Genomic DNA, 121,896 nt, shown 5'->3' with positions numbered 1-121,896 from the left:
CATATAGACAACGTTGTCATTTTATTGGTTAGTTGACTGCAAATGACATGGTGACAAAACCCCCCATTAAAGGCTAGGAAGTTGACAATCCTCAACTCCCAAAAATCTCTTCGTGGCAAAAGCTTGCTATATTTATTACCAATCCAAAATAAAATTAACTTTCCACATTTCCTACCTTACGTGATGTTGAGGAATGAGGAGCCACCATTAAAAAGGGTCCGCCTTGAATGTGAATACCTCCTTTTAGCTTGCTTTATAATAAATTGAATTGTGTAAGTTTTAAAATATCGATACGTCCGATATATTGGTAGGGACATATCGAGTATTTTGATATTTGTTTATTTATTTATTTTTATTTTATTTTTTTAAAATTGATTCAGAGGAGCCGGTCTAAGATCCTTTCATCTCTTGAACTGGTCAGACCCCGATACACCCACTATAGAAGTATATTGAAAAAGTCCCAGAATGAGTAACAATACTTTGAATCTTGATTGTGTGTTGTACTTGTACGCCATCCAACAATGCGAATATCTCTCAGATGATAAGTTGCAACCAGCAATTTATTGGCAATTCCCCTTGGCCTTTTACCCCCCCTTCCATTATTGCGCTATTGGTTGCTGCTTGTGAAATTATGATTCAGTTTATAGAACGCAAAATCTTATATTTTATATGTATTTGCATTATTGAGCCTAATGTTACTAACCTGTCACATTATTGATAATTCGGCCTCATTAGTTAACCAAGGGTAAATCAGGTAATCGATAAATTGACCATAATACCCATATTTAATTTTCATTATATTGGGAACCATGATAATTTACGATACCTGAAAATACATTTCATTCTCAATTTGATTTGGTCAAAAACATGTTGTGCTGTAAAAATATTTAAGACTGTCAAGTCGTCTATGGATTGCGTTGGGCTCGACCTGGATGGGATGGATCAGTCTAAAACCTATGATCCGATTATTAATCAGTTCTATAAAACAGATGCATCATAGCCAAACAAATCATTAATTAGGATAGTTGGGTCTGATCCAATAATAACTTGATATTTCATTTTTTATAATATTGTCTTCGAAATTTACCCATTTTCACATAATAACAAGAATTATATTACAGGAAAAAAGTAAAGAAAATGGTCCTAATTCAATTATTATTAATTGAATTACGGAACTGACAAATCGGTTCGATTATTTCGGTTCTATCGGTAGACCCGATTCATTGACAGCTCTGAAAGCGTTACATCTCCATTAGTTTTCTACACACCAAGCATTCTGACCGCTGTTTATAAATACGCGATACACCCAAAACTTCTTTCACAAATGGAGTCTGTGACAGGTCTCTGATCTTTCTTTTCAAAGTCTGTCTCTATTTCCAAGGAAGAGAGAGAGACCATGTTAAAGGCCACGAGAAATGAAGAAACAGGGGAGTCGTAAAAAAACTTCTCTGTGATATAAAATTAGTCCTAAGGCTCAAATTCCAGCAACCCAATTTGTTCATCTTTCACCCAATTTCAATAGTGAATCGTAAGATCTCTCTCTCTCTCTCTCTCTCTCTCTCTCTCTCTCTCTCTCTCTCTCTCATTTAACCAAAACGCTTACCGACAGACTATTTGTTCAAGTATTCATTTGTTGGAGTTCCAGTTAACATGGAGCTGGAGGGATTAGAGAGAGTGTTGGGTGCGGGAAGGCGAGTAAGTCAGAGCGTGAGTAGGAGCATAAGCAGGGGTAGTAGGGGTGTGGAAGATGTCTTCGCGAGGTCCATGGGTTCAAATAGAAGCACTCATGCCGACGAAGACGAAGAGGCTCTCAAATGGGCTGCTCTGGAGAAGTTGCCGACGTACGATCGCCTGAGAACCTCCATCTTTAAATCTTTCATGGAAAATGAAAACCAGGGGAACAAGTTCGTCCACAAGGAGGTCGATGTTCGCAAGCTTGACATAAACGATCGCCATGAATTCATTGAGAGGATCTTTAGGATCGCTGAAGAAGATAATGAGAAGTTCCTGCGAAAGCTCAGGAACCGAATTGACAAGTTAGTTTCATCTTTCTTCATCTTTTACCGTTTCCTGTCTAAAGAAATTTAAATTTTCGACCACAGCTGTTTTTGTTGCTCATTTTTTTAATTAGTTCTATTATTATTATTTTTCGTATCAAAAAGCATTCCTGGCTTTACGAAGGTATTGATTCTTTTCTAACAAGGCATTTAGTCTCTGTTTCAATGGACCAGAGATGGATGAGAGAACTCTGTGGTAGTTTGTGATGGTTGAAAGACGATTAACCCATTTTTGTTTTACTACTGATATTATTAAATTCTTGTTTTTGGTGTGCTATTGTTTATCCGCATTAAAGAATATCTTGATTCGTTTAACCCTTCTGGTTTAATGTCTGACTTGGTAGTTTCAGCCTATCAGGTTGCTAGATGTCATATGGCAACTTATCTCTGTAATGTTTTATCGTCAAAACAAAGAAAGAAAAATCTATTTAAGATGATTGTTTTCTGTGGTCTTTCTTTTGAAAATCTATTTAGTCATTATATAGTTGCTTTTTCCGTGCCAAAGTTGTTGGTAAATCGTCTAATTGATTTGGCTGAAACTTAAAAGCTAGGCCAACTCGTATGGGTTTGTTTAGTTTACTTGGTTCAACTGAGAACGATCAAGCTTCTGTTTGTCATATTTCTCACTTTAAGTTATACTGATTGCAGGGTGGGAATTCAACTTCCAACGGTTGAAGTGAGATTTGAGCATTTAACTATTGAAGCCGATTGCCAAATTGGCAGCAGAGCCCTTCCTACACTCCTCAACACCGCTAGAAACATTGCAGAATCAGCTCTAGGCCTGTTAGGAATGAGAATGGCAAAACAAACAAAACTCACCATACTAAAAGATGCCTCTGGGATAACCAAACCTTCAAGGTGAATTAATGGAGTCGTGCATACAATCTTCTGATATGATATTAAAACCAAAAACTAATTAGAGACCCAATTTCTCTATCTATTTTGTCCGTTTGTTCCAGGATGGTACTTCTATTAGGTCCTCCATCCTCTGGGAAAACGACATTGTTTCTGGCATTGGCAGGAAAATTAGACCCCAGCTTGAAGGTTGGTAAAGCAACAAAGTTTTCATGTCGATCGAGTTAGACATGTTTGTGTTCCTGGCTTTTCAAAAGCTTAGTGCTATAATAGATAAAGATGATATATTATATTTTCGTCTTTGATGAATCAGGTTAAAGGAGAAATCACGTATAATGGGCATAGGCTTGATGAATTCGTTCCGCAGAAGACGTCGGCATACATCAGCCAGAACGACGTTCACGTACCGGAACTAACCGTTAAAGAAACACTCGATTTCTCAGCGAGGTTCCAAGGGGTCGGATCGCGATATGGTAATTTGATCAAGTTAACTCCTACGTTATTAATTTATCTCTTTTGATTATTCGACCTTCAATTAATAATGGGTTGTATCACAGAGCTCCTATCTGAGCTCGCGAGGAGAGAGAAGGACACCGGAATATTCCCCGAGGCGGAAGTTGATCTCTTCATGAAGGTAAAGGGGGTTGGTTATGAGGAGAAAAGAAACAGATTGGAATGCGACTGAGCTCTGCAATGCACAATTGCACATACTATTCAATTAAATTTTGGTTACTTACCCAACAGTTTATATTCTTCTTAGGCAACCGCAATCGAAGGAGTTGAGAGCAGTTTGATTACTGACTATACGCTTAAGGTATGACAGAGACCTTAATCTCTCAGACGTTAAACGTATTAACTGGGGATCTTAAGATTAGTATGCCTTCTGTTTAAGGCTTACTATCTTAAGACTATCTAAGGTTACACACATTATGAATTAATGTGAACATGGGTCTGTACTCTCGATCAATGTTTTCTAACTGCCGTTGATTCGGACGGTCAGACTGTTTATCCCGGAAACCGTTCAGTCAATTGGTTTCCTTTTATCCTAAATTTGATTTCTGGTAAAAAAATGTTGAATTGATTTACAACCCATTGATCTATACAGTCAAAATGTCGATCCATTTAACCCATTTAACGGTTTTTGATAGTTTTTTATTTTAATTATTTTTATTGTAATGGATCGTATTCAAATTGAACAGTCGAATCATCAACCTAAAACCCTATGACAAGAACAGTTCTAATTCTAAATCGGTTTTTTACAACCTTGCTCTCCATTGCCAGATTTTTCCAGGAGTTCAACTTAATTGAGTGGTCTCAAGAGCCCCTATCCACTATGATGTCGGCCGTTTTTGTGGTAAAAGAGGCACTGTTAGACCAAGTCGCCAATGGACCATCTACATCCATAAAACGTGACTACGTGACCCACAATGTAATTGTTACATTAATTTTTATAAGGGTCATTTATTAAAAACACCCTTATAATTTTATGAATTTACTAAATTATCGGTATATTTGTAAATTATAAGTAGGCTAAGTTTGGAAGTGCTTATTTGAAAAATAAATGCTTATTCTAATAAAAGTTTATAAAGTATTCGGTGAAAATCACTTATTTTAAACAGGGATAGTATGAATATTTTCAAATGACATGGTGGGCTAAGATAGGCGATATAGAAAATAATCACTTAAAAATAAGTCCAAATTTTAAGCATTTCAAATAAATACTTATCTTTGGGCTTATTTTTCAAATGCATATAAGTGTTTATTGGTGTTGTCCTAGCTTAAAATAACTGCTTATTCAAATAAGCACCCCCAAACTTAACCTTGATTAATTGATCTTCCATTAGTCACATGAGACCTAAAACAAGTGGAAAATGTTTTAAGGGCATGGACCATGCTTGTTTATTATGAAAGTACCCCCTAACCCTTTTTTGAATAGAGAACAAACGGACTGAATGAAGTGATTTTCTATATTTTACCAAGGACAAGAATAGTATTTTCATTTTTTTCAATTAAATTTATCTGAATGGAAATTAAGATAAAAACTGCTATTTTACCATTTTCGTCTAATGGAATGTTGATACCAATGCTCCAGGAAACATTTTCAGTATTGGTACTTATTACCCAGTGCCACATCATGTCCTTGTCACCACCACTTCATGTCCCTGTTAGCAGTAATGAGCTGTAGGTAGTTCCAGGAAACACCAAATTGGGCGTTGTTCCAAACAACGCCTTTTCGATTTCCACCGTTTTCTGAAGCAATGACAACGATGCAAAATAGACGCTAAGGCTATATTTGGTTTGAAGGAAAGGTTGTATAGCTTTCCCTTCTTTTCTCTACCTTTTTCATCAAACCAAACACAGCCTTAATTGATTGTAAACTACTTTTTACAAAAAAAAAAAAAAAAAAAAAAAAGAAGATATAAGGAGTGTTTCAGTAAAATGCAAATTGTAAGGTAGGTCTTAATAAATCTGTAAAATTACAAGGGTATTTTAGACTAACGTGAACCCAATTTGAAACAGATATTGGGCCTCGATATATGTAGGGACACTATTGTCGGAGGTGATATGCTGAGAGGGATTTCGGGTGGGCAGAAAAAGCGAGTCACCACAGGTCGGTTGTTAAGTCATTTTTTTTTCTTTTAGTTTTTCTTTTATTTTATTTTTTGTTAGTTAAATTACTGGGTTTTGGTGAGATACGGAGACCTTCCTTCAAGTGTATAAAAAGGGTAAATTACTGAGACCTCCCCTAAATTTTTTGGTTGCTCATGAAACTTCCTTTCAAGTTTGGTAATCATCTCTCTTTAATTTTTTGATATAATTGTAAGTAGACCCCCTTTGTTAAAATCCTCTAAAAAGAGGCATAAAAACGTTCAAAATATCCATGAATTGCTAATTCAAACCCTTTCAGTCTCTTTTTTAAAATTGATTCATTTTTCAAATTTGCCCTTTATATCAATCACTTAAAGATAAAGGCGTAAATTTAAATTCTCTTTTTTTGATTATTTATAACGTTTGTATTATTTTTAACATTGAATCATCTAGTTACTATTATTTTTAACAATAGTAACTAGATGGATATTTTGGATATTTTTATGCCTCTTATTAAAAGGTTCTAGCAAATGGGTCTACTTGCAATAATGTCATAAAGTTCAGGGGAGATAATTGCACTTACCAAATTTCAGGAAAGGTTTCAGCAATTTACCCTTCAAGTGTATTTATAGCATTTAAAATTTATTCATCTTCATCCTTCATTATTTAGAATTGAGTATTTTTGTCACCACTTGCGTCCTAATTTAGCATTTAAAATTTACCTATTAATTTATTTATCAATCGTAATTTAGAATTGAATTATTTTTTTGTAATTCAAATAACCTGAACAGAATTCAGCTCCAGTCAAGAAAAAACCTGCTCGAGCAACCTTTACAGCCTTGCATTGAAAATATCTCTATACTTGTGTTCTTTATTTCATAAAAGATATTCTGCAAGATTGCAAGAGACTGTTGAAACGGTATAAACATAGGCTTGCCTTGACGGAAGCTGAACTCAACTGAGCACGTCTGTGTACTGGACTACGGGCTGTGGAACCAATATAACGCTCCACATCAGTGATATGTGGGTTCCATATATTTTATGACGTGTGGGGCGTTATTATTTGTTCTATAGCCTGTTTTAATCCCATCTTTTTTTTTTTTCACCTTCCATACTTAGACCAGTTTTAGTAATGGAAGGTGTATTGTTATGACATTTAAAATCTTTTAAAAGTTCATTTTACCCTTTTAAACATTTTTTTTTTTAATGCTAGGACCGAATCAAGCAAAAACATGTGAACGCATTGAGAACATGACATCTAGCCTCATTCATGTTCCTCGAGGAGACAAATTAATGTCAAAATGGGAATGAAAAGTTCAGCATAGATTAAAGATAAAATAAAATAAAAATTTAAGATTGCAAAACTGTTATTTGCGTTCATAGATAAAGGTTACTTTTATCAATTTCAAAATAGTGAAATACAAATTTTAGAAACAAAATTGATAATTTATTGTTAAGCATATTTTGGTAAAATAATTGTTTCTCTGATTCTGTCTCTTCCCTCAACAGATCCTCTTGGTCAAGGGGGTAACCCCTAGAGATGACTTACTTTTTTACTGAAACCACAAAAGGTTTATCCTTTTTCTTAATTCGTCTGTTATAAGGACATGGTCCAAAAAAAAAATCCTGATTAGGTTGACTATATATTTAACCAGGTATTAAAACTGCACGTATGAATATTTTAACCAAAATTTTCGTGTTATTTTAAGAGCTCTGTGGTTGCACTGTGGTACCAAAATGTTGGAATTCCAAGTGATGAAATTCTCCTTGAGTGTTTAACCGTGTACTGTATAGATTGATAGGCCCTATAACTAGCGGTGCAACCTGATTTGGTCTGAATTAACATTTTACACTGCTTTTGAGCTCAGGCTTCGGGCCATGTCCATTTAAATTTTGGCAAAAGCCCAACGTTAGACCGCCCAAATTTTTGTCCATCTCTTTAGTCTATCTCTCTTGATAATTTCATGCAATGATTTAACCTATGGGCTTTTCTTTAAAAAAAAAGTTAAAGATTAATTAAAAATTAGGTGGCTATCTGAAGATAGGATCTCTTAAAAACAAAAACTCTACACACTTCGAAATTATGGGCATACAGTCGCACATTGGGGAATATCTCTCAATGTATTTACCCAATTTAGTTCTTGTGTCTAGGCCCAGTTCTACAGTTCATTCTCGAACCTAGATATTATAATTTTTAAGTTCATAACCCATAAGCCTTGTCCAACACAGCTTGATCCATGATCACTTCAAAATCAAAATCAGACTAACACAACAGCAGCCAAGGATGGAAAGAAAATAATGCATGGATTTAATGGTCTAAATACAACTAACGGTGCTTTCTTAATTTGATCTATGGTTGGAAATACTAAAAATCCGACATGAAGAATTTCAACAATATTTGAACTTGTGTTAGGTTTTGGGCCCATTAAAATTTGACAAATATTCAACCCAAGTTGTACAGTCTTATTTCTACCTATTTAGTTGGCCAGGTGGCAAAAGAACAACCCAACTGTTGCGCCAAGGCTCACCCTCCGACTCTTATGGGCCTTTGTTTTCTTTTGGCAGGAGAGATGATTGTTGGGCCCACAAAGACGCTGTTCATGGATGAGATATCGACAGGTCTGGACAGCTCCACTACCTTTCAGATAGTGAGGTGCCTGCAGCAGGTCGTCCACCTCACCGAAGCAACCATCTTGATGTCCCTCCTCCAGCCTGCTCCAGAGACGTTTGAACTCTTCGATGATGTAATCCTCCTCTCTGAGGGTCAGATCGTCTACCAGGGCCCACGGGAACACGTGCTTGAATTCTTTGAGAGCTGCGGTTTCCGCTGCCCCGAGAGGAAGGACATTGCTGATTTCTTGCAAGAGGTAAATAACATGTATATATAAATGGAAGTATTATAAATTGGTAGCTCGAGAGCCACTGAATCATGGATGACATACACACTGTCAGTCTGTGCAATTTACAAGTATGAATTATGAAATGAGCCAAGTATTCTTCCATTGTTGAGATTGTTATATTTTCAGGTGACTTCAAGCAAGGATCAAGAGCAATACTGGGCAGATAAGAGCAAGCCATTCCGATATGTATCAGTGACCGAGTTTGTGAACCGGTTCAGGAGGTTCCATGTGGGGCTGCGCCTCGATAACGAGCTCTCAGTCCCCTATGACAAGAGAACTAGTCACAGAGCTGCTCTCGTTTTCAACAAGTACTCAGTTCCCAAAATGGAACTCTTTAAGATCTCAATGGACAGGGAGTGGCTCCTACTAAAGAGAAACTCCTTTGTGTATGTATTCAAGACTGTCCAGATCATCATAACAGCTCTATTTGGAGCAACTGTGTTCTTTAGGACAAGACTACACACCAGGAATGAAGATGATGGGGCTATCTTCATTGGTGCACTTATCTTTACCTTGATCATCAACACCTTCAACGGCTTCGCCGAGATCGCCATGACCATCACAAGGCTTCCTGTATTTTATAAGCATAGAGACCTTCTCTTCTATCCAGCTTGGGCTTTCACCCTTCCCAACTTCTTACTTAAGATTCCGATTTCCGTCCTTGAGTCTGTGGTTTGGATGGTTACGACATATTACACCATTGGATTTGCACCAGAAGCTAGCAGGTTACTTTGTTCAGTGGATGCTTTCCCTCTCTTTGGCTAGTTATATATGAATAAAAGAAATATATGAATATTTATCTTTTTTTTTTTTCTGTTCTACAGGTTCTTCAAGCAACTTCTGCTAATATTTTTTGTCCAACAAATGGCTTCTGGGCTCTTTAGAGTCATCGCTGGAGTTTGCAGGACCATGACAATTGCCAACACTGGTGGAGCTCTCACTCTCCTCATTGTCTTCATGCTTGGCGGTTTTATCCTCCCTAAAGGTTAGCATTCATTTTTGTTAAATTGTCACTTCTGCACTTCCTGAGTAAGGTTTGTTTCTTCTCCATTGCACTTAATTACCAAAGTTGAGAGCATTCCCCATTTCTTTTTTCTTTTGGATAGAGATAATTCCAAACTGGTGGATCTGGGGTTACTGGGTTTCACCTCTTTCATACGCTTACAATGCTCTTTCAGTCAATGAGATGTATGCTCCAAGATGGATGAACAAATTGGTATATTTTCTTAATCCTTTTTCTTCAATAGTCATGTGCTATACCAGAATCTACTCTGTTTCTTTCTTTCTTTTCCTTTTTCTTCTAAATTCCTGTTTGGTCATAAACCACCCCGTTTGTTCCTTATATAACAATATATATATTTCTTTCATAACATTGTAGGCATCCGATAACAGCACAAGATTGGGTATCCAAGTGCTCAAGAACTTTCAGGTCTTCCAAAACAAAAACTGGTTTTGGATTGGGAATGCTGCTTTGTTGGGTTTCACCATCCTCTTCAATGTCCTTTTTACCCTCTCACTCATGTATTTAAATCGTAAGTTACTGGCCTCCTTCCTGTTCTACATGGAGAACCTGTGTGTTTCATCCTCAGATGGATAATCTGGTTATAGTAGAGATAGTTAAAAAACAATATGAAAATAACTTGTTATGGCCAAATTACTCTTATTTCTCTGAATTCTCTTATCTTGGTTTAAGTTGGACTATTAATCATAATTTCTTCATAATCATTTCTCTTTTATATTAGCAATTGGAAAGAAACAAGCAGTTATATCTGAACAAGCAGCCAATGACATGGAAGCCAATCAGGAAGGAACAAAGGAGGAACCAAGAACCATTACAACAAGGCCCAAGACAGAATCAATCCCAAAATCATTATCTGCTGCAGATGGAAATAATTCAAGTAAGACCTGCTGTAAATGTTTGATAATCAAATAACTCATAAAGAAATTGTAAGTTCCTGACATGAACTCGTAACCTTTCAGGAGAAATGGCAATCCGACAAATGAACAGCAAAACCAATACCAATAAAGGTAGTAGAAATGCCGATTCATTGCTAGAGGCAGCGAGTGGAGTTGCCCCCAAGAGAGGAATGGTTCTCCCTTTTACACCATTGGCAATGTCCTTTGATAGCGTAAATTACTATGTGGAAATGCCCCCTGTAAGACTCTTTTCCTTGAATGTTTTGAGTTCTTTGGTAGCTTGAAAGTTCAACCCTACCAGATGTACTAGATATTCTGTTCATATTAAATTTGAATTGAGTGTCAAATTCTAACTTGGCCTAACTAGTGAATTAGCTTTTTTACCTTGTTTTAACAGGAAATAAAGGAACAAGGAGTGACAGAAGACAGGCTCCAATTACTTAGGGAAGTGACAGGGGCGTTTAGACCTGGTGTCCTGACTGCTTTGATGGGAGTTAGTGGGGCTGGAAAGACAACATTAATGGATGTTCTTGCAGGTAGAAAAACAGGGGGATACATTGAAGGTGACATCCGAATTTTTGGCTTCCCTAAAAAGCAAGAGACATTTGCTAGAATCTCAGGTTACTGTGAACAGAATGATATCCACTCCCCCCAAATCACAATTAAAGAATCATTAGTTTACTCTGCTTTCCTTCGGCTCCCTAAGGAAGTTAGCAATGAGCAGAAGATGGTAATGCTACAATCAATGCTATACTTTAGGTGCCTTCATTATAGAGGCCTAAATGCTAAATTAATCTTGAACTAAATGTTTCTTGCAGAGATTTGTGGATGAAGTAATGGAGCTAGTAGAGCTCGAGAATCTGAAGGATGCTATTGTGGGACTTCCAGGCATTACGGGTCTGTCAACAGAACAAAGGAAGAGGTTGACTATAGCTGTGGAGCTTGTTGCTAATCCTTCAATCATCTTCATGGATGAACCAACATCAGGTCTTGATGCAAGAGCAGCTGCTATTGTCATGAGGACTGTGAGAAACACGGTGGACACAGGCAGAACAGTTGTGTGCACAATTCACCAACCTAGCATTGATATTTTTGAAGCTTTCGATGAGGTAACTACCCTTTTTCAATACATATAGTTATATAGTCATGGTATTAGAGTTAATATGTTACATTGTTTATTACCCCAGTTGCTGCTAATGAAAAGAGGAGGACAAGTTATCTATGCAGGACCTTTGGGGCAACATTCTCACAAGATTGTTGAGTACTTTGAGGTATTAATTATGTCCAGTCTTTCTATTATCAATTACCAGCGTAAATTTCTTCCTATTATCAATACTAGAAGTAAAATCATTATGAGGAATAAATGACCTCATCCCCTCATCCGATCCACCAACCATTAGTTCCCTTGTTGCAGGCAATTCCTGGAGTCCTGAGAATCAAAGATAAGCAAAATCCTGCAGCATGGATGTTGGAGGCTAGCTCTATCGCAGCTGAAGTTCATCTAGGAATTGATTTTGCTGATTACTATAAATCATCGGATTTGTATCAGTAAGTGAAACTAACTTCCTTTGTGTTGATAAATAGAGTGAATTCCCTCAATCACTTTAGTTTATCCCCATTCTCCATCCCCAGAAAGTATTAAAAGAATAAACAAATACATTATGCAAGTTTTGTGGGTTTTAAATTTTTAATTGATATATGTCATATTACTATCACCAGGAGGAACAAATCATTAGTTAAGGAATTGAGCACCCCACCACAAGGATCAAAAGATATCTATTTCCCCACGCAATACTCACAATCAATGTGGGGACAATTGAAATCCTGCCTCTGGAAGCAATGGTGGACTTACTGGCGAAGCCCAGATTACAACCTTGTCAGATTCTTCTTCACCTTGGCTTGTGCTCTCATGCTCGGAACAATTTTCTGGAAAATTGGCAATAAGTGGTCAGTGTCAATAACTTTCATTCCATAGATTAAAGGACTTCGATATTCAGAAGTTATAAAATGAACAATTCTAAACCTCATCAGGACACCTGAATGTATGATCTAAAATAATGTTTTTATGGTTCAGTGAGAGTTCAACTGATCTGACCACCATTATTGGTGCCATGTATGCATCCGTCTTGTTCATTGGGATCAACAATTGTTCAACTGTACAACCAGTTGTTGCCATGGAAAGAACAGTGTTTTATCGAGAAAGAGCTGCTGGGATGTACTCTGCGCTACCATATGCCATTGCACAGGTGAGAAGGGATTTAAAAAAGAGTAAATGGACTACTTAATTCTGCATTTTGATAAGTTGTGGTATAGGTTTTCTACATACCTGGCCTCTGTTGTAAAGTTGACACCATTGAGTTCTGACACATTAGTGTTTTGGTTTTTGGTTTTGGCTCAGAAGTTGTGAAGAAGTTTTCCAATTATTAAAAAGATGAATCTTTCATTGACTCAATTCTTTATGAAAGTTGAAAGGGATCAAAAACTCAATACTTTGACAATGATAACCTGTCTAAACATAGTTCTGGTAGGACTTATACTTGCTCATATTAACTATGGAAACTATGGTTGCTTCTCAAATGCATTTTGTCAGTGAAAGCACATGTTAAAATTAATACCATGAATTATGTGTTATAGGTGATCACTGAACTACCATATGTCTTCATCCAAACCACATACTATACGCTTATTGTATATGCCATGATCAGTTTCCAATGGACAGCAACAAAGTTTTTCTGGTTCTTCTTCATCAATTTCTTCTCATTTCTCTACTTCACATACTATGGAATGATGACTGTGTCCATCACACCAAACCACGAAATTGCATCCATCTTTGCAGCTGCTTTCTATGGACTCTTCAATCTCTTCTCAGGCTTCTTCATTCCCAAACCGGTAAGTTCATCTCCCTCACGAGGACCTACTATTTTTATCTTTATTTGTGCAATAGCTTGAGCTTGCTGAACTGCTTTTGGTGTTTTGTGTCCTGATGGTTTTTGCAGAAAATTCCCAAATGGTGGATATGGTATTATTGGATATGTCCAGTGGCATGGACAGTTTATGGGCTGATCATATCGCAATATGGAGATTTGGAGGACCAAATTAGGGTGCCTGGAGTTGGGACTCAGAGCATTAAATCCTATGTCACAGACCACTTTGGGTATGATACCGGTTTCATTGGGTCTGTTGCTGGAGTTTTAGTTGGTTTCACAGTGTTCTTTGCTTTCATGTATGCATATGCCATCAAAGTATTGAACTTCCAGCAGAGGTAGAAATATATGAATCAGAAGCTACATATATTTGTAGAGCATCTGACACTACTTCCTAGTACATATATACAAGTTCAAAGTTCTTCAGTTAAAATGTTTCACACATCAAAAGAAGTGATGCTGGTGTAGTTTCCAGTGTCAAAAAGGTGTAGTTCTTACAATGTAACGAGGAGTTTATAAGGTATATTTTTATAAGAAAAGGAGGTTGTTGATTTCTTGTTCTGTTTTCCTTCTTTTTTTTTTTTTTTTCTTCTTCCTTGAAAGGAGGAAGAATACTTCTTCCACGTAACTTTCTTTTTAGTGTGCATTGTATAAGAGCTAAAATTCTTCGAAGCAATGGCTATTGTATTCAAGTGCCTAGTGTTAAAGAGTAATAGAACTATTCCCAATTTTGATCAGGGCACACGCATTCCATAGATTGTTCTTAAGACTCCAATAACAATAAGGAAATAGAGTATACTAAAACAATGCAGTGAGACTAATCAATTTGGAAAATGCTGAAGCTACAAACTCAACAGAACGAATGAAGGGTTAATAGAGTTGGGTGATAACCGTATTGGGTGTATCTTATCAAAATTTTAAGCCTTATTTGTAATGCATTGGCATGGGCTTATTTATTCAGTGATGCAAGGATTGATTCTGAGCTAGATGGACCAATAGGGTCTAATCAAATTTATATGTTTTTTTTTTATGTATTCTTAAGTACAAACTCTGTTTTTTAATTTAATGCAGAAATTATATAATAATACTTTATAAAATGCATAAGAAATAAAGTCATCTTGAATTGTGGATTCCCGGGTCTCATATGTAAATTCATGGTTTTTAAAACCAACCCGGTGACCGAACCAGTCAGGGGTCCGGTTACTAGGTCGAATGGTCCGACCGTTCAAACTGAACGCTTGACCCATTCTGACAGAAAAATAAAAAAAAAATAAGAAAATAAAAATAAAATGGTCAAAACCGTTCGAATGGTTAACTGCCCGGTTCAGCAGTTCGCTAACCAAAATCAATGGTTTTAGAGGGAAATCCGGTTTTAGGGGAAAACAAAACCGGTCAGGTGACCAGTTCCTGATTTTTTCAGTTTGACCGTCCGGTCCAGTCCGGTTTTGAAAACCATGTGTAAACTTCAAGTTTGTAGTATGTTATTTAATATTTATATATGTCAATTTATAATAGTAGGTTCATGTCTAAGCTTTTTATACAAATTATTTCGAGTATAAAAATTCGTATAATTTTAGAATTATAATGGACCCATGTGCATTTTTGCATGAAAAAAAAATGTAAATTAATTACAATGGGTTCATATCTAGTAAGGGGATTACAATATACTATTTCAAAATAATCTTACAAGTAGAAAATTAGTTTAGAACTGAAAAGAATCTTTTCGGTCTTTAGTATCTTGTTTTCATGGAAAATTTTTGGGTTCAAAACCTCTTGCCATGTGTTATGTGTACAAATTGAATAATTACTATATTAAGAAGGATAAATCTATGATGCCCGATGATGTATATGATACTGGATGAATACCACCTGATTAGTTGTCACATTTATGATATAGGTAAATAAATAAAATTTCCCAACAAAATTAATGGAAAACAGAAAATTATAGTTATAAAAACTGAAACGAATAATTTAAGATTTAATTTTCCTAAAAAAATAAAAACTGAAAATTAAATATACTTTATTTTATCTACCTTAAATGATTTATTTGTTTTATTTTACAATTATGTGTAAAATAAAAACATTATATGTTAAAAATGAAAACATATTTATTATTTAAAAAGTAGTTGTTATTTAAATAAAATACTAAATTAATAAATATTCCCAAAAATTGAAAATTATAATTATAAAATTGAAAGAGCGATAATTATTGTACAATGTTTGATTGTTCTAGAGTCCCGTTATTGTTTATTGTAATATTTTTCTTCATATAACCTATTGAAGATGTATTTCTCATGCCTTTATATTTTATTCATAGATAATTCAACTTTTGATTTACTATGATTAATGTATTTATGTGATTTATATGCATTTTATTAGAGTATTCAAATGCTTTTATATCTTTTATTAGTATCCATCCATTTATAAAATGTATTCATATCCGACTTATCTAATACGATACCCAATATGGCTTGATAATAATATAATAATTGAGTGCTTGGATGATTGAGTAGGAGAATCATTGAGATGAATTGGTCATGTGCAAAACCCTTTGTAGAATAGATTAATGGTGTAAGTTCGCCCTCAACTTTTTGTTTCTCTTATTTATTTTATTAAACCAATGACATGGACCAGGGCTCGTGAAGTCTCTAGAATCTCTACTTGCGTTTACTAAATACGGCACTCCTCCTGTTTACATTACTGAGATAGGGAAATTGGATACAAATCTATATATCCATATTATGTAAATAAAAATGAGGGACTCGAACCCCTGATTAGAAGTCAGACGCCTTATCCATTAGGCCACGGGTACTCAGCTGTAATGTGGATTGCCAACATATGTTTTGTAGATTAAATGTTCTAAAACTGGCACCTTTATATAGCTTACGTTACTCTAGAAAATGAACAACCATTAGAGGATATTGTTGGAGACACAGACAGGATTCAATACATCAAGGATTGTTCGGTTATACGGCTTCAAGCCATGAGGTAATACCAACCACCAATAAACAAGTTTTTCTCTTTTTATCATTCTCTCCTTAATTTTATTACTAATTAATCGAAGTGCACTTAAATAATGCCTTTTTAACAACCCCGTCCCTCATAATTAAAAATATACTCACGAATTTTTATTTTTTAGCTATTTGTGAGTAGGGATATTATAATTGATTTTTAAAATTTAGGGAATTTATTAAAGGGAAAATTCCTGATCAGTACCCTGTATTTTGGCTTGAGTGACAAATTTTAAAATGCAACAATCCAATACTCATACTTTCAAAATGTAACAATCTAGTACGTATCATTAACCAGTCCGTTAATCAGCCGTTCAGTGATATTTAAAAAGTCAAAAATGTCCTTCAAATGCCATCTAATTCTCTTTATCAATCATTCAAGCGTTGACAAAAAACTGAACAGTCCCAAATCCTAACCTCTTTTATTCAAAAACATTAATGACTGTTTAGAAGAATGTAGAATTTGGGACTGTTCATTTTATTATCAATGTTTAGATGGTTGATAAAGAGCATTAAATAGTACAAAGGATTGTTTCTATATATGTTAAAAATGTTTATGGAAAATTTAATGATACAGGGGACCATCATATTCAATATTTCTCGGAAGTATTATATATGTTATGGTTGTGGATTGAATACTTTGTTACAAAAGCGTCAACTTCTGAGCCTTTTCATTTGGATCAGCGATGAGATGTATGAATAAAAAATGGTAGGATTGAAATACAAAATATGAGCCGTTTGACGCTTATTCATGTCTAATAATCAATAATAATTTAAAAGCACATGGTTCATGCAAGGTATTTTCCTAATAAATTAATAACAAATTACTAATGATTAATGATGACCTAAAAAGTCAGCAAATAAGAGATAAAGGGATTACATGGCTCCTGGACAGGGACTTAAAGATTGGGGACGAGGTGAGTACCTACAAAAGGAAAGGCAAGTTAGTAGATTAAACGAGCTGTCTAGGATAATTTAAGGCTATTAAATGTAACTTAACTTTCAAGTTCTAGGATTTACCGATGGATAGACTTGTAAATTGGAGAGACATGTTTAAGTGTACATGCAGAAAGTCTGGGCCCCATGCTCTATTAGAGTAGAGTAGGTAAAGTGGAGTTCACATCTCCGCCCTATAATGTCGTACGGTACATCTCCATCGTGTATTAAAAAGTATTAGAACTGATGATGTCATCATTAGGATGTGCTATGGACGTTGTGGGGCGAAAATGTGTACTCGGTAAAGTGGATGATCATATCGCCAGGTGCTTGTTGTTTATTATGTGGATTTACTCAATTTGTGTTAAGCTCATCTCGACAAGATTTGTTTCTTTTGTCTACAACACTCAATTCAAGAGGAATGTGCTTCTAATGAGCTAAGCTTTGTTAGGCAAGTAGAGTAGTAGACTTGTTCACGGGCTGGGTTTGGCTTTGTCTATACATTAACAGAACATGTTCAAGCCCGAACCCCAGCCCGGCCCTCATATAAAACCCAAAGCTTGGGTCCGAACTCGAGCCCAACTAGAAATTTGGAAAAAAATTTCATTTTTAATTCAATTAGAAGCTGTTTTATTTATACTAAAAGACCTCAAGACCTAAAATAAATAATGAAAAGTCTCATTATTACTTGAAAAAAAAGAGAAGAAACATATGTTATATATATGCTTTTATTATATAAAGTATATTTTTATTAATATAATATATTATCAAGTCGATCTCGGGCTTGGGTTAGTCTTTTTTGAGAAAGCCCCAGCCTGGCCAAAAAAATTCAGACCCGATATTTTAGGCCTGAGACTGAGCCCGTGGATTTGAAATCTTGTCCAAGCCTGACTTAGATCAGGCCGGCCCGTCAGGCTACCCAGGCCCATGAACAGGTCTATCATTGAGGGACCTCAAAACAAATTGTCATGGTTTTCAAAACCGGATTGGAACGGACAGTCGGACCGGAAAAACTGGGAACCGTTCACCTGTCCAATTCCGTTTTCCCCCAAAACCGTCTTTTTCTCCAAAACCGTTGATTTTGGTCAACAAATCGCTGAACTGACCGATTAACCATTTGAACCGTTCAAACGGTTTTGACTGTTTTTCAATTTTTTTAATTTTTTTAATTTTTTTATCAGAATGGGCCGACCGTTTGACCCGTTCAAACCGGTAACCAGACCCCTGATCAGTTCGGTTTTAAAAACCATGCAAATTGTTGGTGGTGGTATCGAGGTGTTGCTAAGTCTTTCAATGTGGCCATGTGTCACTATCCTATTGGCGATTAATTTGACCCTCGCCAAATAATGCTATAAACTAGAAATTTATAAGTTATGATTATTTTGTATAAGACTAGAAGAACTTGGATGGATCCAATTGTAAGGCACTCATGATCTGATTTTAAAGGTCCAAGACTCCAAGGGGAATGGTAAGATGAGCCCAGGAAGAGGGAGAAGAGAGAAGAGCTAGGTAGCCCCTCTCCGAAGGGACTGCCTACATACCATTCACCAGTTCTAGAATTTCGACAATGAGAGATAGAAGATGGTAGTGAGACAGACAGGTTTGGAGGGAAAAGTAACAAGAGTTGGGGAGAGGGAGGATTGTTCCTCATGGGTCCTCCTATAGGTGTGGAACTCCTATTTATAATGTATTTGGGCTTTGTTAATTCTAGAATTTTCTTGTATTTAAAATTTTACTTGCTTTATCTATTAATTAATACTCCAGAATGTTCTAATACTAAATTGATGCAAATAAGTTTAAGTGAATAATTGATCTGGACCCGTTTAATCTAATTTGGGCTCATGCTGGATCTATTGAGTTAACGTACTTGTTTGTAAATCCATGGTTACCAATGCTTAGACTTAATATAACTTAAGCTTTTATACACGTTGGGCTTAGGTTGGAACCTTAGGCCCTATTTGGTAACGTTTTACGAGAATGTTTCTTTTATTCCTCGCGTTCTTGTGGAATAGAAATGCGTTTGATAAAATAAAAATGAAAGAAATGAATCATTCCCGCATGAGAACAACACCCGGGAGTGGCTCAAAGAACATGTTCCTAGAGAATATGTGGTTCTCACATCGTCCTTCAAATTTACAAATATGTATGCCTTGTTTCTCACATGAAAACAAGGGTATTTTAGACATTTTGTCCAACCTAATAAATTCCACCCTAATGGCTTTCCTCTTCCTTTGACTTCTCTCTACCGTTGCACAATTAAGGAACAGTGAGTGTTGGATTTTTTGCAAACGATCAAGGACTTCAATGAGCACTCGGTTTTGCTCATTGTCGACTCTGAATGACGAAGGTAAACACTCTTGTTTTGCACCATTTTTACTTATTGTCCACGGCAAATGCTTCTTTCCTTGTCTTCCTTATCATCATTTTTTCTTTGTTATTGGATACCCTGTTTTGCCTCTCATTCGATTCTCCTCTCTACCAATATTATTTCAAGGTGAAAGCTGCAACAACTCTTTGACATCTGCTTATTTTCCCGACAATTATCATTTACACAGGTATGGTTTATTTTCCCAACTTCCTAAATATCTGAGCTTCCATCTATCTTGAAATTCCTAATGATATGAGCTTCCGTCTACTCCTTTTCCCAACTCCCAACCTGGGTTGCATGAAATGAAACCAGGTTGGTTTTCGTAATTCTAACTATTTCCTAATGATCTAAAATTCTGTCTACCCTGAAATTCCCAATGATCTGAGTTTCCGTCTACTCCTTTTCCCAACTCCCAATTCCCAACCTAGGTTCCCCCTAGAATTGATCTTGTAGTTCGGTGTTCTTATTGAAGTCAAATATAATTGGAAAATGAACCCTTATGATTCATGTGACTTGAGACTTGCAACAATGGCACTTGATCTTGTAGCACAATAGCACTTGGTTTTTTGTTCAGTTTATGCTTAATGACTTGCAACAATACAAATATGCTGATAAATTTGCAGAATTAATATTAAGAAATACTTGTGCTATTCAAACATTGTTTCTGTTTCTATATAACAGAAATCTGTTTCCAAAGAACAAATTTCCAAACACCTCTATTATTTTTGAAGAGTAAGAAACAAAAATAGGAATTCCCTCAAGAAAAGAAACAGGTGGGAACATTGCCTTACTCTCTCATGGTGAAGTCCACTCGGTTGTCCTGTTGATTGGAGCCCTGTCTATCGCAGCTTCTTGACCTCATACTAGGACGATACCATCATTCCATCAATCTCTGGATTGTTGATCACCCTATCATGAGAGAGATGTAATGAACATTATAGAGAAAATGTTCTGTGAAATGCTACTATACAAAGCTTGCTCCAATGGTACTTGCAATAGTTGAAGAAGTCCCAACACTGAAGCTTTGCTTCTAAACCATGAATGGAAGAGGTGAAGTTTGGAAAGAAATGGAAAAAAAAGTTTTAAAATCAAGTTTTCATGCGGTTGGATTGGGTGAATTAAATAGATTGGAGTCAAAATTGCTAGCCTTATTAAGAGAATCCTCACACGGCTCATTAACACACAACATGAAAATCTTACCTTCTTATGGATTGAACCCACCTTGAAACGAATTCATTCAATGTAGAGTGGACTCCTTTTAGACCTTAAAAAGGTAGAGAAGTGCCAATATTTGGATGTTAGTTTGGGAAAATAATTAAGGTAAAAGATGAGAAATATCTTAGTGGTGAGAAGGTCTTCTCATATCCTATTCTACACTTATTTATATATCTCTATTTTAAAACTGAGGGACACCAAATTTGGATGTCATATAAAGCAAATAGGGAAAAGGGAGCGATGACAAATGTCAATTACTCACACATTTGATCCCTACGTGTATCTATCTATTGATTTGTGTGTATGTATGCTTATTGGATATAAATCCAAAGGTCCTGGATGTCAAGGGATACCAACTGAGTGGTGGCCATTTGGTATGTTATGGGTAGTCTCAGCGGATATGAGGATTCAAGTCCCACTATTATCACCTATGACCAAAACAAAGGGATGTCAAGGGATTATGAAAATTCTATACCTAAGGGCCGTGTTCGGGCTACTTAAGGGTTAGATTTAGGCCCGGTCTAAAAACAAAAATCTCGATCTTTTGGGCTCAAGTCCAATTTGAAGACCAAAAATTCTAGTCCAATTTTTTCTTTACTTTACCAATAATAGAGAAGAGGTGGATAAAATTTAAACTTGATCTAAAATCCAAAATATTGGATTCAAATCAGATTCGTATGTGGAATGAATCAAAACCAATGGTCAAAATGGTCAATGTTGATCATCTTCCATAGGGATTGTGATTGGTTAGGTAATCCGTTACGCATGACTCTATTTGCAGTAGATCCTGATGTCTCTATGCTAATAACTCCACAATTATCTTTATATCACATGCAAAGCGCACACATAAGAAAAAAACAAAAAACAAAAACAAAGAAAAGAAATGTACTTATTAAGAGGAACCTAGTATAATATCATAAAGGCTCCATTTGGAAGGAGTAAAAATACAAATAGGTAGAGCGCAAAACCTTGTATTTTGTACTATTTTGTATGGATTTGCAATGTACATATTTGTATTCATACTCCTTCCAAATTGAGCCAAAGGATTTGACTATGATACCCAAAAGACATGATATCCTAAAAACAAAAATAAAAAAAGGGAAAACAACAAATCAACCGGCATTAAAAACGTGTTAAGCAATCAGGTGTAATTTATCAAAATCAACCACCATCAAAATTCATTGGTGAAAACACATCCATTACCATGCCTTTCCGGCATCATAGATTTTTCCTATGATAAAAGTTTTGCTATGAACATTCAATATAAACTGTGTTGTCCAAAGAACTCTTTATGCATGACATGTTAGTTTTAGGCCCCGTTGGTTTGCAGGAATGGGGGTATGGAATCTGAATTGGAATGAGCTATTCTGATTCCAACTGTTTGGTTGTGTGGAATTGAAATTCCATTCCCATTCTTTCTAGAATGACATTCCCCCATTTGAGGGAATGGAATTCCAGTCCTGTTGATTCCAAATTTCATTCCCATTCTAGTCTGAACCAAACAGATTATGGGAATAGACCATTCCGATTCTGATTCTAAAGGATTTTGATTCTGATTCCAATTCCAATTCTGATTGTGAACCAAAAAAACCCTTAGTCTATAGGGATTCATTGCACCAGTAAAATTGCAAAAAGAATGGGATGTGTATCTGTCTGAATCAGGTTGCTATAGTGAACACACTGAGGTGGCGTTTGATAAATCTGAAATTTCAGATCTAAAAGGTTAAAAAGATATTTTGTATTTGAAATCTGAAAAGAAGCATATGTGTTTTTTTACTTTTTAGAGGCCTGAATCCATAAGTTTGTTTGTGTTGGATCAGCCCATTACCATATGAAATTTACTGATTTTACTATTTTACCCCTATAACATACTATTTAGAAATGTTGAGTTCAATTTGCATTATCTCATAAAAAATAATTTTCAACCTCAAAATAATATTGAAAAATACAAATAATAAATAATAAATTATTAATTATTAATTAATAAATGAAACAATTAAAATTAAAAAATAATTAATGACTATAAAATATTAAAATAATTAATAATTTACACAAATAAAAATTAAAATAATTTTTAAAAATTAATGAAATAATTAAAAATTACTAGTTAATAAAAATAATTAGTAATTAATAAAAATACAAGTAAAATTAATAAAAAAATAGTTAATGTTTAAGAAAAATAATTTATAATTATTAATAATTATTACTCACCGAACGGCCGCTACTACAAGTTGTAGTGGCAGTGGTGGTGGAGGGAAGATAGGGGAGAGAGAGAGAGAGAGAGAGAGATGTCGAATGGGGAGGGGTATTTTTGACTTTAGGCCTTATTTGAAACGTGTCTGAACACGTTAATTGACGGGCCTGAATCTAAAAATTTCAGATCTGAGAAAACTTTTCAAACCCTATTTCATATGCAACACCAAACAAAATTGGCATCTGAAAAGTAATATTTTCATATTCAGACGTTTGAAAAGTACAATCAAACTCCACTTGAATAATCTAGCATTCAGAAAATTTTTTGACACCTGTCCCTTAAAATACCCTCAATATTTATTAAATTATCGTTGAGTTAAAATGATGAATGCATATAGGTTACAATGTTGTGCCTATTAGATCTGTCTAACGCATCGTATAAAGCACATAACACATGTCAAAAGGAAGACAATAAAATATTGATATGGAAAAATCTATGATATAGGAAAGACTTTTACCAATCAAAACTGCCATCAATTTTGATAAAAACCCATCTTTTTGATTACCAGTTTACCACTACAACAATTCTCACAGCCTATTACAGTCATGAAAATATCTCCTTATTCTTATATTTTTCATAAGAAAAGATTAGAGGACGATATCGCGCAGGAAAAGGAAGCTGACCATCCTCAACTCCCAAAAGCATCTTGTATTTATTATCAATCCAAAATGAATAAAACTTTCCATATTTAAAAAGGGTCCGTCTTAAATGTGAATATATCCTTTTAATTAAATTGATATATAAATTGAATTGTGTGTTGTTACTTGTCTACGCCATCCAACAATGGATATTGATTCCTCAATATCTGCCATATGGTAAGTTGCAACCACCAAGTCATAGCCAATTTCCCTTTGCCCTTTCACCCTCTGCCTCTGCCCACTTCTATTGCGCTGCTGCCTGTGAAATTATGTTTACTAATCTGCCACATTTTAGCTAGCTATACAAAGGGGCCCGGGTAGCCCATCCTAGTAGACAATCGGTCCATAAAACAGAGTCATCAGAACCAAACAAATCATTAATTACGATAATCGGGTCTGATCCAATAATAAAACTTCGAAATTTACCCATTTTACACATAAAATGTATCAAGAGTTACAGGGAAAAACAGCAGGCCTTTATATATTATTAATTATATAATTGGTTCAAAGCAGACAAGAAGTAAACAAAAAAAAAAAAAAACGATCCTAACTCAATAATTATTAATTATTAATTTTGACTCAAATCACAGAACTGACAAATCGGTTCGATAAATTCGGGTCTATCAGTAGACCCGATTCATTGACAGCTCTGTAAACGTTACCATCTCCATTAGTTTTTCAACAAACCAACCATTCTGACAGATGTGTTTAAATACGCCTCAAACTTCTTTCACAAATGGAGTCTGTGGCAGGTCTCTGATCTTTCTTTTCTAAGTCCATCTCTATTTCCAAGGAGTAGAGAGAGAGAAAGACATACCATGTTGAAGATCACGAGAAATGAAAAAACAGGGGAGTCGTTAAAAAACTTCTGTGATATAAAATTAGTATAAGGCTCAAATTCCAGCAACCCAATTTGTTCATCTTTCATCCAATTTCAAGAGTGAATCGTAAGATTCTCTCTCTCTCTCTCTCATTTAACCAAAACGCTTACCGACAGACTATTTGTTCAAGTATTCATTTGTTGGAGTTCCAGTTAACATGGAGCTGGAGGGATTAGAGAGTGTTGGGTGCGGGAAGGCGAGTAAGTCAGAGCATGAGTAGGAGCATAAAAAGGGGTAGTAGGGGCGTGGAAGACGTCTTCGCGAGGTCCATGGGTTCGAGGAGAAGCACTCATGCCGACGAAGACGAAGAGGCTCTCAAATGGGCTGCTCTGGAGAAGTTGCCGACGTATGATCGCCTGAGAACCTCCATCTTTATATCTCTCGTGGAAAATGAAAACCAGGGAAACAAGTTCGTCCACAAGGAGGTCGACGTTCGCAAGCTTGACATAAACGATCGCCAAGAATTCATTGAGAGGGTCTTTAAGGTCCCGGAAGAAGATAATGAGAAGTTGCTGCAAAAGCTCAGGAACCGAATTGACAAGTCAGTTTCATCTTTCTTCATCTTTTTACGGTCTCCTGTCTAAAATATCAAAATTTCGACCAAAGCTGTTTTTGTTGCTCACATTTTTTTAAATCAATTCTAATATTTTTTCCATATCCAAAACCATTCCTGGCTTTGTGAAAGTATCGGTTCTTTTCTAGCAAGGCATTGAATCTCTTTTCCAATGGAGCAGAGATGGATGAAAGAAACCTGTTGGAATTTGTGATGGTTGAAAGATGATTGTCCCAGTTTTGTTTTACTACTGATATTATTAAATTAATTGTTTTTGGTGTGTAATTGTTTGTCCGCATTAAAGAATAGCTAGATTTGTTGAGCCTTTCTGTTTTAATGTCTGACTTGGTAGTTTCAGCCTTTCAGGTTGCTAGATGCCATATGGCAACTTATTTCTGTAATATTTTATCGCCAAAACAAAGAAAGAAACGTTTATTCAAGATGATTGGTTTCTGCGATCTTCTTTGTTTTGAAAATCTCTCTCGTCATTATAGAGATGATTTTTCCGTGCCAAAGTTGTTGGTAAATGGTCTAATTGATTTGGCTGAAACTTCAAAACCAGGCCAACTCGTATGAGTTTGTTAAGTTTACTTGGTTCAACTGAGAACGATCGAGCTTCTGTTTGTCATATTTCTCACCGATTTATTCTGATTGCAGGGTGGGAATTCAACTTCCAACGGTTGAAGTGAGATTTGAACATTTAACTATTGAAGCCGATTGCAAAATTGGCAGCAGAGCCCTTCCTACACTCCTCAACACCGCTAGAAACATTGCAGAATCAGCTCTAGGCCTGTTAGGAATCAGAATGGCAAAACAAACAAAACTCTCCATACTAAAAGATGCCTCTGGGATTATCAAACCTTCGAGGTAAATTCATGGAGATGTGCATACAATCTTATGATATCAAAACCAAAAGCTTAGAGCGAGACCCAATTTCTTTATTTAATCTGTCTGTTTGTTCCAGGATGGTGCTTCTATTAGGTCCTCCATCCTCTGGGAAAACGACATTGTTGCTGGCATTGGCAGGAAAACTAGACCCCAGCTTAAAGGTTGGTAAAGCAACAAAGTTTTTATGCCGATCGAGTTAGACATGTTTGTGTTCCTGGCTTTCCAAAAGCTTTGGTGCTATAACAGATAAAGATGATCATATATTATATTTTCGTCTTTGATGAATCAGGTTAAAGGAGAAATCACGTATAATGGGCATAGGCTTGATGAATTCGTTCCGCAGAAGACATCGGCATACATCAGCCAGAACGACGTTCACGTACCAGAACTAACTGTTAAAGAAACACTCGATTTCTCAGCGAGGTTCCAAGGGGTCGGATCACGATATGGTAATTTGATCAAGTTAACTCCGACGTTATTAATTTTATCTCTATTTAATTATTCGACCTTCAATTAATAATGGGTCGTATCACAGATCTCCTATCTGAGCTTGCGAGGAGGGAGAAGGACGCCGGAATATTCCCCGAGGCGGAAGTTGATCTCTTCATGAAGGTAAAGGGCGTTGGTTATGAGGAGAAACACATTGGAATGCGAGTGAGCTCTGCAACTGCAATGCACAATAGTTCATACTATTCAATTAAATTTTGGTTACTTACCCAACAGTTTATATTTTTCTTAGGCAACCGCAATTGAAGGAATTGAGAGCAGTTTGATTACAGACTATACGCTGAAGGTAATGACAGAGACCATCATCTCTCAGAGTCAGAGTCAGAGTCAGAGTCAGAGGCATTAACTGGGGATCCCGCTAAGATTAGAGCCTTCTGTTTAAGGCTTGCTAGCTTTAAAGACTTTTCGCAGGTCACACATATTATGCATTAATTAGAACATGGTCTGCAGTCTCCATTGGCATATTTTTCCAGGAATTCACATTTACGAAGTAGATACTCCACCAGAGGCCAGACAATTATGGCTCTGAAATGTGCAACTTGGCCGGGCTCAACAATCCCTATCCACCGAATTGAAGCACCGTTAGAGTTAGACCAGTCACCAAGGTCCAAGGGACCTTAATGTCATTGTTACATAAATTTTTATATGAGTTACTAAAAACACATAATTTCATTGATTTATTAAAATCTACCATATTATATAATTTAAATTTTACTAAAACACTCTGTATAGTTGCAACCAGGCTAAATTTGGGAGTACTTATTTGAAAAATAAGTGCTTCTTCTAATAAATATTTAGGAAGTGTTTGGTGAGAAAGCACTTATTTTAAACATGGGTAGTATAGGCATTTTCAAAATGACATGGTAGGGTAAGATAGGATAGAAAGGAAATAATCACTTATTGAATAAGCATTTAAAAATAAGTCCAAAATTTGGGCTTTTCAGAATTTTAGTCTTATTTTCCACACACAAATAAGTGCCTATTGATGTAGTTCAAACCCAAAATAAGTACTTATTCAAATAAACATTTATTTTTAAGTATTTCTAAAATTTTCATTAATTATGTGAGCACCTAAATTAAGTGGAAAATGTTTAAGGGCATGGGCCCATGCTTATTTATTTTCAAAGTATCTCTAACCTTTTCTTTTGGATTGAGAACAAAATTGACTAAAAGAAGCGATTGTCTATATTTTACCAAGTACAAGAATAATATTTCCATTTTTTTATTAAATTTATTGGAATAGACTAGGGGTGGATTCAAGCCAAGTCGATCTCGAATAGCTCGAGCTCGACTTGAGAAAAATGTTTTATAAAAATTACAAAAAATTATATATAAAAAATAATTTTTATTTGATATTTAAAAAAATAAGAATTATAATAATTAGTTATTAGTATATATAACAATAAAAATATTATATATACAATATTTTTATTATATATATTATTTTTTTATAATTTTATATTTTATTATTATTATTGTTATTATTATTATTATTATTATTATTATTATTATTATTATTATTATTATTATTATTATTATTATTATTATTATTATTATTATATGCATGCATGTATGTAGACATTCGAGCTTGGCTCTCACGAGCCAAGCTTTATTAGGCTTGAGCTCAGCTCAATTAATAAACGAGCCTGTAAATTGGGCTCAAGCTCGGCTCAAAACTTGGTTGAAACCGAGTCGAGTCGAGCTTGAGTAGTTCATGAAGAGCTCAGCTCGTGGCCACCCCTAAAATAGACATTAGGATCAAAACTGTCATTTTTACCACTTTAGTCTAAGGGAACGTTGATTAATTGAATCGATTGTAAGATAGATTTCAATAAATCTATGAAATTATAGGGGTATTTTAGTTATGTTGTGACACTTTTCATAATGGACCTATTTCGATAAAAAAAAATACTAACGTGAACCCAATTTGAAACAGATATTGGGGCTCGATGTATGGACACCATTGTCGGAGGTGATATGCTGAGAGGAATTTCGGGTGGGCAGAAAAAGCGAGTCACCACAGGTCAGTTGTTTAGTCTTTTTTTTTTTTTTTTCAAGCCGTTTTGATTTTAGTTTTGTTTTGGCTGGTTAAATTAATGGGTTTTGGACCTTTTGGTGAGATGAGACCTTCCTTCAAGTGAAAAAAATAAAAATCCCTTTGAGGGCTTCTTTTTTGGGATTTTGAGAGGGAAAAAGTTGGTCAATGGGATTGTACCAAGAAGTCCATGTTCTTTTTTCAAATTTACGTGGGGACCAAGGAAAGTTTATTTTCCTAGTATCACTTACCCGGTATCCATCTCTTAGGTGGGTAAATTAACTTTCCCATATAGGAGAAAGTTGTCAATGCTTGGATGGGACATAAATGCTTCTTTTGATAATAGATTTTTTATGGCTAAAATGGCCATTATTTTATTTACGTAGGAAATAAAAGAACATGGGTAAATGCACTTATTCAGGTAAATGTTTTCTAAGAAATACTTACCCAAATAACTTACCTGGGTAAATGGCATTTAAAATTTATTTATCCTTCGTAATTTAGGATTGAGCTTTTTTTCTTTAGTTATAATGATAATGCTCTACATCAGTTATAAAATATATGGGACCCAATAGTGAGAAGTTGAATGATTGTAGGTCTCATGTATTTTATCAATGGTTGAAATACTATTATTAGTTGCACAACCTATTGAATAGCTATTACATTTATCTAATCCCATATTTTATTTATTTCTATTGACTTATTAGTTTTAGTGATAAAAAATAATAAAAAAGTTTGACGAATTAACAAAATGAGATACTTTTACAAATCTATATCTATACTACTTATAAAAGAGCAAATGTCCATTTTTTATGAAAGTTTTATTGGACAATTTTTACTCCTTATTTAAGTAGAATACAACGGGCATAAAGAGGACATATATGTCCTTTATTCTCACTCCAAAAACTATCAACTTATAACATTAAGAAATTGTCCACTTATAACTATTTAAAAGGGGAATTGTAAATAGTTTTATCTTTGATATACTATCACGTGTAAATGTAGGGCCATCTTTACTAGTATATTACAAAAACAGTGGTAATGACAAAAAAGTTGCACATCAACCCCAATGTACTGTTGTTGTCTCCTTCCTTGGAACGGCACAACAGGGCCAAGGAGCAAGTTTCCTCTATCTCTCTCTCTCCGTCCTTCCCATCTTTCCACTTTTCAACTAACCCAAGCCAGGTCCAAACCCCACCGAAAATCAAAACAAAACAGATCTTAATCACGTCTTCTACCCCTCAAACCGAAACAGAGTAGTAAAACCACTGATCCCCACCTCTTTTCCTCTTTGTCTTACCTTCACTTCCTTCTTCTATCTCCATCGCTGCCATCAACTTTGTTATTTCTTGAAAGAAGTAGAATGGGAGAGAGTAGTGTTAATCAAAGAAACTCTTCCAATAACCCCACTTATTTGTAAAGCCAAGGTCTTTGAACGTTTGATGAATCATTGTTTACTCCATTATCGGACCTATGGATGATTGGCAACCAACCCGGTGCCAAATCTCTTGACAATAATCGCAGATCCCAATATTTTGGCCTTAATCCACTGAACAAGAAAATCAAATCTCCTTTCTAAATGTCTTTGCTTTGGAAAGATCTACCTTGATAACCTGTATCCGAGTTTTTCTTCAATCGATTTGATCTGTTATTGGGTACAGAAGAGAGTAGCAACTTTGAGATTTCCAAAGCTGCATAATTAGGTCAAGCAGTTTTGGTTCCACCGTTGAATGCCATTCATCATCACAGCTTACAGCCTCTAACTTCATCTTCATTCTAGACAAAATAGTTGTTTACCAAACACAAAGAAAGATAAAGAGTAAGGGAAGGGCCGAAGGGGTTTTGACCTTGGGAGAATGACGGTTCATCCCACGGTCAGAATTTGTAGGTGGGTCCTAGCGTGTTGTGGCAGTGTCTAGCTTTCTTTTTTATTTTAGCGAGAATGACGGCTCATCCCGGGGTCAGAAATTTGAGGCCCAAAATACAGTTGGGGTGGGTCAATTCACTGCACATTGATATATAAAGTGGAGGTTTTTGACATTTAAATATTTATAATTTTGCCATTGAGCCTTTACCTACATTTTATTTTTGGGCAAATCTCTTAAATTACTCCTATTCACAAAATTCACAAAATTGACAAACTATCCTTAAGTTTTCTAACGATTAATTCGGGTTAAATACTAACAGAAAAAATGAAATATCGAATTTGTCCTTCACTATCCATTAAATTTTCAAAATAAAACTCAACCGACGAAAACCCTTAATTTCCAATTTTTTCCAAATGCAAACAAGTGTTGGGGGATACACAACCCTCCCATTAAATCTCTTTGAAATCAATTCTCTCCTTTCAACCACCTCAATCGCACATAGTGGGATGTCAAAGAAGCTATCGTCGCCACTGTTGCAACCGTTGGCATCACTAGCAGAGATTATCTTGCCGACGGAAATAGCTGAGGAGATGGCAGAGAAAGAATCCATTCTCCTTTGCCTAAAGAAACAAGGTGATCATTTAACTTGATCGTGGGAGATGAAGTCAAGTTCGTGGCAGACAACAGAGATCCATTCTCACCCACCAGAACAGAACAACCATCGCCGTTATCATGACCTCTGATTTCTTCTTTTTTCTGAAAACCAACTCCATGTCCAGACCAAACCCATTAATGTCTTGTTGAGCTAGTGTTGTATGTATGCACTATAGGAGGTATACCCAGGGCGAATTTGGAGGTCATCTTTCGAAGATGGAGTCATCGGAGGCAGAAACGACGTTTTTCTCAGTGAATCCAAACACCCCAACTCGCTTCACCATGCACCAACGGAAACCACTGACTGTGAAAGTCTCCCTTCACCACCAACGGTGGGCTTGGAACTAAATCGATTCCCACTGAATCCAACACCCCAACTCGCTTCAATGCCGCCACCTCCTGCCCCATCCGAGCACCAATGCACAACGCTTTCGAGTTGTTCCCAAGTAGCTTGATGCGTTTCAGATCTTCGAAAAAATTATTGAACACATCAATCTTGCGATCCCAATCTCTGGTGGTCCATATTTTTCTCGGTCTAGGATTTAACGTCTTGTCGAGCTGGTGTTGTATGTATGCACTATAGGAGGTATACCCAGGGCAAATTCGGAGGTCACCGCTCGAAAATGGAGCCGTCAGAGGCGGAGATGGCATTTTCAAAGCGGCACTATCACGTTCTGGCCTCTCTCTCATTTGGACTCGGCAAAACCCAACTTCGGCTTGCTAATGCCTCCAAAAATGGCTGAAACGGCTCGGTTTGTCTGTGCCGTTGTTCCACTTATACCGATCATCGCTGATGCTGATACAGGTGGTGGCAATACTCTCAATGTTCAGAGGACTGTCCAAGACTTATTTGCACCGCCATCGCTGCAATTTCCAATAATGGCGGTGAACGATAAGATTATTTTAAGAATTTTAAAATAATTAATACTCACGTGATGTTACATCTGAAAGGAGTGTGACGAAAAATTAACGATAAGGAAAATTTTAAAGAAAATTTAAGGAATATATATAGTAAAGGCACAATTTGTCAATTTAGTGAATGATAGGGACAGCTTAAAAAATTTACCCTTTATTTTTTATTTTTAAATTTTGTCGGCTCACTGATTTGGTCATATCTTTTTAAACGTAACTAAATTAGTAAATTTACCAAACTTTGTCATTTATTTTACAAAAAAAAAAAAAAAAAATCCTTTAAGATCTTTTAAGAATCCATTCTATTGAAAGCAAAAAGCATGTGAACACATTGAGAACAATACATCTAACGTCATTCATGTTTTGCCTTCAAAAGAAAACATCAGACAAATTGATGTTAAAACGGGAATGAAAAATTCAACATAAATTTATGAAAACTAAAATAAAATAAAATTTTGAGATCGCAAATCTGTGATTCGCACTCAGATAAGTTTTACTTTTATAAATTTCAAAATAGTGAAATACATTTTTCAGAGACAAAATTGATAGTTTATTATTAAGCCGATTTTGGTATACTTGTTTCTCTCTTGATTCTGTCTCTCCCCTCAACAGATCAAAGGGGGTAGAAGTTAATAGATAAACCCTAGGGTGGTCTTACTATTTTACGGAAACCACAAAAAGTTTATCCTTTTTCCTAATTGGTCTGTTATAAGGACATGATAAAAAAAAAAATCCTGATTAATTTGACTATATATTTAACCAGGTATTAAAACTGCACGTAAGAATATTTTAACCAAATTTTTTTGTTATTTCAAGAACTCTGTGGTTGCAGTATGGTACCAAAATGTTCGAATTTCAAGTGAGCAAAGTCTCCTGAGTGTGTACTGTACTCGAATTGGTCTCAATTAACGTTTTACACTGATTTGGGCTCAGGCTTAGTACTAAGTCCATTAAATTTGGGGAAAAGACCAATGTCAGCCCGCCCAAGTTGCAACCTTATCTTACTATTTGATTGGTTGTAATCAAATCAGACAATGAATCGATAGAGTCTGGTTCCTGGGTCAAATGGACGGTCCATTTTAAGAAAAAAATTAAAAAATAAAAAACAGTCAAAATCGTTGAACGATTCAACTGCCTAGTCATGGCAAAATAACAGTTTTGAAGTAAAACAGAACTGGTCACCCGACTGATTCCTGGTTTTTCGGTCCAACTATACGGCCTAGTTCAATTTTGAAAATCATGGGTTGTAATGCTCCAAAGATCATCTCTTGGACTATCCCTCTTTATTTTTTTAATCTGTGAATTTTTCTTAAAAAGAAGTTAGAGATTAATTGGCAATTAGGTGGCTATAGGGAGATAGGATTTCCTAAAAGCAAAAACTCTATTCACACATTGCTGCACATTAAAAACATCTCCCACTATATTTAACATACATGGAGATATTTCAAATATGCTACTTAATGTCCCAAGTATAATTGGGAGGAATACAAATGCAAATATTTTGAGTGCAAAACTTTATATTTTATGTTGTTGCGCGATCTGACTACTCCCAGCTGTAGAGCGATTTGGCTTCCAATCGAGCAACGAGCTAGATGAATCTGCAAGATAGTGGATCAGAAAACTCGAGGTGGCTAACCCGACAAGGTCGCTCTGATGCTTAAGTTAATATATTATAATGCGAGCTAAATGCTTTGAGAATTTGAGAGCTTGAGAGTTAGAGAGTTGAGTAATCACGTGTACCTTTTGCCTTGAGGTTTCGGTCTTTATATACTAGAGTAGTCGTGGAACTCACGAAAGAGCTCTGAGATCTCCGAAGTGTGGAGATAGAGTTCGTTCCGCTTCCGAAGGAGTAGTATGTAGATAAGGCTTATCGTTCCACTTCCGACTCTGGCAGAGCTGGGATGAGTTCCCATTGTGATCTCAGAAAAGTCGGAATCTATTAGCTCATCATGATCTTGAGAGATTCGGGATCTGTTGGAGAAACTTCTGGAATCGGTTACGTGGTGATTCGGGTTATTAGCTCCGAGCTGATACTTCGGTTCTTTAGTTCCAAAATGGATTGAATGCCGAGGTGCCCCAACGTCGATGTGAGTTTTGGGCCGAGGTGTCTGAATACCCGAGCTCAAACGTTGCGAACTAGTCTTGCTAGGTTGAGCTGTCATCCCTTAGTCAGGTCGTGTCCACTTGTCCCCTTCTTGCTACGTCAGCCCGTTGTGCTGAAATAATTAACCACATCAAGTAGTTTTGCATTAAAAGGCAAAACCACAAAACCAGATACCAACCTTTCTGATTGAACTTCATCGCCTCTAACCATCAGCTGTGTTTGCGTTTCAGACCAGCACAACAGCGGCTAAAGATGGAAAAAAAAAAATAATGCATGAATTTGATGGTCTAAATTACACCCGACTATGCTTTGTTAATTTGATCTACGGTTGGAAATATCCGTCACATGTTAAGTTGATTACTTCTGACATGAAGACTTTTAATTAGGGGTGAGCAAATGGGTAGATTTTACCTGGAATCGAATGGAATTGATTTTAAATCGGTTTTGAATTGATATTATCCAAATTATTATAAGATAGGGTTTGGTTCCAAATTCTTAGAATCGACCTCTATTCAGGCCGGTTCCAGGGTCTAGAGATTTACCCTATCCGAACTGACATAATGAATTAGTCTTGGTGGAACCGAACTTGTTAGAATCTGCCTTGTAATCAAACTTGCTTTGAAATAAATGCCAGAATACTTTTGGGGATGTGAAGATTTGAACCCAAACATTCATAATTACAAAGGCCATGGTTTCACTTGACCATTGAGTTACTTAAGTGATTTGATCATTTTTTTTCATTTTAATATTTGAATGTGTACAATAAGTAGTGTAAAATGTAATATCTACAAAATTTAAATTTAATTTATAAGTTTTTAACCATATAATGATAATCTACATATTAGGTTATCCAAATTAATTAATAAAGATAATATATTATGTTTATTAAAAATCAAGTTTTTAAAGAACATGCTTTTTTATGAAGGGGGAGAATAAAGAAAGTACAGGTTCCATGAATAGACCTTAGAACTGACCTTCACAGGGTAGGTTCCAGGTTCTACGGTGGAACTAAACCAAACTGGCCCATGTTCACCCCTACTTTCAACTATATTTGGACTTGGGTTAGAGTTCCAGCCCATTAAAATTTTACAATTTTCCAATCCAAGTTGCACGATTATCGTCCATGGCCGTCCAAATTTCCTACTGCGATTCCATATCGGTTATCGGATGTATGGATAAAGAACAATTCAGTGCATGAGGCTCCAGCCAATGCACGGTTTGGGGAGGGACAGATGTATATAGGGGTGTCAACAGACCAATTTTGGGTATCTCGTCCAAATCAAAATCAATTTGGACAGATTGGATGGACTAATAAGATATATTAAATTGGACCAGTCCAGATTTAATGGTCCAAAGTATTTATTGGATTGGATGGGATCTTGTCCGTCCGTAATGAATTTAAATTAGATTGGATCAGATTGAATCAATATCTAGTCCATTGACACAAAAAAATAAGAATAGTAGTGTCACTGTCAGTGGACCAAGTTTCTCTTGGAACCAATCTAAATTAAAATCAACTTGAACAGATTGAACGGTCTAGATATTGAATAGGACTGGCCCCAATGGTCCTGAATATTCATTGGATTGGATTGATGCTGGTCCATCTGTAATGGATTCAAAATGGTCCAGTGTATTCATTGGATTGGATTGGTGCTGTTCTATCTATAATGCAATCATATTGGATCGGATTTGACTGGACCAAATCTGGTCCAATTGAAATCTCTAATCGTACACAGCCTTACCCCTATACGTACAGTGATAGAGAGATACTTTCAAAGATTTAAACTCTGGCCACCCAGTGACCCAGGTCGCAGTAGAGTAAGCAAACCGTTGTGCCAAGGCTCACCCTGCAACTTTCCATTTGGCAGGAGAGATGATTGTTGGGCCCACAAAGACACTCTTCATGGATGAGATATCGACAGGTCTAGACAGCTCCACTACCTTTCAGATAGTGAGGTGCCTGCAGCAGGTCGTCCACCTCACCGAAGCAACCATCTTGATGTCCCTCCTCCAGCCTGCTCCAGAGACGTTTGATCTCTTTGATGACGTGATCCTCCTCTCTGAGGGCCAGATCGTCTACCATGGCCCACGAGAACACGTGGTCGAATTCTTTGAGAGCTGCGGTTTCCGCTGCCCTGAGAGGAAGGACATCGCTGATTTCTTGCAAGAGGTAAATAACAATAACATATATGATATCTAAATGGAAGTATTATAAATTGGTAGCTTGAGAACCATTGAATCCATGGATGACATGCACTGTCTCAGTGTGTGCAATTTACATCCTATCCCATCCGTCCGCCTAGAACACTTTAGCCGATTAAAAGAAGTATTTGCTAAAGTGCGCATTTAGTTATTTTAAAGGTATGAATTGTGAATTCAATGAACCAAAGTGTTCCATTAATTGTTGGCATTGTTACGTGATCAGGTGACTTCAAGGAAGGATCAGGAGCAATACTGGGCAGATAAGAGCAAGCCATTCCGATATGTATCAGTCACCGAGTTGGTGAACCGGTTCAAGAGGTTCCATGTGGGGCTGCGCCTCGATAACGAGCTCTCAGTCCCCTACGACAAGAGCAGAAGTCATAGAGCTGCTCTGGTTTTCGACAAGTACTCAGTTCCCAAAATGGAGCTCTTTAAGATTTCAATGGACAGGGAGTGGCTCCTACTCAAGAGAAATTCCTTTGTGTATGTCTTCAAGACTGTCCAAATCATCATGATAGCTCTATTTGGAGCAACTGTGTTCTTTAGGACAAGACTACACACCAGGAATGAAGACGATGGGGCTGTCTACATTGGTGCACTTATCTTTACCTTGATCACCAACAACTTCAATGGATTTACCGAGATAGCCATGACCATCACAAGGCTTCCTGTATTTTATAAGCACAGGGACCTTCTCTTCTATCCAGCTTGGGCTTTCACCCTTCCCAACTTCTTACTTAAGATTCCGATTTCCGTCCTTGAGTCTGCGGTTTGGATTGTTACGACATATTACACCATTGGATTTGCACCAGAGGCTAGCAGGTAACTTTGTTCAGTGGATGCTTTCACTCTCTTTGGCTAATTATGAATAAAGGAAATGCATTAATATTTATTCATGTTCTGCAGGTTCTTCAAGCAATTTCTGCTAATATTTTTTCTCCAGCAAATGGCTTCTGGGCTCTTTAGAGTCATTGCCGGAGTGTGCAGGACCATGACAATTGCCAACACTGGTGGAGCTCTCACTCTCCTCATCGTGTACATGCTTGGCGGTTTTATCCTCCCTAAAAGTTAGCATTCATCTTTGCTACATTGTCACTTCTGTAATCTCCTGATTAAGGTTTGTTTCTTCTCTGTTACACTTAATTACCAAAGTTGAGTGCATTTCCCTTTTCTTTTCTTTGGGACAGATATAATTCCAAAATGGTGGATCTGGGGATACTGGGTTTCACCTCTTTCATACGCTTACAATGCTTTTTCAGTCAATGAGATGTATGCTCCAAGATGGATGAACAAATTGGTATATTGTCTTACTCTTTTTTTCTTCAATAGTCATGTGCTATACCAGAATCTGCTTTGTTTTTTTCTTTCTTCTCTTTTACCTTTAAATTCCTGATCGATCATAAACCACCCTGTTTGTTCCTTATCTAACAACATTTTCTTTTAAGAACATTGTAGGCATCGGATAATAGCACAAGATTGGGTATCCAAGTGCTAAAGAACTTCCAGGTCTTCCAAAACAAAAACTGGTTTTGGTTTGGAAGTATTTCTCTGTTGGGTTTCACCATCCTCTTCAATGTCCTTTTTACCCTCTCACTCATGTATTTAAATCGTAAGTAACTAGCCTCCTTCCTATTCTACATGGAGAACCTGTATACTTGTTTCATCCCCGGATGAATAATTTAGCTAGTCATAGTGGATATAATTAAAAAACAATCTGAAAATAACCTGTTATGGCCAAATTACTCTTACTTCTCTGAATTCTCTTGTCTTTGGTTTAAGTTGGAGTGTTAATCATAATTTCTTCATAATCATTTCTCTTTTATATTAGCAATTGGAAAGAAACAAGCAATTATATCTGAACAAGCAGCCAGTGAGATGGAAGCCAATCGGGAAGGAACAAAGGAGGAACCAAGAATCATTACAACAAGGTCCAAGAGAGAATCAATCTCCAAATCATTATCTGCTGCAGATGGAAATAATTCAAGTAAGACCTGCTGTAAATGTTGGATAATCAAATAACGCATAAAGAAATTGTAAGTTCCTGACATGGACTTGTAACCTTTCAGGAGAAATGGCAATCCGACTAATGAGCAGCAAAACCAATACCAATAAAGGTGGCAGAAATGCCGATTCACTGCTTGAGGCAGCGAGTGGAGTTGCCCCAAAGAGAGGAATGGTTCTCCCTTTTACACCATTGGCAATGTCCTTTGATAGCATAAGTTACTATGTGGACATGCCCCCTGTAAGACTCTTTTCCTTGAATGTTTTGAGTTCTTTTGTAGCTTGAAAGTTCAGCCCTACCAGATGTACTAGATATTCTGTTATGAGTACTTGAAATATTTCAAATTAAATTTGAATTGAGTATCAAATTATAACTTGGCCTAACTAGTGAATTAGCTTTGTTACCTTGTTTTAACAGGAAATAAAGGAACAAGGAGTGACAGAAGACAGGCTCCAATTACTTAGGGAAGTGACAGGGGCGTTTAGACCTGGTGCTCTGACTGGTTTGATGAGTGTTAGTGGGGCTGGAAAGACAACATTAATGGATGTTCTTGCAGGTAGAAAAACAGGGGGATACATTGAAGGTGACATCAGAATTTCTGGCTTCCTTAAAAAGCAAGAGACATTTGCTAGAATCTCAGGTTACTGTGAACAGAATGATATCCACTCCCCCCAAATCACAATTAAAGAATCATTAGTTTACTCTGCTTTCCTTCGGCTCCCTAAGGAAGTTAGCAATGAGCAGAAGATGGTAATGCTACATTCAATGCTATACTTTAGGTGCTTTCATTATAGAGGCCTAAATACTAAATTAATCTTGAACTAAATGTTTCTTGCAGAGATTTGTGGATGAAGTAATGGAGCTAGTAGAGCTCGAGAATCTGAAAGATGCCATTGTGGGACTTCCAGGCATTACGGGTCTGTCAACAGAACAAAGGAAGAGGTTGACTATAGCTGTGGAGCTTGTTGCTAATCCTTCAATCATCTTCATGGATAACCCAACGTCAGGTCTTGACGCAAGAGCAGCTGCTATTGTCATGAGGACTGTAAGAAACACGGTGGACACAGGCAGAACAGTTGTGTGCACAATTCACCAACCTAGCATTGATATTTTTGAAGCTTTCGATGAGGTAACTGATGAAGGAAAATTTGGCCCGACCTCACAATCACTCCACGTGGCAAAAGCAAACAGCTCGGGACAAACCGCGCGCCCAAGGCACGGGCATTAAAGGGAGAAACCAGCGGTCCGAACTCCCTACTAGGAGTCCGAACTCCCTACTAGGAGCCCGAGCTCCCCAAAGAGCCCGAGCTCCCTACAAAGAGCCCGAGCCTCACAAGGTAGTGACCCGAACTGGCCCACCTCAGGGCAGTTCGGGATGCTCCCCTATCCGAACTCAAGACTTCATCTCGCTCGCCACTCCATCACTTCGCCTCCGAAACGCCAGACTGACCAAACGTACCATACTTGACACCGAGGATGTCCGTATCCAAGGGCGGCGCACCTGACTGATTTGGGATCTGACGCTTGACAGCCGCACTTCAAACGGCCTCCTGCCACCACCACCTGCCACCGTCGTCACCAGCCGCAGAGACGGCTCCGACAAAGGGAGCAGTGGCGGTTCTGCCCGGCCAGAGGGGATGACATCCGAACTGGCAGGAGCTCAGAGATAATCATGCTCGATCTGACAGAAGCCTGGAAGTGAGTGCGCGAGGTGGTTATAAAAGGCTCCCTACCCCCCAAGAACAAGGTATGCAAACTTTGCGCCATCTGATTTTTTCTTGCCTTTGAAGAATTCTGACTTGAGCTTCGGAGCCTTCATACCGGGTTCCCCCCGGAGCTTCCTCATCTTCTCCGTTTCAGGTTCCCTGTAGTTCCGTTTAGAGGCAAGGTCATTGACAGCTAGGACCAGCCGGATTGCGCACCATCAATTGGCGCCGTCTGTGGGAAACCGCTTCTAAAAGCCTCCCTCTAAAACTCTCATAACCTCCTCTTCTTTCAAAAACCCCAACACTCATGGCTTCTTCCAGCAACGCCGGACGTGGCACAGAGACAAACACCACCGGGGAACGACTCCAAGCCCCCATGGTGTGCATCGGACAGTTCACCATCCCCCTTCCTGTGGATGGGATCCCCAGCTTGAATGCGCCTCAAGCAATGGCGCCCGTAAACCTTCCTACCGTGAACGTCCCTCTTCCACTCCCTATCGAAACAACTTTTGCTGAACCAACTAATGCCCCCCTAGCGACCCGCCAAAACCAGCTTGACGACCTGATGCAGTGCATGCGGGCAATGCAGGCCCAAATGCAATAATTCCAGCAACATCAACTCCAGCAGCACCAAGTACTACACCACCTCTCTCAACATCATTATCAGCAGCAGTTCCCCCAACTACCCCTGAACCAGTCGCTGCTTCCACCTCGGCACCCTGCCCCGAAGCCGGTTAAGGCCTCCCCTCAGGGTGGACGCCCTCACTGGGGAGAAACCTCCCAGCTCCAGAACCCCCCTAACAGCCAGGCCTCATCCCTAGGCCAAAGGGAAAGGAAAATCACCCCCGCCTCACAGCTCGCAGGCGGGTCAGAAACCTCGCCCGCGAGATCAACACCTCGGCGCCCCAGGCCCGAGTTCCCGCTCACGGAGAACCGATTCAGTGCCCTAGCAACAGACTACCAACATTCCGGGCCAATCGAGCTCGGAAACACAGAGGCCAGCAGCGCCAGTACCAGGCCCACTCAACAACGAAGGCGTCGACGAAGTCGCCGAACTGCCACCCGCGTCCTACCCGAGCTCAGAGGTAAGGAAGAAACGAGCTCGGACGAGGTAAGAGCTTCCCTGATTCTCTCAGTTCCTTCCCCCCTCGCATCAGAACTCCTGGCAGTCCCCATGCCCAGGGACTTCAAGCTCCCACCTTTGGACAAGTATGATGGGTCCTTTGACCCCAACGACCACGTCGATGCTTTCCAATCCCAAATGCACCTCGCTAGGGCCAGTGAATCATGCATGTGCGTGGCCTTCACCACCACCTTCAAGGGGGTGGCCCGCACCTGGTACAGAAACCTAGCCCCAGGGTCAATAAGAAGCTGGACCTAGTTCGTGCAGGTCTTCACAGCACACTTCGTTACCAGCAAGCGGTGCCCCAGAACTGAGGAAAGCATCTTCGGGGTAGTCCTGAGAGAAGGAGAATCCATCCGGGGCTACATCAAGCGGTTCAATGAAGCATGCTTACAGATACCGCGATTAGACCCCGCGGTACAGCTCGCGGCGGCCAAGAGAGGAGTAACGCACAAGGAGTTCAAATGGCACATGGTAGCCAGCCAGCTCGCGATCGTGGCCGAATTCCTCAAACTCGCGGACAAGTTCATGAGAATAGAGGAAGAAATCAACCAAAGGACCGAAGTCGGGGTCGAGAAAAGGAAAAGAGAAGGTGAGCCCCCCAACCCAGGTGACAGAAGAAACCCGGCCCGAGAGGCGAAGCCGAGCCAGCCATCCCGAGCTCCCTTAGCAGTTCGGACGGATCACACGCCGTTAAACACGAGGCGGACCGAGATCTTGATGACGATCAAAGACGCCCCATACGTGAAGTGGCCACCTCGCCTGAAGGGGAATCCAAACGAGAGGAATAAAAATTTGTACTGTAGTTTTCATAAAGATCACGGTCATAGTACCGAACAGTGTAATAATCTCCGGGATGAGATAGAGGGACTCATCCGTCGCGGATACTTGAGAAATTTTGTACAGTATGATAATAATAATAACAATAAGGCAGGTCGGCAAGGGGAGCACGGAAAGGATGTCCCCGAATCCAGCAGCAAACTAGCCGAAGCGTTGCAACGACAGCCTCCAGAAGAGAGGCCAGTGCGAGGAACCGTCCATGTGATAGTGGGAGGTTTGGTGGTAGCGGGGTGTACTTCAGCAGCAGCCTGGACGTCAGTTCGCGAGGCAGCCCGAGAAGAGCAGAACCCTCCAAAGAGGCCGAAGACAGAAGAACCGATCTTCTTCACGGAAGACGATGCGCGAGGTGTCCACTACCCTCACGACGACGCGCTCGTCATAAAACTAAGGATCAGCGACTTCGAAGTCAAGCGCGTACTTGTGGATTCAGGAAACTCGGCAGACATCCTCTTCAAGTCAGCATTTGACCAGCTACAGTTGTAGAGACGCGAGCTGAAGCCCTCGAACACTCCTCTGGTGGGCTTCTGCGGAGAGGAAGTCAGGCCCCTCGGGAAGATAACAGTACCTGTGGAAGTCGGCACATGGCCCTACGCGGTCAGACTCAACCACGATTTCCTGGTGGTCGCGACCCCCTCCCCATACAATGCCATAATAGGACGGTCACTTACGCATATTCTGCAGGCAATGGTCTCCACCTACTATCTGGAAATGAAGTTCCCTATAGACTTCGGTGTGGGGGTAGTGCGGGGCGACCAGCTTGAGTCCTGCAAGTGTTATGTTGCCGCCCTGAAGGGAAAAACCAAGGCAGCCGATGACCTCGAGCTGGAGCGGCCTACGGAGCAGGGCGAGGAACGAGTTTCGCCCACGGAAGAAACAGTCGCAATTCCAACTTCGGCTACGGATCCAACTCGGACAATACAGATCGGTGCTTCCGTCAAGGAACCTCTACGAGCCGAATTGGTGAGTTTCTTACTCCAAAATTTAGATATTTTTGCATGGTCTGCAGCCGACATGCCCGGTATTGACCCTGGCCTTATAACTCACAAGCTTAACACTGACCCTGTAGTCAGACCCGTTAGACAGAAGAAACGCAACTTAGCCCCAGAGCGCTGGAGGGCAGTCGACGAGGAGGTCGAAAAGCTCCTCGCAGCATACTTCATAAGAGAAGTTCATTACCCGAGATGGGTGGCCAACCCAATGCTGGTGAAAAAGGCAAACGACAAGTGGCGCATGTGCGTTGACTACACCGACCTGAACCGAGCTTGCCCAAAAGACTGCTTCCCCCTCCCTAGGATTGACCGCCTAGTGGACGCGACCTCGGGACATGAGTTGCTAAGCTTCTTGGACGCCTACTCAGGTTATAACCAAATCAAGATGGACCAGTCCGATGAGGAAAAAAACAGCTTCATAACCGAGTTCGGCCTATACTATTACAAGGTCATGCCCTTCGGACTGAAGAATGCTTGGGCGACTTTCCAAAGACTTGTAAATAAGCTATTTCGGCCCTTAATTGGCACAAAAATAGAATGTTATGTAGACGACATGGTCGTCAAGACGCAGTTCTCACAGGATTTAATACAAGACTTAGATTCTGTTTTCCAAATTCTGCGTCGATTCAGCATGAAACTAAACCCCAACAAGTGTGTCTTCGGTGTCACCTCGGGTAAGTTCCTAGGGTACATTGTCAACCGGCGCGGCATTGAGGCCAACCCGGACAAAATAAAGGCCATCCTAGATATGAGACCACCTCGAAAAGTAAAAGAAGTTCAGAGGCTAAACGGCCGCATAGCTGCCCTGAGCCGCTTCATGTCCAAGTCAGCAGACCGCTATCTGCCTTTCTTTAAGGCAGTCAAAGGCAAAGGGTTCGAATGGACCCGGGACTGCTAGCTCGCGTTCGACGAACTAAAGAGCTACCTCGCTACTGTACCAACCCTGGCTAGGCCCGAGGAGGGCGAAGTCTTAGAACTGTACCTCTTGGCAAGCGACGAGGTGGTCAGTTCGGTACTAATAAAAGAAGTAGATCGAGTCCAGTGGCCCGTCTATTATGTTAGTAAAATTCTGCAGGGAGCAGAGGCGAGATACCTGTAGATAGAAAAGCTAGCGTATACACTGGTAATTGCAGCTCGGAAACTCCGCCCGTATTTCCAGGCCCACACTGTCGTAGTCTTGACCGACAAACCTCTGAAGCAAGTCTTACTTAAGCCCGAGGTTTCCGGTCGGCTAACAAAGTGGGCCATTGAGCTCAGCGAGTACGACCTTCAGTATAAGCCACAAACTGCCATTAAGGCCCAAGCCTTGGCAGATTTTATCGCCGAGTGCACGTTCAACCTCGAAGCCCCTGGGCCGATTGAGCCCGAGATCCCCAGTTCAGTTGAGCTCAGAGCTCCCAAGCCAATAGAGTCTGAACCCCGTGAAGTAGCAGCTAGTGTGGCATCTCTCCTGGTTAGACCAAACGCGAACTGGGATGAGGAGCCCTGGATCCTTCACGTAGATGGCTCCTCAAACCAACAGGGTAGCGGGGCTGGAATAGTCCTACGCGGCCCAGGTGGCGCGAAACTGGAATATGCACTACGCTTTGAGTTCACGGCATCCAACAACGAGGCGGAGTACGAGGCACTAATAGCCGGGCTGAACCTAGCACAAAAGGTAAGAGCAAAGCACATAGTTATCTGCAGTGATTCCCAGCTCGTGGTCAACCAGGTTACGGGCGAATACGAAGCACACGAACTCACTATGATCGCATACTTGGCAAAAGTGAAGAAGGCTCTTCTCAACTTCCAGTCACACTTCATCAGACAAATCCCGAGGTCAGAGAACACTGAGGCCGACGCCCTGTCCCGGTTAGCCAGCACAAGTCACAACACCATGAGAACCGTGTACATAGAAGACTTACCTCGGCCTAGCATTCTCGGTGGGGCAGAGGAGGTCGCTCCCGTCCTTGAAGCAGAGCCGAGCTGGATCGACCCACTCGCGAGCTTCTTGCTAGATGGATCCCTCCCCGCGGACCGCAATGCAGCCAAGAGGGTGCAGCGCCAGGCAACCAAATACGTCATAATAGACGAACGGTTGTACCGACGGTCTTATATGCTCCCCTACCTACGTTGCTTGTGACCTGCCGAAGCCGAACTCGTACTACGCGATACCCATGAAGGTCTGTGCGGCAGACACCTGGGGGGCAGAGCCCTCGCCCAAAAGGCACTTCGACAAGGATACTACTGGCCAACGATGAAGGCCGAGGCGGTCGAGCTCGTCAGGAAATGTGACAAGTGTCAGAAACACGCCAATATCCACCATCAGCCTGCTGCCGACCTCAAGTACCTCACCAGTCCATGGCCCTTTGCGCAATGGGGCATCGACCTCCTGGGGCCTTTCCCGCCAGCAACAGGTGGGAGAAAGTTCCTAGTGGTGGTAGTAGATTACTTCACAAAGTGGATAGAGGCTGAACCTCTAGCAACAGTCACAACTCGAAACATACAAAACTTCTTTTGGAGGAACATAGTATGTCGCTTCGGGCTACCTCGGGTACTAATCTCCGACAACGGCAAGCAGTTCGAGGATGTCAAGTTCCAAGAATGGTGCCAAGATATGGGAATTCGTCAGAACTTTACATCGGTCGCACACCCGCAAGCAAATGGTCAGACAGAAGTAATGAACAGAGCCATCCTCCGCGGATTAAAAGCACGACTGGACCGAGCTAAAGGGTTGTGAGCGGACGAGCTACCAAGTGTTCTATGGGCTCACCGAACTACAGAAAAAACCGCCACGGGAGAGACCCCCTTTAACCTCACCTACAGCACCGAAGCGGTAATCCCGGCGGAAATCGAAATACCTACACTGCGGTTGGAAGCATATGATGATCAGGAAAACGGAGACGAGTTACGCACCAACCTCGACCTACTGGATGAGGTAAGAGACCTCGCGCACATCCGGACAGCGGCCTACCAGCAAAAAGTAGCTCGGTACTACAACGCCAGAGTAAAGAAGCGGAGCTTCCGCGTCGGTGACCTGGTTCTCCGTAAGATCATGGTACCCGAACCCGGCGTTGGTAAACTCGGACCAAATTGGGAAGGGCCCTACAGAGTAAAAAAAGCACTCGGGGGAGCCTACGAGCTCGAAACCTTAGAGGGTAAGCAAGTACCCCGAACATGGAACATCGTCAACCTAAGGCGATACTACCTATAGACCACCAAGCGAGGTGGATACCGAGCTAACGAAAGCCCCGGCATAGGCAAGCAAAGGAGTCAAAGGCGAAGCGGAAGACAAAACAAGCTAATAAGAACATTGGCATCTCAGTAGTAACGCCGAAACAGGCCGCGCGAGTGCGGAAACCCAAGCAGAAAAAAGACCGGACGTATGGTCAGTTCGGAAAATACGTCCAGTTCGGAGAAAGAACAACCAACACTTAACCAGTAGAAAAGCCATTTCATTTCAAGTAAGGGAGTGTACATTTCAAAAAATAAAAATAAAAAAAAAATTTACAGGCCCGGGGCTACTTCTTCATGATCGGAAGGCACTTCAACGATACCCGAAGGCCCTGCCTCGCCCTCGGAATTTGGCTCACCATCTGCAGCATTGGCCATCTCCTGAGTTATGCGCGAAGTGGATATAGCGCTAATGTCAAGCTCGGGGTACGTATTCCGGATCATCCACCAACTAAGTTTAAAACCCCTCTTGTACGAATCCACCATCAGATCATCGAAGCACGGCGAAGAAATATACTCATCGACAGCCTTCTTCTTGGCATCTTCGATACCTTAAGAAAAGATCTATGTCCTCTCCCTGATGTCCTCCTGAAGGTACTCAACTTGATGCTGCAGATCCAGCCTCAGGTCCGCCATGTGCCTCACCACTACTCCCTTGGCCTCGGCATCTCTCTGAGACCTCGCCTGCCTGATCTGTGCAAAACGAGCAGCCTCCTCGGCAGCACGAGCAGCCGTTTCAGTAGCTCGCGAAGTCGTCTCAGCAGTGCGAAGAGCCTCTTCGGCAGCTCGCGCCTGCCTCGAGCTCTTTTCCACCTAGGCCGCCAAGGCGTGAATAGAAGAGTTCACCTACCAAAAGGAACACAAGTGATCAAAAGAACCAATAGAAGAATAAAAGCCAAAGAGCTCTAAAAAAGGGAGATCACTTACCACCATGGCATGGGTAACGGCACGACAGGCCACTTGGTGCAGAGGGAGATCAGTCCACGCCGCGACCTCCTCGGGGAAAATGGCCTCCTTACTCTTCTGAAGAGCGTGGGTCGGCGACAGCACACTCCTGAAATCCCCCGGGGCCCCCGAGCCTGAGGGCCCAGCTCGCGTATGAACAGACCCAGAGTAAGTAGGAGCACCGGAGTAGGTAGGAGCCCCTGTGTAAGTAGTCTCAGCATAAGGAACCCCTGTCTGCTCCTACATTGGAGGAGCCATCTCGGGCTCCCTGGGCAGATCTTCTGACAGATAGTCCGGCACCTCGGGCTCCGCATCCCAGGGCAGCTCGGCGCGAGTTCGCTTGGCGACTCGCTTCCTCCTCTTCATGCCTTGGAACTAGTGCCCACCACGGGTCCCTTGTGAGTCCATCACACCTGCGAAAAGAAGTTCGACATCAGTAAAAAGCAAGAGAGACAGCAAGACAGAATCTTTAAGTAAAGGACCTACCCGAACTCAGGCCGGCCGCAATGAGCTTGGCCTCCGTCAGATACTGTTGACACTTCAACCCAAGCCGCGCCCATTGCCGGAGGCCCTTCACCGTCTCTTTGTCAAGTGTAACACCGGAGTCAGGAGCGGCCATCCCCCACCCGTCTGAAACGGCCACCCCAGTACACTTCGCACCCCGAAATAGTCCCGCTTCCACGCCGGTTGGGGAGTTCATGTAAAAGCTTAAAGCCCGGGCGAGGAGACAGGTAATATGCCCGCCTACGCCCAGGGAGGGGACCCGCTTGCTTCTTAAGCATTAAGATAGAAGAAAAAACCTCCAAATCCAAAGGAAAGCCCTCGTCGCAAAATAAAGAGATTGTCCCCACCAAATTTCGAATGGAGTTTGGGTGAAGTTGGCCGACCGTCACACCGAAGTGGTTCAAGACTTCGACAAGGAGGGGATGGAAGGGCAGTCGCAGCCCCGCGGCGAGCTGCTCCCGGAATATCATGATCTCATCAGGACCGTGTTCCCAAGGAAAGCTACCCGAAGGTATGAAATAAGCGTACTCCCCGGGCAAGTTATAATAAGTAATAAGGGACTGGAGCCCCTCAGGCGTCATGGTCGAAGGGCCAAACTTGTCTAGCATCTGACCCCGACGGGAGGTGGACGCCAAACCACCCGAGGCGCCTCGGCCTACGGGTTCGAACTCTTCCTCGAGCTCTATCTCCGGCTCGCTAGAACTATCAGGAGATGCAACTCGGTTCGTAGAACCTGCATCGGACCCACTTGAAGGACTGTCTGAGCTATCCAAGCTAGACATCAGGGAGTAAAATGGATTCCAGGAAGGTACTCACCCGGAAAAAGGCTGGAGTAGACCATGGAAGCTCGGACGAACTAAAAAGGCCTGGACGCGAACTAAAAAAGCCTGGACGCGAACTAAAAAAGCCTGGACGGGAACTAAAAAAGTCTGAACGCGAGTCGAAACTCGGACGCGAGCTCGAGAGGAATATAGAAGTGACAGCGACTGGGGTCCCCCCCCGCTATTTATACCCACAGTGACCGAAAAGCGACGGCTCAGATCAAAGCCAATCCGACGGCCCACAGTCGCACTAACCGCACGTCCCCTGAGACCGAGACGTGATTGGCGCACGTTTTTCTGAAACTGACAGAGTGTCGGCGCACGTCTTTTTGAAACTGACAGAACGTCCGCGCACGTCTCCTCACAATAAAGGCGGCGGCGGCATGTTTTCAAGTTTGAAAAGACGCCTACTGTCACGTCTCCCAGCGGCGCGCTTTTTGAAATTTTGAAATAAAGCGCGTGCCGTCACGTCTATCAGCGTTTTTAGGCAGGTCGGCACGTTTTCCGCCTTTTGGGCGCTCGAAGAAACCCAAGGAACCCTGACAACGCACCTCGCGCCATCAGTCAACCAAAATTCAAAGTACAGGGCAAATCCACCTGCCACCCTGCAAACTCCCCGCGCCAGGGCAGGACCCTTAGCGCAGGGAGTGGGGGGCAATTGATGAAGGAAAATTTGGCCCGACCTCGCAATCACTCCACGTGGCAAAAGCAAACAGCTCGGGACAAACCGCGCGCCCAAGGCACGGGCATTGAAGGGAGAAACCAGCGGTCCGAACTCCCTACTAGGAGTCCGAACTCCCTACTAGGAGCCCAAGCTCCCTACAAAGAGCTCGAGCCTCACAAGGTAGTGACCCGAACTGGCCCACCTCATGGCAGTTCGAGACGCTCCCCTATCCGAACTCAAGACTTCATCTCGCTCGCCACTCCAGCACTTCGCCTCCGAAACGCCAGACTGACCAAACGTACCATACCTGACACCGAGGATGTCCGTATCCAAGGGCGGCGCACCTGACTGATTTGGGATCTGACGCTTGATAGCCGCACTTCAAACGGCCTCCTGCCACCGCCACCTGCCACCGTCGTCACCAGCCGCAGAGATGGCTCCGACAAAGGGAGCAGTGGCGGTTCTGCCTGGCTAGAGGGGATGGCATCCGAACTGGCAGGAGCTCAGAGATAATCATGCCCGATCTGACAGAAGCCTGGAAGTGAGTGCGCGAGGTGGTTATAAAAGGCTCCCTACCCCCCAAGAACAAGGTATGCAAACTTTGCGCCATCTAGTTTTATCTTGCCTTTGAAGAATTCTGACTTGAGCTTCGGAGCCTTCATACCGGGTTCCCCCCGGAGCTTCCTCATCTTCTCCGTTTCAGGTTCCCTGTAGTTCCGTTCAGAGGCAAGGTCGTTGACAGCTAGGACCAGCCGGATTGCGCACCATCAGTAACTACTCTTTTTCTCTACATATAGTTATATAGTCATCGTATTAGAGTTAATATGTTACATTATTTATTACCCCAGTTGCTGCAAATGAAAAGAGGAGGACAAGTTATCTATGCAGGACCTTTGGGACAACATTCTCATAAGATTGTTGAGTACTTTGAGGTATTGATTATGTCCAGTCTTTCTATTATCAATTACCAACGTAAATTTCTTCCTATTACCAATACTAGAATTAAAATCATTAGGAGGAATAAATGACCTCATCCCCTCATCCGATCCACCAACCATTAGTTCCCTTGTTGCAGGCAATTCCTGGAGTCCTGAGAATCAAAGATAAGCAAAATCCTGCAGCATGGATGTTGGAGGCTAGCTCTATCGCAGCTGAAGTTCATCTTGCAATTGATTTTGCTGATTACTATAAATCATCAGATTTGTATCAGTAAGTGAAACTAACTTCCTTTGTGTTGATAAATAGAGTGAATTCCCTCAATGACTTTAGTTTATCCCCATACTCCATCCACAGAAAGTATTAAAAGAATAAACAAATACTTTATGTAAACTTTAAGCGTTTTAATTGATATATGTTGTATTACTATCACCAGGAGGAACAAGACATTAGTTAAGGAATTGAACACCCCACCTCAAGGATCAAAAGATATCTATTTCCCCACGCAATACTCACAATCAATGTGGGGACAATTCAAATCCTGCCTATGGAAGCAATGGTGGACTTATTGGCGAAGCCCAGATTATAACCTTGTCAGATTGTTCTTCACCTTGGCTTGTTCTCTCATGCTCGGAACAATCTTCTGGAAAATTGGCAATAAGCGGTCAGTGTCAATAACTTTCATTCCACAGATTATATGACTTAAATGCTCAGAAGTTATAAAATGAACAATTTTAAACCTCATCAGGACACCTGAATGCATGGGCTAAAATAATGTCTGTCTGGTTCAGTGAAAGTTCACATGATCTGACCACCATTATTGGTGCCATGTACGTATCCGTCTTGTTCATTGGGATCAACAATTGTTCAACTGTACAACCAGTTGTTGCCATGGAAAGAACAGTGTTTTATCGAGAAAGAGCTGCTGGGATGTACTCTGCTCTACCATATGCCATTGCACAGGTGAGAAGTGGTTTAGAAAAGAGCATATGGACTACTACTTAATGCTGCATTTTGATAAGTTATGGTATAGGTTTTCTACATACCTCGCCTCTGTTGAAAAGTTAGCACTCATTGAGTTCTGACACATTAGTGTTTTGGTTTATGATTATGTCTCAAAAATTGTGTAGAAGTTTTTCAATTCTTAAAAGATGAATCTTTCATTTACCCAATTCTTTATGAAACTGGATAAAAAACTCAATACTTTGACCAATAATAACCTGTCTAAAAATAGTTTTGGTAGGACTGATACCTGTTCATATTAATTATGGATTTATGGTTTCTTCTCAAATGTATTCTGTCAGTGAAAACACATGTTAAAATTAATACCATGAATTATGTGTTGTAGGTGATCACTGAATTACCATATGTCTTCATCCAAACCACAAATTATACGCTTATTGTATATGCCATGATCAGCTTCCAATGGACAGCAACAAAGTTTTTCTGGTTCTTCTTCATCAATTTCTTCTCATTTCTCTACTTCACATACTATGGAATGATGACTGTGTCCATCACACCAAACCACGAAATTGCATCCATCTTTGCAGCTGCTTTCTATGGACTCTTCAATCTCTTCTCAGGCTTCTTCATTCCCAAACCGGTAAGTTCATCTTTATCGTGAGGAGGACCTATTATTTTTATTTTTATTTGTGCAATGGCTTGAGCTTTCTGAATTGCTTTTGGTGTTTTGTGCCCTGATGGTTTTTGCAGAAAATTCCCAAATGGTGGATTTGGTATTATTGGATATGTCCAGTGGCATGGACAGTTTATGGGCTGATCATATCACAATATGGAGACTTGGAGGACCAAATTAGGGTGCCTGGAGGTGAAACTCAGAGCATTAAATCCTATGTCACTGAACACTTTGGGTATGATACCGGTTTCATTGGGCCTGTTGCTGGAATTTTGGTTGGTTTCACAGTGTTCTTTGCTTTTATGTATGCATATGCCATCAAAGTATTGAACTTCCAACAGAGGTAGAAATATATGAATCAGAAGCTATATATATTTGGGCTGACACTACTTGCAAACACCTCTATAAAGGTCTTCAATTAAAATGCTTCACACATCGAAAGAAGTGATGCTGGTGTAATTTCTAGTATCAAAAAGGTGTAGTTCTTACTATGTAACAAGGAATTTAGAAGGTATATTTATATGTGAAAAGGATGTTGCTGATTTCTTGTTCTGTTTTCCTTCTTTTTTTTTTTTTTAATTCCTTGAAAAGAAAGAAGAATACTTCTGCCATGTAACTAATAATCTAGAAATGAAGTAGAATAAAACAATGCAGTGAGAATAATCAATTGGAAATAAATGTGAAAATGCTGAAGCTACGAACGTAACACAAAGAATGAAAGGTTAAGAAATTGATAGAGATAAGAATCCTGATGATAAAGCTAAGAGTCCAGCCTTGATAACTCCTTGTACATGTCCTTAACTTATCACAGCTCTGTACATACCTCCTCTGTATTCACCTATAAATATGTATATGAAATACAAGAAGATAAATGAAAAGATCTGTGAAGGAAGATGGAGAATGAGTTTGCAATAATCAAATTTCAAAAGTAACATACCTTGCAAACTAGAGAAGGCCAGCTCATCTGTACGAGTGGTAATAGCTGTTGATGCTCCTACTACTCATCACACCTCCTCTACTGAAGTTATGCTTCCACAACATGATATACCACTTCCAGCTACTAATATTCATTCCATGGTTTCTCGACCTAAGCATGGGATCAGTAAGCCTCGCATTCCCCTTAATTTATCAGCTTCACGGCATCCTTTACCTGAGAGTGATTTTGAACCCAGTTGCTTCTCACAAGCTGTCAAACATGCTCATTAGCAGTGTGCTATGGAGGTGGAATTTAATGCTCTCCTCTCCAGTGGTACTTGGGAACACCGGCAAGCACCTCCCCACTCTAATGTCATCGGTCGTAAGTGGGTCTTCCGTATCAAGCGAAATCCAGATGTCTCTATTGCTCGCTACAAATCTCTTCTTGTTGCCAAAGGGTATTCTCAACAAGGAGTGGACTAGAAGGAAACATTAAGCCCTGTCATTAAACCTGCAACTCTGTGTACCATACTCTCTCTCGCCATCTCTCATAATCGGCCATTACGTCAACTTGACGATCAAAATGTTTTCTTGCATGGTACTCTTGACGAACATGTGTATAAGCACTTTCCATCACATGTTTGCTACTTAAAGAAGTCACTATATGGGCTCAAACAGGCCCCTAGAGCATGGTACCAAGCTCCACTCTTTTCTATTACAATACAAATTTCAAGTCTCCCTTGCTGATTCATCACTCTTCATTATGGTGTTGATGTCTTATTTGTTCTCATTTATGTTGATGATATCAACGTCACTGGTTCTGATCCTAGGGATGTAAATTTGCTTATTGCCTTTATGAGCTCCACATTTTCTATTAAGGATCTCGGTCCTCTCCACTTCTTCTTGGGCATTCAGGCCACTCGTACTGAACATGGTCTCTTTCTTTCACAACGCCAGTACATAGTTGATCTTCTTTAAACAGAGCATCTTGATGGGATCAAGCCTATCTCTACTCCCATGGCTCCTGGCACTTCTCTCTCCAAATTTTGTGGTGACATAGGCGCAACCTACTTATCAGTGAATCTGGTCTTCATGCACGAACCAAACATATTGAGATCGACTTTCACTTTGTTCGTAAGCTGCACTCTCGCCAATTAGTTGTTAAATACATCTCCACTGTTGATCAGATTGCCGATGCTTTGACTAAACCTCTTGGTACCTCTCGGTTTCAACTACTTTGGAGCAAGTTGACCGTTGTTTCACCCACGTTCAGCTTGAGGGAGGGTTCTAGAGATAAGAAGCCTGATGATAAAGCTAAGAATCTCAATAACACACGTCTGACTCATCTAGAATGAGTCCAGCCTTGATAACTCCTTGTACATATCCATAACTTATCACAACTCTATACATATCCATAGCTTCCCTACTCCTCTGTATTCACCTATAAATATGTATATGAAATACAAGAAGATAAATGAAAAGATGTTTTCCATTCAACCAAGGTTGGTTTAGAAATAGTTACATTATCTCAAAGTCCTTCAGCAGAACCGGAGTGGGGTGATACACAGAGGCGTAGTTTGCAAGATTTTCCCAAGATGTTTGAAAATTCAAGATGACAAACACACGTAAGCAATGTTTTGAGAAACAACCCGTAGGCTGAATTGTTTTCCCTCTAGGTCATGGCTGTCTGGTTCAACCACCCAAGTCGACCAGGTCAACCGGTGGCATGTCATCATATAGATAATTAGATATGTGATTAATATTATATAATATATACATATATTCAAAATATATAATTATACTCTGCATATAAAATATATTTATTTATTTATTTATTTCGAGCTTTAATTTTTTAGATTCACAGTTTTACCAATCGGACCTGCAGTCTGGTCTGGTTCTCTAAACTAAACAGTAAACATTGCTCCTCCTAGTCCTAAGCATTCATTTAATTTCCATGAGTGTAGGACTGTAGGCGATCTTTTGTGGATGGATTCACATGGAGTGTGTCTCATTTATCAAAAATTGGGAAATGGGAACTGCCCAAGCCCAACTCCCACTTACCCTTATTCTCTTCTCCCCTTGAAGCCCACGTGATTTTTGTGGGAAAGCTCGTGGGCTGGTTATTCAGTCAAATTTTCAGCACGAGACGAAAATTGACAAATAGCCATCTCTCCATCTTCACGTGCATTGATTTTCTTATACATTCCCATCACGCCAACACTTTTCCTTAATGTCCAAACAAACCCTTTTGATTACTTTAAATCGCCACTGCCCACAAGAAGGTTTGCCCAAATCATTATAAGTGGGTAGTTATATATAATTTCATCTCAGGTTTGGTAATTTGGAGCATTGCAAAATATATCTCGCACTAAAACTTCATCTATTTCGACGCACACCATTCCAGAGCAGAGCAGAACTTGAATTAGAGAGAGAGAGAGAATGGGTTGGCCAAGTGAGGTGGTAAACTTGGTTTTACCACTGTTTCTCCTTTTAGAACTGGGAACCCACTGTATAGCAGTGGACAGAAGTTCATTCCCACCTGGATTTGAGTTTGGTTTCAGCACCTCCGCCTATCAGGTACGTAATCCTTTCGCTCATGATCAGCACCACCCCACCCTGAGCAGCTGAGCTCCTCCGTCGCCCATCTTAATTGCTTCTTTTTAACTTTCTGCAAATGTACTTACTCATCATCAGGTTGAGGGAGCAGCTCATGAAGATGGGAGAGGACTTAGTATTTGGGATACTTTCAGTTGTATTCCTGGTATTGCCGAAAACCCCACTCTTTTACAATTACGAATCATTTATCACCAAAATCGTAGCCTTATATATCCAAACTATATGGGGTTCGTCGGCTACATGAATCCCGTTTTATCATTCCGTTCTGTTTGTTTGAGTTTTGATTGACAGGTAATATCTTAGGCGGAGGAAATGGAGATGTGGCAGCTGATGTGTATCATCGGTACAAGGTATTCTGCACTGCAGTAACACCACGATCACGATGAACACGATGACTAATGACGACTATAGCTTATCGTCTCCTGTAGCCCGTAGGCGTTGCCCAGTCGCTAATTGACACAGAATACTTAATAAAGTTTTCAAATTGGACCATCGTAGGGACTAGGGACCCTTAGCCCAGGCCCACCAAATTAATATCCATATGCAAGCCCAATTTCTATCAGGAGAATCCTTTCCTGCGTATTGTCCTTTGTACATCCATTGAACCCTGGCCTTATGCCAATGCAACGATTGATTCTGATAGGTCTGATCAATTTATAATAGTAGGTTCATGTCTAAGCTTTTTGTCCAAATTATTTTAAGTAGATTATACAAAATCGTATAAACTTAGAGTTATATATAATGGACCCATGTGCATTTTGCATATAAAAAAATGTAAATTACAATTGGTTCATATATGGTAAGTGATTGCAAATCTATGATATGGTATCAGAAGAGTCTTGATGATACCAATTGATTGGTCCATATCATATTTTTCCAACTTAATTGCAATACACTTATACACTACTTCAAACAAATTGTTGAATTGTGTCTTATGTTTTTATTCCTTTATAGCCAATTGTACTGTAGAATTAGTACCCTTGATCATGTATTTGTAACATCTCCGGCTGCTTGTAATGGAGACTTGGTATTGAATCCCGCATGAACCAGGTTTGAAACGTGCAAGGTGAATTTATCTCCTCATTCCTTCTATCTATTCCGTCCCGCTCCTTTCTCTCACCACACCGAACTGAACCAATCATTTTCACTCTCACTCTGTCCCTCTCCAACCGGCGGCGACCAACAGTCATCACCGGCGACCGGAGAAAACCGATGGATGACAAGAGGGAGAAATAAACAGATTTATGTTTGCTCTCCCATTCAATAAACGGGGGACTTACCGGCAGTTACTCCATTCAAGAATTGTTGTTGCTGTCTTTCTTTTCCATAAAACTTTACTTGCTCGCCCCTGATTCTCTTGTTCGAGTGTATTCATTGACGAGTGTAGCAGCGTGAGCACCCGGTCCACGGTAATCCTCATCGTCCAAACCGGCCAACCACTTCTTTTATTAACTACTTCTAACCAGTTTTATGGACGTCCTCCACCATGTTAAACAAAGGCCAGTCGGACCTCAACCAGAGAGACTGGACCTCTACCAGAGAAAAGATGGACCTCAACCACAGAGACTGGACCTCTTTCAAGAATCTGCCATTAAATCTCTGGGAGAGAGAGAGAGAGAGAGAGCCCTGTAAAATACATTAGGTGGTTCCACCAACAAGCTTCTGCTAATTCTACGGGAGGCGATTCAGTGATAGTCTCAATTTGACTCTGCGACAATCCGACGATTGTTGGAACAGAGTACGAGCTGCTACACACCTTCCCGTTGACCCCCTCTAACTGTAAGCAATGAAGCTGCCTCATGAGCTGCCGACCACATATCATCAGTAATGAAGCCACCTCATGAGCTCATCGACTGCCTTCTAAGCTGTAACGCCGCGACGTCATAGGCAGTGGCTGCCATCTCCTGCGTTTTGAAACTACCCAACCAAATTCTCGCTTTCTTCCCCGGCTCACGTATCTCCGACACCCATTTCCCTCCAAACTCCCCGGTAATTCCCCCCACTCTCTGCTACACTGCAGTTGCTCTGTTCCATGAATTTCCAACTGAGCAATTATCCGGTGTATTTGCTAATTCCTGCCAAACAATCAGGGGACGAAGAGTGTGAATCATGCATGGCCATATATATAAGCAAGTGATCGATGATGAATTGATGATGGGTGTCAAGGAGCTTCCATGTAGCTACATGAGTGGTTGTGTGAGTGAGTTTATCGATATATATACAAATCCTGAAATCCAAATTTAATATATACTCAAATGAGCGATGCATTTGGTTAAGTTGAAGGGTTTCGTTTGAAGAACAACTAGATCATACTAAGCTTCATAATCTCTGTCTTCCATTAACACACTTGTGAGTATTTGATAATTTTGAATACGAGAGCTTTGAACAGCTTCAACGATAACAGTCTCCCCCCTCCTGTCAGAGAGAGAGAGAGCGGCGGTTGCAGCGGCGAAGGTTGTAGCAGTGGTTCCGACGGCGTTGTTGTTTGGGCGGTAGAGATTTAGACGATGGGGTGGGAGGAGAAGAGAAGAGAACACCAGCGACTGTTCAATACGTCACTTCATAAATTTATCCCTCAAAAAATTGCTTTACGTAAATCTGTTTATTTTCCCCTCTTCTCATCCACTAGGTTTCTCCGGTCGCCGGCCATGGCTGTTGGTCGCTGCGGATTGGAGAGGGAGAGAATGAGAGTGAAAAAGGTGGGTTCGGTTCAGTGCGGCGAAAGAGTGAGTGGGAGGAATGTGTTTAATTGACCTCTCACGTTTATGCTGAATTGGGATCTGCTCCTCACACAGGCGCCTCACATGCACATCCCACTGTGCATTGGGAACATCTCCCATAAATAATAACAGAAGATGTGTGAGATGTGCCTGTGAGGTCGGGTGTGAGGCACCATGTATGAGGAGTAGATCCGATCTCCTTTATGCTGAGCGAAGAACTCTGCCCTGATAGAAGCTGGACTGGGGGGAGGGGGTTGTGGGTTTGGGGCATGGACAACCCCCATTTGGTAGCACCTTGGAGCCAAAAGAAGGATGTATTTGTAAGATTATTTATTTGGGTTCTCCTGCTATAACCATTGCATATTTTAATTATTCCATCATATTTGGAGATTTTGATACATCTCTTAAAATTGTTTTTATGAAATATTTTGTGATATAGATACTTTGAACTTTAGTTATGAATGAATGTTAGATATATGTTTGACGTGGTGCAATGGTTATATTTTCAATGATGGGCTTTTATATTTTTTCAGGAAGATGTTCAAGTTCTTAAGAGCTTGGGGACCGATGTGTATAGGTTCTCAATATCTTGGGCAAGGATATTTCCAGGTACAACAAACATGTTAGATGGTGGCATGTAAGAGTAACAAATGATACTACATATTAGAATAGTTTTGAGTTCATTTTAATGTAAGGGCAACCAATAGTATAACCAACAAATATGGGAGTGTCTGCCCATCGGATCATCATTTAGGGAACTTGTCTAAATAACCAAGGAATTGCAGATAACACAGTAGTTCAGTTGGTCACTTGGTATTTGCCTAGTTGTTTAAGAATGGGATAAAACACAAATCAGTCCCCAAAATTTTGCATCACTACTTATTTTCCTGTTGTAATTTAGTGGTTTAATCTCACAATGTGCAATTCAATGTACAGGAGGATCAGCAAGACATGGTAAAGTGAACCCAAAAGGAGTGCAATACTACAACAATCTTATAAATGAGTTATTACAGAATGGTATTAGTCGAATGGTTTCCAATTTCCATATATTCCATCTTGAGTATTATTATTGGATTACATGCGACTCCTTTCTTCAGGTATTGAGCCTTTTGTGACCATTTTTCACTGGGACGTGCCACAAGTTCTTGAGAATGAATATGGGGGATTCAGAAGCAAGAGAATTATGTAAGATCAACGGTTTCTTGTCCAAAATAGTCCCTTTGTTGTATGTTTGTAGTAATTCCCTTTTTATATTTCACGCTGAAACATACCTAATATAGATGTAGTTCATCCACACCTACGTCCTTCTAATATCAGTTTCTGGTTTCAGAGATGACTACAGTGAGTTTGCAGAGTTTTGTTTCAAGGAATTCGGTGACAGGGTGCGGAAATGGGTGACTGTAAATGAACCATCAATCTTTGCTACACATGGTTATGGAAATGGAAAAAATGCGCCAGGGAGATGTACAACTAATGGCGGCAATTGTGCAGCAGGAGACTCCTCAAGGGAGCCTTACATTGTTGCTCACAATCTTCTCCTTGCACACATGCGTGCAGTCAAAATCTACAGATCCAAGTATCAGGTGAACTTTTTTATTTTGTAATAATATTACTGAAATATATATATAGAGAGAGAAAGAGAGAGAGAGAGAGAGAGAAAGAGAAACATATATGATCTGTGGATTGATTGTGTTTCATTTATCTAAACTGAAACTGAGAATTTCATCAATTTACATGCAGATAGAGTAGTTTTAGCTTCCACATATATGAAGGTCATTTGTTCATTCTGAACTCTTAGCATAGTGAAACCATTAATTGAGCAGTTGAAACTCATCATCGGATTCTCTGGATACAGGATTCTATCATGTAAATTAACCATAGAAATTCCTCTGTTTGGTTGATTAGTAATCTGAACATAATGTTTAAATTCTGTGTATTGTGCAGCAAAAGCAGAAAGGGGTGATTGGCATCTCCTTATACGCAGACTGGTATCTTCCTTATTCATCTTCAAAACTAGATGTCGATGCAACTCAGCGAGTTTTGGACAACAAATTAGGCCTGTGAGTCACCCTTTTATCTTTTTTGGACTCTATGGATAAAAATTTTGGTGTCGCAACTCCACTCCAACATATGCCTAACTTAGAAACGATGGGTCTATGAATATATTGCAGATACTTGGATCCACTTGTGTTTGGGGACTACCCATACTCAGTGAAGCAGTTGGTCAGAGATCGGCTTCCAGTATTTAGTGAGGAAGAATCAAAAGAAATCAGGGGCTCTTTTGACTTCATTGGATTGAACTACTATATGTCATCGTATGTGATGGATAATTCAACTTCTTCTGATCCTACACGGAAAAGTGACATTGTTTCAGATCCAGGTCAAGATGCGCCTGAGAGCCCAGATATTCCAGACACCTTTGCTACCACCACAAGTAATTCTTCTTCTTCTTCTTCTACTTCTTGATTAATTTTAATCCATTCTAGTAATGATAAAAACATTTTGCTTTAAAACGTAGGCCAGAAGGATGGTATTGCACTTGGACCCAGTGTAAGTAAAGAAAAACTAGTAAGTGATAAAGCATTGTGAAGCAGGGGTGTGTTATATTAAATTAAGGCTTTGTGAAGCAATGCAGGAAGGAGGCGTGGATTACTGGATATCTTATCCTCGTGGGATAAAGTTACTTTTAGATAATGTCAAGACTAAATACGGCACTCCTCCTGTTTACATTACAGAGATAGGTATATTGGATACAAATCTATATATCCATATTATTTAAATAAACAATGAATTTCAAAGTAAAAAAAAAAAAAAAAAAGGGCACACACCCGGTGGGACTCGAACCCACAATCGCCTGATTAGAAGTCAGACGCCTTATCCATTAGGGCACAGGTACCCAGCTGTAATAGAAATTTTGAACATATTTTTGGAGAATAAATATTCTAAAACTGGTACCTTTCTATAAGGTTACGTGACTCTGGACAATGGACAACCACTCGAAGATATTCTTGAAGACGCAGACAGGATTCAATACATCAAGAATTGTCTCGGTTATACGCTTCAAGCCATGAGGTAATACAGTAATACTATTTCCAACAACCAATGTGAGAGAACACACAAATAAACAAGCTTTTTTGTTTTGTTTTGTTTTTTTGTACCTGATAATTAACTATACCCATGAATTTTGCTTTTTTTTTTTTAGCTGTTTGTGAGCAGGGGTATTGTAATTGCTTTTCTTTAGTCCTAGTAGTTCCATAGCTACAACAGTACCTGGGGTTATTTTAGGTAAACAAGAACATTTGCTCAGTCTATTTAGTTGTGCCCACTGTCCAGTCCGTGATTTTGTTAATTGGAAGCTTGTGCCAATGTTGCTGATGGCTTTGATACCATACTGGTTTAGGGGAGTGATGGAAGAAGAAGAAAACTTGTTTGGGTCCAGCTGGGGTTCTAGCTACCTAGCTTCTTAATAATTAGTATTGTGATCATATGATGGATGATGGATATATGCATGTACATGTGCAGGGAAGGAGCAGACGTACGTGGATTGCTGTTGTGGTCATACATTGATAACTTCGAGTGGAATAATGGTTACTCCTTCCGCCTTGGCCTTCACTACGTCAACTACACCAACAATGATCTACGACGCATCCCAAAAGCATCTGCTATTTGGTTTCAACAGGCAATGAATCCAAGGTCGTTCAAGATCAGGAGCTCTTTCTAGTTATTGTTTCTATATTTGTTTAAAATGTTCTCATCATCATCAGCAGCAGAATTAATATTAATACAGGGGACCATCCATCGTATTCTTTAATCTTTTTCAACTACTATATACATCTATCTCTAATATCTATATCTATATTACTTTAAAAAGCACCTATAGTCTCAATAATATTTCTGGAATTTTTTGAGGATAAAATTTATCTCTCCATATTGAAATTTATTCATAAAAAAAGAGGGCAAATAGGGTAATTGATTATTGATATTAAATAACTTGAAACTAGGTAATTTTAAGATGTTCAATGCATTCAATTCTCTCTTATTAAATCCAAAATTTAAGGTATTAACTTGTATTCACCTTCATTGAATCCTATATTTAGGCCATTTTTGTTTCTTTTCATTATTAAATTTTATTAATTGAATCCATATATAATAAATTGATAATTTCAATAATACAAAAACTTATACTTTTAAAATATACCTTGAAAAAAAACTTTTTCATCTAGGTGGTGATAAGAAATTAAATAATTTTGGTTCAAATGGGACAATCTATGTTGTCACAATTAAATAATAAAATTCAAAAGTAGATAAAACGCAAAAAATATAGAAATTAAAAAATGGAAACATTTTTAACATCAGATATTCTGCATACTAAACAAAAAAAAGTATGATAAATAAGAAATGATTTTATTAATGATGAAAATGGAATGTAAAATTTAAAACTAATTGGAAATAAAACTATTTTCCTATTTTCACTCATTAAATATCATATCTAAGGTATATTCTCTCATTAAATCCTATATTTAAGATATATTTTTCTCATCATTAAATTCTACTAATTAAATCCATAAAATTAATTTTAATAGTATAAAAATAAATATTTTAAAAATTTTAAAAACAAAACCATTTTCTTTTCTACAGGTGGTGGGTAAGCAATTCTACCATATGGGTCAAATGGGTTAATAAATAATGTCATAATTAAATATATAATACAAATAAAAAAAAATTGGGCATATCTCTAATGTTGTATATTCATTATACTAAACAAAAAAAAAAAGTATGAAATGTAAGAAGTATTCTTATTAATGTTGAAAATAGAATGCCAAATTTAAAATCAACCTAGAAATAAAATGATGTCATATTCAAATAATAAAATTAAAAAAAAAATACAAAGAATCACAAAAATAAAAAAAATAGAAAAACATTTGGGCACATATCTAATGTTATATATCTATAACAAATAAAATATTGGGTACATATCTAATATTATACATTCATTATATTGAATAAAAATAAGTATTATACATAAGAAATAATTTTATCAATGATGAAAATGTAATACAAAATTTAATGCCAACATAGAAATCAAACTATTTTTCTTTTTGAGTGGTGGGTTAGTGGTTTGGGTCAAATGGATTAATCGATGATATGATATATAAATAGTAAATATTTAAAAAATAAAAAAGGTACAAGTAATCAAAAGAATATATAAAAAATTATATATTAATTATATCTAAGTATGCATGATAAGTAGAAATTATTTATATAATGTAGATGAAATAAATAACTTAAAACTAATCCGAAAGTAAAGCTATTTTCTTATTTAGATGGTGAGTCAATGGTCCGACTTTTCAAAGAAACTCATGATGTCATCATTGAATAATAAATATTAAAAAAAAAAGATAGAACACAAAAAATGAAAAAGTGCAGAATTTTGTCAAAAACATTTAGAAACATTTCTAAATTTCTATATTCATCATATTAAATGAACATAATTGTTAAAATAAAAATTATTTTTACTATCATAGAAATGGAATACAAAAAGTAATAATAATAATAATAATAATAATAATAATAATAAATAAGTATATTAAATAAACATAATTGTCTAAATAACTGGTTCCGTTTTACCCTAAATCTGGTATTTGTCCAAAAACCGTTGAAAAAGTCAACAACCCATTTACCCGGGCGGTCGAACCGTCGACCCGTTGACCCATTCGAGCCATCCATTTGAACCGGACGATCAGACTGTCGACCCGAAAACCAGTGGCCAGATCCGTTCCATTTTGAATCGTTTTTTAAAGCGTTATGTCTAATTAATAATAATTAAAAGGCACATGATTTATGCAAGTTATTTGTCTAATAAATAATTGGAGTAATACTAATGATTATTGTTTTATAAACTAAAAATTTATAAGTTAGGGTTATTTTGCGTAAGGCTAGCTACAATAACTTGGATGGATCAATTGTAAGTCGATGGATTTAGCACTCACAGTTTGATTCCGAAAGTCAGGAAAATAGTAGGGTGAGCCCAAGAAAGGAGAGAGAAGAGCTAGACGGGCACCAGAGAAGGGCTACTTCCATACCTTTCAACGAGGGGATAATTAAGCTGATATAATTTATCACCAATTCTGAAATTTCAACACTGAGAGGTAGAATATGAGATGAGAGAGAGTGGTTTGGAGGGAAAAATAATTGGAGAGTGAGGGATAGGGAAGAGAAAAAAGAGAGAACCATAGTATTGTTCCTCATGTGTCTTCCTATAAGGGGGCATTCTTTTTTCAGATTTTGAAAGGGGGAAAAGATGGTTAAAAGGATTTCGGTTCCCATTGACCAAGAATCACATGTTCTTTTTTTAGATTTATGTGGAGATCAAGGAAAGTTTATTTTCTTGAGTATCACTTATCCGGGTATGTGATACTCATCTCTTAGGTGGGTAAATAGCTTTCCCACTTAGGAGGGAAGTTGCCAATACTTGAATGAGACAAAAATGCCCATTTTAATAATTGATTTTTATGGCTAAAATGGTCATTACCTTATTTACATGAGAAATAAAAGAATATCCGTAAATGCACTTATCCGGATAAGTGTTTCCCAGAAAAAACTTATCCAAGTATTTGAATTTACCTGGATAAATAATTTATCGAAAAGCAAATAGGGCCTAAATATAAACTAGTGGAGTAACCTATGCTATGTTTGTGGAGGTTTTAGAGGAATTTGATCTGCTCAACTTCCTTGAAACCCACGATGATGAAAAGATTCAAACCCCACAATCCTTGAATCTAAATATTTGGTCCAATTATTAGACCAAATCAACCAATTCTTTCCTTTGCATCAATTATCATGGAATGAGCATTGAATGCATCATATATGAATGGTGCTTTAGAATTATGCCCTCTTTGTTTTATTTTTCTCTTACTTTTGCAAACATTCGGAGGAACATCCTGCCAGTGGCAAATGTTTTAGTTCCCTTGTTGTCATACAAAGAAATAAATCATAAACAACCGAGGTAAAACACAATTCGTCCAGAACTAATCTTTTTTTTTTTTAATTTCAAATCTAATCCACCCAACAAATGCTCAATCAAATTATTCCTTATCCAATTGATTGCATCTTACCATATATTAATCATCACCAATCACTGGTTAATTAAAAGCACATTCAAGTAAACAAATGAAATAAAATGAACCATTACAGCCTTACAGAACACTACGCTATTCTTTCATTAAACAAACTGATCAACACAAAGATTTACAACCTAAGCCCTTGGGCTCAAAAAGAATAAACCATAAGGAGTGGAGAGAGAAAGAGAAGGTAAGCTCAACTCAAAGATCATAGGTGATGGTGTGCAATCCGGCCGGTCCTAGCTGTTAATGAACTTGTCTCTGAACGGAGCTACAGGGAACCTGAAATGGAGAAGATGAGGAAGCTCCGGGGGGGAACCCGATGTGATTGCTCCGAAGCTCAAGTTAGAATTCTCTCAAAGGCAAGATAAAACCAGATGGCGCAAAGTTCACATACCTTGTTCTTGGGGGGTAGGGAGCCTTTTATAACCACCTCGCGCACTCACTTCTAAGCTTCTGTCAGATCGGGTATGATTATCTCTGAGCTCCTACCAGTTCGGGTGTCATCCCCTCTACTGGATAGAACCGCCACTGCTCTCTTTGTCGGAGTCATCTCTGCAGCTGGCGATGACGGTGGCAGGTGGCCGTTGAAATGCGGCTGTCAAGCGTCAGATCTCAAGTCAGTCAGGTGCGCCGCCCTTGGATACGGACCTCCTCGGTGTCAGGTATGGTACGTTGGTTCAGTTTGGCGTCCTGGAGGTAAAGTGCTGGAGTGGTGAGCGAGGTGAAGTCTTGAGTTTGGATAGGGGAGTGTCCCGAACTGCCATGGGACGGGCCAGTTCGGGTTGTTGCCTTGTGTGAGGCTCGGGGCCTAAGGGAGAGTTCGGGCTCCTTGTAGGGAGTTCAGGCCCCTAGTAGGGAGTTCGGGCTCCTTGTAGGGAGTTCGGACTGCTGGTTCCTCCCTTCGGTGCTCGCGCTTTGGGCGTGCTGTTGTGCCGAGTTGTTGCCTTTGCCACGTGTTGAGTGATTACGAGATCGGGCCAAATCTTCCTTCATCAATAGGCATCTGACCCAACATCATCATCTAATCCTTTTCTTTGTTATAGCTCAGGCCTCACTCTCTCCAACAAAACCCAGTACTCCACTTCTCCCTCAATTTTCGGTGCCTTCCTACTTTATAATTGATATAGTGGTATTCAGCTGATCACCAACCCCTACCAACTGCCACCACATGCTCTCAACTACTCCTTTATTATAAAAGGGGCTCCCACATTAAAATAAATACACACTGAAATTTAAGTTTTAAGTTTCCTCTTTTGCTTGGTCCAATCCCTCACAGCACTCGATTGATTTGACTATCAGAGTCTCTGCCGCTATGATAATTCTCGGGGCTTCTAATATTTTCTTTCTCTCAGCATGTTGGACCCGTCAGCCTCGAACGTTAAAAATTACTTTGTTGCCCTCAGCTCCACAATAATAATAATAATAAAAGAAGGGTCTTTGTTGGATCTTCTAAAGGGCTATTCCTGTTTTCCCAAAAACAATATAATACATTTGCCCATTAATTTGATAGTTAATTAATCATGAGCTTCTAATCTGTGCTTCTTGTCTACCTTGTGATTTCTTCTGCTGTTGGTCTTGCTGTTGTTGCAACTTCTGGTTATGTCTGATGAAGAGCTCATTTTATGAATAGGACACTTCAGGGAAGCACCAATGGCTGCAATCCTGCTGGTACCTTAATGGAGACCTCCTTTCTTCTGTCAAATTCTGCTTTCTATAGATTGATGGATGTGCATCCTTCCTGTAGTCAGTCATTCTTGTAATATTCAAGTAGAAAACGGGTGTTGTCATCCCTTTCATTACATTCTCCAGCACTCTCATATTTTTTGGGGGATAAAGGGTCAGATAAGTTTCATTCTTTATGGGTTCAGTCGTCTCATGGTCGCATTGTCCATTGGAGATCCACTGATCACCACTGAAACCATAACAGCACAAACGATACAGCTGTCTGTATCAACTTTAATGGAGATAGATTAAAGCTTATGAAGCAGAGGAAAGATGTGGGTATGCGGTTCTCAGTCCAAAGTTCACTGAATTGAAATCTACTTGAAATGGGAATCAGAGTAGCCCCTGAAGAAAACCATGGTTTTATTGGGATCTATATTGGAACCAACCCATCTCGCCCATGTTGTCAAAGCTCTCCTGAACGCTCAACATTCAACTCTCCATAAACATGACTTCCCTCTTGGTAACAATCCGCTTCCTTCAAATTAACATTCATCATAAGGTTTATCTTGCTTCCTTATTTGGTTTCTAGATCTAACCAGAAGAAGACAAAGAACGACCCGATGCCATCATACATTATTGAAACGGTAAAACAAAAGAGACAAAAAAATAAAAAAAAAAAATTAAGCAGCATGTAAATATCAACCCGGGCCCTCATTCGTCATTTACTCACAGTTCACACGATACAACAAAAATCACTTGGAGATACCATTTATTTTACAAACAAGATGCCACATCGCCCAAACCAAACACCCTTTCTGCTTTAATTTAGATATAGATATCCCTAGTTGTAATATAATTTTTTTTGATAAAATATTTGTTATGTATGTGGGCCTAGAAATTTCTTGTATTTAAAATTTTACCTGTTTTACCTATTAATTGATATTCTAGAATATTCCAATACTAAATTGATGCAAATAACCTTAATTAAATGAATAATTGATCTGAATCCATTTAATCCAATTTGCCAATTTGGAGCTTGATGAAGGGTTTTTTGGCAGTACCCTATTGTTCGGCTACTTCTAGGTGGCCGACGACTCAGAGACAGAAGTGGAGGATTTTTTCTGGATGAGGATTGGGTGTCGAGCTGACTAGGCCGAGTTGGGGGTAGATTGGGTGTCAAGTTGGGTTGATTGCTGAGCTAGGTAGCTCTTAAGAGAAACTTGCAAGGAATCAATGTTAGAGGACCCGAGTGGTTAACCTGGCGACTTCACTCCGATGATTAAGTTAGTACTCTCGTAGTAGATCGTAAGCTAAAAAATCATAAAGTATGAGAGCTAGAATGTGCTTACTCGTCTCTCCCTTGTGTCATTGGGGTTAGTGCCTTTATATAGGCATTGTTTTGTTTGGGCCAAACTTACCACATCTAAGATTTCTGAGAGGTCGTGCCTAACCGGTCCGAGATCTTTGGATGTAACCGCCATGCACGTTGACCATCCTCTGGAACATTCGATACGTGGGCCAACTTTCGAGAAACCTGGGAGCGTTGGGATATGCATGCCGAATTTGTCGGCAAGCACATCTCGCAGGTCACCACCTGGTCCCTAGCTAGGTCGGCAAGCCCTCGAGGGAGGTCGCTCCTCGTGTCGAGGTCACTTCGACCAATGACGAAGTGCTAAAGGCTAACCTTGGACGAGGTGCTACAAGCCGACCTAAGTTGTGGTCGAGGTCGCTAGGTCGGCATAAAGGCAGGTCGCTAGGTCGGGGTAAAGACGAGCTGCAATCTGGGACTCCAAATCATCACTTAGGTGGTGTCTAGGTGTCATCTAACTATTTTGAGATACCATATGTCACAATGTCATTGGGGGGCCAAATCCGTCCTGGAGGACCAAATCCATCCTCATTAGAGCTCATGCTGGATTAATGTATTTGTATAAATCCACGGTTATAAACCAACCAAAGCTTAGATTTTTGGCTGGGCTTACTGGCTTAGGTTTAGGCTAAGGCATACTCGTATAAGCCTAGCCCTACGCAACCAACCCAAGTTCTCCCAAGTCCCAACCTCGTATCGTGGTATGTAGGGTTGTCAATTGGACTGGATTGGAATGAATATTTTGGACTGATCCAAAGACTGTCCAATCTGTTCAAATTCCTATTAATTTAAATTGGTTGGGTTTCAATTCAAACCTGGTCCATTAATATCTATGTTATTATTTTTTATTAACAGACCAGATATTGATTCAATCTAATATAAATTTATTATGAACAGATCAGATCCAATCCAATATATCATATTGGCCAGTCCAATTCGTCCAAATTCAATATATCTTATTGGTCCATATAATTCGTCCAAATGGATTTTGATTTGGATGGAATCGAACCCAAAACCGGTCCATCTACACTCATTAAAATGTCCGAAGAGGAGGTTGGTAAGAATAAGATTGAAGGCCAAATTGGTCATAGGGGGGCATGGGGATGCCACTCGATCCAGTCTCCACACCTACTAAAAGCCCGTTTGTTATCATGATTCAAGACTTCAAATTATTGAGGGACTCTTCTTCGGCCTTTCCATCCATTTGCTGATCTGCTTCTTTTTCTTGGGTACATAAATGCATGCCTTTCATCTGCTTCATGGATTATGGGCCGAGTGCTGTCAATATCTCAGATTATCCCAGATAGAGATGGCATTATGGGCAATTAATTAATATAGTATAAATTTGACACGTGGGCCAATTGAGTTGCCTTTCTGACACTTGTCTTTAATTTTTTAGGGGGAGGTTGGGGCGAGAGCTGACAATTCACAAAAGAGCGGTTCATGGGTCGCACCGACAATACACCGCGGTGGTCATGGCCTCATGGGTGTGAACCGGAGTTGATTTTCATGGATGGCGGCCCTAGTGTGGTTGATCAATGATCATGGGCGGAACTTCATATGATTTAATGGTGGGCCATACGCGAATATATGGACCCAGTTGGTTCAACGTCGGGTCAATCATGTGGAGTCCTCTACTTCTAAATAGACCAGCTCATAGGCCGGGTGGTCTGACGGGCCGGCCCAGCCCGGTTCTCGGACGAGCTTGAACATGCAAATGAGCCTAAGGTAAAAAAACCAGACCCGCAATAAATTCGAGCCAGGCTTGTGATTTGTCAAAATAGTCCAACCCGAGCCCGGCCTGACCCAATCTATAGACTAAACCTAAAAACCCTAATATCCTAAGTAATCTTTTTCATTCATCTCTTTCCACTTTTCTAATTAGTCGAACTACCCAATGCCAAATCTCTCTTCTCTTCACATCTTCCTCACACTCTCAAGCAGCCGTAGAACTAACGCAACAACTCCGATAGATCGGTTGTGAGTCTTCTCTCTCTCTCTCTCTCTCTCTCTTTCTCTCTCTTGTTCCTCTTCTCACTTCTTCTCTTTCAAATCTCAGACACCGTCGAGGTGGAAAACACAGGCATCAGCGGCGGTGGTGAGTCCTCTCTCTCTCTCTCTCTTTTTCTTTCTCTCTCTTGTTCCTCTTCTCACTTCTTCTCTTTCAAATCTTAGACACCGTCGAGGTGGCAAACACAGGCACCAGCGGTGGTGGTGAGTCCTCTCTCTCTCTCCTCTCTCTCTCTCTCTGATGCGAACTGACTCCACTTTTCACTGTCAAAATCGCATCTCACCACGAACTCAGCACCGGCGGCAGCGGTGAATCCTCTCTCTCTCTCTCTCTCATATGCAAACTGACTCCACTTTTCACTGTCAAAATTGCATCTCACCACGAATTCAGCACCGATGAACACAGTCACCGGCGGTGAGTTCTTTCTTTTGTTAGGTCGGGCTTCGAACTTTTTATTAGGGCCAGGTTCGGGCCCATGTTGTAGACCCATTGGTCAGGCTAGGCTCGAGCTTGGGCCTAACAAAATCATGTTTATGAAGAATAAAAGCCTGGCCTAACCCGGCCCATGAACATGTCTACTTCTAAATAACATTTTTTTCCCGATTGAAATCTTCATTAATGAATTGGTTCATCTGATATGGAAGCAAAATCATCGACGTTGAAGTTAAGCCAGGTAAATAAAACAGGTTAAAGAAAATTGAATAAATGGGTGAGGACTGGCGGAAGCCATGCCTGCATTTTAGAATGAGATTATACGTAATAAACAAAACAATGCTATATACGGATATTACGTAGGCTCACTTTAGAAGGAGTGCAAATAGAAATATATAGAATACAAAATCTTATATTTTGTATTATTTTATATGTATATTTGTATTTATACTCTTTCCAAACTGAACAGTACGTTTTTCTGCTATAAAACCTTCACGAACCATTATCTTGGATTTCTTTGCAATTAATTTTTTTTCTGCACTTTATTCAGTCCAGAACAAGTATGTTTTATGAAAATGTTTAAATATAGACAAGGGAATCTATCACAGACCTAAAATTAATATAAAAATAAGGGTTTGAGATAATATATTCACAAAATCAATAAATTCTTTTATAAGGAGAAATAAACTATAAATTTGTAGCTGATTTAAGTTAGGGTAAAAAGAAAATGTAAGAAAATCTGAATACTAGAATATCCAATGAAAACAAAAAATAAAAATAAAAATATGAAGAGTAATGAAAAAGATGAAAATAAAAGAAGAATACCATTTTGCATTGCGGTAATTGCAGTAGCAAATTAGTGATTTGGTGTGGTTTTAGGGTAGTTTTCAGTGATTAGAACAAAAAAAAAAAAGCAAAGGAGGACAATATCAAGGTTGTCGTTTTGAATTCACATCTTAACATCTCTCGATGGTGATATCATCAATTTTGATACTATCATCAAGAGATGACTTTAATACACGGCAGAGATGTATTGTGGGACGTTCTGAGGCGCCCCTTTGACTGGTGTGCGTTGGACATTTCTGACACTGACTGATCGGATGGGACAATTTTGTTGTTTTAGTCATATTTGTCACCTTACAACCCAACACCTTTTAATTTATGGCACACCTTCTAACCAATCAATTCTCTCCTTCTGCCCCCTTTTCTCTGAGACCAGATCTGTTTCTCACTCAGGGCGTTTCATACCGACTTTACATGCACATTTTACCATGGGAATATTTCCCTATATATAATTATTATTCATTCTCGATGCATGGTGGCTGTGAGGCGCCCATGTGGGAAGAGTAAATCCAGTTCCATTTTTTCTCTTTCCGTCTTTAGGATTGTGAGGACACCAGACCACACGCATAGCACCTCACACGGATCTCACAAATATATCTCACCGTGCATTGAAAACATCTCCTATATTTATATATTATTATTTATAAAAAATATTCCTAATATACATTGGAATGTACGTGAGGCGCCCTATGTGAGGAACAATCCCAATTTGATTGGAGATTGGGAGCCGGTGCCATGTGATCTATAATTCCATAGGTGTCCATTGTTATGTTATGTCATGCCAAATATCTACCTATACATACCTTAAACTACCATTGATCTGTCCTCATGTTGGTGTATTTTTTAATCCAAATACAACCTTATCCAAAAAGTTTGGTGGCATAATGATGGAGGATCCGCTCCTCGTAGGGCATTCCCACACCAACCCCACATCACATTAGGGAACATTTCCGTCAGAATGACAACATATGAGTATGAGCTAATTTAGATGGTGAATACAACAATATTGTATACACATGGGCCCACGTGGGATGTATGCATATTGAGTATAGGTTATTCAGTCCTATGTTTATGATGTAGTAATTTTACATTGTTATTTTGCTATGTAATGAAGCATCTGAGAGATAGAGGAATACATTTCTCACGAAGGGCCTTGTGAAAATCAATAGTCAATGTCATTTTAAGTAAGTTCGAAGAAAAAATTGGGATTGGACAAATCAATAGAGAAATTGCAAATCTGTAAATGTAGTGAATCATTTGGTAGGGATAGAAAATCTCATAGTCATAGAAACAAAACTTGTATATTTCATGAGAGCCAAGCCCATACCCAAATAAAGGGAAGTGGGGAATGAGGGAAGGGGTTTCATTGTAAAAATTGTATACAAACCTTCAAATGATAAAATGGTCATTGAAGAGAGACCATCATAGTCATGTTAGATTGTTAGAGGACAGGAGGCATTTCCTATCAAGGCCCCACTCATTTGTTATTATCATAGAAGGGGTTAGTTGGTCAATCGGGTAATTGATCATAATCCTCGAATTCGTATTCTGCTATAATGGATGCTACAATAAGCAAATTTTTGGAAGAATATCAATTACATGGCTAATCGATACACTCCTAAAGGGTGAATAAGTTACCTGACCATTGACCATTGGTAATGCTAATATCCTCTTGCCTCTCCCTTTACTCAGAGTAATCTATTGGGGCCAAGAATGTTGGAACCAAACTTATTCGGGCAAGTGAAACTTGAGAAACACTTGTCCGACGTGGCGGTGGCAGGAAGACAAGAAAGGAGGGGAGAGAGAGAAGGTGAAGTTTTGATTTTAGGCCACATCTGAACACGTTAAAAGATGGATTAGAATCTTAAAATTTCAGATCTGAAAAAAACTTTTTAAATCTTATTTCAGATGCAATACCAAACAAAGGTGACATCTAAAAAATAATATTTTCAAATTTAAACATCTAAAAAATGCAATGAAACACCAACTAAGATTATCTGAATTCCGATTTTGAACCTTTTTAGGGTTTCAAATTCATCTATCATAAACTTTTTCTAGGTAAGCACATAGAGTTGGAAGCCTGGAGGAGTACAACTTTAACCTTACCTTCATCTCCAGGTGGAAACTGGAAAGGGGTGCTATACGTATTAGCGGCACTACCCTTCCACATTTGTCAAATTCTTAAAATCTTCAAGAAAGAAATAATTCCAATCCGGCGGTTCTCGAACCAATTTACGAGTTACGACTAACTTTCAACCGACTGGAAACGTGTCAGGCATACGGTAACAATGAAGTGACATCAGTCACAGACAGTCACGGAGAATAGTGACGTGTAATAGAAATGGCTGTGGATGGCGGGACCCATGTGGACCCAGCGATTTGACAAAACTCTTGTGCGGTAGAACTGAGAAAACGTTTTTTATGACTTTTTGACATCCAACGATCGAAGACGCGTCGTGGCGTTCCCTTTTCTTTTAGGCACTTCATTTCTTTTCATAAGCTCAAAGTAATTAGCATAATAGTGTAAGAGAGGAAATCAGAAATTACATATGTAAATTCAAGCCACTAGTATGTAATGTAAATGAATTTTTTTTATGTAAAATATTTTTGAGGGTTTGTTTGTTTTGTAGTTGGAATTATCTATTCTATCTGTATGTTTAGTTCAAATGCAAATCAAAATAGGAATTTAAACAAGGTGGAATGGATTCTCATTTTGATTCCAAACCCCTATTCCTGTGAATAAAACAAACCCTAAAAACTTGAAAAGTGAGAACACGAATAATTCATGTAGCCGAAGTATATCTATATATAAAAAGAGGTAGGTTTTAATGTTTCTAGTATCAAAGTCGAATTCTTTCTTTCATCACCAACTCTAACAATTCAAATCAACCCTCAAAAGTCCTTTTGAGTATTGAAGTTGAATTTACCTTTTGTTTTTTATATCGAAGTCTTCATTTCCATCAAAGAACGGGGTTGGATACTTGGATCTAGAACGACATTATTTTTATTTTCTTTTCTGGTGTAATGGGATGAACATCATTAAATAAGCAAAAATGTCAACCTACCTGGTCTGAGAGAGAAATTTGAAATTTGAGTAGATGGGTTTCATCATTTTTTATTTTTTTAATCAAAATTCAAAAGGTTGTACTACAATATCAAATTATATTCAACTTCTTTCTCGGACTCCCTCGTCTAATTATAAAACTGCATTTTCTTTCCGAAGCAACTAACTAGAGATTTGGAAGGCAGGTTTTACAGTTGTTCTATATTAACAAAAAGAAATATTGATCGACTGCCTCCAACTCCAAGCTCCAACTTTGTACACCAAACATCTCTCTCATCTAAACGTCAGAATTTATGGCCTTTTCTTCTATTATCATGATTCACTCAAGAAAATTAGAAAAGTGCTCAAAGCATTTGGGTCTTCCGCAGTCATAAAAGAGCATATCCATATTCAACAAAATGCAAGTGTGGGGTATATAGAATTTTGGACCAAGACATTCAGGTACACCTCCCATTGATCTTTGAATGAATGTGAACTGTGTGAAAGTGCGAACCAGGAAGGAGGTCAGCTCGGGTTTGGGTTATTATTAGCAATACTGTAAAGCAGGGGTCAAGCCCTCCAGCAGTCAAACCTCAAATTTAGGAGAAACAGCCAACAAGAGATAGTAAAAAGTTGGAACAGAATCCATGTAAAGCTTATCCGTTCCACTTCTTGTTTGGCAACAAATTGGATCAAACATTTCAAGTTTTTAACAGCTTTACCTCGACTCCGTGTTCCTTCTCATCTCTTCATATATATATACACATTTCAGTCGCCGGACAGAGACAAAACGAAAGGACCCTCTCTCCACTCTCCAGTCTCCACCCACACTTCTGTCGCCATGATTTCATTGAAGTGGGGCACTATTCTGGTAATATTGGTTATTGAGCGCGCGTTGAAAAATCTCAACTTTTCTTAATTATAAGTTTATAACCCAAAAAATCAGATAAAGAAAAAAAAAATGTTCTTCACTATTCGTTGAATGATTTGTTTATTTCCGTGGGTCGTCGTTGTTTTGCTTTTTTAACATCGAAAGGCGAGATTTTTATACATTTTTAGACTTAGGGAAAACAGAGTGATTAAAGCTTTTCGTTGGGTATAAAAGGAGCTCTTCGGTGTTCTTGGTTTCATGGTCGAAAGCAGAACAACAACTCCACCGGTTTTTCTGGAATCTCTAGCTTCTCTCATTCGCAGAGAAAAGCTTCAGCTCCAGTTGTTGTGGTTACTCTAAGCCCCAACGGTCGAGGAGGAGAGAGAAGGGTCAAGTCTTCAATGGAGAGCACCCTGAAAGAGATGAGAGACGGTGCTTCTGTGCTGGACATGGATCCCAAATCCACTGTTGGCGGTGGCGTTGAGGACGTGTACGGTGAGGATCGCGCCACGGAAGATATTCTCGTTACTCCCTGGACTTTCTCAGTTGCTAGGTGAGCTGATCAATGATGATCGAGCTTCTCCTCTTGTATTTATTTTATTTTTCCCTTAATTCTGTCCTCATTTTGAGTTTGTGAGTCCATGGTTCTAGTGAGGGATCTCTATTTTTGCTGTTATTAGTGCATGCTATTAAACAATGTTTTTCTTCCTCTTTTAGTTACTTTTGTTGCTATTTTTCTCTCGCTTTTTGATGGCTGTTTTGTTTTGGTTTTCATTTTTTATTTTGTTTAATATATCCTTTTGAATATGATGCCTTCTGTTTTACTTGATGTTCTTTTCCTACTGCCTGTTTGTTAAATTTTCTTTTTGTTCTGTATATCTTTAATTAAGTGTTTCCGAAGGAAACTCTGTTTTTTTTTTTTTTTTAATGAATTTTTTCGCCCTTTGTTTCTGTCCACATTCTTTCTCTTTTCTTGTTCGTTTATCTCGTTGAATTATATATGAATCTAAATGATTCATGGAAATCTTATTCAGGAGTTTGGTTTTTCTTCTTAATTTAATATGCTGTTGAACTCAAGGCTGAATAAACAAAGTGGCGCAATTTAAGAGAAGTGTATAACCTTAGAACTTTTGGTTTTCTTTCTCTGGTCTCACAAGATTTGGGCTTATTATGATGACACCGTCAAAGCTTCCATGGAATTCGGAAAAGGTTATGGATTTCGTCAAATCAAATATTTTTCTATTTTCATCTAGAAGAGCGCTGGTTCTTTTCTTCCTTTCTAACCCTTTCTGGAGTTTCACCTTTCTAAATTGTTTCAGCAGTCCGAGAATGTTAATTTTCTGTTTGCTTCCCTTCCTTTTTTTTTTTAATTTTTTGGTTATCGATGGGTTATTTATTACTATAAAAAATTGCTGCAGTATAACCTTAGAGTCCTTGATGAGAAGATGGGAGAAATGAGTGAGTGGTTCTTGATTTAGTTTAAGTAACATCAGTATGTGAGTTACAGGCGAAGCCCATAATTGGAGGTCCTATGAATTTTCTTCCAGACTTGCACAGCATTTGAAGAACATCTGACAGAAAGAGTATGAATTCTAAAGCCATTTCCTTGCTTTACAAGGCTGCTGGATGGGCAGGTTATTCAAAACAAACCTATGTAGCATTTTAATCTGTTAAAAGATCATCTACTTCTTTTGTGTAACAGAAGCCACTAAAGGGAACAAAATGTTCACACTTCCAACTTCGAACTTCTAATTCATTGCATGTCAAAGCTATAGTTTCATAATAAAATGTTTATTTATTATGTTAATGCATGTTAATTATCTGAACTTTTTTTTTTTCTCTTGTGTAGTGGGTATACTCTGTTGAGGGATCCACACCATAATAAAGGACTTGCCTTCACCGAGAAAGAGAGAGATGCCCACTACTTGCGAGGTCTTCTGCCCCCAGCAATTGTCAGTCAAGCTCTTCAGGTAAATACTTGATAATGATTCCTCCTAGTTGAGACCCTTTTCCTAATGTTTTAGCAGAATCAATCCTTGGGTGCTGACCCTTCCTTTCTACAATTCTGTCTTATCAGGAGAAGAAAGTGATGCACAATCTCCGTAAATATCAAGTTCCATTGCAGAGATACATGGCAATGATGGATCTTCAGGTAGTTGACTCAGGTCAATTCTATTTGTGGGTTATAGCAATATTCTGGTTGTAGTTACATTTGGTTACTTTGTCTTGATTTACAGGAGAGGAATGAGAGACTGTTCTACAAGCTTCTCATTGATAATGTTGAGGAATTGCTCCCAGTTGTATATACTCCAACCGTGGGGGAAGCTTGCCAAAAATATGGTAGCATCTTAAGGCGTCCTCAGGGTCTTTACATCAGCTTGAAGGAGAAGTATGGCTGTTTAACCCATTCTCTTTTCAGCTTCTTGCCATAGTGTGTGCTTGGATATCTAATGTATTTTGCAATGTTACCCAAGTAGAACTCATAAATATTTGGATTTCACAGGGGAAAGATTCTTGAAGTACTGAAGAACTGGCCCAAGAAGAGTATCCAAGTTATTGTAGTTACTGATGGTGAACGGATCTTGGGGCTTGGAGACCTTGGCTGCCAGGTATAATGATTGGAGTGGTTCATCTTCCAATGATGTCTATAAACATATATAAATCAGTTTCAACATTTACTTATAGGATTAGTTTGGTGTCTCATTCTTTATATTTTAATTGGTATATGGGAATTGAAAAATGTCTTGTATGTTCTCAGGGGATGGGTATTCCTGTAGGAAAACTTGCTCTATATACGGCGCTTGGGGGTATTCGTCCTTCTGTTGTAAGCATATCCTTCATCAACTCTTGTTCTTTTCAATTGATTGTCTTCTCAAGCATGGATCATTATTGGAAATAGATCGACTTCTCAGAATGAAGAAATTTGATTAATGAATGAAACTTTGTGTGTGTGTTTTATATGTCATATTACTAGTTCTGCCTTAGGGGCCATTTCTTGGTATAATGGTATAATCTCTTTGCCTGACAAGTGTGAAAAATGCGGGTTTGAGTCTGAGAGCAGCCACTTTGTGCCAAAAAAAGAAAAATTTCAAAGGTTATATCTGTATCCAGTCCACCCCTCCCACGACCCCAAATAGCTGGGACCAATATTGGATAATGGCCTTATGACTAGTCCTGCCTTGACTGAGTTGACATGGCTTTTTAATGGGGTTCACAATGGCTTTGGCAAATTATTAGCCCATTGAAACTAAGATGTCAGGATCATCAGTAACAAGCTCCTATGAAATTCTAAGAACTGATCATGATGGTATTTCTTTTATCTATAAATTACAGAAATGTAATTAGATTTTTCTCTACATCTTATCATCTGCAGTGCTTGCCTGTAACCATTGATGTTGGGACAAATAATGAGCAATTGTTAAAGGATGAGTTCTACATTGGGCTTAGACAAAGGAGGGCAACTGGCCAGGTTCCACTACTGAAAATCCTGTATAATACTTAATTTATCGCAGCAGTTATCAACATCTAAAAGAAAAGATGGTTTTGTACTTTGTGGTTCTAGGAATATTCTGAACTTCTACATGAATTCATGTGTGCTGTTAAGCAGAATTATGGAGAGAAAGTCCTTATACAGGTGCCGCCATTGGTGCTTCTTATTGGGTTGAAAAATTAAGTGATTTCACCTAATCTTGATTCACAACTTCTTCATGACTCTTATACCCTCTGAATTTCTTAACCACAACTGCAGTTCGAAGATTTTGCAAACCACAATGCCTTTGAGCTGCTTGCAAAATATGGCACAACCCATCTCGTCTTCAATGATGATATTCAGGTAACCTGAAAAAGAAAGCCTTTGTCATTCTGGGAGGATATTGTTTCTTTGGGAAACAAGTCCCTAATGTGTGGATTCTGTTCTCTCATTGCAGGGGACAGCATCTGTGGTCCTTGCAGGGGTTGTCGCAGCACTGAAATTAGTTGGTGGAACCTTAGCTGAGCAGACATTCTTGTTTCTTGGTGCTGGAGAGGTGAGTCTTATCCCTTCTTTTCTCTCTTGTCCCTCTATTTGCATATTGGAAACTAAAAGATATAATAATGAATGGAGAAATTGTAACTGATATGAATATAGATGAATTTTTTATATGCTAGTATATCTTGAAGCACTTTTCTTGATGTTGGGTTTTTTTTTTTTTGATCAATAACAGAAACTTTATTAAGAATTATGAAGCTTTACGTACAAAAAGGGGGGAGATAAAGAGTATTATCTCCCCATCAGAAAATTACAATGAAAGAAGTTTAAAAATTAGCCCAAAAAATAGCCTCCCTATTCACCCCTTGCTTGGCCAACCCATCTGCAAAAGGATTAACAGTCCTTTTCACCCAGCTGTACTGTATCTCAATGCCTCTACATAGCCATAAGAGTTTTTTCTTTTCATTATTGTAACTCCACAAGCCACTGTCCTCTTTCTTCAACCAGCTAATCACCACCTTTGAATCACCTTCCAAAATCATCCGACTGATATTTAGTTCCCTTTTTCTTTGAACCCCTTCCAAAGCTGCAAGGATCTCAGCCCTAATAGAGTCTCCTTCTGCAATAGGGCCAGAGAACAGAGCAATAACAATCCCTTCCTCATTCCTGAAAACTCCCCCAATCCCAGAGGGCCCTGGATTCCTTATGCTACTGCCATCAAAATTCACTTTTATAAATCCGGAGGGAGGAGGGGACCACAAGGGACTAAGAGTCCTCTTACACAGAGTAGAGATTGCTATCCCTTTCCAGTTTCTTAACAGGTCAGCAATAGGAAAGTCTGAGAACAGTTCCACCAGAGTCTGCTGCTTACCTGCCTTGTTTGTAAAATGGATAATATTCTGTGAAGAATGCTCTTTCTTTTTGCCAACAAGTTGGGATCTTTTCTACATGTATCCATACATACATAAATGCATGAATGTACATTGGTGTTTATTAAATTATTCATCCTTCTTTATACTTAATTTGTAATCCTTTTATAGAAATATGTGTTTGCTTTATTGTCACATTACTGACTAATTATACACCACACAGTAGATTGAGTTTCTTGATCTAATGGTGTCTTCATAAACATCCAGGTCCATGTCTCTATGGGTATCTAACTTCTCTTCTCTGATAATTGTAGGCTGGAACTGGTATAGCAGAACTTATAGCTCTTGAGATGTCAAAACAGGTAATATACTTTCCACAGGCATGTTGGCCTTCTCCTCTCATTTTAAGGTAATATTTTGATTTTATGCAAGTCGTAATACATATATCTGTTTTTCTATCCTTACAGACAAAAGCTCCACTTGAAGAGACCCGCAAGAAGATTTGGCTCGTTGACTCAAAGGTAGTAGAAACCTGAGCACTTATTTTCCTTGCTTATCAAGCCAACTGTTCTCTGCACCTCAAATTTTCCTTTGGCTTACTAATATGTTAATGGCAATTCTGTTTCAGGGATTGATTGTTTCCTCCCGCAAGGAGTCACTTCAACACTTCAAGAAGCATTGGACTCATGAGCATGAACCCGTGAAGACACTGCTAGATGCTGTCAAGGTTGATCTGTGTGTGTGTGTGTGTGTGTGCGCGTGTGTATGTTCACACTTGCATATTTGGAAGCTTGCGTCCTTGTTTATGTATGTGAATGGTTGGTTTTGTGTTGTAGGAAAAATTGATAAGTGGCTTATTTTAATAATCTATTAATGCTTCTCTTAGGCAATCAAGCCAACAATGTTGATTGGATCATCCGGGGTAGGACAAGCATTCACAAAGGAGGTGGTTGAAGCTATGGCCTCCTTTAACGAGGTATCATTAACCTCCTGTCTCTCTAATGCACGTCTCCATAAGCAGAACACTGTTTCAAATGGAAGAAGCTGACATTTGTTACAAATGAATGCATGCAGAGACCTGTTATTTTTGCTCTTTCAAACCCAACTTCACAGTCTGAGTGTACGGCTGAGGAAGCTTACTCGTGGACAAAGGTAGGAAGACACAAAAATGCTCTTGAAATCCCTCACTGCTTTAATACATTTAACCCATGTTGCCTTGATGTTGGTATGAGAATCACGATCTGACACCAGCAGCCTGAGAAAAATAGGATAGGGGACTCAACAGGTGTATTTAGACTTCTAGTCTGAAATGATACATTTCTATGTTACATGAATAATTGATATTGTTAACAACTTAACATGGCATAAAAAATATGATTCATGTCATGGTGGTGATGTTTGAATGATCTATGAAGAGAAATAAAAAATGGTTTTTCACTCTCTACCTTCAAAATTTGCAGGGTCGTGCAATTTTTGCTAGTGGGAGCCCTTTTGACCCTGTTGAATGCAACGGAAAAGTTTTTGTGCCTGGCCAGGTCATCTATATGCTTTTCTCTTTTGGCCATTATCCATTTGACAGAGATTTATGTAGTAGTGATAACTGATAAATGAACTTTCTGACTTGCATCCCATCTTTGTATTGATGCAGGCAAACAATGCTTACATTTTCCCTGGATTTGGTCTTGGTTTGGTAATATCCGGTGCAATCCGTGTGCATGACGATATGCTTCTGGCATCCTGTAAGTGGACATAATATTGAAGAGAAGTTGGAGGTCCACAATAAGATACAACTAGCTATTTTAGAGACCTGCTTTGCTCATGTCTTAGAATAAAACTTTTGATTTTGGGATTAAACGTGGACATGCAAAACTATGGCACAGGTTCCGAAGTTGTTTCTGCCAGATGGGTCGCATTGGACCCAATGTCCATGTTTGACACCCTGAATTTGATATTCTAGTATTCAATTTGATTTTATATTTACTTCTGGTACCTATGATCCATGCTAAGAGGAATGATCATATGCTTACCAATCAAAAAGAGGCACTTGTTTTCTCTGCATATACATCTGAAAACTTAAATAACCACTCACCTAATCTTTCTTGTTCTTTTCTCTTGCAACAGCGGAAGCTTTGGCTGGTCAGGTAGCAGAGGAGAACTTTGAGAAGGGGCTCATTTACCCACCATTCTCTAATATCAGGAAGATATCGGCTGAAATTGCTGCTAATGTAGCTGCCAAAGCATATGACTTAGGTGAGTCCCTTTATAATGCTCAGTTCATACTTCATACAGTGTTTGCTGTGTTTAAACTAAAAGATCTATTTACATGTTTACTGGTTTATTTATGTACAATGATTTGCTTATTGTAGGTTTGGCTACCCGTCTACCTCGTCCAGCTAACCTGGTTAAGTATGCAGAAAGTTGCATGTACAGCCCTGTGTACCGAAGCTACCGTTGAGTTGTTATACAGTAGCACGAGTCTGAATCGTTGGATGCCCCTATAAATTTTGTCAGTTTACAGTTTGTTTCTAAAACTTTAGTTCTCAGATCGTTTCTAATTCCGTTTCTCGTGTGTCTGAGTTATCTTTTCTTCTTTTTTCCCTACCTTTCCCTTTGTTAAGGCAAGGTCATGATGTAGTATTGTGACTCTGGCTGCAGCTTGAACATTGTTGTAAACTATAAATTTCCATGAAATAAGGATCAATGTTATTCTGTTTTCTCACTTTGTAAGGATTCTGACTTGTAGTTGCTCGTTCAGTTCCAACCAAGGGAATTTGAATCTTCACCATCACCAAAGATGTCGATGTCTAGTGAACCTCGGGTGGGTCCAAAACCAACCTAAACCAAGTTTTTGCAAATTGGAGATTGAGTGACCTTACACTAGAACACTGAAAATTGTCCAAACTAGTCAGTTGAGCCAACTGGAGGAATTTCTTAACAAGGCAGCAAACATCTGCAACACTGCATAAAAAAGATGTTCCTAGAAATGTTTCACTGAAATCTCAAGAGCAGGAGACTCTTCCCAAATTATGAGTTATAGATCAGATGTGAAGTTAAAAATGGTTTAAAAGTTCAATATCATGGTATCACCCATCTGATGGATCAAGTACGCTTTAATAAAACATGCAAAAATGACCCAGAAGAAAGGTAGATATATGATAAGAACTGGATTCCAGAATACAGGGCAGAGGTGAACAGGTTTGGAACTGGACTGCAGATTCTAGAGGATCAGAGAGAAAAGCACCAAGAAAAATCAGGATTATTCTGGTGCTATCCGAACCTGATTGCCCCCACAACCCAATAGCATGCCCTTTTGTGCCCAGTAGTAGGGGCTGGTTGGGAAGGCTGGGAGTACGCCATGGTTTCAAATTATAGGAAACCTCCTATATTTTTTTGTTGTTTCTAGTTGTTTGAATTCAAAATGGTCTAAATATTCTGTTTACTTCGTTTCCAAAGTTGATTCTAATTGTTGGAGATAGGTTCCAGGTCACATTAATCCAAATTGAATCTCTTTGCTCCTAATAGAAATCAGTTATCAGTTAGCATAAAGTTGATTCTAATTGTTGAAGATTGGTTTATCCAATCCAAGGATTTTTTGTTATACACAAGTGCCCTGGTGAATTATAATAACCCTAAGTCAGTGACTCCATGTTTCCTTCTGTTTGTTTGAAAAGCCTTTGAAAGTGCTTTGGAATGCATGTAGCAAAAGACCCAAACAATTTCATCGGCTGTGGTGACTAGATAGGCATCATTTAAATACTTTAGCACAACATAAAATCTTTTATTTCTTTTTTTTTTCCAGGAGAAAAACAAACAGCGGTTGCTTCTGAGAAAAGCAATTCCATACTACTCTGTTATTCTTGTTTTTCTAGAAAGTAATCTACTTATCTAAAAGGCACTTCAGTTTTGTTCTGTCATTGTGCCTTGGAAGCAAAAGCACAGAAGTTCACATAAAAGGAAACTCTTGTTTCACCCTAGTTTATCCTTGCATTTCTGTGTATTTTGAAACGCCAAATGTATCTTGTTATAATTTCTTTCAAAACCCAACAATTACATCATTTTTTTTCTTTTCATTCTAGTCCTGCAAGCAGTGATGAACCCTATATATCCTAATATCTATTGCTTTCTTTGCCAATTTTTTTTTGAAAGGTAAGACAAAATTTATTAACAGAGAAAAAAAAGGAGAGAGATTGCAAGGCAAGAAGCTCAGCCATTCACAATGGAGAGCTGTGAAAAGAAGCTCGGACCCAAATTGGACTTACCTGCTAACGAAACACGTTCCAACACCCTCCCAATGTGAAGTTCATCCAAACATCCACTCACAATGAAGAGCTACGAAAAGAAGCTGATGTAACCGTTTTCGGCCATGTACCAATGTTTTGTGATGTAAAATTTTTTGGCTAAGTACCTTGTTATTTGACCCGGTGGTGGCGTGCCTTAGTGACGAGCTACTTGGTGGCGAACTCCCTAGGGGAGAACTGCTTGGTGGCGAACTGCCCGGTGGCGAGCCCCCTGGTGGAGAGCTACTTGATGACAAACTGCCGGGAGGCGAACTGCCTGGTGGTGCTCCATGGTGGCGAACTGCCTGGTGGCGAACTCCCTGGTGGCAAACTACCTGGTGGCGAATTGCCTGGTAGCGAGCTGCCTGGTGGCGGACTGCCTGGTGGCAAACTGCCTGATGGCGAACTGCCTGGTGGTGCTCCCTGGTGGCGAATTGCCTGGTGGCGAACTGCCTGATGGCGAACTGCCTGGTGGTGAGATGCCTACTAGGCGGCCGATGCCTTAGAGAATGCTGGAGCTCCCTGGTGCGGCACAATCTGACTGCCCTCAACATGAGGTGGTCTTCTTTCCTTTGTAGGCTGCGAGAGATGATGGACCTGCAAGAACTTCATCTTTTCCTCCTCTTTGTAGGTGGCGGGAGCTGAGAGACCTGCGAGAACTCCATCTTTTCCTCCTCTTTGTAGGTGGCGGGAGCTGAAGGACCTGCGAGAACTGAATCAGAGGTCCCGGGGGTATTTTCCCGATGGGGGCTCTCCAACGCTTAAGTTAGCATTCTTATTGTAGAGAGCTTTGAAGATAATATGAGAGAGCTAGAGAGCAGGGGTTATTTCCCTTTTCCTCTCCCTCCCCTTTGGGGGGTGAGGTCTTTATATACCAGAGTCATCGCGGGATAGGTGGGTGAAAAGCCTCCAAACGGTAAGACTCGTCGCATCCTGTCAGAACCGGGGTACGGTGGTGACCTCCTCGAGGTCATCAGGCTGACGCTTGTGTCAGGCGGCCAGGTCGGCGCCTGGGCCGGGTTGTCAGAGGGGTGCCTGCGTCAGTCGGCGGGTCAATGTCTAGGCCAGGTCGTCAGGTCGGCGCCTGTGTCAGTCGGCGGGTCAATGTCTAGACTAGGTCGTCAGGTCGGCGCCTGTGTCAGTCGGCGGGTCAGTGTCTAGACCAAGTCGTCAGGTCGGTGGGTCAGTGTCTAGACCAAGTCGTCAAGCTGGCGCCTGTGTTAGTCGGTGGGCGCCTTGGCCAGATCATGCGCTAGGCTGGTCCAGGTCGGCCAGGTCACGCAGGCCGCACGCCGCACGTAGCTCGCGCAGGCCGCGCGCAGTTTGCGCAGGCAGTGCGTAGTTCGCGCAGGCCGCGCGCGCGCCGTGCATGTCGCGTGTGCTGCGCGCAGGTTGCGCAGGCGCGTCAGGCCGCGCGTAGGTCGCGCTAGGCCGGCCAGACTGGTGCCCAGGTGGGTCACCAACTTCATAAGTTTGTTGGCTGGGTGTTTTCCTAATTGTCACGAGGTGCCACGTGTCACAATTTCACTAGAGGACCAAATCTGCCCTCATCAGAAGGTATACCCGAATTCAGATCATCTGCCAACAAAACATATTCTGGCATCCTCCCAACATGATCTGACACACAATGAGACTCAGACCCACCATGCATGAGATGTGCAATGTCGGATCATGTTGGGAGGGTGTTGGGACGTATTCTATTAACAGGTGATCTGGGCTCGGACTGGGGACATGGGCCATTCGCTGATAACTTCAGCTACGCTGTATGAATATGGGTAACATGGGCCATAATTTGACCCAAAAGAGTATATATATATATAAATTTATAGGCCATGGAATATATATAAAGATTAGAATATATACGGTTTTGACCCGTAAATAAGGTAGCTTAAAATTGCTTATTGCCTTTTGATTCCCCTTAAAAGCCAACTAATTAATGTTGGGTTGGTGTTCTTTTTTTTTTTTTTTTTTTTTTCTTGTATTGACTTTGAACTATATATCTCATTCAGATTTAATTCAGTGGAACAACTTTAATTTGCAAGTGAAACATGATTGGCTATGTGTCGCCTGATCTTCAATATTACATCAGACGGTGGCCGTAGTGCTATCGCGATAGGAAACATTCTAATGGGCATCAGATTCAGAGGTTAGATATATACAGGTTCAACGTACGAGAAAGCTTTTGCCAAGCTAGCTTGAGTTGAGACGTTTCAAACTTTCAATTATCGAACATTGACCTGGTGCTCGTGCTACTTAAAGAAAAGAAAGCTAGCAAACACAGTCGAGCGTTGGCATAACGCACTACCACACCAACCGTTGTTGACTTTAGGCCCCGTTAGGCGTTTAGATAAGGAAGATGGAGATCGAGAATTATCAATTAATTGACCGAGGTTTACAAATAGATTAATTGTCACATTCAGGATGATAAGGCTGGCAACGAGGAGAGTACTGAGTTCAGACAAAGTCACATGCTGGACTGAAGCTTGGGTTAGCATCAAAGGTTGAATAGTACTACTACCACTAGAACAGATTATGTGTTCCATGTATTTATGGATATAAAACAGATTTCAGCTTAACTAACTCTATTTCTCTTTTTCCACAACATATATATAATCACCAATTATTATTATATTTGAGGTTGGCTAGCTCCATAAACTTATTTCCCTCTCTAATTTCATCCTGGTTTGGATATCGTGATTAATTTCCACTGAATCACTTTCATTTCTACTTTCTCTTTGCTGTACTCTTACTTAAACGAATCTTTGATATGTATCAGAGGAACCCCTTTTATATTAAAAAAAAAAAAGAATCTAAAGAAGAAGGAATAAGAATAGGGATGCTACTTTATGAACTGTTCTCTATTTCAAGAAAATCCACAATTAATCTACATGTGAAAAGTTAGGATCACGGTGTAGAAAATGATAACCAACTCCAATAACCAATCTTTCTTCTGAGCTTTATCCTGTGGGTGAAAAGCAAATGTTAGGTTGTGTTTATCTTTGGACATCATTAACTATTATTTCGTTTTGGAAAATTCAATGTTCATAAAATAAAGCATGATGTTATTAAGTCACATAATCTTTGACACTTTCGGTTTCCCAAATGGGGCCTAGCATTCCAAGTGGATTCAACAAGAGCCAAGGTAGTTGATATTATTCTACAAAAAAAGGCAATTCATATTAGAATAGAAAAAGAAAACAAAAAGTGATAGCTGAAAGGATCATATACAATTGTCTAATAACATTCAAAAATTTTATAACACGTGCGCATAGAAATAGTTTAGTCATTGTTTATAGATGAAGAACGACCGACTCTGGAGTTCACATCGTCCTTGCATTTGGTTGCAATGCATATAAATTTGCACTGATGTAAAATTATGACAGTGTAAATGATTTGAGTGAAAATTCTGACCTATTTTAATTTCAAATTTTAGTTTTATTTTGTTTGATTGAAGTATACATGAAGTAAATTAAGACATGAAGTCAAATAAAATAAAACCCAAGACAATATTAAACCACAATTTGCATTTTTTTCATTTGCACTTGTAAGCATTTATATTAATACAAATAAAATTGCACTGCAATCAAAAGTAACCCTAGGCTGCAGATGCATACAAGTTGAAGTCGTAATGCTCTCTATCTCTCTATAACTCCTCCATGTCCACTACAATGGAGGTGAGAAAAAACTGTCCCAGATCTCGGTTTGGAATCTCTATCAGCGTGGCTGTGGTGGCAAAGACTGCCCACTCATCAGCATCCTGGAGAGAGCGATGTGCATGGACCAGGTGAGTAGGGATGACAGAAAATTTTCTATTCCAAACCAATAACAATCTATCATACCAGCCTGTTTTTCTCATTTAAAAAATAAAAGTGATTTTTTAAATGATATGACAGATTGTCATTGGTTTGGGACAGATTAACATAGTTTTGATTTATCGGAGCACTCACACTTAACTTTTCCCATAAATAAAAAATATCCCCAAATAACATGTATTAGAAGTATTGGACCCATAAAGCTAAAAATGCATCAGGTCCATAACACCCCTTTAATCCCACCACAAAGCTAAGGATTGGGACATAAAGCGATGGCTGAAAACCACACAACAATAATTCAAGCACAACACAACATGGTTTATGGGTGGAACGCTTTTTCCTGTAATCTGAAACCCGGCCGGACGAAGAAAACAGCAAGAGCAAACCGATAAAAAATGCATTTGCCGGCAAAACCTAGATTACATAGTTTTCATTTCGAAAGAATAAAAAACAATGTGCCGGAGTTGGCAATAAAAATTATAAAATACTCTGTTTTTCACTTCGTGGCCCTAAATGCAAGCTTATGAGCTGCCTGCTACTTTTTTTGTAGGAGGAATGCTTGCAATAGAAATGCCCTTTTCTTGAATCTAAATGCGGCAAGTGGAAAATTGTTTCAGTGCAAGTGAATTAGTTCCGTGCGCAGTGTTGCAGATGTGTGCTATAAGCATAATCATGCCTTCAATAACTGCTTATTGGATCAAAAAGCAATTCTCATGATGAGATAGATGATTTATGATTTACGAGATTAACGCCAAATTCTTTTCCTGGGATTAAAAATAAAAAATAAAGTGAGTTTCTTATTTCTTATTGCGAACAAATTGCTATGACAGTACAATGAATAAAGAAAATATCTCTACGGAGAAGAAGCTTTCCGGGATTCGGACTCCGAGACATGGCCGGAGACGCTGGAGCGGCAGACAGGGCAGGAGTCATAAAGAGAGAGCCAGGTGGAGATGCAAGTGGGATGGTAGACGTGGCCGCAGGGCATTTGTTTTCCACATTTACCAGGTGCTGCATCCAATTCTTCCATGCACACCGTACACACGTCGGCGGTATAGACAGTCGGCATGTCAGATACCAAAGATTCTGATGTTGCGACCTCTCCTGAATCCTCCGGAACCGTCAGAACGAGATCAAGATCAAAACATAGATCGATAGGATATGTCGATCTTCCCTCAGTTGCCATGGAATGGAAAATTCAATACAGAGTTCAGAATTCAGAGTAGAGAGAGAGAGGAGAGAGAGCGCAAAGAATAAATGTTAGATAGAGTTGGATTTTATAGAGGAACAATGAGAGCATCAGCATATTAGGGAAGTACCTGGGGTGGTTCATGCGGGGTCTGACGTCTCTGGAGTCTGGCCTGCCAAAATTGCCTTGGGTTCCCATTATTATTAGAGTTGACCATGTTATGTTCCGTAGACAAGTAAACATCCCCATTCCCCAACCGAAGTGAGTAAATGTAAAGTAGGTTAGATATGGTCCTTCACATGATCTTCTTTTTGCTTTCTTTCTGATCTGATGGCTAAAAACAATTTTGGATTTGTCCCTGGTCAAAAGGCTCAAAACCATTATTAGAAGAGGCCTCATTACCCCGCTTGCCAAAGGCAGCGGCGTTGATGTGGCTTGTTTTCCTTTTAAATTGTCAAAAGTGTTGGTTAGAGTTGGCGTCCATATGGCCATACTGGACCCACAAATCGATCGGGAGCTCGCCACCTCGGAACCCACCACTGGGCACTGGTGACTGGACGGGATGGATGAGTCTTCCTCAAAAGAGACCGATGGAGCTAACCGGTTCAAACCTCAAACTTCAAACATTGCTTTCATCCAATCAAAATGAAAGTAAACATTACACCTGGCAAGTTAAAGTTTGGGGGTCTTTTAACTCTCCGCACGTCTTTCAAATATCTCCCATGATCAATCCTTCTCTCTCTCTCTAGCTTATTCTCTAGAGAGAGTAAATTTTTTAAACTATTCTTATGATTTGATTAATTGACTTAAATATATTCTTACTGTTTAAAAATTAATTAAAGCTATCTTTATTATTTTTGATAATTGATTAATACTTCCCTTCCCTTGTTGTTAGCACCATTTAATATTCATTAACAAAAAGACAAAAAAGACTATTTACCATGTCTCTGGTTTTCAAGGTTAATATCCCTCCACGGTCCCATGATGAAGTGTACGTGTTGAAGACGCTGGTGGTGGAAGTTATAACAGGGATAAATTGAGTATTTTTGGAAGTTATAACAATTACTGATATACATTTGAATGGTTTAAGGGTAACGAAAATATTAATCAATTGTCAAAAGGTAATGCTTGCGAATTTTCAAACAAAAAGGATAGTTTGAGAAATTTATCCAAAACAAAACAAAAATGCATGCCAACTGATCAAGCTCAATTTAATTATTTTATTTTATTTTTTTTTTCTGCATCTTGCTCAATTATGAACCAATATTCTCGTCCCTTCAACAGTACCACCCAATTGAATATAGTATACCAAATTTGTTAATAGGTCCAGAGGTGGTATTCGCAGAGCATTTTTCAAGATGGGGGTGCTTCATGCACTACGCCGAATTGCCGCTTTTCTGGAGGCTCAAGTATGCTGAGATTGGCCTTGGTCGGTTAATTGCCCCGTTAACTTCCCTAAATTGTTTGCTAATTGGGTCATGATAAGTTGATGGCACCCTTCTCACTCAGTTTGAAAATTCAACCTAATTTAATTTACTTTGAAAATTCTGAAACCCTAGAATCTTATTCAAACACAATTCTTAGAATGCATTTGTATTTGAATCATTTTTTTTTTCAAGGCTTAAAGGTTACTATCTTACAAAGTGTCAATTGGCTGGTTAGTAAGGTCTCTCGATGATTGTAATGGAAGCTTTTGATTGAACTCCACATGCAGAAGGATTGGGGGTTAATATATTTGGGAGATGGGTTACCCTCGTTGCATAATCCTATGAATAATTAAAAAAAAAAAAAAACAAAGGCTACTGACTCGGTGATGAAGGTCTACTCTCTAGTCTTAGAAACTGCATTTCCATATAAAGATCTAATAATTCTTTACAGTCTATGTGTTTGATTGAATATTGATTCGATGAATTGTACATTTGTTTTACTCCAAAGAATTATACATAAAAGTAGGATTGCCAGTTGGCACTTTGCGATTATATTGAAAACCCTATGGTCTCACTTTAAGATCAAAATACTACATAAAGAGGGTATCCTCACTCCTCAGGGCCCATACAATATGTCAAAACAAATAATCAGAAGGTAGGTGGTCATTTCTCTTCCCTCTTTTTTCTTTCTTTAATTTTCTTCTTTGTTGTCTGATTTTAAATTTTAGTTTTGGCTTTTCTCTTATTCTTATTCTTATTCTGGGCTTAATTGAGGGGAAGACGACTTTTTTTCATGTCTTTTCCTACAACGGAAACCACGCTTTCCTTGTAATTTACAACAAAACAAATTAAATTGAAAAAGTTGGAAAATAAATTCCTCACTCTGAAACGGACGGACACGAATAACTAACCAAGATTTATAATTCAGTAATTTTTATAAGGAAACAAAAGAAACTATATATTATTACATAATCAATTTGAATCTATGAAATAGTATCGTACTGGATTAAAAAAATTCAAGTACACTCATACATATATATACGTTACATTCCGTTTTTAGGATAGTCGCCATATAACCCGTAGAGGCACAGCAATTTTGAGTCCACAACTTTTTCTTCTTAGTACAGAATATCGGATGATTTTGATAGGGGAATCTAAAATACAAAATTAGGGTAAAAGGATTACGTGTGGAGTGTATAAATTTTTTAGGGAAAATTTTCGATTAATACCATCTATTTAGTTTATTGTCATTTTGGTCTCTAAATCTTAAAATACAATAATTCAGTAATCCAATTTTTAAAATGTGGCAATCCAATACCTGTTATTAATTAGCTATTAACCAGCTGTTAAGTGGCATTTGAAAAAGATAAAAATGCCCTTCAAGTGTCATCTAATTTTCTTTATCAATCATCTAAACATTGACAAAAAATTAATACTTTCAGATCATTGCCTCTTCTATTCAAAAAAGTTGGGGTCACCAGAATGCCCACTCAAAGGTACCCCAACTTTCTTGAATGGAAAAGGCAAACAAGATTTGAGACTATTAATTTTTTATCAATATTTAGATAGTTGATAAAGAAAATTGAATAACACTTGAAGGGCATTTATATCATTTTCAAATGCCACTTAGCTTATTGGTTAACAACTAGTTAACATTAGATACTGGATTATCATGTTTTAAAAATTTGAATACTAAATTGTGTTATTTTAAAATTTGAGGGCCAAAGTGACACTAGGCCCAAAGTATAGGATACTAATAGAGAATTTTCTCTTTTTGTTTAATTGATTTTCCCTTTTGTTGCAAGGAACGCATGTGATGAGATCATGAGATCATCCATCACCATAGTTTAGCCCAACCACTGTCCAGCACACCACATACAGGGGACATCACTTTGGCTGTTCGGGAAAAACAGCCTTAGCTGTTTTGAGAGACTCTACCACACTAACCTGAGAGGTTTAGGCCTACGGTGATCCAGCCCATTAACATGAAACCAAGATGGATACGACAAGATAGGCACATGCCTATCACATATTAATTGTTTGCTCTTCCTATGTTTTTTTAGCTTTCTTATTTAAATCTTTGGTTTGTTGTTTATTTTATGTGCTTAGAATTATTTTTAGATATTGATGAGGGTAGATTTGGCCCTCCAGTGAAATTGTGACACGTGGCATCTCGTGACAATTAGGTAAGCACCTAGCCAACAAATTTATGAAGTTGGTGACCCACCCAGCCACCAGTCTGGCCGGCCCGGCGCGATCCGCGCGCCTGCGCGACCTGTGCGTGTGCCCACGACCTGCGTGCAGCCTGACGCGCGGCCCGCGTGCAGTGCACCAGTCTGGCCGGCCTGGCACGACCCGTGCGCCTGCGCGACCTGCGCGTGCGCGCACGACCTGCGTGCGGCCTGACGCGCGGCCCGCGCGAACTGCGCACGGCCTGCGCGAACTGGCCGACCTGGACCAGCCTAGCACATGATCCGGCCAAGATGCCCATAAGACGCCCACCGACAAACCTGACCTAGACACTGACCCGCCAACTGATACAGGCGCCAACCTGACGACCTGGCCTAGACACTGACCCGCCGACTGACACAGGCGCCAATCTGACGACCTAGCCCAGACACCGACCCGCCGACTGACGCAGGCGCCCTCTTGACAACCCGGCCCAGGCGCCGACCTGGCTGCCTAACACAAGCGCCAGCCTGACGACCTCGAGGAGTTCACCACCATACCCCAGTTCTGACAGGATGTGACGAGTCTTACTGTTTAGAGGCTTTTCACCCACCTAACCCGCGAAGACTCCAGTATATAAAGACCTCACCCCCCAAAAGGGGAGGAGGGAAAAAAAGGGAAGTAACTCCTGTCCTCTAGCTCTCTCATATTATCTTCAAAGCTCTCTACAATAAGAGTGCTAACTTAAGCGTCGGAGAGCCCCCGCTAGGAAAATACCCCCGGGACCTCTGATTCTGTTCTCGCAGGTCCCTCAGCTCCCGTCGCCTACAAAGAGGAGGAAAAGATGGAGTTCTTGCAGGTCTCTCAGCTCCCGCCACCTACAAAGAGGAGGAAAAGATGGAGTTTTCACAGGTCCCTCAGCTCCCACTGCCTACAAAGAAAAGAAGACCACCTCATGCTGAGGGCAGTTGGATTGCACCGCACCAGGGAGCTCCACCATTCTCTAAGTCACCGACTACCTAGTAGGGAGTTTGCCACCAGGTAGCTCTCCGCTAGGCAGTTCGCCACCGAGCAGCTTGCCACCAGGCAGTTTGCCACCGGGCAGTTTGCCACCGGGTAGTTTGCCACCGGGCAGTTCGCCACCAGGTAGTTCGCCACTAGGCAGTTCGCCACCAAGCAACTCTTCGCCAGCCTGTTCGCCACCGAGCAGTTCGCCACCGGGCAATTTGCCACCAGGCAGTTCGCCACCGAGCAGCTCGCCACCGGGCAGTTCACCACCAGGCAGTTTGCCACCGGGCAGTTCGCCACCAGGCAGTTCGCCACCGAACAGCTCGCCACCGGGCAGTTCGCCACCAGGCAGTTCGCCCCCAAGCAGTTCGCCCCCAGGCAGTTCTCCACCAAACAGTTCGCCAGTAGGCAATTCACCACCAAGTAACTCATCACTAAGGCACGCCACCACCGGGTCAAATAATGAGGTAATTAGCCAAAAAATTTGATATCACAAAACATTGGTACGTGGCAAAAAACGGTTACATCAGATATCATTTATATTCTTTTATTTTATCTTAATATAATTTGTTTTCATATCACTTATTAGTTAGGAACCTATTGCAAATTTTCTTTCCATTTGTTAACTTATCTAAAACGTGAAAGGCTGCATTTGGCATAGGAGTTATCTCCTTTTAACTGCAGAAAGGAGATGAAGTCCTTTTTTGTGTAAATATTGCATCATGTCACTCATATGTACACTACGCCCTGCATGCCCTCTTATGCACATTGGTAGGCCCATTTAGGTTTGCAGTTCTCATCCCAAGTTTGGCCCATTTAGCATGTGGACCAGGCTCATGAGCCAAATGTTTATAGCTGATATCGTGGCCCATGTAGGACTGGCCTGGCCGGTCCAAATAATAACCACAACAATGACGACTCGAGCATAAGATCATGATTATGATTCACATAGAATCTAGAGTTTACACTAAGCAAACTAATATGAGAATAACAAGAAACTATAGAATTTATTGAGCTTTGTTCCCATCGCACCTACAAATCTACAATTCAACGTGGAGTACAACATAAAATATAAGCGCTAATTAATACATACTTTCCCTGCTGCTAAGATGACGTTCCTGAATTCGGATCGACTCCCAACTGTGCATTGTGAATATTATGGTTGTGATGTGCTGTGGGCACGTGTGAGGCATGCTCTGTAGGGAGGCAATGCAAATTTAGTGTTTTTCAATATTAATGTTTTATTAATTTTTTTTTTTAGAATGTGTCACATAAGCAGAAAAAAGGAAAACAAAATAGCTCTTTAATATGTGTTTTCTTGAAACAAACAGTGTTCTCACTTGTTTTCAGTTTTTATTTTATTTTTAAGTCTGTATTTGAGAGAAATAGAAAATTGAGAGAATTTTCTTAAGAAGTTTCGCAAATTTTACTAATAACCTTCCTGTTTCTCTCTCGTTTTCTATCAAACCAAAAATAATGTTAATGCGAAAATTTGTACCACTTTAGTCTTTTACGGGTGCAAAATTTACACGGCAAAGAAATGGAAGAGAGGTATTGTTTGTTGTGTAATTTAGTTTGCACCGTCAGGCATGTAGATATTCACCTTAGTCCTTAAACAAAATTTACATCGCAGCCCAAAGGCGTCTTGTCTTATAGAAAAACTTTTCCAAAAACTCCATTCGTTTCAACTGGAAGGCAATTTCACTCCGAATAAAAAAAAAACATCTGTAGTGTTGCCTAGTTTTTTTGGTCCTTCTTAGGGTGAGTATGGGTTGGTTCGATTTGGTTTCATGGCAAAACCCGAAACCTATCTTGTAGGGGTCGGTTCCAGGTTTTTGGAATCGGATCTTACCCTGTGAAGGCGGTTCTGACCTTGGTGGTTCCGAGGTCAGTTCCAAAGTCTTTCCTTTGAGCCTTTTACATTACTTATTGTACACATTCAAATATTAAAATGAAAACAAATGATTAAATAACTTAAGCAACTAAGTGTTCAAGTGACACCATGGCCTTTGTAATTATGAGCGTTTGGGTTTAAATCTTCACACTCCTAAAAGTATTTTGGGGTTTATTTGAAGACAAGTTCAATTCCAACTTCCAAGGCAGGTTTCACCAAGGCCAATTCCACCAAAGTTGGTTCATTGGATAAGTTTGGGTAGGATAAACCCCTAGACCCTGGAATTGACCTGGGTGGAGTCAGTTTGAAGAATTTAGAATCAGACTCTATCCTGTAATAAATTGGGTAGAGTCGGTTCAAGGTCAGTTTGAGATCGATTCCATTTGGTTCCAGGTATAACCTACCCATTTATTCACCCTTAGTCCCTTTTATATCAAAACTAAAAAAATAGAATAGAGAGATGCCACAATGAAATTGAATATTAGAAGGGAATAAAAGAAAAAGAACCTATATAGTCACCTTCTAAGGCTCTGCTTTAGATCTTCTGCTTACAAGGAGATCCATTCCATATTGGGGCTCCAAAACCATTTTAAATGAGGGAGAATGAACATATTTAGGAGAGAGGGAGAAAGAAAACTTAGAAAGCAGTAGAGAAAGAACAGTCTTCAACTCAGCCATGGCAAATTTCTGGCCCAAGCATGTGCGGGGCCCCAGTCCAAACGGAATGAACACTTGTGGAAGCTTGCAAGCACCAAATATTCCGTGGGCGAACCTCTCTGGCTTGAATTCATCCGAATCCGGCCCCCAAATTTCAGGGATGCGGTGCAATGTAGGGATGGGAATCCAAATGTTTACACCTTTCGGGATGCGAAAACCACCCAACTGCATCTCTTCAAATGCCTCTCTCGAAACAAACGATGTTGGAGGAAACAGCCGAAGGGTCTCTTGAATCACCATTGTCAACTGCAGCATTTACATACGTCTGTGATGAGCACCCTCTCATTCTCATCATATGAACCATAGACCAACAAAATCTTATCCACAGGCCACAACTTAACAAAACCATGAATGTATTATCCAACTCATCAAAACCCCCAACCGTGTTAATATACAATATTGAAATTTCACCCCTTAAGTTAAGTAACAGATTTTATTATTCTCAGTGAAACCTTCGACCTAAAAGTTAAGCTATAAGGTGAGGTTTGTGGATATATAAGTTTTTATTCTTGGACATGCCCTCTCACATGAAAGTTTATCGGGTTTGAAGCATGGATAAAAACAGGTCCATTCATAATTTGTGCTGAAATTTAATTAATTATAGGAAAAATTTCTAATCGGTACTTATATTTTGGCTCGATTGACAATTTTGTCATCAAATTTTAAAATGTGATAATTCAGTATTCAAACTTTCAAAATATGACAATCCAGTACTTGTCATTAACTAGATCATTAATCAATTGTTAAGTAACATTTGAAAAGTAAAAAATGTCCTAAGAATGCCATCTAATTCTCTTTATCAGCCATCCAAACCTTGACAATAAAATGAACAGTCCCAAATTCTAGATTCTTCTAAAGTCATCAGCTTTTTTGAATAGAAGAGAATTTGATGGTTGATAAAGAGAATTAGATGGCATTCAAAGGGTATTTTTGATTTTTCAAATGTCACTTAACGACTGTTTAATAGACTGATTAATGACAGGTAGTAGATTGTCACATTTTGAAAGTTCCATACTACATTATCACATTTTAAAGTTTGGAAACTAAATTATCACTCGAGCCAAAGTACAACTACAGAAAATTTCCCTTAATTAGGGCAAAAATAGGTTTTTATTTTCTAATATAATAATAATGATGATAGTGATGATGATGTATACCGTTTTCATCTTGGAAAGCAAGTCAGCATCTGGCAACCCACCGCCGGACACATCAAAGACCTCGGTGCGAGCACGTGACTGCCATTCGGGATGCGAAGCCAGTAGCATCAAGGTCCATGTGGCAACAGAAGCAACGGTCTCATGGCCAGCAAGATATATGTTCTTACAGTTGTCTACAACGAAGCGATTAGCTGTTTCTTGGTCAAGCTGATCAGCACAGGCACCCTCAAGTATCATTTGTAATAGGTCCTTTTCAGTCTCACATGATGTTACATAATTACTTTCTTCTTTTCGTTTTGTTGCCACCTTCAGAATCAACTCTTTGATCTCCTCCTCTAATCTCCGAGCCTCCCTATTGTTTTTGGTTGGAAGGCATCTGCAAAGCATCTCAAGCTGTAAATGTTGCAACGTAATATAATCTTTACAAATGTTGCAGGAATAGGAGTCCGGAACATACGCTATCGTAGCAATGAAACCGGTAAGGGCCCATTTGTTTTGCAGAAATAGGGGTCCTGAATGGGAATGAATAATTCTGATTCTAATTATTTGATTGAGCAAAATTAAAATCAAGTTTCCTGTCCCCTCCTTAAGATTGAAATCCCATTCCAATTGATTATATAAAAATAAATCATTTTAATTATGATTCCAATTATAAACCAAATAGACCCTAGGTTATATGGGCTAGAGAGTGTAATGTAAATACCTAAAAGCAGGAATTTTATTAAGTACTCCTGCAAATGAAACAGTCCTTTCAAGTGCCCAAATTAGTGAAAATATCTCTTTGCCGTAGCAATAAGAACTCCCAAAACAAGCTTTTGAGATTACATCTGCCGATAAGTTTCTTAAATCCTCATCTATTCTAATGTCTGCAACTCCTCCATCCCCTTCAACTCGATCCTCCCATGATTTCAACAGTGGCAGGGCAGACTCTATCATCAGTCCCACCATTCCCTACAGATAATTATTGTAAAGAAAAAGAAGCATAATAATTTTTCAAAGTGAAACAATAAATTAAACAGTGGAAATATATATATATATATATATATATATATATATATATATATATATATATATATATAGCTACATCTGATTGTGTTTTTTTCTGATGCAAAACTTTTAAGGAAGTCCATTAGCCAAATTTTCAACAACAGTTAGCTTAGCATAACCAAAATATGAATGAAGAAATTCTTTCCCTGCCTGAAATATTGAAATATATAGTTTGTGTTGTAGAGATAGAATTTGAATCCACCCATGGTTCAAAGTATTGATACGACATGCCCAATATAGGGCATATCACATCGTATCTTTTAAAAAAGATACGGTCCGAAACGTCCGCCTGTTTTCAAATATTTTTGACCCCCAATTTTTTTTAATCATAAAAAATATCATATAAGCTTCCTAAAAAATTAAACTTAAAAAAAAACTAAAAGAAAAAGTATATATCATCCGTTTCCAAGTACGATACTTTGAACCTTGATTCCACCTGTACCAATTATCCAAAATGTGGAATTCTGAGGAATTCAAATGACCAGTACAAAATTTGCATGAAAACTTGACAACTTGCACAAGTTTGGAAGTAAGTTTGATTGGCCATGCATACTATTATTAGGATTAATTACATTTAATTTATGAAAATACCTTGACTTTGTCCATGAAGAACTCGGGTGCAATTATTTTCCTCTGGTGGGCCCAAAGCTGCCCGTTGGACCTGGTAATGCCAAGTCCAAGCAAGGGCCAAAACTGCTTGACTAGGTATACAGGCTTGCCCAAGTCACAAGATCTACATAGGCTTATTTCCTTCACCAGATGGGGCTCACTTATGTACAGATGTTGCACTGTCCCTGTTGCGTACGTAAATATTGGACCTGCATGGTATCCAAATTAACCCTCAGTCAACAAACAATTTTTTTTTTTAATTTTCGATTTGAGAGTCATAATATATGGATTAATGAACTCCAGAGTCCAGAGATAATGGGGATTGGTGGAGACCACATCTACGTGTACCGGCCGAGCTAAGCTATTAGCTAGCTGTAGGTAGTAGACTAGTACCTTTGGATCCTGTCTTTGTCTTAATTAAATGGGCCGAGCCCCCATTTAATTCGTCAAACTACTTTTGCTATGACAATATCTTAGAGCAGAGCAGGATTAAAATTTAATTTAAAAAATAACGAAATCAAGCCTGTTATGACCCCACTTTGAATTAGACGAAGTCACCGCTTTAATGGGGCCATAAAACGGTATTATATCCAAAAGCCATGGGTATCGGTTTTAGCAGAAGGCGAAATTTCGGCTTCTGTCCCAACAAAATAATGATATCTGCCCTCCTCACTCGCTCCTGAGTCAGTGAATTGAATACGATGAAGGGAGTAATTGATCACAAAATTGGGTGGCGATGGAGGCTGTGGCCAAGAGCAGTGGACAGCGGATGAACAGCTTGGGGGCTGCTCTGCTAGTCTCACAGAACCAACTCCACCACTCAAATAAATCCATCATAATTATTCAGCAGAGGCAGAGGCAGAGGCAGAGTGACTGCAGATTATCTTCCATGTAATCTTAATCATGCATGCACCACGTATACTCTCTTTATTAGGTGGGTAGGCTCCTTAAAACAATTTTCACCCAACCCTCGCTGTGATGAGATTAGCTCATGTTGGTACTTATCACCCATCACCTTTCCCCCCGTACCACCGAAGCTTGCCGTCGAACTAATAAGTCTAACCAAACACATAGCAAACCAAGAAGACACACACACACACAGAGAGAGAGAGAGAGAGAGAGAGAGAGAGAGGAACAAAATATGAAGCATACCATATTGCTTCCTCCAGAATTCCAGGTAAGGGTAGAGGAGAGCCGCGTAGTCATCGGTGAGACGCCCGTGACGTTCTGTTGAAGACACCGCTGCTTTCGATTGGATGGTCTTGATTTCCCACACATTTCCAGTGAGAATAGAAGGTCTTGGACCTTGGATTCCTTGCTTCCTCAGCTTTTCTCGAAGCCTTTGTGGTCTCAACCACAGAACACTGTGCGTGTAAACACACACACTGGCCAACAGAGCCAGGGCCACCCCAATAAGTATCTCCATCCACTCCATTCTTTTCCTCCTCCTCCTGTCTTCGTTTCCGGCAGAGACCTGCTTATTTATCCTTTTGGTTTTCTTAGTTTTGGACCGTGGGAGCTGGGAACTGGAATTTGGGACGACGGCCGGCCATCATCTCTTTAGTCTACCCACAAGGCCACAACACAATATATATATATACACGAGCATTCACTGAAAAGAAAAGAAAAGAAGAGAAGAAAAAAATAGTTGCGCCATGTCTCACGTCACGCAGTTACTTACAATCATCTTACAGGACAAGTGTCGCCGGCCCATTGGTCACCGTCGTCGAACCGATAATCACACACCTCTGCTGCAGCAATTGGATGGTCAAGATTGGTAGGCAAATCACGAAACTTGATTTGAGTAGAAAGGGGGGTGAAATGAAAGATTACAGTAACCTGAACATACAGTGGAAATACCACTAATTCCGCCGGTCGATAATATAAACTTCATACAGCTCAACCCAGAAGCCATGACGTTGAAACACGGGCCGGGCAGGGCAACCTATTTTAGCTGAGGGCGATTGATACATATGAGAATCAAAGGACCAACCTCTCAATGACCAATGACCAATGACCATCCAGCTGGTTCAAAATTCAAATACACGTCTCAAGTGTATGTGATATTTAATGCCTATCACCTTCAATCTATTCTCTGTGAATTGTCATCGGTTTTTGGTCAACTAGGTGACAATAACCCAATATAAATTGCACCACAACCAAGATTGAGACCCCTCATCTTCCTGACTGGATGTCTGGATCATATATGTATTGGGTTTTCAACCGGCCCACAACCTTTATTTCGTTGACTGTGGCCCATGGCGATGGTCGTAGTTACCTGTCTTGGGAATGGGACCCAATTACTCGCAATAATGCACTCAGAACGTGAATAATAGATGCATGTCTAGTGTCTAGTCTACACTACCTGTTTCCAGAACTTGGTTCTTTTCTCCACCTTCCTTGTTATTCTAACAACTTGCTGTGAAAGAGAGAGAGAGAGAGAGCGAACGAGCTAGGAACGTACGTACAGTTGAGAGAATAACATTGCAGGAGAGGACCGTAGAGAGGAATTATGGCAATGTGAATTTTGTGATCTTCTTGCCTGGGTTTTGTAATTTGTAGCAGAGTATTCCGTAGAGAGCCTATAAGAGTAGGATCAAGGCCCCAAAGTTAGCTACAACATATATAATAAACAGTTTGCGTTTGCTCTTCGGCACTTTTGTTATGCATTAATTAATTAATTAGAACTGACGAATGATGTGATATTTCCTGCAAAACAAGATAGAAGGAAAAGCAAGGATATTCTTGTTACATGTTTATTTTCAGCTGGAAATGAATCGGAAAACCTCGGAAACCCGATTCAATGTTCTCTATATTTCATGGGTATGGGTATTAATGTAACCGTTTCTGGTCAAGTATTAATTTTTTGACTAACTATCTCGTTAGTGTTGTCTGTTCCCAAGTGGCCTGTGACTCAGAGGCTGAAGTGGAACTCCCTAATGATGAGCTATCTGGTGGCGAGGTACCTAGTGGCAAACAGCCTGGTGGTGAATTGCCTTGATGAGCTACTTGGTGGTGAGCTACCTGGTGGCGAACTGCCTTGTGGTGAGCTACAAAAAGCTAAGTTCTCCTCCTCTAAAAAGCTAAGTCCTCTTCTACTAGATAGCTAAGTCATAATTTCTTAGAAACAAAAGCTCTCGCTTTATACTTTCCATTTTTTATGAACTCAAAGACTATGCAGGGAGCTAACAGACTAAGCAATTGTACCAACATTACTTTCAATTCAGATAAAACCTCATTAGTCATCTTCGTGAGGTCCCATCTACAAAGATGAGCTCTTTGTGGCTTCCGTGAGAGTTGGCGGCCAACAGACTACATGGGCGCCCTTGTTGGTCAAGCCTTCCAAGGCTCCCGTGTGAGCTGGCGACCCAAAGCTAATAGTGTTGCCCTCGAAGGTCGAGCTCCTAGTAGCTTCTTGTAGGAGTGGGTGACCGACATTACGAGGCTGATGCAGCACAATCATAGCTCTAAGGTGCCCACTTGGCGGCCTGGTGCAGCCCGACGTGACCTGCTCGCGACTTGGCAGCCTGGCACATGCGTCGACCTAGCGCGACCTGGGGCAGGCGCTAACCTAGCGGCTGGCTAGGCGCGAACTGATGAACTGATAAGAGGCTTCCTCATCACAAGACCCAATCACCTCTTCGGCATAGGCAAAGTCAAGGAGAGTGGACTACGAATCGCTCCTAGATCCTAAGGGCCAAAATACCGAACTAGCGAAGAACACCTCATCATATAAGACTTAGTCGCTTCTTCGGCATGGGTAAAATCAAGGAGTGGATTGCGAGTTGCTCCCAGAGCCTAAGGAATTGAATCGACGCTTACGAGCTTATCGAATTATTCATTCCAAGCCAAAAGGAGAAACCTACTCCCTTCGCCAAGTTACTTTCAGCTCGGGAGTGGGGGGCAAATGATGATGGCATATTTGACCCTCCAATGATATTGTGACACATGGCACCTCAGAACAGCTAAGTGACACCTGAAACCACTTTGGCAACAACTTGCCTTAGCCAAGTTGATGGTGTCCCATTTGGTGGCCTGGCATAGGCACAAGCTGGCACATGTGCGACCTGAAAAAGGCACGACCTGGCACAAGCACGAGTTGGCACAGGCGCGACCTGGCACAGGTGCGACTTGAAACAGGTGCGACCTGGCACAGGCACGAGCTGGCACAGGCGCGACCTGGCACAGGCACGAGCTGGCATAGGCGCGACCTAGCACAAGCATGAGCTGGCAACCTGGCCCAAACACCGACCTGGCGACTTACAAGACATGCTCGCCGACAAATTCGGTATGCATATCCTATCACTCCCACGATCCTTGGAAGTTGGCCCACGTGCCGAATGATCCGGAGGGTGGTCAACGTGCATGGCGATTACCTCCAGGAATCTCGAACCACTTAGACGACCTCGCAGAAATCTTGGATATGGTGCGTGAAGCCCACACCAAACAATGCCTATATAAAGGCACCAACCCCAAGGGCAAAGGGAGAGAGGAAGTGAGAAAGTAAAAATATTCTAGCTCTCACACTTTATGATTTTTAGCTCGTAGTCTACTATGAGAGTACTGACTTAAGCATCGGAGTGACCTCGCCGGGTTAGCCACCCCGGGTCCTCTGACATTTGGTTCCTTGTAGGACTCTAAGGCAGCTCGCCACTAGGTAGCTCACCACAAGGCAGTTCGCCACCAGGTAGCTCACCATCAAGTAGCTCATCAAGGTAGCTCATCATAAGGCAGTTTGCCACTAGGCAGCTCACCACATGGCAGTTCACCACCAGGTAGCTCACCACCAAGTAGCTCATCAAGGTAGCTCACCATAAGGCAGTTTGCCACTAGGCAGCTCACCACAAGGCAGTTCACCACCAGGTAGCTCACCACCAAGTAGTTCATCAAGGTGGCTCACCACAAGGTAGTTCGCCACCAAGCAGCTCACCACCAGGCAGTTCGCCACTAGGTAGCTCGCCACCAGAGAACTCGCCACTAGGGAGCTCCACTTCAGCCTCTGAGTCACAGGCCACTTGGAAGCAGGCGTCACTGATGAGGTACTTAGCCAAAAAATTGATATGTGACATAGAAATTTTTTCTTCTTTGATTTTTCTTTCTTTTCTTTGCTCTCAATTTGTTTGCAAGAAAATTTTGATTTGCATCAGTGTAAATGCATGGTAAATAGGTTGAATGTAAATTGTGATTCATTTTTACTTTAGATTTGATTGTATGATCTATTTGTGAAAAGTATGTAAAATAGGAAGTAAAATGATGTGGTCCTAATTCAAATGAATGATGAGAATGGACATAAGAGGAAGATTCGTTATTATTTGGGAGTGAGATAGTAAGTAAGATCTCCATGAAAGCAAAATGGTGTGAACATGAAGAGAGCAAAGCATCCAACCATTCATTGGGAGCATCTTTCGTGCTACTTGCATGTTAAATTCATCGAGAGATGTTCCTTATGTGCATCTACATGCCCTGCTCTTGCATACTTGTGAGTTTTCTTTTTTTTTTTTTTAAGAGATCTTATCATGTGAGATGAGATGATATGGTTTCCATTTTATGTGAGAGAGAATTTAGGCCATGTTTGGGAGTGCTTAAAAATAAGTGCTTATTGGGGCCGGGACCACACTATTAAGCACTTATTGGTGTTTGGGAAATAAGACTGAAATAAGTGCTTATTTTAAAAATAAGGACTTATTTTTTAAGCCCAAATTTTCAGCTTTTTTTAAGTTTACTCTAATTTTTTCTTCCAAAATTATTCATAGTTGAATTTTAAATTAACACTTATAAAACTATCCCTAGTTGATATTATAAAAGTAATTTTGTAAAAGATTTTTCATAAAAGTACTTCCACAAAAATGTTTTTTATAAAAGTACTTTTATTAAGGTGCTTTCATAAAAGTACTTTTACAGTAGTGCTTCTATAAAAATACTTTCCTAAAAGTGCTTCTGTAAAAGTATTTTATAAAAATGATTTTATAAATTTGATAGAAAATGAAAGATAAAATAGTCAAAACACTTGCTTAAGTGGTAATTGGAGAAAAAGACTACCAAACCCCAAATATAAAATAAGTGCTTATTTTTTAAAATGTGTACTTAAAAAAATTGGATGTCAAATACAAACAAGTGTTTATTTGAAAAAGCATTTATTTTTAACATAAGCACTCCCAAATATGGCCTTAGGAAGCTAATAACTGCAAATGAGACAAAAGGTACAATTTTTTATCAAATAGAAATGTAAATCATAATTACACAGACAAATAGATGCAATGCAACATGCAAAGATAGAACCGGCTGCAAAATCTAATCGGATTACGATGCAAACAACAGAGCCTTCGTTTCATTTAATTTCCCTTCACAACAAAAACTCAATACAATTAATTATGGTAGCATGGCTCAAATATACCCTGGAACCAACCTAATTTAATTAGAGAAAATTACTTAAATCACCCTTCACCCTTGTATGTTTTTTACACAATATATATATATATATATATAAACCTCCCTTGCACTCACCTCAGCCAAAACCTCTCTTCACATTTTAAATAAATATGCAAATGATGCACGCTTCCGTTTATTGTCCTGATTGAAAATGTTGATGTAATGTTTTTAAGTTTATAAAATTTCATTTTTTTGCTCATGAAAAAATTTATTGGGACGAAGAGTAGATTTCGTATACAAATATAATACAACGGAGAAAGAAAGCTACCAATAATTTACTCGAAGTTGAAAATCCAAGTATAGTTGGAATTGGGCTCCCAAAACCAGGTACTGCAGCTCATGCTTAAAATTACTGGAAGCTGTGTGAATGTGATATATGGAGATGTGTATTGGAAGTACTGGTGGAAACAGAATACTAATCCTTCCCATGTGAAGCAATCTTTATTACATGACTCATTACCCACCAAGGTCAACTTAGCTAAGCATCGGGTTGTAAATGAGAGTGTTGCATGATTGGTCGAAATTGGACCAAACTCAACAAGGACAGACATGTCCTTTTGAATGCTGTTGTATTGATGTGGTTCATATGGGGGCATCGAAATAAGGTGTTTGAACATCAACCTTTCAATTCCCACTCGGTTCTCATCAGAGCGCAAGCCTATACCATCTCCATCCTTCACTCAAGTCGAAGATCACCCCCCCCCCCCCCCCCCCGCTCTATCAACGCCGCAGCTAACTGATAATGTCTCAAGTCGATGAATTAAACCACCCCAAAACTGCATAAAAATTAATGTAGATGGAGCTACGACCACTGAAGCTGCTTTCCCTTGCAGCCATGCACATCACTTGAAGCTAGCGGAAGCTTTGGACTGGAATTCGCTTCTATCAACCATCGTGGCAAATCAGCTCTATAATTGCTGACTGTAGAAGCTATGTTTACGCCTTCCAACTATCTCGGTATCTTTATCTTGTAATAGGCCACGTACTTGGTCTCTTTGCCCTGAAGTGGCTATCCCTCTTGTATCCTCTCATATTACTCATTCGAGATAATTGAAATGATACGCTTTTGCCTCAAAAGTATATATATATTACTACTACATTGAACCTCATCATACACCTTTTAATATAAGCCTAAACTACCAAAATTTTACCGCTACACTTTTGGCAATAAAAAACCTTTTGGTTTATATAGAATTAGCAACTTTTACAAGACTAGGGATGGTAATTTCTACCCTATCCTTTCTGACGTATGGGGTGGGGTTTGTGCTAGAAGAATGGGTTTTGGGATTCTACAATCTGTACAGGTATTAAATCTGACCCTCCCCCACCTGTATATTATTAGAAAGCATATAAATTTTATATATTAAGTCTTGAATTTAATAATATTTAAATTTTTACATGAAGGATAATTGATAATTTATGTGTTTTTTACCTGCCTTAATCAAATAATTGAAAACTCTTATTTTTCTTATTTATTATTTGTATATGACAATAAATAAAAGGAAATTAAATTGAGGTTCGATGGTACTTTCATGGTTCTTACCCTTGAATACAGGAAATTATTTGTATTCAAGGTTCTTACCCTTGAATACAGGAAGGAATTTTAATTACATTAAGACTTTGTTATAAAAAAAATTTTCAAATTACTCGTGGTTTGTATAATTATCAAATTTTAATTACATGATATTGGTTTCACGTAAAACAAACGAAAATAATTTTAATTACATTGTGAACGAGCAGCTTCGATGGTACTTTCATGGACAAAGTAACATGGAGACCTTCCGATCGGGATCACAAGCACCAACGGCCGGTTCTTTTTGACGTATAGGCAATGCGCGGGCACCGCTCAAGTCCCGCGAAGGAACATCAACGTTGTCGATGTGTTGCCTCCACATGCCCCGTCGTTCGTCATCTCTGTCATCAACCCTTCAATTTCACTGATTACGGATCTACTCCTCACACTAAACTCACTCAGCATGTTCTAGCCGCAGGGAAAATCTTTCGTATCGGAAGAATCATCTAGATTTTCTGTAGAAGGCTCCGCCGATGAAAAACAACATCGGAAGCAACCCATGTTTGTGGTTCCGCAATCCGTCGTCTAAAGTTTGTAGGTCATTGGAATTCCGTCCGACAGGAGTGAGAGTCATACATCGATGCAAGACTAAGAACAAGCTGAGGTTGAAGTTGCAGGTGCAACAGATTTTCCTCCATCGAAGAAGGGCAAAACCCAGTTCTTTAATGGCGAAGCAGTAGAAGAAGGTGAACATTATTCGAGGATCAGATATATATATTAATTCGTAAAAGGATAAAATAGATATTTTAAAGAAATGATAATTTTTTTAACGTTTTCAGTTTTGGTCATTAACCGTTTCTATTAAAGTAAAATTATAAAGGGGGTTCTTATGGTTGTCAGAAACGACAGGAAAGTTTTTTGTATTTTACCTGAAAAAACAAATAATTTTTCTAATATCCGTGTACCTTGTTACATGCTTGGAGAGTCGGGCTGGTCGAGTTTGGGTAACGAGTTTGGTTGGGTTGGGTTGAGGCTAACCCATACAAGAACCCGAAACCCATTGGCCAAAAGCACAGATATCTTATTATGGTGTGCCACGTGCCACTCGAAGGCCCTCTCGTCCGCTTGTGGGAAAGGACCTAGGGATTGCCCCCCTGACTCACAGTTGTCACAGATTGTTTTGTTGAGGTCCCAAGGCGCAGCTTAGGTATTCCTCTGTCACTCCTTTGTATCGTAGATGCCTAGCGTGCCCTATTTACCAAGATAACTTCACTCTCATGGTATTCGTGTCTTCTATTGTGTAGCATAAGAAGAGGGTTGTTGGAAGCGGCAAGCAGGCATCTCCCTAGGTGATGATTCAGTCAGACTCACTAAGGGAGGTGATGATGCGTGATTTGGTGCTTCGTGATGTAAGACTGGTCGTTTAGTTGAGCAATAAGAGCAAGATCAGAGTACCTGAGTTGTTTGACCCAGGGTAGACAGTATGATGCTTAAGTCAGTAAAAAGTTTTGAAAGAGTTAAAAGGCGAGAAAGCTAAAGAACTAGTGAACTGTAAGAGTTAAATTGTATGTATCTTTTCTGAGGAAGGGGACGCCTTATATAGGCAAGCTGTTGTAAGGCTCATGAAGTGCGCCTGAGATATTCGACCCGTCTGGTTCAAAGGTGATTTCACACCTAGAGGTGGAATTCGCGTAAGCATGTAGTGCTTATCTAGTCATGCCCGAAGCAGGCAGGGTGATAACCGGTTCTTCCTACATGGCGGTGTGATCCTGGGGAAGTCGGAGACAATAGCCCACTTAAGGAGGAGGTTGCTTGACACGTCAGGCAGGTCACCAACAAGGTCACAATTAGGTCGGCAAGGTCTTGGGGGAGGTCCCCCTAATGCCGAGGTCCCTAGCTCGGTTGTGATGAGGTTGCCACCTGAGTCTTTGTTAGGTCGACAGAGGTAGGTTGCCTCTTCTGCCCACCTAATTCTGTCGAGATCTTATGTCGTCAAGTTGGTGGACGTAGGTCGCCAATTAAGTCTCCGTTAGATCGACGGAGGTAGGTCACCAACTGAGTCTCCATCAGGTCGATAAAGGTAGGTCACCACTTGGGTTTCTGTTAGGTTGACGGAGGTAGGTCGCCACTTGAGTCTTCATTAGGTTGGCAGAGGTAGGTTGCCTCTTTTGCCGACCTATTCCTATCGAGATCTTACGCCATTAGGTTGGCGGAGGTAGGTCACTAGTTGGGTCTCTATCATGTCGGCGGAGGTAGGTCACCAATTGGGTCTCTGTCAGGTCAGTAGAGGTAGGTCGCCATTGGTCGGACCGATTGTACCAACCCGATCTCATACCATTGGTCGGACTACAAATGAGGATGGAGAACGACCAAATTACCTCGAGTTAAAACTACTCCCTAGTTGGACTGACCACACCGAACTTGGAAATGGGGGCAATGATGACGGGTAATTTGGTCCTCCAATGACATCATGACATGTGGCATCACAAAACAATTGGGTGACACCTCGCACCACGTAAGTAGAGCACTTTGGACTCTTCACAACTGCATCAGCGACCTTGGCACCACCTGATAGGCTAAATTGCAAATAACAAGCAAGACCTTAGGTCCGTGTAAGAGGCGACCTGCTTCCACTGAACTGCCCTAGCCCTGGTTAGTGACCTGCCTGACGTTCTGAGAGACCTCCCCCTTAAGTGGTCAATTGCCTCCGAATTCCCCATGATCATGACACTATGTTGGAAGATCTAGTTATAATCCCACCCGTTCGGGACAAGATTGGATAGACATTACCTGCTTACATGAAGTTCACCTCTAGGCGTGGAACCACCTTTGAACCAAACAATCCGGATATCTTGGACGCATTTCGTGAGGCTCATGATAGCTCACATATATAAGGGTCTCACCTCCAATCTCATGTGGTACACGCGATTTATTTCATACAATTCATTAGCTCTCTAGCTCTCTCACTTTTTATCTCTCTCAAAACTCTTCGCTGACTTAAGCATTGGAATACCCACCCTAGGTCAAGCAATCCAGACACTTTGATCTCTCTCTTTTTGCAGCTCAGCTAGGTGATCTACTCAGTCCAACGTCTGAGTTGTCTGCCAGTAGGGAGCATCAGATCACTCATCATCAATTACTATATGTGTCAAAAAAATATTGCCTTGTATATTTTTCCTTTTTTTTTTATTTCTTACCTCCATATTTAGCTCCTCCCTACCAAAATGGTACTAGCATCTATTTATTGTAAAGACATGTCGATTCAATACAAGACATATAGAAATTCTGTTTTTATGCTTAACTCTCGTGGTATCAAAGCACTATTGGGCATTGAGTCTTTGAGATCTAAGCTTGATCATTTTATCGTTTGGATCTAATGGCGTCAAGTGGGACATCAGCCAATTGCAGTTGCTGTAATTCACAATTGACATTTATATTAACTTGATATCAATAATGCTTTTCTTCATGAAGACCTACAAGAAAAGATTTACATAGATATCCCTCCTAGTTTTTCATGATAAGGGGAGCATAGGATATGCAGATTGAACAAATCACTTAATGGTCTTAAACAAGCATCTCAACCATGCCAAATTATCTGCCACCTTGATTGCAGTAGGGTGCACAGCCATAGGCTGATCACTCCCTCTTCACATGGTTGGCTACCACATCTCTTACTGTTGTTCTCATATATGCTGATGATATTATCTTGGTTGGAAATGAACTTTCTTCTATTCGGTAGCCAAAAGATCATCTTCACCACCAATTTCAAATTAAAGACCTTGGACCGTTAAAATATTTCCTTGGTCTCAAGATTGCTCATTCTTCTAGTGGGATTCACTTATCCCAACGCAAATATGCTTTTGAAATACTTAATGATGCTAGTTTTCTTGGTTCTTGATCTTCTCTACCTCACCATTACACGGCCTGACATGGCCTACTATGGTACAAGGATTAAGTCTACATGGACAAGTATTAAGATGGCTCTAACAATATGAATAATATTTTCTGCTTCTAGTCATTTGAAGCTTCATGCGTATTGTGATTATGATTGAGCTAGTTGACTTGAGTCTCGAAGCTTTATTTTTGGTTATTGTATCTTGCTTGAGGCATTGCCCATCTCGTGGAAATCAAAAAAGAAAAGCACAGTTTCTCTCTCATCTGCTGCAATGGAACACATAACTATGTCCTCCAGCTGGCAAATGTATTTAATGAGAGGAGCTAGGTAGATGGGTTGGATTATTGGTGTGATCTGATACATCACTGGAAGGTAGGGTTTCGTGGTTCATTGATTTGATCCAGCTGGCAAATCTCTTGGGTTGGACAGCTGAGATCATTGACTGTAATCTTTGAAAATCACTTTGGTATAGCCTATGGGCTTATAGCTAGGGATGGTTAAATGGAGTAGAGGGATTAGACAATGTAGGTTGGTTCCTACATCCTAAACGACTGAGGAATCCTTATCCATGTATGCTCACGTGACTGTGAACTTTCCCACTCACACTAGGTCCGACGACCCCCTTTTTGAACATGCTCATGTGAAAGTTATAGACTTTTTCGATTGGACTTGGATAAGAAAGAAAACAGATTCCATTGTCCATAAACTGATAAACAAACAGTGTATTTGACTAAACTAATTCATCACTTTAATTAGAATGCTCCATGTAGTTATTTACTTTTCAGAAAAAAAAAAATTATTCAACTTCACTGGTCAAAGCTCAATGAAATACTGGCCGAGATGCTGGATCGTCAAGTACTCTACTGCGAATTGGATGATGCATAAAGTTGTTGTTTCATGTGGTTCATTTATCATTAATGTTTTTGTTCTTCCTAGTTTCTTAAATTCCATTTGTTGATGTGATCTTTGGGGTTGAGCTACTCTCAAGCTTTTGTAGCTCTTCCTAATGTTACCAAATAAATAAATAAAAAGGATCAATAAAATACCCCACAGTTGGTGGTATGGAAGGAAGATTGATACTTGTAACTAAACGTTAGTAAAAAATAACACGGTTAGCGTTACTGTTTTCAATTAGGTCTAGATTTTAATTTAGGTTGTATTTGGAATCACTGTAAAACGTTGTCGGTGTAAAAACATTAGACACTGAACTACGAAAGTAATCATTGTTTTTTGAAAAATGTAATGGGTGGAAGAATGTAAAGTTCTACATCGATAAAATCAATGTAGTTTTGACATCAATTATCAATGTAAAACTTTACGATTATTGATGTAAAATTCCACTCCATCCAAATACATTCAAAACTAAACTGGAGTGAAGTTTTATACCGATCATAATTACATACTCTTTTCAAATGTATACAAAACCGAACTGATATAAATTTTATATCAATTTTTTATTTACATTACTTCCAAATACAACCTTAATGGCAAAATTATGATACATCATGATATACTTTATGAAATATAAATCAATGAAAAATATATAATAGCAATCTCAAACATTAAAATCATAATTTTGGGCAGCTGTATGCAGATCTTAAGTACTTGAGCCAAAGATTAGAAATTAAAAAGAGATAGTGGTGGAGATCGGATTTATGTTAAAAAATACACTTAAAAAAGGTGACAGGCTCACCTCCCCCTCTACTACTATGCATTCTTGTAAAAACTAGTCATTCATGCTTCGGCTGTGCTTTTTTCTGTTTGGTAAAGTCTGAATGACTATCAATACTCCGCCACTGAAGATGACGTATTTTTGTCCCATTCACCGCACGCATTAATAAGGTAATAAACAAATAAATCCTTGCAGGCTTTTACAGCTTGTACATTTCTTCGATAAATTTTAATTTTTACTAAATATCCAACAAATTTTTTGTTTGGGTCAAATAGTATCTGTTTGTCTAGATTCGAATTCGAATCTGAACCAGTTATAGGTGATTTCGTCTGCAATTGGATCTCAACTTCATTAATTAATCATATGAAGTTATGCTCATTTTCTTTTGCTCATGATATATATCTATACATATAGTTTTTTGATTAATTTATTAAGAAAAATCTATGATACTAATAAGATATACAGAGAAGAGTTTTGACTAATGAAAACACCTCTTGAAACCTTAGGATCATCATTCACATTGTTGGGAGGCTAGGAGCTGAGGTAATGTTTGATTTGAATGAAAAGATAGGGAAAGAAAGGAAAATATAGTGAAACCTTTAGAAATGTAGGGAATCTACAGGCACATCTATGGCGAGGCAAATCAAATTGTAGATTAGTTGTTGGCCCATCATGTCCATGAAGTCCAATCCTCTGTTCATGGTTTTGTTTCATTAAATTTTTGTAAATTCTCTTGGTCTTTTGCTTTTATTTCTTCTAATAACCCCTTTTGATATTATCAAAAAAAATACACCCTCATGAATTGTGATAAACACCATTTCATTGGTCATTTCTTTTACTATACCAGTTGATTGGATGTAAGTTTTCCGGTATCATATGTTTTGGGTATCATAGTCGAATTCAATTTATTAATGGCATTTAATATCTAAATTTAATTAGATTTCAGGGTCCTATCTAAATCTGAAAAACACAGCGTTGTTAACCCACAATAGAACTGGACGATTGGACTGTTTGGCCACCACACGGCTACATTTATGGGTCCATTTCATTCTAAAGCACTCCTTTGTGCTTTCCTGGAGTTAGTCACCGACTACTCAACAATCGGCAGCTCTCTCTCTCTCTCCATTTTGCATGGATATACGGTACCTATTACCAATTTTGATAATACGTATTGATATTTGAATTTGAATTTGGGTCCTATCTTTATTTTATATGTTTCTTGCACTTGGTTGGTTATCACTTTTTTAATTCCAATTTATGGATTATAAGTTTTTATGGTATCATGACTTTCCAGCAGGTTAGGGATGGCCACGAGCTAAGTTTTTTACAAGTAATTCGAATTCAGCTTGGCTCAGATTAAATAAAACTCGGTTCCAATCTTTATTTTATATGTATCTTGCATTTGGTTGGTTATCACTTTTTTAATTTCAATTTACGGATTATAAGTTTTTATGGTATCATGACTTTCCAACGGGGTAGGAATGGCCACGAGCTGAGTTTTTTACAAGTTATTTGAACTCAGTTTGGCTTACTTTAAATCAAACTTTGAGTCGATCTCGAGTCTAATATATAGGCTCGTTTGCTAATCGAGCCAAGCTTGATCCCATGAAGCTCGATTTTTGAGGTTTGCGAGCCTAATCAAGCGTAATATAATAAATAAATATTTTTTATTATATATATACATATGCATATATATAATAAATAATTTTTATTATATATAATAATATTTTTATTTTTTTGTATGCAAAAAAAATATTTTATTTGTATAATTTTTTACTTCTAAAAAAGTTTGGCTTGCATTCAAGCTAAACTCGAACTTGCGAGCTTTTGAATCAAGTCAAACTCGAGCCTAATACTATTTTAGTGAGCCAAATGCAAATAGCCATGTATTTAGTTCAGCTCAGGTCGAATCCACCCCTACACAAAGGTAGAGCCAGAGGATGGCAGAGGAGAGCCATGACCCCCCTATGCCTTGAAAATCCCCATAATTGCCATTTAAATCTCACATATATTTTGCCCCTCCTACCCATGTTTCCTATCTTTTGGCCCCTTATTCATGTTTATTACGCTTTGGCCCCATCAATAAAAAATCCTAGCTCTACGGCATGGGGGCAATCCAAACTTTTCCCTTCTTTACCCCAAAAAAAAAAAAAAAAAATCTTCTAAAAAAAATGTTATTAGTGTGGAGTTATATTAATTCTTCATTTCAATCCTGATCCAGTCTGATCTGTTGATATTCCAATTCTAACTTTAACATAATCCATTACTTTTTTCCTATGTCAATGCAATTTATTTGGATTGAATTTTTGTGTTAGGCTTAAATTGGAAAGGTAAGGAAATCCATACATGGTTTATATAGATTCCCTATCTTTCCTTTCTATTCCCTACATTTTCTTTCAAATCAAACACAACTTAATAGAAAAGTTTAAAACGAACTCTTTGGTTGAATTTTAGATGAAGAATACTTCCTAGGTTCACTATTGAAATTTTTTCCTAACCTTCATTTTCCATTCTCCATTCTCCTTCATCTCTTGGCCCCTCGAGGAAAAATTTACTGACTTTAGACTCCACTGCTTTCCATATAATAAATGGTAAATAAGCTTTTGAGTTTTGATATTGAAATAGTGTATAAAATAAAAATTAAATAAAAAAATGTCTTAGGTGTTCGATAAGAATTATTTTTGAAAGCATAACAATCCAAAGTAAATATGACCTTTAGGCTCAGTTTGGAAAGAATACAAATGCAAATATGTATGGTGCAAATACATATAAAATAATATAAAATATAAGGTTTTGCACTCTACATATTTACATTTGTACTCCTTTCAAACTGAGCCTTAAAACCAAACCACAAAGCCTAAATTCAGGATTTTACGGTATTTTGGCTTTAAATTTATGATTTCAAGTTTATCCAAATAGAAACTAACGTATAGGAAGATCAACAAGCACCAAGAAACCTAATGCTGTGTTTGGGTTGAAGGAAAAAGGTAGAGAAACCTATACAAACTAAATACAGGTTAAAGAAAAATTTTCCTTGCCTGAAAATTTTAATTATTGTACAAATTTTGTACACGTTTCCTTATCTCCCTACCTTTTTCTTCAAACTAAACACAGCTTAGAAGAAAACTTCCCTTCAAAAAACTTTGGCTGTTGAGAAATTCTTAGGCATGACACGTTACTATGTATGTGGGGTAAAAGAGTAATTGTATTCAAAACTTTTTCATAGAAAAAGACAAACAGATGACTGAATTAGTTCATGTGTCATACTCAGAAACGTTCCCAATAGCCCAAGTTTTTCACCAAATTTAGAGCCTGTTTGGGAGGGCTTCTAAGTTTAGGGTGTGTTGTGCTAAATGTTGATTGAGTTGCGATGATTGAACTCTGATGTTTCAGAGCTTCATATTTGAGCAGTGTTTTGAACATTTCAGAAAGTTCATATTGACTTAAAATTTTTACCAAACACAGCTTTCAGAATTTCTTTATGAGGCCCAACTCAAGAATGCCAGAAGCAGCATCCTGAAAGCTCTCCCAATCGGGCAATTAATCTATCGTTGGCGAGATACTTATTTTACAAATAAGACGTGTGTGCATATTCTAGGCATATTTATTCTTTGTTTAATACCCAATTTACCCTCCTCTCTGATTGGAGTCAGCATGGAATCTGGGGCCACATGTCGTTTCTCTTACGTCTAAACCGGGTGACAAGTATTTCTTGGCACCCGCACCCGGTTCAAACGCAAAAGGAACGACACGTGGCCTCAGTTTGTAAACAGTAGGCCTTCCAATTTCCAATTTGGAAGTTTGTGGACGAAGTAGTGGAATGAAATTGGAAGAAAGAGTAGAGAGTAGAGACAAATTCTTCCCAGGCAACGTGAATTGTTTCTTTCTGGATTACTGACGGGAGTTTCGGAATCTGGATAAAGAGTTTGCGTACACAAAAGGGGCATCACGGTCAATTCCATGTAGCCAAAGTCATTTTGGACACGGCTCTAACCAGTTACTAGTAACGCCTAATTAACTAATAATCAGATTTATACCATAATAAATAAAAAAATCAAGTAATCAGAAATTTCTTGATTAATCTACACAGAGTACACGCACTGACGCTCTCGGATCCATTCCATCCAGGAATCATATTATTATGTCCCAATCCAGTAAATAATCCGTAATCCGCTATTCTACTTCTTTAAACAACCAAACAATTTGATATTTTTAGCTGTCCTTCCCTGCTTTTACCCTCATTACTCCAAGGGCATTTCTGTCCTTCTGTACAAATTCCAGAAAGTCAAAACCCATCATATGCTTTCCACAAACGGAACTTGGTGTTTACGGAAACCTACCCACTTGACGAAACCGAGTACATCAGACGGTCTCAATTGGACACATCGTACATCCATCCATCACGATTCTGAACAGATCGGAAGGATTCTTGATCTAATGGACCCCACTAACAACATTAATCCAACAAACAGGCCATATTCATTAACTACACCCGTTCATTCATTCCTCCAGATGGAAAAATTTTAAAAAGAAAAAGCAAAAACAAAAATGGATATAACAAAAAGAAAAACCAAAAAAAAAAAGAAAAAAACCAACAGGAGGAACACAAATACATGCAAGCAACATCTTCCGTTTCTGAACTCTCTGAAGTATATTTACATTCTCTTTCCCCCTTCTGTTCTGTCTTCCTCTCACCGTCCGATCGCATTCAACCGTGCTCCTCTCTCTCTCTGCAACTAAGCTTGTCTCTTCCTTGATCTTTTCTCTGAGTAATACACGGATTAGCAGCGGAACCGGACGCCTAAGAACTAAGAAGAGGAGAGGAATAGGCGGAGCGGAGTGCAATGACTCGGCGGTGCTCTCATTGCAGCAACAACGGGCACAACTCCAGGACGTGTCCGATGAGAGGGGGGTTGAAGCTCTTCGGTGTTCGACTGACGGATGGCTCTATAAAGAAGAGTGCTAGTATGGGCAATCTCTCCTCTGCTCACTACTACTCGTCCTCCTCTGCTGCGGCTTCCGCCAACTCCAGTTCTCCTCCTTCTGATCCTCTTCGAGATCCGACGCCCGTCGCAGATGGTTATGTCTCTGACGATCCTGTTCACGCTTCTTGTTCTTCCAATTGCCGCAGCGAGAGGAAGAAAGGTGACCTTTTGCTTTTTGTTTGATTCAATTATCTTTGGGTTTAGTTACTATTTGGTTGATTTGGAGTTTTGTACCTTCTCATTTTTCCTTGCGATCATTTGTTATGGATTCATTTGGATCCATGGAATTGTGTCTTGTTTGGATTTTGGATAAGTTTGAGATTTTGATTATTTTTCTTCATTTTTTAAATTTGATCTAATTTTTGTCCAGCCGACAGCTAAAATAGTTGGGATTAAGGCCGAGTTCAGTTTGGTTTAGTTTTATTTATCTGCTTGTTATCTTATTTTGACAGTCTTTAAGACATCTTTACTCTCTCATAGATTTTCCTATTGTCATCCTATTTTCCTGTTTATTGTTGCTGTTGGGAGGGTGGGATGGGTGGAGCATTTCTTCATTTAGTTATCCATTTTTCGGTTCTGTATGCAATGGTATAAATATCTTTAACGAGTTGTACCTGTTCTTTTATATTTATTTTTACTGGGAATTTAATACATTTCTTCCTTAGTTTTTAAACTTTTTCATTCTAAGCCACTCATTTTTTTTTTTTTTCTGTTTCAGACTCTGTTGTATTAGTATGAGCTTCTTCTTGTCAACAGCAACTATAGTTATCTAGAGTAAAGAGTTTATTGATTATGTCAATCGTTTTCCTGTTCTTTGTATTTGCAAATCTTTTTATGCTTACAATTGTGCATTCCTAATTCCTAACTATCTAACTATAAAATCTATTGTTACTCATAATTCCAAAAAAACCCATGAAACTACAACTTCAGACAAACTTATGAAACTATATACACATGATACTTCAAGGAGTTCACATTGTTGTCACAGCACTTGCGAGTCACGAGTTGCAATTCCCCAATTAAATATGGACATGAAAGCAACGAAGTAACAACAAAAAAGAAATGTGATGTTTTGAGTTTTCACAAAAGGTTGGTATGTCCATGTTTGCTTGGAAGATCACAAGGAATTTGCACAATGTTTGTGCTGTATTAGGCCTTTGAGGGAATCCTCAATCTAGTATTTGACTTATTAGGAAAAGTAGAATTAGAAATCCTTGAATACTGAGTATTCATTTTTTTTCCTTTTCTGATTTGCAAGATAATTTTTATGCTTTTCATTTTCATGCTAATTATTTCTAAAACCAAATTAACACCTATTATGTCATATATCATGGTTTAGAGTTTTTGTTTTTAATCCCTTCTATATGAATATTTCAAAGCAGTAGAGGATATGGGTAAGATGTTCCTATTTCATACCAAATAATGGAAGCACTAGAACTTACATATTTGTGCTTTGCAGAATTCACAATGAACATGACATCTAACACAGACAATGCTCAATATGCATAAATACATGCATGCATGTGTGCTTGATTTGTATGTGATAAGTGTGCTATTTCTTGTATAAGCTAAGTTTTCAATGAGTACCCATTTCTGGAGTGTCATCATCATCATATTATTTGTTTTTTTTGGTAAACTTATTATTACTTGGTTTTAAAATTTTAGTATCCTATGACTATACTAGTGTCAGAAAATTCCTTTACTTCTTTCAGTTGTTCTTTCTTTCTACTAGGATAGGGGATTGATCCACATGATGCACTGTATATATTTGCTGATTATTCTGTTATCAGCTTCAGATGCTTCTGATAAGATCTTCATACTATTTTGTTGATTCTTGTTCTTTGTTTTTGAGTCTTTATGATAAAAATATTTTTATTTGAAATCTTGAATCTTTATTGGAATAGTATTCTATGTTTTGTTCTGGACAAAACAGTGGCTTTCTTTTGTGGAGTAGAGATTGAGCCTTGAATTCTCAGCTTTATTCTTTTATATCATCAATATTGTTGTCTATGCTGCAAAATGTTCCTAATAAGATGGTTCTTGTTGTACAGATGGAGACAAACACTTTCAAAAAAAGTCATTCAGTTCAGAAACTTCATACATTATCAAATGACCTATGAGTTTAATTATCTGAGCCCTTCTGATGGCGACAACCATTAGATTCGATCTTTTTCCTTCCCAACAGACACATCTATCACATTCATCTCTTTCTCCCTGTGCTTGCTTCATTATGCATGCCTTTAACAGTAAGCCAGGGGCATTAATGATTTAGGTCAAGAGATAATCCCCAAGCCTTCCATCAGTGAAAATATTTTTGTTTCCCTCGGTATTTCTTTATTATTCTGTAATGTATGTCATGATCATTATTTGCTCAATCTAAAGTTCAAGTCATTACTTCCACCAACTTTCTTCCCCTTATTTCCTTTTCATGTTTTTTCTTTCAATGGTACTGACTTGTCCACCATCTTACCTATGTCATATTTTTTCCACACATCATCATCATCCATGCCTTATCCCAACTATATGGGGTCGGCGATTTTTTTCAATACATACATATGGATTTAAGAATTCCTGGCTCTCCAACCTTGCCATTCATTTTTAGAAGATATTGTAGGGAAACTGTAATTATATGGATTTTCTTCTTACCATATTTTAGGATACAGAGTCATGCTTCTATTCAATCTTTCAATTCCAGTCTTTATTAGTTCTTCTTTAGTATCACTACCTTAAATAATTAGTTTCCTCCTTTCTTGCATATTGTTTTTCAGTTTTTTGTTTTTTTTTTTTTTCGCTTCACTTTCACCTCACAATCTTCCAGACCTTTTGTGGTAACAAAATGTGATATCAAAACAGATAGAACTTTTCTTCTAAGGAGAGTTACTCTTAGTCAATTCTGCAACTTGGAATATTTTCTAATTTTGAACTACTATGAAGTTTGACTTCAGAACAGCAAGGAATTGGTTTCTGAAGAAGAGGCAGGTGGGGAGAGAACAGTTGCAAACTTACAATGCTATTATGCAATTGCAGATTCAATACATCCACTTAATTATTTTTAGGTTTTTAAAGCTTCTCAGAATCAGTGTTTCAAACACCATGAATGAATGGTGGTTGAATTGTTTAGACCATCAGCCAGTGTCCAAAAACATTTTGAGTTAAACCCCGGGTAGTTGAGGATTTTGAGTATTTTTATCTTTTTAAAGCTTATCAGAATCAATGTTTCAAACACCAGAATTTGATTATTTGATTATTTTGTAATTAGGCTTCCACTCTGATTTTCAGGGGTCCCATGGACTGAAGAGGAGCATCGGTTGTTCTTAATGGGCCTGCAGAAGTTGGGGAAAGGGGATTGGCGTGGGATAGCACGTAATTTTGTCATGTCAAGGACTCCTACCCAGGTAGCCAGCCATGCACAGAAATACTTCATCCGACAGAGTAACTCAACCAGAAGGAAGAGGCGCTCAAGTCTATTTGACATGGTCCCGGATATGGTTTGTCCAGTTCCTCATTCTGTTGTTATATTATTAATCTTCCTTCAAATTTGTTTCTGGGGCACATTTTACTAAATTCTCTCGCTTTTGGACAAGTACATTGAAATCATAAAGGAACTCTTTCCTTGGAATTTTAGACATATTAGAATAGTCTTAGATATTATGTAATTTGCAATTACCACAGATACAGTGTGCATGAGTAATCTTTGTTTTTATTCTATTTTCAGTCCATTGATCCAACAACTGTGACAGAAGAGCAGTCGTTGCTTCATTCTTCTCAGGCTGGAGAGTCAGAGAATGTTAACTTGCTGCCTCCCTTGCATCTCCCACTTGACCAGGAATGTGAACCTATGGAAACCACTTCTGACGAGACTGTCAAAGCTGATGAGGGTGTAACAAGCAGCAATATTTTGCCAATGATTTCAACACTCTCCCCAGCATATCTACCGGCTGCATTCCCATTCTGGCCACCAAGTCTGGCTCCAGCTGTTGGAGAAAATGTTGGGGAGATTTCTC

General features: G+C 39.3%; 5 protein-coding genes, 2 long non-coding RNA genes and 2 pseudogenes across 16 annotated transcripts in view; 5 read left to right on the top strand and 4 right to left on the bottom strand.

The window, feature by feature from the left end:
- Window positions 1-1,320: 1,320 nt before the first annotated feature.
- LOC148842527 (ABC transporter G family member 35-like) lies at window positions 1,321-13,799 on the top strand. The gene is made up of 22 exons (XM_088959782.1): window positions 1,321-2,036; window positions 2,706-2,915; window positions 3,017-3,101; window positions 3,226-3,385; window positions 3,470-3,546; window positions 3,673-3,726; window positions 5,433-5,523; window positions 8,067-8,368; window positions 8,528-9,126; window positions 9,226-9,386; window positions 9,508-9,617; window positions 9,780-9,933; window positions 10,144-10,299; window positions 10,382-10,557; window positions 10,716-11,048; window positions 11,137-11,427; window positions 11,506-11,589; window positions 11,733-11,866; window positions 12,038-12,265; window positions 12,393-12,564; window positions 12,953-13,207; window positions 13,315-13,799. The coding sequence occupies exons 1-22, from the start codon at window positions 1,651-1,653 to the stop codon at window positions 13,582-13,584; spliced, it is 4,488 nt and encodes a 1,495-aa protein (XP_088815908.1). The 5' UTR covers window positions 1,321-1,650; the 3' UTR covers window positions 13,585-13,799.
- Window positions 13,800-24,636: 10,837 nt separating this feature from the next.
- LOC148842526 (ABC transporter G family member 35-like) lies at window positions 24,637-52,203 on the top strand (annotated as a pseudogene). Its single transcript, XR_016103787.1, has 22 exons — window positions 24,637-25,086; window positions 25,756-25,965; window positions 26,063-26,147; window positions 26,276-26,435; window positions 26,522-26,598; window positions 26,726-26,779; window positions 28,430-28,516; window positions 35,935-36,236; window positions 36,492-37,090; window positions 37,175-37,335; window positions 37,456-37,565; window positions 37,724-37,877; window positions 38,097-38,252; window positions 38,335-38,510; window positions 38,688-39,020; window positions 39,109-39,399; window positions 49,924-50,007; window positions 50,151-50,284; window positions 50,448-50,675; window positions 50,803-50,974; window positions 51,360-51,614; window positions 51,725-52,203. The product of XR_016103787.1 is annotated as an ABC transporter G family member 35-like (transcript).
- On the bottom strand, window positions 52,112-54,046 carry LOC148842525 (uncharacterized). The gene is made up of 2 exons (XR_016103788.1): window positions 52,585-54,046; window positions 52,112-52,485 (listed from the first exon to the last, which is right to left on the bottom strand). It is a non-coding gene; the product is annotated as an uncharacterized LOC148842525 (long non-coding RNA).
- Window positions 54,047-54,729: 683 nt separating this feature from the next.
- Window positions 54,730-61,709, top strand: LOC148842523 (beta-glucosidase 13-like). Of its 4 annotated transcripts, XM_088959778.1 has the most exons (13): window positions 54,730-55,139; window positions 55,257-55,323; window positions 55,470-55,528; window positions 58,432-58,507; window positions 58,835-58,915; window positions 58,996-59,083; window positions 59,229-59,481; window positions 59,843-59,958; window positions 60,070-60,332; window positions 60,417-60,448; window positions 60,534-60,639; window positions 60,865-60,970; window positions 61,421-61,709. In XM_088959778.1, the coding sequence occupies exons 1-13, from the start codon at window positions 55,002-55,004 to the stop codon at window positions 61,617-61,619; spliced, it is 1,584 nt and encodes a 527-aa protein (XP_088815904.1). In that variant the 5' UTR covers window positions 54,730-55,001; the 3' UTR covers window positions 61,620-61,709. The 4 variants fall into 4 exon arrangements, with proteins under 4 accessions (XP_088815904.1, XP_088815905.1, XP_088815907.1 ...); XM_088959780.1 differs by lacking the exon at window positions 55,470-55,528 and having other exon boundaries at window positions 54,849-55,139; XM_088959779.1 differs by lacking the exons at window positions 60,417-60,448; window positions 60,534-60,639.
- On the bottom strand, window positions 56,756-57,318 carry LOC148842524 (ethylene-responsive transcription factor ERF021-like; annotated as a pseudogene).
- A 13,354-nt stretch (window positions 61,710-75,063) lies between the features above and the next one.
- Window positions 75,064-82,811, top strand: LOC148842522 (NADP-dependent malic enzyme). 3 transcript variants are annotated; one of them, XM_088960064.1, is made up of 20 exons: window positions 76,167-76,714; window positions 76,804-76,890; window positions 77,106-77,226; window positions 77,334-77,408; window positions 77,494-77,645; window positions 77,760-77,865; window positions 78,015-78,080; window positions 78,630-78,725; window positions 78,819-78,890; window positions 79,005-79,088; window positions 79,183-79,281; window positions 80,407-80,454; window positions 80,560-80,613; window positions 80,721-80,819; window positions 80,979-81,068; window positions 81,167-81,244; window positions 81,553-81,627; window positions 81,741-81,831; window positions 82,214-82,342; window positions 82,459-82,811. In XM_088960064.1, the coding sequence occupies exons 2-20, from the start codon at window positions 76,883-76,885 to the stop codon at window positions 82,545-82,547; spliced, it is 1,632 nt and encodes a 543-aa protein (XP_088816190.1). In that variant the 5' UTR covers window positions 76,167-76,714; window positions 76,804-76,882; the 3' UTR covers window positions 82,548-82,811. The 3 variants fall into 3 exon arrangements, with proteins under 3 accessions (XP_088816187.1, XP_088816189.1, XP_088816190.1); XM_088960061.1 differs by lacking the exons at window positions 76,167-76,714; window positions 76,804-76,890 and adding an exon at window positions 75,064-75,809; XM_088960063.1 differs by having other exon boundaries at window positions 75,831-76,890.
- A 6,140-nt stretch (window positions 82,812-88,951) lies between these two features.
- LOC148842521 (uncharacterized) lies at window positions 88,952-89,640 on the bottom strand. The gene is made up of 2 exons (XR_016103742.1): window positions 89,501-89,640; window positions 88,952-89,350 (listed from the first exon to the last, which is right to left on the bottom strand). It is a non-coding gene; the product is annotated as an uncharacterized LOC148842521 (long non-coding RNA).
- A 6,689-nt stretch (window positions 89,641-96,329) lies between these two features.
- On the bottom strand, window positions 96,330-101,335 carry LOC148842520 (cytochrome P450 714C2-like). 4 transcript variants are annotated; one of them, XM_088957095.1, is made up of 7 exons: window positions 101,238-101,334; window positions 101,080-101,146; window positions 100,551-100,963; window positions 99,381-99,607; window positions 98,446-98,693; window positions 97,743-98,118; window positions 96,330-96,831 (listed from the first exon to the last, which is right to left on the bottom strand). In XM_088957095.1, exons 3-7 carry the CDS (start codon window positions 100,831-100,833, stop codon window positions 96,391-96,393), a joined length of 1,575 nt encoding a protein of 524 aa, XP_088813221.1. In that variant the 5' UTR covers window positions 100,834-100,963; window positions 101,080-101,146; window positions 101,238-101,334; the 3' UTR covers window positions 96,330-96,390. The 4 variants fall into 4 exon arrangements, with proteins under 4 accessions (XP_088813221.1, XP_088813220.1, XP_088813219.1 ...); XM_088957094.1 differs by having other exon boundaries at window positions 100,551-101,146; XM_088957093.1 differs by having other exon boundaries at window positions 101,080-101,292.
- Window positions 101,336-117,395: 16,060 nt separating this feature from the next.
- LOC148842519 (transcription factor MYBS3-like) overlaps window positions 117,396-121,896 on the top strand; it is a 4,862-nt gene continuing 361 nt past the window's right edge. Inside the window, exons 1-3 of the mRNA XM_088956735.1 lie at window positions 117,396-118,052; window positions 121,172-121,380; window positions 121,608-121,896. The exon at window positions 121,608-121,896 is cut by the window's right edge and continues 361 nt beyond it. Coding sequence (XP_088812861.1) covers window positions 117,752-118,052; window positions 121,172-121,380; window positions 121,608-121,896 — 799 coding nt within the window. The 5' untranslated portion in view covers window positions 117,396-117,751. The remainder of the gene's footprint in view (window positions 118,053-121,171; window positions 121,381-121,607) is intronic.

This window comes from Nelumbo lutea, chromosome 8 (genome assembly GCF_056320005.1).
Source record: "Nelumbo lutea isolate HS-2025 chromosome 8, American lotus-T2T, whole genome shotgun sequence".
Taxonomy (NCBI): domain Eukaryota; kingdom Viridiplantae; phylum Streptophyta; class Magnoliopsida; order Proteales; family Nelumbonaceae; genus Nelumbo; species Nelumbo lutea.
Note: the sequence above shows the minus strand (reverse complement) of the source record. Positions and strands in the feature narration are given on the sequence as shown.

Coding starts and splice junctions, on each gene's coding strand:
- LOC148842527 (XM_088959782.1), top strand. CDS start 1,651: ATGGAGCTGGAGGGATTAGAGAGAGTGTTGGGTGCGGGAAGGCGAGTA. Junction 11,867..12,037: donor AAATCATCGGATTTGTATCA/GTAAGTGAAACT, acceptor TACTATCACCAG/GAGGAACAAATCATTAGTTA. Junction 12,565..12,952: donor TACCATATGCCATTGCACAG/GTGAGAAGGGAT, acceptor TATGTGTTATAG/GTGATCACTGAACTACCATA.
- LOC148842523 (XM_088959778.1), top strand. CDS start 55,002: ATGGGTTGGCCAAGTGAGGTGGTAAACTTGGTTTTACCACTGTTTCTC. Junction 59,482..59,842: donor TCTACAGATCCAAGTATCAG/GTGAACTTTTTT, acceptor TGTATTGTGCAG/CAAAAGCAGAAAGGGGTGAT. Junction 60,333..60,416: donor CACCTTTGCTACCACCACAA/GTAATTCTTCTT, acceptor TTTAAAACGTAG/GCCAGAAGGATGGTATTGCA.
- LOC148842522 (XM_088960061.1), top strand. CDS start 75,658: ATGGAGAGCACCCTGAAAGAGATGAGAGACGGTGCTTCTGTGCTGGAC. Junction 80,455..80,559: donor CTCTTGAGATGTCAAAACAG/GTAATATACTTT, acceptor CTATCCTTACAG/ACAAAAGCTCCACTTGAAGA. Junction 82,343..82,458: donor TGCCAAAGCATATGACTTAG/GTGAGTCCCTTT, acceptor TGCTTATTGTAG/GTTTGGCTACCCGTCTACCT.
- LOC148842520 (XM_088957092.1), bottom strand. CDS start 100,833: ATGGAGTGGATGGAGATACTTATTGGGGTGGCCCTGGCTCTGTTGGCC. Junction 99,608..100,550: donor ATTCTGGAGGAAGCAATATG/GTATGCTTCATA, acceptor GATACCATGCAG/GTCCAATATTTACGTACGCA. Junction 96,832..97,742: donor TGCTTTCCAAGATGAAAACG/GTATACATCATC, acceptor TAAATGCTGCAG/TTGACAATGGTGATTCAAGA.